Source organism: Neoarius graeffei, chromosome 14, assembly GCF_027579695.1.
Source record: "Neoarius graeffei isolate fNeoGra1 chromosome 14, fNeoGra1.pri, whole genome shotgun sequence".
In the NCBI taxonomy this organism is placed as follows: Eukaryota; Metazoa; Chordata; class Actinopteri; order Siluriformes; family Ariidae; genus Neoarius; species Neoarius graeffei.
Window position 1 is genome coordinate 31,332,103 of NC_083582.1, and position 144,179 is coordinate 31,476,281.

General features: G+C 42.6%; 1 protein-coding gene across 1 annotated transcript; it reads right to left on the reverse strand.

Annotated features, from left to right (window-relative positions):
• Nucleotides 1–61,865: 61,865 nt before the first annotated feature.
• On the reverse strand, nucleotides 61,866–114,736 carry LOC132897541 (double C2-like domain-containing protein alpha). The gene is made up of 10 exons (XM_060938801.1): nucleotides 114,412–114,736; nucleotides 113,464–113,543; nucleotides 98,515–98,589; nucleotides 95,960–96,069; nucleotides 82,741–82,867; nucleotides 81,720–81,779; nucleotides 72,179–72,387; nucleotides 70,481–70,562; nucleotides 69,176–69,272; nucleotides 61,866–61,996 (listed from the first exon to the last, which is right to left on the reverse strand). Exons 1-10 carry the CDS (start codon nucleotides 114,734–114,736, stop codon nucleotides 61,866–61,868), a joined length of 1,296 nt encoding a protein of 431 aa, XP_060794784.1.
• Between the last annotated feature and the right edge of the window lie 29,443 nt (nucleotides 114,737–144,179).

A 144,179-nucleotide genomic window follows, 5' to 3' on the forward strand; every position in this document is an offset into this window, starting at 1 on the left:
TTCCCGGCGCTTGGCGCTATGACAACCGGGAAAAGGAAGTACATTTTCACGCATGCGCATATTTCATTTCCACATTATTACTATCGTATAGCACGGTCGCAAAAACTGCCGTGTGAACGCAAGTGGGGCTGCACCGGTGCTAACATGCTTCTCTCTAGTAAGCAGGTTTGTGACGTGTGAACGGTCCACAAAATTTACACCGGTGTAAGATATATCGCAACAAAATACATCGGTGCAGCATCGATGCAAATATGTGCTGTGTGAACACCCCTATAGACAACCATTCACACCTACGGTCAATTTAGAGTCACCAGTTAACCTAACCTGCATGTCTTTGGACTGTGGGGGAAACCGGAGCAAACCCACGCGGACACGGGGAGAACATGCAAACTCTGCACAGAAAGACCCTCGCCGGCCACAGGGCTCGAACCCGGACCTTCTTGCTGTGAGGCGACAGCGCTAACCACTACACCACCGTGCTGCCTTGTGAAATACCTCTCTGCATTTAACGGTGCTGGCCCCTCTTCTCTTCACCCTGTACACCGCGGACTTCTGCTACAACTCGGAGCTGTATCACATTCAGAAATTCGCCGATGACACAGCCATCCTGGGGTGTATCAGTGACGACAGAGAGGAGGAGTATAGGAGCCTGGTGAGGGCCTTTGCCGTTTAGTGTAACAGGAACCATCTGCAGCTCAACACCTCGAAGACCAAGGAGCTGGTCATTGACTTTGGGAGGTCCAGACCAAGGTCACGACCAGTTCTGATCGAGGGAGTCGAGGTGGAGGCTGTGGATTCCTACAAGTACCTCGGGCTGTGGCTGGACAGCAAGCTGGACTGGACTTGCAACACCAACCACCTGTACAGGAAGGGACAGAGCAGGCTGTACTTCCTGAGGAGACTGCGGTCCTTTAACATCTGCAGGAAACTCCTGTGGATGTTCCATCAATCTGTGGTCGCCAGTGTCCTGTTTTACACCGTGGTGTGCTGGGGGGGCAGCACATCCAAGAAGGACACATCCAGGCTGGACAAACTGATCAGGCGGGCTGGCTCTGTGGTCGGCATGAAGCTGGACTCTCTGGTGACGGTGGCAGAGAAGAGGACTATGGACAAACTACTGAACATCATGGACGATGCCAGTCACCCTCTGCACACCGTCATCAGCAACCAGAGGAGCCTGTTCAGTGACAGAATTCTCCTTCCCAAGTGCAGGACGAACAGACTTAAAAACTCCTTTGTCCCTCACACCATCAGACTGTACAACTCCTCTCTGGGGAGGAGGGGTAACAGGAGGACAGAGGACAGGAAGGAGCAGTAGCCTAGCCTGACAAAAAGCAATACTGGACAATGTGCAATACCTCTCCTGCTGGACTTTTTTCATATCATTTTTTAAAAATATATTTGTATATGTAAATACTTAATTTATCTAGAAGTTTTCTCTATTTTCTATTCTCTGTTTATCTGTAATGATGCTGCTGGAATTTTTAATTTCCCTGAAGGAACCCTCCCAAAGAGATCAATAAAGTTCTATCTAATCTAATCTAATCTGAAGCAGTGAACACACACACACACCCAGAGCAGTGGGCAGCCATGCTAACAGCGCCCGGGGAGCAGTTGGGAGTTAGGTGCCTCGCTCAAGGGCACCTTAGCCCAAGGCCGTCCCATATTAACCTAACCGCATGTCTTTGGACTGTGGGGGGAACCGGAGTAAACCCACGCAGACAAAATGCAAACCCCACACAGAAAGGCCCCCAAAGGCCATGAACCCAGAACCTTCTTACTGTGAGGTGACTGTGCTAACCACTTACACCACCGTGCCACCCAAGCTGCCTTGGAATTATTATTATTATTATTGTCCATCCATTATCTGTAGCCACTTATCCTGTACAGGGTCGCAAGCAAGCTGGAGCCTATCCCAGCTGACTATGGGTACACTCTGGACAAGTCACCAGGTCATCACAAGCATAGACATATAAACATAGATGCCGCATTGAGCTGGATGGCCCGTTGCTGGGATATGTCAGAGTGTCCGCCATATTTGATGTGGCAAATCTTCCCCGTAAACCAATGCAAGTAAATGGACTGAACTTCATAAAGCCCCTTTCTACAATAATATTTAACTCGATGCCTTTTATTCACCCATTAAGACACACGCGTATATATTTGTTAAACAAACAGGCATCAAAACAACATATATAACTTTTAATGTGATGGTTATAAATAGTGTGCGAAATACCCTGTACACTGCAAACTAGCGACAGATACGCGATAGATAGCTCAGGTAAGCTAATCAGTCAGCATACCGTAGCAAGCTACCAAAACCTGAGGCCACAATAACCAACCTACAAGACTGAATATGATAAATGATGGAAATAGTGGAAAAAACTGGAAATAGTGAATGAAAATAAAAATGTACTGTTTTATTTATTGAGTCACCACACAGACCTACTCTCGTTGAATAAAGTAAGCTGAATGAGCACCAAACTGAGTTCGGCCAGGTTCTAACGTCATACCAAAACAAAATACATCACTGATTCCTTCACATTCAGAAAGGTTAAAAACATTCATCATACGTTCAAAAACGTTCATCATAGTGTGGCACTGTATTATTTAATTCTCACTGCTTATACCGTAACTCTACACCTACCCGGTGGAGATGAGCTGGGAAACTGAAGACTGAAGGAACAGCTCCCTCTCTGATCCTGACTGTCTGACCTGTTCTGTCAAAATCCTTCATATTAGCCACAAAGTCAGAAAAATCTGTTCGTAAAATTACGTTATAATGACCAAATACAATGAAAAGTATTTTTCCAGTCTCACCTGTGAAAGATAATCCCATGTGATCTCGTTTGGATGGTAAACCTGTTGGTACAGTTAAACGCAGCACATGAATGAGGCATCTTTATTCTCGGCAACTGTCTAGACGCTATACCAGAGACGGGTGAAGAATCTCCACTTTGCCACATCCAATATGGCGGCGAGGATGACGTATGATTCTATGCAGAATGCGGCGTCTATGTTTATATGTCTATGATCGCAGGGCTGACACAGAGACAAACAACCATTCACACTCACATTCACACCTGCGGTCAATTTACAGCCGGGTTACAATTGCTGGGTTTCACATGACGTCACACGAACATCCCAACCTGACAAAATTCATTTTTTAAAAATTATTTCATGATTATAACATCTCATCTCATCTCATCTCATTATCTCTAGCCGCTTTATCCTGTTCTACAGGGTCGCAGGCAAACTGGAGCCTATCCCAGCTGACTACGGGCGAAAGGCGGGGTACACCCTGGACAAGTCATCAGGTCATCACAGGGCTGACACATAGAGACAAACAACCATTCACACTCGCATTCACACCTTCGGTCAATTTACAGCCGGGTTACAATTGCTGGGTTTCACATGATGTCACACGAACATCCCAACCTGACGAAATTCATTTTTTAAAAGTTATTTAATGATTATTACATCTCATCTCATCTCATCTCATCTCATCTCATCTCATCTCATCTCATCTCATCTCATCTCATTATCTGTAGCCGCTTTATCCTGTTCTACAGGGTCGCAGGCAAACTGGAGCCTATCCCAGCTGACTATGGGCGAAAGGCGGGGTACACCCTGGACAAGTCGCCAGGTCATCACAGAGCTGACACATAGAGACAAACAACCATTCACACTCGCATTCACACCTGCAGTCAATTTACAGCCGGGTTACAATTGCTGGGTTTCACATGATGTCACACGAACATCCCAGCCTGACAAAATTCATTTTTTAAAAATTATTTCATGATTATAACATTATTATTATTAATAATAATAATAATAATAATAATAATAATAATAATAATAATAACTAGGCACTGCATCACTAATAATGTGCTGTGACCACAGGAGTCCTTCAAGGTGATGCTCTTGCTCCATTTCGTTTCAATATCATCTTGGACAATGTTATGTGCCAGGCCACGAGTAATAATGCTAACAACGCCCTACTGATTCATCCTAGAAGGTCAACCAGACACCCAACAAAATATCAAAATGACCTCAATTTTGCCTTCTCCCTTGAAAGAGCTCAGGTGTAACTGCCCCTCACTGTGGAAGAAGCAGCAAGTGTAGGACTCCTTATTAACACCAGCCAAACAGAGTACATGACTCTAAATTGTCCTGGGAACCAAAGTTTCACTGTAGATTCAGAAGCACTAAAACAAGTCAATGACTTCTGTTACTGTATCTAGGCTTCATGGTTACTAGTGGTCTCAATGACTCCAGGCATAGGAAAGCCCTCACATGGTCCACATTCTGGAGCCTCGATAAGATCTGGTACTCATAGTCAATACCTTTGGACTTGAAACTCAGCCTCTTTATGATCTCACTAACACCAGCCCTTTGCTTTCGATGGTCATCCTGCATCAGCTCCAGTTCCTTGGCCACGTTTTGCACATGGAGAAGGACAAACCTGTTAACATCTATGTGTTGTATGAGTCGAGGAATGGATAGGGTGACCACATTTTCAAACCCCATAACTGGGACCCTTCAGTGTACTGCACATGTATACACTTATGCATGCACCATTGGCGTTTTCATAAAGATGGGGGGGTCAATCATTTCAGCACTTAGTGACTGCACGTTTCAACATCATCCACAAAAACATAGTGTATTTGAAAACTGTATAATAACTATAGTAAACACAAAACACAAAGATTGCACTTGTCTAATATAACATTCATTGATACTCAAATACATTTCAAAACATAACATAAGGCAGTGTTTCTCAACCACTGGGCCGCAGCCCATTAGTGGGCCGCGAAGCACCATCTAGTGGGCTGCAATGTTTTTCAAGTTGAAGCTAATTTTTACTCATAGTAGGGTACAATTGCTTGGTTGCATCTGACATCACATCTGCCTCATTGAGCTATGGTCACACTACAGCTCGCAATGCTTTGCAATGGGTTATCAATAAAAACGAGGCATTTTGGTGGCAATGCATAGCGATATACACGCTGTATATATTGATGGTTGTGGTCACACAGCAGGTGAATACTTGACTGTCACACCTTTGTGAACTTGAGTCTGTCACAGCTCGAGCGGCCCCGTGCGCTCATGGAGCACGTTTTGTGCGCTCTTAGGACCCAGTCATTATGGGAAACACCTGATACAGATTTGAATGTAATCACCATGCACAGATATGGACGCTGTTTTCACGGAGGCTTTGCAAAGTAATATCATTATCACTGTCACATTTGTTTCTAGCCATGTTTATAACGCTGTTTAACCCTTTGGTGACTGACCCCTTGAAAATGGTTCCTCCAGGAACGATGACGTTTCAGTTGTCAAGACAACGGAAAAACTAAAATACAAAAACAGAAAGATACGTCACAATGCTCTTGTGCACAAAACAAAATGCTCTTGTATTTGTATTTTAGTTTTTCCGTTGTCTTGACAACTGAAATGTCATGGTTCCTGGAGGAACCATTTTCAAGGGGTCAGTCACCAAAGGGTTAAATACTCTGCTTTATGATTCTGCTTTCTGTTTTGCTTTCATTTGTGTTTCATTTTTGTTAATATTACGCCTGCTACTAAACACTCTTCTTGCACTTAGATCCGTCTACCGCCGTCTATCTTGTAGTGTCTTGATCCCCAGATCTTTAATCCAGCCACATATAAAAAGTTGTACACCTCTATGTCCTTCCAGGTTTTCATCCGTTTGTCCATGTATAATGATGTCTGTAGCACCAGGTAGTTTGAGATGTCAGGGAACTCAATGGATGGATCATTTTCCAACTTGTAGGAAAAAAACCCTCTTTGTTAATGAGTAAGGATCTAATCCTATTGAGTGGTTTCTATATCCACTTCTTTTGAGTGTATTTCTTGGTTTTAATAATTTGCTTGTTTGCTGTACACAAACATGGCAATAAGTTCTTGTGCTAATTGACCAGACTCCACTTTTGGATCATTAATCCCTTTTGACTGAGGATGACCTGCATGCATGGTTTGGCTTCTGGCACATCCATACAGTATTAAATACAATACCTACAATTAAAAAGTTTGTTTTTATTGCATTTATTTAATTCCTGGGCTCCCATTTGTAACTGGGAGTGATGTTGCATTCCATTAATACATTTTACAATATAGTATTAGATTCTAATAGAATAGATGAGCCAAAATAAGTGGTGACCTTTTTTAATGGGCCCCGACTCATCACAAGTATGAATAGGTGGGCTTCAAAGCAGAAAAGGTTGAGAACCCCTGACATAAGGTATTTGTAAGTGTGCACAAGTGCTGTCTGCCAGCTTATTTTTTCAACAAACAAACAAACAACCAAGCAACCAAGCAACCAACCAACCAACCAACCAACCAACCAACCAAACAAACAAACAAACAAACAAACAAACAAACAAACAAACAAACAAACCCCAAAACTTAGAATAGCCTATAAATAACCAACAGTTTTTTTTCCACAATGTTATAACAAAAATAACTTTAACTTACATCCTCACAATGCAATGACACCAGCTGGTCACGGTGAGTTTTATGCTGCTCTCAGCACTCAATAAGTTTCACAGAATCAAGTTAATCATAGAATGAACTAAAAAATAGTGAGTTTTCAAAGATTAAAACACCAAAACATTAAACCACTATTGCACCTAAACACAGCAAACTACGAAAATGCCTTTCATGAAAGATACCTTTAAGAATACTTGTTTGATGAGTGGATCTTTTCTAGAAGTTTGCCATTTCCCAGGAGCTTTCTGTGGAACTCTGCACAGCTATCATCAAAGTTTCCCCGTGCAACGTGGACAGTTCCTCTCGTCCATCCACATGTTATTCATGATGGAAAAGATACGCTTCATAGGGGTGTTTGTGCCAGATAAACACATGGCGAACTGACAGATTAGGGCAATGTTTTTAAACGGAACTCCCCTCCTGTGGAAATGGGCAAACATCTCTGCCCAGCGCTCATTTGCTGGTTTACTATCTGTGTTCCACTGTGCAACCTTCTCAGTGGTGTACATCTTCACTGAAATTGTTTCGTTGAACAGCTGAGCTTCGTCAGTGTTGCTCTGTTGCAGCTTTGAGGTTACATACTGCAGGGAGCATTCAACCTCATCCCACTTGTTAGGGTTTTGCTGGGATTCGAACCTGGTTCGTTGGTGTGATAATCCAGCAAACCCCCACTAGGCCACCAGGGGGATGACTCAAATGCAGAGGCGTGAGGCGGAAGTAGAAAAAGAATCAAAAGGTTTAATTAAACTATATACACTATATACAGGGCAAAACAAAAGACAAAAAAAAACCAAAGAGTATAATCCAAAAGAAAAGCAAAGTGCAAAAATTCAAAAGCTAAGAAGATCAAAAAACACAGTACAAAGGAAACTGGAGATAAACATAACAGCACAAAGACTCCGTGACAAGAGGACTGAACTAAGGGGTATAAATAGACAAACTAATTAAGGACACAGGTGAAGATAATTAGGCAATTAACACAAACACAAAACACAGGAACAGTGGCGGCCTCTAGAGGCCAAAATAAACACGACATGAAAAGGAAATAACAGCGGCCTCTAGAGGCCAAAACAGTCCTAGTCCTAACAGGACCCCCCCCTCTAGGAGCGTCTCCTGACGTTCCCAGGGCGATCCGGATGGGCCGAATGGAAGTCCCGACATAGTTCTTTATCAAGGACATCCCGAGCAGGAACCCAGCAGCGCTCCTCAGGACCATAGCCCTCCCAGTCCACCAGATATTGCAACCCGCCGCGGACCCGGCGGGAGTCAAGCAGGCGATTCACAGTGAACACAGTCTGCCCCTGGAAGATGCGGGGGGGTGGGGGGTTCCTAGGGGCAGGGGCATACGTAGACGTCAGTACGGGCCGTAACAGGGAAACATGGAAAGTGGGGTTGATCCTCAGAGTCCGGGGCAACTGGAGCCGGTAGGAGACAGGGTTCACCCTGCGCACCACCTTGAAGGGGCCAATGTAGCGAGGAGCAAGCTTGCGGTTCTCCACCCGCAGTGGAAGGTCCTTAGTGGACAGCCAAACACGCTGCCCAGGGCGGAAAGCGTGTGCAGGTCTTCTATGGCGGTTGGCCTGAGTCTGGTTGGTTCTGGAGGTCTGTATGAGGGTCTTCCTGACCTTGCTCCAGGTCTTGCGACACCGTCTCACATATTGGTTGACCGAGGGCACCCCCGCGTCCTCCTCCTGGTCCGGGAACAGAGGTGGCTGGAACCCGAATTGGCACTGGAATGGCGACAGCTTGGTGGCCGATGACTGCAGGGTGTTGTGGGCGTACTCCGCCCATGGCAGCCAGGTGCTCCACGATGTCGGGTTATCCATAGCCAGGCCTCGCAGGGTGGTTTCCAGGTCCTGGTTGAGCCTCTCCGTCTGACCATTGGACTGTGGGTGAAACCCAGAGGAGAGGCTGGCAGTGGCTCCGATGACCTTGCAGAACCCGTGCCACACTCGGGAGGAGAACTGGGGCCCTCGGTCTGAGACGATGTCCTGTGGAAGACCAAAGACTCGGAAGACATGATTAAACAAAAGTTTCGCAGTTTCAAGAGCAGAGGGGAGTTTGCACAGTGGTATGAAGCGGCAGGCCTTGGAGAATCTGTCAACTAAGAGCAAAATGACCGTGTTACCTTGTGACTCAGGGAGACCCGTGATAAAGTAGACTGCCACGTGGGACCAGGGACGCCGGGGAATGGTCAGAGGATGCAGGAGACCCTGGGGACGCTGTCGTGGGTTCTTGGTTCTGGTGCAAACCTCACAGGACAGGACAAATGACCTTACTTCCTTCTCCATGTTAGGCCACCAGAAGCGTCTTTTCAGGAAGTCCAGGGTCCTCCGAGCTCCCGGGTGGGCGGTGAGAGGGGAAGAGTGACCCCACTGGAGAACCTTGGCCCGGGCTTGATGTGGGACGTACAAGAGGCCTGGTGGCCCCGTCCCAGGACCGGGGTCCTGGCGTTGGGCTCGTCGGACAGCCTCCTCAATACCCCAGCGGACAGGGGCCACAATCCGGGACACAGGGATAATAGGCCCGACTTCATTCTCCCTGTTAGTGGCAGAGAACAGTCTGGACAGTGCGTCAGGTTTGGTGTTCTTGGAGCCGGGGCGGTATGAGAGGGTGAAGTCAAACCGACTGAAAAACAGGGCCCACCTAGCCTGTCGAGGGTTCAGTCTCTTGGCTTGCTGGAGGTACTCCAGGTTCTTGTGGTCAGTCCAAACCAGGAATGGATGTTGTGCTCCCTCCAGCCAGTGCCTCCACTCCTCAAGGGCCAGTTTGACCGCTAGCAGTTCTCGATCCCCCACATCGTACCGGGACTCAGCAGGACTCAGGCGGTGGGAGAAGTAAGCGCAGGGGTGCAGCTTTCCTTCCGAACGTTGAGAGAGCACCGCGCCGACACCACTGTCCGAGGCGTCCACCTCCACGATGAATGGTTGGGAGGTGTCCGGGAGAACCAGAATGGGTGCCGTGCAGAAGCGGTCCTTGAGGTCTTTGAACGCCTTTTCTGCCTGAGGAGACCAGCCATAAGATCCACCTGTCCCTTTGGTGAGGTCTGACATGGGTGCTGCCACAGAACTGAAGTTCCTGATGAACTTGCGGTAGAAGTTAGCGAATCCTAAGAACCGCTGAACCTCCTTAACGGACTTGGGAGTAGGCCAATCCCGGACGGCCAGGGTCTTGGCAGGGTCCATTTGGAGTTGGCCTGTCCGTACAATAAATCCCAGAAAGGAGACCTCGGGAACATGAAATTCGCATTTCTGGGCCTTGGCGAACAGATTGTTCTGTAGCAGCCTCTGGAGAACCTGGCGGACATGGTGGCGGTGCTCCTGCACGGTCTTGGAAAAGATAAGGATGTCGTCGAGGTAGACAAAAACGTATAGGTTAATCATGTCCCTTAAGACGTCGTTGATTAGGGCCTGAAAAACAGCTGGTGCGTTGGTGAGTCCGAAGGGCATCACCTGGTATTCGTAGTGCCCAGACGGGGTGTTAAAGGCAGTCTTCCACTCGTCTCCCTGTCGGATACGGATGAGGTGGTATGCGTTCCGTAGGTCCAACTTGGTGAAGACGGTGGCGCCTTGGAGCAGGTCGAAAGCTGTGGACATCAGCGGAAGGGGATATCGGTTGCGCACAGTGATCTTATTCAGGCCCCTGTAATCAATACATGGTCGGAGCCCCCCATCCTTCTTGCCGACAAAGAAGAAGCCGGCTCCAGCAGGTGAAGTGGAGGGTCGAATAAACCCAGAGACCAGGGCATCTTTGAGGTATTCCTCCATGGCCTTGCGTTCTGGCTGAGAGAGTGAAAACAGTCTGCCACGAGGAGGGGTAGTCCCAGGGAGCAAGTCGATGGCACAGTCGTAGGCCCGGTGCGGAGGAAGAACGGCGGCCCTGCTCTTGCTGAATACCTCCTTGAGATCCCAGTACTCTGTGGGAACTTGAGATAACTCGGTGAGATCAGGGGGCTCGGCAGGAGACACAGGAGAGCTAGAGAGCAGACAAGAGGCATGGCATGCAGGGCCCCATTCCACAACCTGGCTTGTTACCCAGTCTATGCGAGGGTTGTGGCGAATAAGCCAAGGAAGGCCTAGAATAACTGGGAACTCAGGTGAAGGAATCAGGTGCAGGGATATTTCTTCCTTGTGACCTTGAGACTGGAGGAAGACTGGAGAAGTAACTTGGGTGACTCTTCCATCACCTAACGCTTGGCCATCGAGGGCAGACACAGACAGTGGGACTTCAAGAGGTGCAGTCGGAATATTGATGCTTTGGGCGAAGTGAATATCCATAAAGTTCCCAGCCGCCCCTGAGTCTATCAAAGCTTGACAAGAGTGGACAGACTCACCCCAGGAGATGGAGACCGGGATGTAGATTCCTTGACCAGGGAGTCCGGGAGAGAGGGTAGGCCCCGTCACAACCCTCCCTCGGCTGGACGGGGCGGTCCTTTTCCCAAGAGTTCGGGACATGATGCTCGGAAGTGACCAGGCTTGCCACAGTAGATGCAGCACTTGTCCCTCCTTCTGCGCTCCCTCTCAGATGCGGAGAGGCGAGTACGACCCACTTGCATGGGTTCTGGACAGTCACTGAAGGAGGTAGACGGTCTCCAGGTAGAGGTAGGGAGGCTGGGGGGGCTCAAGGCTTGGTGGCGTTCTCTCATCCTGTTGTCCAGACGAATAGCATGTGAGATGAGGGTTTCGAGGTCACTTGGGCATCCAATAGAGGCCAGACCGTCCTTGATAGGGTCAGACAGACCATGGTGGAAGGCTGACACCAGGGCAGTCTCGTTCCATCCACTTACTGCTGCGAGTGTTCGGAACGAGATGGCGTAATCTGCGACGCTTCCTCCTTGCCGGATGGACATGAGCTTTCGGGCTGCGTCGGTACTGATGTCTGCCTGATCGAAGACCCGAAGCATCTCTTCAGAAAACAGCTGGAAATCAAAGCACTCAGGTCCCTGTCTTTGCCAGATAGCAGTAGCCCAGGCTCGCGCCTTACCAGCTAATAAGGTGATCACAAAGGCAATCTTGCGGCGATCCGTAGTGTAGGTGGTAGGCTGAAGCTCAAAGGTGAGTTGACACTGGGTAAGGAACTCTCGGCACTCACTGTGCTTGCCGTCATACCTCTGTGGTGCAGGAAGGCTGGGTTCGCGAGGTGAAGAAGGCAGCATTGCAGGAGGCACTGGAGCAGGAGTGGGAGCTGGATCAGGAGCAGGAACTGGATCAGGAGCAGGAGATGCAGGCAGAGATGTCAGCTGTGCCAGGGTTTTCCCAATTTGCTGAAGCAGTTCCTCGTGGCGAGCGAGGGCCTCACGTTGGCTGGTGAGCGTACGTCCATGAGCGTCCATGGTCGCTCCGAAGCGTGTCAAAGCTGCCATAATTCCCTGAAGGTTGGCCGGGTAGACAGTTGAAGCAGCCTCTGCTGAGTCGGTCATGACGGAGTCTTTCTGTTAGGGTTTTGCTGGGATTCGAACCTGGTTCGTTGGTGTGATAATCCAGCAAACCCCCACTAGGCCACCAGGGGGATGACTCAAATGCAGAGGCGTGAGGCGGAAGTAGAAAAAGAATCAAAAGGTTTAATTAAACTATATACACTATATACAGGGCAAAACAAAAGACAAAAAAAAACCAAAGAGTATAATCCAAAAGAAAAGCAAAGTGCAAAAATTCAAAAGCTAAGAAGATCAAAAAACACAGTACAAAGGAAACTGGAGATAAACATAACAGCACAAAGACTCCGTGACAAGAGGACTGAACTAAGGGGTATAAATAGACAAACTAATTAAGGACACAGGTGAAGATAATTAGGCAATTAACACAAACACAAAACACAGGAACAGTGGCGGCCTCTAGAGGCCAAAATAAACACGACATGAAAAGGAAATAACAGCGGCCTCTAGAGGCCAAAACAGTCCTAGTCCTAACACCACTGTGAAATACTGTTCAGCAGGGTCCAGGAAAGGACCTTTAGTTCAGTGAATGTTGCTCCCCATTCCTGTATGCATGAAATTTAACAGTCGTAGAAGGCACAAACACTTGCGAAACACTTCCACTTTCCGTGGATCATCAAGGGCATCCAGGAGATTCTTCACCTATAATATCAAAATAACAAACAAATTAATCAACATTTTATTGATAGCTTAAATAATAATATTCAAATTGTATCTGTCACATACACAATAATAATAATAATTTTATATAATTTTAATTTTAATAAGATCAAAGAGGGGGCAGTACGGTGGTGAAGTGGTTAGCACTGTCGCCTCACACCAAGAAGGTCCTGGGTTCGAGCCCAGCGGCCGGCGAGGGCCTTTCTGTGTAGAGTTTGCATGCTCTCCCCGTGTCTGCGTGGGTTTCCTCCAGGTCTTCCGGTTTCCTCCACAGTCCAAAGACATGCAGGTTAGGCGAATTGGTGGCTCTAAATTGACCATAGGTGTGAATGTGAGCGTGAATAGTTGTCTGTGTCTATGTGTCAGCCCTGCGATGACTTGGCGACTTGTCCAGGGTGTACCCCGCCTTTCGCCCGTAGTCAGCTGGGATAGGCTCCAGCTTGCCTGCGACCCTGTAGAACAGGATAATAGATGGATGGAAGATCAAAGAGGCAGATGTAGATGATGGATGGATGGATGGATGGATGGATGGAAGATCATAGAGGCAGATGTAGACCAACAGAAAACTCACCAGTGGCTAAGAAGCAGTGGATTAAAAGCAGAAATTGAGGAGCTGATATTTGCAGCACAAAATCAGAATCTCACCACCAGATCTTATCATTCTCATATAATTAAAGACAGAACCAACCTAATGTGCAGAAACTGTGGCAAGTTCGAAGAAACCATTGATCATATACTGTCTGGCTGTCCAGAACTAGCAAAAACAGAATATATTCATCAGCATGATAAGGCAGCGGCATTTTTGCATTGGAATATATGCAGGAAGTATGGAATTGAAACACCTGATAAGTGGTATGAACATCAGCCAAAAACTGTCACAGATAAGGAAGATGTCACCATCCTCTGGGATATGCTCATCCACACTGATTGTGAAATCAAAGCAAATAGACTTGATATTATCATCAAAGACAAGAAAGAGAAGAAATGTTTTATAATTGATATGGCAGTACCATCAGATCAAAACACCTCTAAAACACCTCAAAAGTCACGGAAAAGCTGTCAAAATATAAAAACCTGGAGATAGAGATAAATTGGACGTGGGGGATAGCAACTGAAACTTTGCCAGTTGTAACAGGAGCCCTAAGGCTTGTGAAAAAGGGTATGGATAAATACATCACCAAAATTCCTGGAAGAAATGACATTCAAGAAATCCAGAAGATTGTCTTATTAGGATCAGCTCATATCCTGAGGAGAGTGCTTTCCATATAACTCCAACCCCTCAAGGGACCTCAGGTCCACGGGTTGGACCCGGTCCCTGAGGTAAAATAAGAAAACATAATAAAAAAAAAAATAATATAGGCTAATTGATTTCCCAACTTTCAGTCCTTTGACCACATAAACTAGTATAAATTTTAATTGAACTACGCTCACCTTCAGTCCCATGAAGAGGACAGCCCTTCTCTCCACCATCTTCTCCTGGAGATAATTAAGGTGAGAGGCAGAATGAACAGCAGTGCCCTTTTGTTTCTCCATCAGCTTTATGGTGTCATTGAAAACCATCACTTGGTTGTGCATGAACCACATCTAGGCCTCACACACAAGGTCTTTAAGGAAATTCACAGTTGCAGTGGGGGCTTTCTCCTGGGAGCTGAAATAAGCTTGTAGGGCTGGATAAAGCTTCAGCACCCTCTTGACTGCAGGTCCAAGTAACAGTCAATGGGTTTTGCTCATTCCCAGGAAAGTGGTGTACTTGAGGTCAACAAAGGTACAGAATTCTTTCAGCTCTTCTGTGTGGACAGTGTAGACATGAAAGAATCCAAAAATCTTCACAACGAAGCTCTCAATGTCGTATGGGAGAGTATCGGCTGCAGTCTGTATTGCGTTGTGCACTATATGCACCACGCATCCTACTCCAACGAGGTCATTGGTGGTAGCCTTGTTTAGCTGGAGAATATATTGTTTTCCCCTCTCCTGGCCAGTCCTCCAAAATTGGTGTTGGTGTTGTCAGCACAAAAGCAGAAAACTTTATTCATCAGGTTAAACACACAGAAGTTATGGTGGACTTCATCAAAGAGAATTGTTGACGTCTCACTTGGGATTGATGTGAAGTTGAAGATCTTGACATTCACCCCCTCAGTTATTTCGTAGTACCTGATCACTATTGGAATTAGCTTCACCGCTTTGTGTTTGAGGCGTCGACAGCAACAGAGATAGACTCTGTCAGTAACAGTTTCTCCATAGTGTTGGCCTTCAGTGACTCCATAGCGTGAGGAGCAATTGAATTGTTCACAATTGCCTCAGCTTTGGTGCGAGCACATGTAAAATGTACATCATAGAATTTTCGCATTAGACCAGCTGTACAGTCCATGGATCGAAAGATATGGTTGTGTTTTACCAGATGGTAGGCAAAGGTCCCCTCCTGAGCAGCCTCTTTCAGATCACTGTCCCTGGCGTTTGCCCTGCTGAAGTAGGCCGCAATGTAGCTACTTCCTGCTTGTAGCCACCACTTATATTTGGCTGTCTTAATGTGATCTTTTATGTCGGCTTTTCCACCATGCAAGACTGAAAATGTGCACTTGCAGTGTGTGCAGAACACAATAGCCAGGTACTTCATGAAGAAATGGGTAAGCCTTCTGGAGGTCTTTAGAAAAGACTGACTTTCTCTTCAGCGTGGTAGCAAACCGTTACTGACAGATTCTATCATGTCGAGCCACAAGCCTTATAACAACAGCCACTGATTGACTGACAGGCATACTGACAAATCAGTGTTAAATTCAGATGTGTGGTGCTTTGTTTATGCTTTTTGATTGGCTTAGGTAATAATGAGTGGGACAGAACAGGATAAATGTATGTGGGAGCGCTGAAAACCAGTATAAATTTTTTTTATTAATTTAATTGTGATGAAAACCGAGACAGTTTGTTGGTGAATGTTGAAAATCGGGACATTTTAGTGTTTTGTAGATATTTGTCAGGACTTGGGATGCCCAGCTCGAAATCGGGATAGTCCCAGACAAACTGGAACATCTAGTTACTGTAGGAATGGATTGACCCCAACAATTGTTTCTCAGAAGATATTGAGAAACACCAATTGTTTCTCAGAAGATGCAGAAGATAATTCATTCATTTATCTTCTGCATCTGCCTTAACCTGTGGATCTAGCTTATCCTGGAAATACTGGGTGCAAGATAGGACACTGACAACTACTACAACTAGTACTAATAATAATCATCATCAGTCAGCTGTGTTAAAAAAGTCGACTGCAAGACATCTCCAACTGGCTCGGTCTCAGGCAGAGCGCAAGGACTGTCAGTGAGTGTAATGTTTCACGATAGCTCATCCTTTTCTCACCAATCATAGCAAACATTGGTCAAACCATTTTATATTCATTATTTAATGGGAGAAGCCATGGCCTAATAGTTAGCGAAGTAGTTTTGGAACCAAAAGGTTGCTGGTTTGATTCCCTGGACCAGCAGGAATGGCTGAAGTGCCCTTGAGCAAGGCATCTAAACCCTAACTGTTCCCCAGGCTGCTCTGGGTATGTTGTACGTCACTCTAGATAAGAGAATCTGCTAAATGCCTGTAATGTAATTATTTGGAGGTGTTATAATAATAATAATAATAATGTTGTGTTCCCTTAGTTTGTTATTAAATACCCTTAGTTTCTTTTAGCTACTCCCATTAGGGGTCACCACAGCAGATCATCATCTCATCATCTCTAGCCGCTTTATCCTGTTCTACAGGGTCATAGGCAAGCTGGAGCCTATCCCAGCTGACTATGGGCAAAAGGCCGGGACACCCTGGACAAGTCGCCAGGTCATCACAGGGCTGCAGATCATCATGATCAGCATATTTGATTTGGTATAGGTTTTGACACCAGATGCCCTTTCTGATACAATGCTCCCGAATCTATCCAGGCTTGGGACCGGCATTAAGTATGCACTGGCTTGTGCAACCCCAGTGGCTGGATATTTTTACCTAATTTGCATGTCTTTGAACTGTGGGAGGAAACCGGAGCACCCGGAGGAAATCCATGCAGACACGGGGAGAACCTTCTTGCTGTGAGGCGACAGTACTAACCACCGTTAGTTAATGCCCTGTCAGTTACCCTTAGCTAATGATATCAATTAGGTAAAATTAGTGTTCTTCATAAGATGCAGTCTACAGTTATGTTAGCTAGGACTTTTTGTAGCTTGCTGGATGACAAACAAATATTGCCTGATGTGTGCCTTTCATGCCTGATGACAATCCTACTTAGGCCGTACACATAGGGGGCACCACTTTATATCATTTGAGTGTGGATTAGAAAATTGTGCAGTTCCCCAACTGTGGCAATCAGTTCACCATCAGCTTTAAACCATTTTTTTAAATTTAGCTACAGCAGTGAAATTGACAGTCACCTGAATTTAATTAGTTTCAGACCTCAGTATCTCAGAATATTAATTAATTAATTAATTCATTCATTATCTCTAGCCGCTTTATCCTTCTACAGGGTCGCAGGCAAGCTGGAGCCTATCCCAGCTGACTACGGGCGAAAGGCGGGGTACACCCTGGACAAGTCGCCAGGTCATCACAGGGCTGACACATAGACACAGACAACCATTCACACTCACATTCACACCTACGGTCAATTTAGAGTCACCAGTTAACCTAACCTGCATGTCTTTGGACTGTGGGGGAAACCGGAGCACCCGGAGGAAACCCACGCGGACACGGGGAGAACATGCAAACTCCGCACAGAAAGGCCCTCGCCGGCCCCGGGGCTCGAACCCAGGACCTTCTTGCTGTGAGGCGACAGTGCTAACCACTACACCACCGTGCCGCCATCTCAGAATATAAGCAAGCCAATAAATAATGTCTAATACTTTGGTGTTGAGGTTCTGAACCCATCTTTAGCCTCTTGTCATAAACACTGCATGGTATCATATAACTGCAGAACAATTTTCACAGTGAAGACCAACTGGCATGGCATGGGTTTCCATTGAAAATTTTCTTGCCATCAGGATTTTCCCCAAAGTTGATCTGTCTTTGGGTTAATTAGAAATTCCCAAGGAGCAGTGAGATGAAATAATAAAAAAATGTCATTGTGCATACTCCAAGTGTTGGCACAAGACTTTACAAGGTCTAATGCACACTAATGATCTCATCTCATCTCATTATCTCTAGCCGCTTTATCCTGTTCTACAGGGTCGCAGGCAAGCTGGAGCCTATCCCAGCTGACTACGGGCGAAAGGCGGGGTACACCCTAGACAAGTCACCAGGTCATCACAGGGCTGACACATAGACACAGACAACCATTCACACTCACATTCACACCTACGGTCAATTTAGAGTCACCAGTTAACCTAACCTGCATGTCTTTGGACTGTGGGGGAAACCGGAGCACCCGGAGGAAACCCACGCGGAGAACATGCAAACTCCACACAGAAAGGCCCTCGCCGGCCACGGGGCTCGAACCCGAACCCTCTTGCTGTGAGGCGACAGCGCTAACCACTACACCACCGTGCCGCCCGACACTAATGATCAGTTTTTAATATGCTTCCAATAAACCTCTGACTATATTTATAGATCAATGTAGTGAATCCCTGATGTGGGTGGAATACTGAAGCATGGCAGGCGGGAAACGATGTTAACACAGACTTTATTTTTTCTTTTGTGCTTGCTTTTCAGCTTTACTAATCTCATTCACTTGTTTACGCACACACCCACACGTGCTCTGGTTGGTAGAGATCCCCTCTCGTCGCTCTCTCCCTCCTTTTCTACCTTCCATCCTCACTGCAAAACACACACAGACACAACATTAATCAACAACAAGTGTACTGACTTTGCCACTCACCTTCCCTGGCCCCGCCCTCTATTCACAAACTGATGCATGGCCACACACCCACTGCCACAATCAAACATAAAATGAAACATGTGAAATACATAATGTGAACTACATTCCTAGTATTAGTGTATTTTAAATGAACTTTTACTTGTGTACCATCTTCTTCGGCATCCATCAGTCCCGGGAGACTATGGAGTTGCGCTCTGGGTTGTTCTAATGCAGTGTTGAGTATGGCTGGACAGTGACAGTCCCTCCCACACTGAGAACAGGTGTAGTCTGACGCTGGTCTGTGTGACTGGGATTTGACTTTCCTCTTTCTCTTTTTGCCTCAGACAGCTCAACAATTGTCTCTTCCAACTTGGAGAGGCCTTTCTGCACAGTCTGTCTCCAGGCTGGTTGATCTGAGGCTACTGCTTCCCAGGTGTTCAGGGCAATGCTAACGGCCTTCAAGTCCCTCTTGCAAATGTCTTTGTAGTGCAGTTTTGGTCTGCCTGTGGGACATTTTCCTTTGACCAATTCTCCTTAGAGGAGATCCTTGGGAATCTGGCCGTCGGCCATCCACACTACATGACCAAGCCATCGCATGCGTCTCTGTTTCAGCAGTGTGTACATGCTGGGAATTCCGGCTTTCTCCAGGACGGTGTTGTTGGGGACTTTGTCCTGCCAAGTGATGTGCAGGATGCGTCGGAGACAACGCATGTGGAAAGTGCTAAGCTTTTGTTCTTGTTGGGCATGCAGGGTCCAAGACTCGCTGCCATACAGGAGGGTGCTCACCTGTTGAGCTCTGTGTTGGGAGAGGGAGTCTGAGATCATTGAGCCCAGGTACACGAAGTCATGGACAACATCCAGTTCATAATCAGAGATTCTGATGGTGGGTGGAGAGTCGACCTCCTGTCCTAATACCTGTGTTTTCTTTAGGCTGATGGTGAGCCTAAAGTCACGGCAAGCCTTGCTGGATCAGTTCATGAGCTGCTGAAGGGCTTCAGCCGAGTGAGCTGTAAGTGCTGTATCATCTGCAAAAAGGAAGCCGTGCAGATGTCTTAGCCAAACTTTCCAATTTGCTCTTAGTCTGGAGTGGTTGAAGAGGTTAAGCCTCACTCACAACCCACTGTACATGCTGCTACGGGCAGTCTATGGTAAAAATTTGACAAAACTGTGCTTGAGACTTGCATGACACTTGCATGTGTTCAGTGCCGTAGAAGGTTGCAGACTGCCTGTGGAGACTTTTGGTCCTGCACATGCAAATTCTACAGGTCTTGTGACAAATCAAGAATGCATACACTATGTACAGGACCCGTACTCCTTTTGTACGCTTGAACCAAGTCAGCAGCACGGCTAGTAGGGGCTTTTTGCAATGACAGTAAGACGCATGAGTGACGCACAGTCATTGTACGAGTGACGTGCCTCAGAATTACTACACAAGTATTCCACACTTGCTCTTTGTGTGGCCCGCAAGACAGAAGTACATCTCACTTTCTACCCCTATGTGTGGCGTGCATGCAGTGCACGCGACCTGCATGCAGCGCACGCAACCCACACGCGACACGAGGGGCAAGACTCTGGGTATATATATTGGGGAGGAACCAAGGAACCGATCATGCAGCATGTAGCATTGTAGAAGGGAAGAAGACCACCTCATTTGCTGTTTTTATTTGAGTATATGTTAATTTACCATGTAAATGTCAAATAATAAAACATGAGTATAAGGGAATAATGCATTTTATTACATTGTAAAAAATCCCAACTAAAAAGCCCAACAGTTTGAGCACTGAAACACACTTTGACTCTGACTCCGAGCTGTTGTCCTGCTGCTACTCCTGCTACCGGTAAGTGGTGGGACGGGGTGTCGGGATGTCCTTGTCCTTATCACTGAGCATGACACAATGGCCTGACAGCGATGATGGGATTGCAGTGTCCTCACTTCTGGGTGTCGTTAGCTGAAACATACATGAAAATCAGCATATATAATATTAATTACATAAGCATAGATACTGAAATGAATGTTTAAAGCATGTGTATTTACCTGTGGAAATACCTCTGGCAGGGTGCTGTGCTTTCTGCTGGCTTGAAGGCATACTTCTCCCTGTCTGTGCAGGGTTTACGAGTGCTGCTACCATCATCATCAAATTCTTCCTCCTCCTCCCCCTCTGCTGTTTCAGGCTGGGTTACTTCACTTTTGCTCGCTTTTTCTTGGGTCCCATTTTCTAAACTTTAAACTGAAAATTTTTACATTTTTCCCACAAAATATCCAATATTCTTCAGTCAAAAGACAGATGCAGAATGGTGCAGACACACTGGTTTTACACCCACTCCTGGCTTGCGTCACACGCAAGTTATAAGTGATTGTAACATGCTAATCACATGCGTCACACATGCGTCACACATGCTTCACAAGTGCGGCCCGTACTCGGAGAGCAGGAAACTGGTAAAATGCAAGTCACATGTACTCCACATTCACTGAACACGCACTGATCACGTGCGTCAGACATACGCTTTTCACAGGCTAATGGCGCAATTTTCCCCACACCTTGAGGAAGTCAGACGTGCAACCTGTATTTGACAAGTACTTTGCCCGTACTCCTTCCCCAAGCTTTCCCCCGGGTTCACCATGACCCTGTGGCAGAGCTGTGAGCTACCAAACCCTGCGACCCGTGCGTTTCCAAAACACTTATGGCGGGTTGTGAGTGAGGCTTTACCGTCCCACCTGTTCCGGAGATAAATACCTTCTCTAGCAGGTATGAAGGCGTGCTTCAGCAGGATGGCGAAGAAAATCCTGAACAGGGTGGGTATGAGGACTCAGCCCTGTTTCAGTCCGCTTTGTATGTTGAAGGTGTCTGATATTGAGCTGTCAAAGACCACAGTGCCCTTCATGTCTTCATGGACATGAAAGGCAGACCAAAACTGGTCTTGTGTACCATAATAAACTAGAAAACCTGTATTTCTTTTGTCTTTGTTTAGGGATGCATACAAATTATATTCTAACATCTGTACTTTTGACCACTGTACAAGTTGCATATACAGATCCTTAATAAGAAAAAAAAAAAAAAAAAAAAAAAAAAAAAAAATATATATATATATATATATATATATATATATGTGTGTGTGTGTGTGTGTGTGTGTGTGTGTGTGTGTCTCATGTCACACAATACATGATAGAAAGGTGTAGGAAATGGAGGAAAGAACTGAACATCTTTGGGTGAGTAGTGTAAACAGGGATGTATCAGATTTACAGTTAATAGACAGATGTTTCATTACATAGAATGTATTGATATTCACTCAGATTATGTGGTGCATTTATGGGCTCGTCTTCCTTGGTAGAATTCGGCAGTCATGTGATGAATTTGTCAGACAGTAGAATGATGACAATCTGAGACCAGAAAATGCCATGAGTCCCCTGGCATTGTGGAATACGGTACTGTGATGATGATCTGAGTGAATATCAATACATTCCATGTAATGAAACATCTGTCTATTAACTGTAAATCTGATACATCCCTGTTTACACTACTCACCCAAAGATGTTCAGTTCTTTCCTCCATTTCCTACACCTTTCTATCATGTATTGTGTGACATGAGACACACACACACACACACACACACACACACACACACACACACACACATACACACACACACACACATATATATATATATATATATATATATATATATATATATATATATATATATATATTTTTTTTTTCCTTATTAAGGATCTGTATATGCAACTTGTACAGTGGTCAAAAGTACAGATGTTAGAATATAATTTGTATGCATCCCTAAACAAAGACAAAAGAAATACAGGTTTTCTAGTTTATTATGGTACACAAGACCAGTTTTGGTCTGCCTTTCATGTCCATGAAGACATGAAGGGCACTGTGGTCTTTGACAGCTCAATATCAGACACCTTCAACATACAAAGCGGAGTGAAACAGGGCTGAGTCCTCATACCCACCCTGTTCAGGATTTTCTTCGCCATCCTGCTGAAGCACGCCTTCATACCTGCTAGAGAAGGTATTTATCTCCGGAACAGGTGGGACGGTAAAGCCTCACTCACAACCCGCCATAAGTGTTTTGGAAACGCACGGGTCGCAGGGTTTGGTAGCTCACAGCTCTGCCGCAGGGTCACGGTGAACCCGGGGGAAAGCTTGGGGAAGGAGTACGGGCAAAGTACTTGTCAAATACAGGTTGCACGTCTGACTTCCTCAAGGTGTGGGGAAAATTGCGCCATTAGCCTGTGAAAAGCGTATGTCTGACGCACGTGATCAGTGCGTGTTCAGTGAATGTGGAGGAAGGAATGTCATTCATGCATCTGATATACACGGTTGTATGTGATGATGAAGGTACAATCATTTACTACGAGAATGGCACATAAGCTACCACAGTCTCAGAACACACATAAAATGGAAGGATTGTATATAACTTTGGATCCCTTATTAGGTGATGGATATGATAGGATACATCACTAACCATTTTTTAAAAGAATATCTGTCATCATGACACATTGCAAGAGTGGTACACAATTGTTTTAGGTATGTGTATAATGAACAAATATATGAAATGTCCTGGCTCGCCATCAGGGGCGTATCAAGCTTTCCAAAAGTGGGGGTGTTCTGGAATGGGGAAGCCATATCATTAGAAATCGGTTTATGGCTATATACACTCCCGGTGTGTACACTGTGATGTACTGTCAATGACCGATATGGAACTTTTTCATACCCATGGTCCATGGATGCAAATGAAAGGGAGGACAGCAGAAAGCCTATAAATCCAGTTGACTCCAACCAAGTTCTGCATTTCATGCAGAGATCTATCATGTTGGGTTTTGGTGTTGTTCCTGCCAGGGCTATGTAATTATTCAGTAAGTGAAGGCAAAAAGTATTGAGTGATAATTCTAGGTAACAGGATACTGTTCTATAACAGAGATGTCAGTATTGCTGCCTACACTGGTATACACTGATATAAACAAAACCAAAAACTTCACATAGCCCAAGAAGTCATAGACAGTGTATAGATCATACACCATCATGCATAACAGTTTGGACTGGGATCGCTTTGTGTGAGCAGGAGGCATGGCTAATCAGTTCATGTTGGAGAAGCGCAGCATCCTGGAAGGACCTCTTTAGTATAGCATTCAAATAAGACGGGGCAGTTCCTGCTTTTAATGTCTTTAATTATTCAAACTCGTGTACAAAACTTGTTTGCATCATGCATTACATCAGGTTTACTGCATAAAATTTGAAAATGATGCAATAGACTACACATACAACAAACACTTAATGGCCAAATAACATTACTGTACAACAATTATTGAACATTCATTCAATTTGAAATGCCTTTAAATCTCAATTGAAAAACTCTTCTAAAAAGTGATAAGCAGTTATAATGCATGAAAAGTAGACTTGCTACAAACACATACACTCATAATAAAAAACTTGCCTCAACTGACTTTACAACTAGTAACTACTACTACAACCCCGATTCCAAAAAAGTTGGGACAAAGTACAAATTGTAAATAAAAGCGGAATGCAATAATTTACAAATCTCAAAAACTGATATTGTATTCACAATAGAACATCAACATATCAAATGTCGAAAGTGAGACATTTTGAAATTTCATGCCAAATATTGGCTCATTTGAAATTTCATGACAGCAACACATCTCAAAAAAGTTGGGACAGGGGGAATAAGAGGCTGGAAAAGTTAAAGGTACAAAAAAGGAACAGCTGGAGGACCAAATTGCAACTCATTAGGTCAATTGGCAATAGGTCATTAACATGACTGGGTATAAAAAGAGCATCTTGGAGTGGCAGCGACTCTCAGAAGTAAAGATGAGAAGAGGATCACCAATCCCCCTAATTCTGCACCGACAAATAGTGGAGCAGTATCAGAAAGGAGTTCGACAGTGTAAAATTGCAAAGAGTTTGAACATATCATCATCTACAGTGCATAATATCATCAAAAGATTCAGAGAATCTGGAAGAATCTCTGTGCGTAAAGGTCAAGGCCGGAAAACCATACTGGGTGCCCGTGATCTTCGGGCCCTTAGACGGCACTGCATCACATACAGGCATGCTTCTGTATTGGAAATCACAAAATGGGCTCAGGAATATTTCCAAAGAACATTATCTGTGAACACAATTCATCATGCCATCCGCCGTTGCCAGCTAAAACTCTATAGTTCAAAGAAGAAGCCGTATCTAAACATGATCCAGAAGCGCAGACGTCTTCTCTGGGCCAAGGCTCATTTAAAATGGACTGTGGCAAAGTGGAAAACTGTTCTGTGGTCAGACGAATCAAAATGTGAAGTTCTTTATGGAAATCAGGGACGCCGTGTCATTCGGACTAAAGAGGAGAAGGACGACCTGAGGTGTTATCCGCGCTCAGTTCAGAAGCCTGCATCTCTGATGGTATGGGGTTGCATTAGTGCGTGTGGCATGGGCAGCTTACACATCTGAAAAGACAACATCAATGCTGAAAGGTATATCCAGGTTCTAGAGCAACATATGCTCCCATCCAGATGACGTTTCTTTCAGGGAAGACCTTGCATTTTTCAACATGACAATGCCAAACCACATACTGCATCAATTACAGCATCATGGCTGCGTAGAAGAAGGGTCCGGGTACTGAACTGGCCAGCCTGCAGTCCAGATCTTTCACCCATAGAAAACATTTGGCACATCATAAAATGGAAGATACGACAAAAAAGACCTAAGACAGTTGAGCAACTAGAATCCTACAAGACAAGACAAGAATGGGTTAACATTCCTATCCCTAAACTTGAGCAACTTGTCTCCTCAGTCCCCAGACGTTTACAGACTGTTGTAAAGAGAAAAGGGGATGTCTCACAGTGGTAAACATGGCCTTGTCCCAACTTTTTTGAGATGTGTTGTTGTCATGAAATTTAAAAATCACCAAAATTTTCTCTTTAAATTATACATTTTCTCAGTTTAAGCATTTGATATGTCATCTATGTTCTATTCTGAATAAAATATGGAATTTTGAAACTTCCACATCATTGCATTCTGTTTTTATTTACAATTTTTACTTTGTCCCAACTTTTTTGGAATCGGGGTTGTATTTAACACCACTGTCAACAAATCCTGACAACCTTACTTTACCCTGACACACTATTTGTGTTTGAAACAACCAAATGTGTTTTTTCTTTGCTCCTTATAAGAAACAAATTGTTGAGCAATCATTTGTCTGTCCAACAGGTCAAGTTTGTTCTTCTGAACATGACACACAGCTACACTATTAAGACGTGTTTGTGTCATGCTACTTCGCAGCCACGTTTTCAGCCTTCGGAGGCTACTGAAACCCCTTTCAGCTTCTGCTGATGTTACAGGAACAACAAGAAGCAGTCTAAGGAGTGTCTCGACCGGGTCAAAAAGGCCACGGACCTCAGGACTCATCCCTTGAAAAATGAGCGCTACCTCACTACTGGACTGGAAAGTGTACTTCGCCTTAAACATTGCCAACTGAATTCTCAGGAAGTCAGAGTTTAGTTCGGGGTACTGACTGACAACATCTGTTACCTCTCCAGTCAAGAAGACTTGTTCCACATCTCTGACTGTTTGCATACCTTCCTGCAAAAATCGTTCTTTAAATTGGACATCCACAGCATCAAGAACTTTGAAATATTCTGTTCTGTAATAATCAATTGGGGATGCATGTTTATGTGCAGAAGCAGGACCAGCGAAATGGTGAGGTGGCTTGTGGGCCCATGGAGAGGTAATGGGAGATAGATTAAGCGTTTCACACATCTTTGTGGCATTGGTGTAAACAGTGTTAAAACTCTCTGCGTTTCTCTTACGGGCATAGGCATTTCTAACACATTCAACAGCCGAAAGCACACCATCAACTGTCTGTTCTGGCCTGGAGGGAAACATTCAGCATCTCCAGTTCCTCAGTTGTCTCCAGTGCACACAACAGACCCAAGACAACATTTCCCTGAAGAAATTTTTCATGCAAACCTTGTGCCTTTACAGCTGCATCGGTCTGACATTCTCCCATCTCAGCCAGTGAATGCAAAATGCACTCATACTGATTGAGTACAGCACGGATTGCACCAGTGCGAACTGTCCACCTTGTTGGACAAAGAGGTCTTACCTCAGAGGTGTGACAAGGACCCTCCTCAGACTTGGCTATCCCCTTGAAAATCTCTTTCAACTTCACTGACTGACCAAACAAATTCCCCAATTCATTTACCCACTCCAGTGAGTAGTGGACAAAACGTGTGGCAGTACAGGCCTGCTGTGTGATTAGATTGACACAGTGAGCTGCACAATGTACATAATGGGCCAGAGATTGTAGCTGTTTGATAATGGCTTGGGCCCCATTATACCTCCCTGCCATGTTGGCAGCCCCATCATAGGCTTGACCCCGCAACCCACTGATTGGCAAATTTAGATGCTGCAGTACATCCAACACAATCCTGGCCAAATTTTCTCCAGTCGTTGAGGAAACTTCATACAGACCGATGAATTCCTCATGAACTACAAGGGCATGATCGACATACCTCAGGCAAAATGCCTCTTACTCTTTTCCCTACACATCTCGTGTGCCATCCATCATTACTGCATACTGCAGATGTGGAAGAGCTCTGATGTCATTGGCTATTCCCCTGAGGATTGAGCAGCTGAACAACTGGAGTAGTTCGTTCTGGATAAGGGGAGATGTATAGACATTCTTTCTACCCCTCAACCACTTGGCAAGGCAGGAATCATCCTCTGCCTTGTACTTGAGGAGCTGGTCAAAATTCCCTTCACCACCATCATGTCCTCGAAGAGCCAGACCCTGTCTTGCTAACATCTGTAACCCTCCAATGATTTTCAGGAGACATGCCCTTGCTTCCTCCTGCTGTTGAGCAGCCACACTGCATAACTGAGACTTAACTGAGTTGTCTTCATACAAATGAGATGTCATTGCTGTTCTGTGACATTCCGATGTTTCGTGTAACCGGAATCTTTCAAGGGCTTTTCTCCAGTTTTTGAAGCCAGTCATGATAAAGGCCGGCTCTGAGCTCTTGGCCAGTGGTGACGTGTCTGAATTAAATGCTTTATTGCAATAAAAGCAGAGTACCCCTTCAACACAAGGATTTTCATGAAGCCATGGAAATTTTTTGTACCAATTTATTTGGAAGGTAAGTGTGAATTTAGGAAGTGACTGCTTGACAATGAATTTCGGATCTGGTTGGTTAGGTTTATTGAACACTTGGGTAATTTGTATAGCAGCAGCACAATTATTTGCACCCTGATTTTCATGAGCATCCTCATCCTGGCATTCTCCTTCCTCTCGTCTGCCTTCTCCTTCCTCTCCTTCTGCCTCCTCCATACTGCTGTCCTCACTCCTGGCCCCATCTTTCTCATATTTATCCTCCTAATTAAAACATCTTAAATTAAAATGTGGAATTTTGATTTTTACTCCCTGTCCACTGTAGCCTGGCCTTAGTCATCCTTAACCTTCCACTCAATTATCATTTGCCTACACATCTGGATATTTTTGAGCAAGGCCTCATTGGTTTTGTGAAAACCTGATACCCATTACAATCAAGCACAACAGAAATGTGCTGTTGGTGTAGATTTGAGTGCGTTCTGTCAACGTTTGATAATCACACGAGTCGACACGAGTCACATTAGCATAGCTAATATTGCCTCTCTCTCTCTAGCCAGCTAGTATGCTACTAACATTAAGCATTTCAATCAATACTGCCTTAAATAAAACTGGTGCACCACAGATCCTCGATCTTGAAATGAGTGCAGTGGTTGAGTGATTGAGCAGTAGGCTACTCAAAGTAGTGGCACGTTTGCAAGCCTGTAGGTGCAGGGGTAATATAGTCAACTTACTTGGGTCTTCTTGAAAAAGGAGTCAATCGTCCCCTGCCTTTTCCTTTTCTGCATCCTTGTCAATATTGCACGACAAAAGAGGACAGCATTAATAGTCCTATGGAAATTAACACAATCTTTTAGGGCATGGCACCTGGGACAACTGTTTGAACGACGGCATCGCAAGTGCTTTGAGAAGGGTCTGTCTGCAGAGCCGCAGAGCCAGGCACAGTAAGCACCGCATGCGACGTCAAACCTGGAACGGTGAATCAGGAGCGGTAAAACTGGTGTTGGCTCTGCAGCTCTGCAGACAGATACTGTATTATTGAGTGCTTTCGGCACACTACGCAAACTGGCTATTATATTCACGCAACTGCTGATTGGTTGCGTGAGAAAAACTGTTTTGAGTCCGTTGCGTGGCTGTTTTTTGTCTAACGTTATGGCAATAGTTTACTTCCTTGTTACACATTTTATAGTAGCTGTATAATTTTCATAATGATGTCATTTTAATCTGACAAAAGTGCGGGGGATGAAATTGTGTTTCAACAAAAGTGGGGGGGATGAAACGTATGCATCCCCTGCGGGTGATACGCCCCTGCTCTCCATGTATAATGGATGAAGCTATCAATTTGACAAGACAGGTCAAAAGACATAACTCTTGACAAAAGGGCTACCAATGGCTCTTTGGTGTCTTAAAACAAGAATTTGAATATGCAAATCTATGTTGAACTTCTGCATGATAGATTCAAAGATCAGGTTATGACTCACCAATTCACTTCTTTATCCAAAGTTTTAAGATGCTTTCTATTACCTCTTTTACTTATTTTAGAAGTGTTTGACTGATGATTGAAACATTGAAAACACTGGGGGTATTTAATCATTTTCTGCCAAATTGCCAACAGAAATGTCTTTCATTGGATTCAGAAGTCGAATGATGATTAATGTCTTCTTTCACTTAAACTCTACATACTTCTGTGGGCGTATGACACCATCTACATATAAAATTGCTTTAGAAACATTCTGCAGAACCCAGAACTCCGTTCAGTGTCATGTTAATGATGAATTGCCTCAAATTTAGGATCTCAAATACTCCACCAATGCTGTACTCAGGCTACATCAACAATTAGTACTACAATAACGGATCAGTCAAGACTATCAAGTTTGCTGACAGCACTACTGTCATTGGTCTTGTCAAAAATATTTGTGTGGTAATGCAATAAAGAAAATAAAGTATACTGCCAAGCCAGATGCTGAGTCATGTTAAATTAGAAAGATACATATGAACCTAGCAAAATGACCCATCAAGCTTAAATTATAGAAAAAAACAACCCAGCACTTTTTAAAGTATTGATGTGTTTTAGCAGGTGTAGGGTGAAAAGATTAAATGTATATGCACCCAGTTTAGTTGTCGCTAATAGCATAGATGAGTAAGGTCTGTCCAGGATGTTTTTTAACCAAGTATAAGATCTTCTGAGTTTTAATCCATCATGCCTTGGACATTGTCACAAAGACAGTGTCTTTTTTTTGTGTGTGTGTGTTCTAAACTACAACCCCAAATCAGAAAAAGGTGGGACAGTATGGAAAATGCAAATCAAAAAAGAAAGCAGTGATTTCTAAATCTAATTTGACTTGCATTTCATTGCAGACAGAATGAACCCAAGATATTTCATGTTTTATCTCATCAACTTCATTTCATTTGTTAATATATATATATATATATATATATATATATATATATATATATATATATATATATATATATATATATAATCCTTCATTTCAGACCTGCAACACATTCCAAAAAAGTTGGGATGGGGGTAATTTAGAGCTAGTAATAAGGTAAAACAATTAAATGATATGATTTGAAACAGGTGATGTCAACAGGTGATTGTAATCATGATTTGGTACAAAATCAGCATCCAGGAAAGGCTTAGTTTTTGAGGAGTAAAGATGGGCTGAGGCTCTCCAGTTTATCAACAAATGCATGAGAAAATTATTGAAATGTTTAAAAACAATGTTCCCAAAAAGAAAGATAGGAAGGGATTTGGATATTTCATCCTTTATGGTACATATCATCATGAAACAATTCAAGGAATCTGGAGAAATTTCAGTGTGTAAAGGGCAAGGGCACAAGCCTAAGCTGAACACACGTGATCTCTGATCCCTCAGATGGTACTGCAAAAAGAACCATCATTCATCTATAGCTAGTATAACCACATGGGCATGGGATTACTTTGGCAAGCCTTCTTCAAGCTCTACAATTACTAATACTCTATAAATGGCCTAACTGTGTGAGGTTTCTTGCTTTGTTTTACATGACATGTTTATAATCTGAAATGAAATAAGTTCTGAATCTAAACACATCTTATACTTATAATGTATAAATATGAACAAAAACACAAATATTCATAAGCATAAAGATACATTTAAAAATGGAATTGATAGGAAAAAGCTGGTGAGGCACTACATTAAAAGTGTGTGTCTATCCACATTCACTGGATATGAACAATTGTGTGCTCTGATTGGCTACTCTACTACTAGGTTATCAGCTCATATACCATGAGTAGAGAAAAACAAAATGGCAGAGCGTGTTGCTGAACCAACCGAGGATGAAATAAAAACTCTACTCGAAAACAAAGACCCCCAAAATACAAAAAAAGTAACAAAATATGGAATAAAAGTATTTGATGGTAAGAATATATCTTTTTTATTTTTCAAGAATTATTATTATCACATTTTTTCACAAATTGCTACTGTCATTTCGCTGGTTTGTTTACATTCTAAGCAGAAATTATTTTGTCTGACCTTTTGTATAAAGTTTTTATTTTGAAAAAAATAAAAATAAAAATGCTCTGTTTCTGAAAATCCAGTGAACATCCATCCATTATCTGCAACTTATCCTGTGCAGGGTTGTGGGCAAGCTGGAGCCTATCCCAGCTGACTATGGGCAAGAGGCAGGGTACACCCTGGACAAGTCGTCAGATCATTGCAGGGCTGAAACAAAGAAACAAACAACCATTCACACTCACATTAGAAGAAGAAGAAGAACTTTTAGAAAGTAATATTTTTATTATTAGAAAGTAATTATTATAGAAAGTAATAGAAAGTTATTATTATTATTATTATTATTATTATTTTAGATAGATAGATAGATAGATAGATAGATAGATAGATAGATAGATAGAACCCCGATTCCAAAAAAGTTAGGACAAAGTACAAATTGTAAATAAAAATGGAATGCAATGATGTGGAAGTTTCAAAATTCCATATTTTATTCAGAACATAGATGACATATCAAATGTTTAAACCGAGAAAATGTATCATTTAAAGAGAAAAATTAGGTGATTTTAAATTTCATGACAACAACACATCTCAAAAAAGTTGGAACAAGGCCATGTTTACCACTGTGAGACATCCCCTTTTCTCTTTACAACAGTCTGTAAACGTCTGGGGACTGAAGAGACAAGTTGCTCAAGTTTAGGGATAGGAATATTAACCCATTCTTGTCTAATGTAGGATTCAAGTTGCTCAACTGTCTTAGGTCTTTTTTGTCGTATCTTCCGTTTTATGATGCGCCAAATGTTTTCTATGGGTGAAAGATCTGGACTGCAGGCTGGCCAGTTCAGTACCCAGACCCTTCTTCTACACAGCCATGATGCTGTAATTGATGCAGTATGTGGTTTGGCATTGTCATGTTGGAAAATGCAAGGTCTTCCCTGAAAGAGACATCGTCTGGATGGGAACATATGTTGCTCTAGAACCTGGATATACCTTTCAACATTGATGGTGTCTTTCCAGATGTGTAAGCTGCCCATGCCACACGCACTAATGCAACCACATACCATCAGAGATGCAGGCTTCTGAACTGAGCGATAATAACAACTTGGGTTGTCCTTCTCTTCTTTAGTCCGAATGACACGGCGTCCCTGATTTCCATAAAGAACTTCAAATTTTGATTCATCTGACCACAGAACAGTTTTCCACTTTGCTACAGTCCATTTTAAATGAGCCTTGGCCCAGAGAAGACATCTGCGCTTCTGGATCATGTTTAGATACGGCTTCTTCTTTGAACTATAGAGTTTTAGCTGGCAACGGCGGATGGCACAGTGAATTGTGTTCACAGATAATGTTCTCTGGAAATATTCTTGAGTCCATTTTGTGATTTCCAATACAGAAGCATGCCTGTATGTGATGCAGTGCCGTCTAAGGGCCCGAAGATCACGGGCACCCAGTATGGTTTTCCGGCCTTGACCCTTATGCACAGAGATTCTTCCAGATTCTCTGAATCTTTTGATGATATTATGTACTATAGATGATGATATGTTCAAACTCTTTGCAATTTTACACTGTCGAACACCTTTCTGATATTGCTCTACTATTTGTCGGTGCAGAATTAGGGGGATTGGTGATCCTCTTCCCATCTTTACTTCTGAGAGCCGCTGCCACTCCAAGATGCTCTTTTTATACCCAGTCATGTTAATGACCTATTGCCAATTGATCTAATGAGTTGCAATTTGGTCCTCCAGCTGTTCCTTTTTTGTACCTTTAATTTTTCCAGCCGCTTATTGGCCCTGTCCCAACTTTTTTGAGATGTGTTGCTGTCATGAAATTTCAAATGAGCCAATATTTGGCATGAAATTTCAAAATGTCTCACTTTCGACATTTGATATATTGTCTATGTTCTATTGTGAATACAATATCAGTTTTTGAGATTTGTAAATTATTGAATTCCGTTTTTATTTACAATTTGTTCTTTGTCCCAACTTTTTTGGAATCGGGGTTGTAGATGGATAGGTTGGTCATAACATTAATCCCAACAATTGTACACATTATGTCTGAAGGGGATAATATTCATAATCTCATTACAGTGGCACCTGTTGAGGGGTGAGATATATGAGGCAACAAGAGAACAGTCAGTTCTCGAAGTTGATGTGTTGGAAGTAGGAAAAATGAGCAAGCATAAGGACCTGAATGACTTTGACAAGTACCAAATTGTGATGGCTAGATGACTGAGTCTGAGCATCTCCAAAATGGCAAATCTTGTGGGGTGTTCCTGGTATGCAGTGGTTAGTACCTACCAAAAGTGGTCCAAAGATGACAACTGGTGAACTGGCAATAGGGTCATGGGTGTCAAAGGCTCATGTTGGCTAAAACAGAAAGGTGTCAGCATTCACTTTTTCCATCTTTCATGAATATTATCCGTCTGTCACCTGCATTCCTGACAATGTGAGAGTTTTGGTTCGTGTTAGACCTGGTGGTTATGCATGTGATATCTGGAAACAGTTCCTCTGGGCAACATTTCAGAGAGGCATTACAAATACACTTTTCTGAGTAATATCCCAAGCTGGAATCCCGAAGGAGATTCTGACTGACCAGGGCACTACGTTTATGTCACGAACACTATGTGAACTTTATGAATTATTAGGGATTAAATCAATTTGCACCATTGTTTACTATCCATAAACAGATGGTCTGGTAGAGCAGTTTAATCAAATGGTAAAAAAACAACAACAACAACAACAACATGATTTGTAAGTTCACTCATTAGAACATGTGAAATTAGGATAAGTGGCTTGAACCCCTGTTATTTGCAGTACAAGAGGTCGCGCAAGCCTTCACAGGTTCTCTCCACTTGAATTGCTGTCTAGGTGCAAACCCCGTGGTGTCTTAGATATCTCATCTCATCTCATTATCCCTAGCTGCTTTATCCTGTTCTACAGGGTTGCAGGCAAGCTGGAGCCTATCCCAGCTGACTACGGGCAAAAGGCGGGGTACACCCTAGACAAGTTGCCAGGTCATCACAGGGCTGACACATAGACACAGACAACCATTCACACTCACATTCACACCTACGGTCAATTTAGAGTCACCAGTTAACTTAACCTGCATGTCTTTGAACTGTGGGGGAAACCGGAGGAAACCCACGCGGACACGGGGAGAACATGCAAACTCCGCACAGAAAGGCCCTCGCTGGCCATGGGGCTCGAACCCGGACCTTCTTGCTGTGAGGCGACAGTGCTAACCACTACACCACCGTGCCGCCCGTCTTAGATATCATTAGAAGAAATTGGGAGGAGGGAACCTTCACTCAATTAAAACAAAATTCAATAAGTTTTGGGCCTGAGAGCAAAACTCTATACTGTGGATCTCCTAACACAGGAGAATTTGCATCAGGCCCAAGAATGGCAGTCTCAACTGAATAACAGGGAAACTCAGCTGTTGGAATTTGCACCAGGAGATAAATTGCATGCATTACTTCCCATGTCAAGCTCTAAATTATGCATGACATGGCAAGGTCCTTTGAAGTCACACAGCGAGTTGGAGAAGTCAACTATAAGGTTTGGCAAAGGGATAGAGGAAATGCACTGAAAATACACCACCTCAATCTCTTTAAACCATGGAGAAAGGTGGTTCCTGTGGCTTTGGTGATGGTGGTTCTCAAGAGAGCAGAGCTAAGACCGGATGCATCCTTAAAAGACTCAGCTCAGTCCACCCCAGTCCCTTGTGGAGACCATCTCTTGCCATCCAAGAGAGCACAGGTTGCTGGGTTGTGAGGGGAATTTTCTGATGTGTTTTTGCTTTTATCCAATTGCACAAGCCTCATAGAGTACCACATTGAGACTCCCCCAAGTGTGGTGCTACACTACTACCACATTTACCCAAACACAAGGAAAATGTAGTTCAGGATGAACTCAATGCTAACAAAGAGTAAACGAGGAGTCCACAGTGAAATGCCCTGTGGTTTTGGTCTGCCCAGTTCTGTTACATTACAGGCATTTAGCAGATACTCTGATCCAGAGTGACGGACAACAGGACCCTGACATACCCATAGCAGCGGGCAGCCCAGGAAGCAGTTGGGGGTTAGGTGCCTTGTTCAAGTGCACTTCAGCCATTCCTGCTGATTGAGGGAATCAAACTGGCTACCTTTTGGTCCCAAAGCTGCTTCTTTAACCTTTAGGCCATGACTGCCCCATTTTCTGTGTGTCTAAATTTGACACATACCCAATGCCATACACTGTTTGTTGTACTACCATGTACTGCTTGACTGCTTAGGTACAGCTCACTTTTATTCAACACTGGATTTAGCCAAGGAGTATTGGCTGATTTCCTTGTGTCCAATATCCCAAGAAAAGATGGCTTTATCCACTCATTTTGGGTGACTCCAATGTGTCTCCTTTCCATTTGGCTTTGTCGGAGACTCGGCGATGTTTCAACGTCTCATGGACAGAATATTCTACCCTAGCACAAATGCTGCTGCTTATTTAGATTATATATTCATTTATAGTAATGAGTGGAAACAGCATTTACAATATCTCAGAGCTGTCCTGAGATCCTTGAGACAGACAGGACTCACAGCAAACCTGGGGGAGTTGGCTGCAGGATGAAAGGCTCCTTGGCATGAGTCAGGCAGTGGGGGTATGTGGCAGCAGGGGTGTGATCAAACATCAGCTGTGAACAGAGAGGAAGAAGGGGAACCAGCAAGTAACACATAATTCTCTACTTATCTGTTTAAGGGCTTGTGGCCCTCCTCTCTATTGGGCACATTACTCTTCTATCAGAGTCGATCAGAGTGCATTTTTACAGCCCTATTATTTCTTTAGTTCCTTTATCATTATGACTTCTTCCATAAATGTGAAATAAAGATCATCTTAGAGAAAACTTCAACATATCCATGATTACACATTTTAATCCATTTTTGTGGAGCATCCACCATAACAGTCCCTGTGTATGTTGTTACTATAGATAATGTATTAGAACAAGTGAATTAATATACACCTGTTATTTTCAGCTACACTCCTGTCGCAGCTGCAGTTATAGAAAAGTAATCAAGAATTCTGACCGATCAGAATCCAGAAATCAATATTTCATCCTATTTAGCTCAGATTACTTTGGTGTGTGGGCAGTGGTTACATTATTGCATATTTTAGAAAGATTATTATGCATTTGTATGAAGTTGAATTGTATTTTATGTACTTGTTTTATTTTTACTTTCAATATTGCTGATGTTATTAAATATTAATAATAATAACTTTATTAAATATATTTTATTTACATACACAATATTTACTGTTAATGCTTTCATATTTTCATTTTATGATTGGGAAGCAACGTGATATTAATCGACAAATCACATTACATGGCTTTTAGCAGGCACTCTTTTCCACAGCAACTTACGAGTGCAAAAGTCAGGTACACAAACTGCTGGACTTCTAGACAAAAAAGTTCTAGTGCCAACTGAACAAGTGACAGCAGTGTAATATGCTGTTGAAATACCAATACTCAAATAGCCATGGAAACAAACCAACCATATAAAGTACAACTAAATAGAGGACTCAAAACAGCTAACCCCAGGCTAGACAATATACAGCCTGGGGTGGTCTAGACCAAAACACATTTACACAGTGGGCAGGGAAGAAGGGGAAAGGTGTAGCCTGAAGAGGTCTTCAGTCTGCACTTGAAGGTGGTCAGGGAGTCGGTAGTTCTGAATGGGAAGGTCATTCCACTAATGGGGAACCAGAACCAGGACAGACAGCAGTCTTGAGTGGGCTGGGCAGGAGTGGAGAGGAGGAGGGGCTGGGTGACCAATCATAGCTGAGCATAGGGATTTGGCTGGCGTGCAGGGTGGATCAGACTCTGGAGGTATGTTGGCCCTAACCCTTTGAGAGCCTGGTAAGCTAGCACCAATGTCTTAAATTTGATGCAAGCTGTGATAGATAGCCAGTGCAGGTCAGCAAACAGAGGGGTGACATGGAAAGAATGAGGGAGGTTGTAGACCAGGCAAGCTGCAGCTGTAGACCAAGATGAGCTGTAGGGGTCTGATGCAGAAGCTGGAAAGCCAGCAAGGAGAGAGTTGCAGGAGTCCAAGCAGGAGAGGATCAGTGCTTGGACCAGGAGCTGAGGAGAGAATGTGTTAAGAAAAGGGCAGGTCCTTCAGATGTTGTAGAGGAGTAATCTACACATCCGTGTCACTGCAGCAATGTTTGCTGAGGAGAAGAGTTTATTGTCAAACACAACCCCTAGGTTCTTTGCACTGGGTGAAGGAGACCTAGAGATGTCCCCCAGGGAGATGACAATGTCCAGGGATGGAGAGGATGGGTTGAGCTTCAGGTGATGGTTATCAATCCAGCTCTGGATGTCATGCAGGCAAGCAGAGATGTAAGCGGAGATCTGTGTCAGAAGGAGGAAAAGAGAAAAACAGTTGGGTGTCATCAGCATAGGAGTGGTAGGATAGACCATGAGTAGAGATAATCAGGCCAAGAGACTGGGTGTAGAGGGAGAAGAGAAACAGACCAAGGACTGAACCTTGACGGACATCAGTGGTAAGTGGGCATGGTGCTGATACAGTACCAGACCAGGTAACCTGGAAGGAGTGACCAGAGAGGTAGGATTTGAACCAATCTAGGGCTGTTCCACAGATCCTTAGAGCTGATAAGGATAACAGGAGGATGGGGTGTCAACAGTGTCAAATGTAGCAGAAAGATCAAGGAGAATCAGGACCAAGGAGAGGGAGGCAGCACATGCTGCATGAAGTGCCTCACTGACGGAGAGAAGCACAGTCTCGGTTGAGTGTCCAGCTTGGAAGCCAAACTGGTGAGGATCCAGGAGGTTGTTCCATGAGAGAAAAGAGGAGAATTGGTTCACAACAGCACATCCAAGCGTCTTTGACAGGAAGGGGAGAAGAGAAACTGGGTAGTAGTTCTGGATGACAGAGGGGTCTAAGGTGGGTTTTTTTTGGCAGAGGAGTGATGTGGGCCTGTTTGATGTTGGAAGGAAAGTATCTGGAGGACAAGGAGGTGTTGACAAGGTGTTGACAAGAGGAGAGTTGGTTCACAACAGCACGTTCAAGCGTCTTTGACAGGAAGGGGAGAAGAGAAACTGGTAGTAGTTCTGGATGAGAGAGGGGTCTAAGGTGGGGTTTTTTTTTGGCAGAGGAGTGATGTGGGCCTGTTTGATGCTGGAGGGAAAGTATCTGGAGGACAAGGAGGTGTTGACAAGGGAGGTCATAAATGGGAGGATGTCAGGAGTGATGGTCTGGAGGAGAGATGAGCAGATAGGGTCAAGGGTACAGGTGGTCGGATGGTGAGAGAGTAGCAGCTAGGAGATATCTGAGGTGGAAAGATGAGAAAAAGCAGAGAGCAAGGGGGAAGAGACAGGAAGGGTGGGGGGATGGGGAGGCAGGTACAATGAAGAAGTTGTGGATGGCTATGATCTTCTCTCATCATCTCTAGCTGTTAGGACTTGGACTGTTTTGGCCTCTAGAGGCCGCTGTTATTTCCTTTTCATGTCATATTTATTTTGGCCTCTAGAGGCCGCCACTGTTCCTGTGTTTTGTGTTTTTTTTTTTGTTAATTGCCTGTTAGTCCTAATTATCTTCACCTGTGTCCTTAATTAGTTTGTGTATTTATACCCCTGAGTTCAGTCCTCTTGTCACGGAGTCTTTGTGCTGTTATGTTTATCTCCAGTTTCCTTTGTACTGTGTTTTGTGGATCTTCTGAGCTTTTGCATTTTTGCCTTTTTCTTTTTGAATTATACTCTTTGTTTTTTTTGTTTTGCCCTGGATTGTATATAGTGTACATAGTATAAATAAACCTTTTGTTACTTTTTCTACTTCCGCCTCACGCCTCTGCATTTGAGTCATTCCCCTGGTGGCCTAGTGGGGGTTTGCTGGATCATCACACCAACGAACCAGGTTCGAATCCCAGCAAAACCCTAACAGAAAGACTCCGTCATGACCGACTCAGCAGAGGCTGCTTCAACTGTCTACCCGGCCAACCTTCAGGGAATTATGGCAGCTTTGACACGCTTCAGAGCGACCATGGACGCTCATGGATGTACGCTCACCAGCCAACGTGAGGCCCTTGCTCGCCACGAGGAACTGCTTCAGCAAATTGGGAAAACCCTGGCACAGCTGACATCTCTGCCTGCATCTCCTGCTCCTGATCCAGTTCCTGCTCCTGATCCAGCTCCCACTCCTGCTCCAGTGCCTCCTGCCATGCTGCCTTCTTCACCTCGCGAACCCAGCCTTCCTGCACCACAGAGGTATGACGGCAAGCACAGTGAGTGCCGAGAGTTCCTTACCCAGTGTCAACTCACCTTTGAGCTTCAGCCTACCACCTACACTACGGATCGCCGCAAGATTGCCTTTGTGATCACCTTATTAGCTGGTAAGGCGCGAGCCTGGGCTACTGCTATCTGGCAAAGACAGGGACCTGAGTGCTTTGATTTCCAGCTGTTTTCTGAAGAGATGCTTCGGGTCTTCGATCAGGCAGACATCAGTACCGACGCAGCCCGAAAGCTCATGTCCATCCAGCAAGGAGGAAGCGTCGCAGATTACGCCATCTCATTCCGAACACTCGCAGCAGTAAGTGGATGGAACGAGACTGCCCTGGTGTCAGCCTTCCACCATGGTCTGTCTGACCCCATCAAGGACGGTCTGGCCTCTATTGGATGCCCAAGTGACCTCGAAACCCTCATCTCACATGCTATTCGTCTGGACAACAGGATGAGAGAACGCCACCAAGCCTTGAGCCCCCCCAGCCTCCCTACCTCTACCTGGAGACCGTCTACCTCCTTCAGTGACTGTCCAGAACCCATGCAAGTGGGTCGTACTCGCCTCTCCGCATCTGAGAGGGAGCGCAGAAGGAGGGACAAGTGCTGCATCTACTGTGGCAAGCCTGGTCACTTCCGAACATCATGTCCCGAACTCTTGGGAAAAGGACCGCCCCGTCCAGCCGAGGGAGGGTTGTGACGGGGCCTACCTTCTCTCCCGGACTCCCTGGCCAAGGAATCTACATCCCGGTCTCCATCTCCTGGGGAGAGTCTGTCCACTCTTGTCAAGCTTTGATAGACTCAGGGGCGGCTGGGAACTTTATGGATATTCACTTCGCCCAAAGCATCAATATACCTACTGCACCTCTTGAAGTCCCTCTGTCTGTGTCTGCCCTCGATGGCCAAGCGTTAGGTGATGGAAAAGTCACTCAAGTTACTTCTCCAGTCTTCCTCCAGTCTCAAGGTCACAAGGAAGAAATATCCCTGCACCTGATTCCTTCACCTGAGTTCCCAGTTATTCTAGGCCTTCCTTGGCTTACTCGCCACAACCCTCGCATAGACTGGGTAACAAGCCAGGTTGTAGAATGGGGCCCTGCATGCCATGCCTCTTGTCTGCTCTCTAGCTCTCCTGTGTCTCCTGCCGAGCCCCCTGATCTCACCGAGTTATCTCAAGGTCCCACAGAGTACTGGGATCTCAAGGAGGTATTCAGCAAGAGCAGGGCCGCCGTTCTTCCTCCGCACCGGGCCTACGACTGTGCCATCGACTTGCTCCCTGGGACTACCCCTCCTTGTGGCAGACTGTTTTCCCTCTCTCAGCCAGAACGCAAGGCTATGGAGGAATACCTCAAAGACGCCCTGGTCTCTGGGTTCATTCGACCCTCCACCTCACCTGCTGGTGCCGGCTTCTTCTTTGTCGGCAAGAAGGATGGGGGGCTTCGACCATGTATTGACTACAGGGGCCTGAACAAGATCACTGTGTGCAACCGATATCCCCTTCCGCTGATGTCCACTGCTTTCGACCTGCTCCAAGGCGCCACCGTCTTCACCAAGTTGGACCTACGGAACGCATACCACCTCATCCGTATCCGACAGGGAGACGAGTGGAAGACTGCCTTTAACACCCCGTCTGGGCACTACAAATACCAGGTGATGCCCTTTGGACTCACCAACGCACCAGCTGTTTTTCAGGCCCTAATCAACGACGTCTTAAGGGACATGATTAACCTGTACGTCTTTGTCTACCTCGATGACATCCTTATCTTTTCCAAGACCGTGCAGGAGCACCGCCACCATGTCCGCCAGGTTCTCCAGAGGCTGCTACAGAACAATCTGTTCGCCAAGGCCCAGAAATGCGAATTTCATGTTCCCGAGGTCTCCTTTCTGGGATTTATTGTACGGACAGGCCAACTCCAAATGGACCCTGCCAAGACCCTGGCCGTCCGGGACTGGCCTACTCCCAAGTCCGTTAAGGAGGTTCAGCGGTTCTTAGGATTCGCTAACTTCTACCGCAAGTTCATCAGGAACTTCAGTTCTGTGGCAGCACCCATGTCAGACCTCACCAAAGGGACAGGTGGATCTTATGGCTGGTCTCCTCAGGCAGAAAAGGCGTTCAAAGACCTCAAGGCCCGCTTCTGCATGGCACCCATTCTGGTCCTCCCGGACACCTCCCAACCATTCATCGTGGAGGTGGACGCCTCGGACAGTGGTGTCGGCGCGGTACTCTCTCAACGTTCAGAAGGAAAGCTGCACCCCTGCGCTTACTTCTCCCACCGCCTGAGTCCTGCGGAGTCCCGGTACGATGTGGGGGATCGAGAACTGCTAGCGGTCAAACTGGCCCTTGAGGAGTGGAGGCACTGGCTGGAGGGAGCGCAACATCCATTCCTGGTTTGGACTGACCACAAGAACCTGGAGTACCTCCAGCAAGCCAAGAGACTGAACCCTAGACAGGCTAGGTGGGCCCTGTTTTTCAGTCGGTTTGACTTCACCCTCTCGTACCGTCCCGGCTCCAAGAACACCAAACCTGACGCACTGTCCAGGCTGTTCTCTGCCACTAACAGGGAGAATGAAGTCGCGCCTATTATCCCGGTGTCCCGGATTGTGGCCCCTGTCCGCTGGGGTATTGAGGAGGCTGTTCGACGAGCCCAACGCCAGGACCCCGGTCCTGGGACGGGGCCACCGGGCCTCTTGTACGTCCCACATCAAGCCCGGGCCAAGGTTCTCCAGTGGGGTCACTCTTCCCCTCTCACCGCCCACCCGGGAGCTCGGAGGACCCTGGACTTCCTGAAAAGATGCTTCTGGTGGCCTAACATGGAGCAGGAAGTAAGGTCATTTGTCCTGTCCTGTGAGGTTTGCACCAGAACCAAGAACCCACGACAGCGTCCCCAGGGTCTCCTGCATCCTCTGACCATTCCCCGGCGTCCCTGGTCCCACGTGGCAGTCGACTTCATCACGGGTCTCCCTGAGTCACAAGGTAACATGGTCATTTTGGTCATTGTTGACAGATTCTCCAAGGCCTGCCGCTTCATACCTCTGTGCAAACTCCCCTCTGCTCTTGAAACAGCTAAACTTATATTTAATCATGTCTTCCGAGTCTTTGGTCTTCCACAGGACATCGTCTCAGACCGAGGGCCCCAGTTCTCCTCCCGAGTGTGGCACGGGTTCTGCAAGGTCATCGGAGCCACTGCCAGCCTCTCCTCTGGGTTTCACCCACAGTCCAATGGTCAGACGGAGAGGCTCAACCAGGACCTGGAAACCACCCTGCGAGGCCTGGCTATGGATAACCCGACATCGTGGAGCACCTGGCTGCCATGGGCAGAGTACGCCCACAACACCCTGCAGTCATCGGCCACCAAGCTGTCGCCATTCCAGTGCCAATTCGGGTTCCAGCCACCTCTGTTCCCGGACCAGGAGGAGGACGCGGGGGTGCCCTCGGTCAACCAATATGTGAGACGGTGTCGCAAGACCTGGAGCAAGGTCAGGAAGACCCTCATACAGACCTCCAGAACCAACCAGACTCAGGCCAACCGCCACAGAAGACCTGCACACACTTTCCGCCCTGGGCAGTGGGTTTGGCTGTCCACTAAGGACCTTCCGCTGCGGGTGGAGAACCGCAAGCTTGCTCCTCGCTACATTGGCCCCTTCAAGGTGGTGCGCAGGGTGAACCCTGTCTCCTACCGGCTTCAGTTGCCCCGGACTCTGAGGATCAACCCCACTTTCCATGTTTCCCTGTTGCGGCCTGTACTGACGTCTACGTATGCCCCTGCCCCTAGGAACCCCCCACCCCCCCGCATCTTCCAGGGGCAGACTGTGTTCACTGTGCATCGCCTGCTTGACTCCCGCCGGGTCCGCGGCGGGTTGCAATATCTGGTGGACTGGGAGGGCTATGGTCCTGAGGAGCGCTGCTGGGTTCCTGCTCGGGATGTCCTGGATAAAGAACTGTGTCGGGACTTCCATTCGGCCCATCCGGATCGCCCTGGGAACGTCAGGAGACGCTCCTAGAGGGGGGGGTCCTGTTAGGACTTGGACTGTTTTGGCCTCTAGAGGCCGCTGTTATTTCCTTTTCATGTCATATTTATTTTGGCCTCTAGAGGCCGCCACTGTTCCTGTGTTTTGTGTTTTTTTTTGTTAATTGCCTGTTAGTCCTAATTATCTTCACCTGTGTCCTTAATTAGTTTGTGTATTTATACCCCTGAGTTCAGTCCTCTTGTCACGGAGTCTTTGTGCTGTTATGTTTATCTCCAGTTTCCTTTGTACTGTGTTTTGTGGATCTTCTGAGCTTTTGCATTTTTGCCTTTTTCTTTTTGAATTATACTCTTTGTTTTTGTTTTTTTGTTTTGCCCTGGATTGTATATAGTGTACATAGTATAAATAAACCTTTTGTTACTTTTTCTACTTCCGCCTCACGCCTCTGCATTTGAGTCATTCCCCTGGTGGCCTAGTGGGGGTTTGCTGGATCATCACACCAACGAACCAGGTTCGAATCCCAGCAAAACCCTAACACTAGCCACTTTATCCTGTTCTACAGGGTCGCAGGCAAGCTGGAACCTATCCCAGCTGACTACGGGCGAAAGGCGGGGTACACCCTGGACAAGTCGCCAGGTCATCACAGGGCCGACACATAGACACAGACAACCATTCACACTCACATTCACACCTACGGTCAATTTAGAGTCACCAGTTAACCTAACCTGCATGTCTTTGGACTGTGGGGGAAACCGGAGCACCCGGAGGAAACCCACGCGGACATGGGGAGAACATGCAAACTCCACACAGAAAGGCCCTTGCCGGCCACGGGGCTCGAACCCAGAACCTTCTTGCTGTGAGGCGACAGCACTAACCACTACACCACCGTGCTGCCGGCTTTGATCTTTTCCTCAAAAAATACAGTGAAGTCCTCTGCAGTGATGGAGGACTGAGGAGCAGCTGGTGGAGAATTGAGAAGGAAAGAGAAGACAGAAAACATTTAATGAGGATTGGAGATGGAGGTATGAATTTTGGAGTGATAAAACTTGAGCTTGGCCAATTTGAGCGAGGCTGTGAACTCTGCAAGGAGGGACTGGTAGCGGGACAGGTTGGCAGGGGTCCTGGATTTTCTCCACTTCCTCTCTGCTGCATGTAGACTGGTTCTGTAGGAGCAAAGTGTCTCAGACATCCAGCGACTAGGAGGAAAAGATCTTGCTGGCTTGGAGACAATAGGAGATAATGTGTCCAGTGATGAGGGGAGAGAGGAGAGCAGGGAGGATGCAACAGATTCAGTGCGGAGACTGGCAAAGGATTCAAGTGAGCAGTGAAGGAGGCAGTAACAGCAGAGGCAAGAGAGGAGGGATAGAGGGAGTGGAGGTTATGATGGACTGTAACAGTGGGAATAGGAGTGGGGGATGATGGGTGGAGAGAAAGATGGAGGGAGAATGAGATGAAGTAGTGGTCAGACAGATGGAAAGGGGTAACTGTGGAATCTGAGGCAGAATAGTTTCTGAGGAACACCAGATCAAGAAGGTCGCCAGCTTTATGGGTTGGAGGAGAGTGCAGCAGGAAGAGATCAAAGGAGTGGAGTAGGGGAAGGAAGGCAGCAGAGTGGGGAGCTTCTAGGTGAAAGTTGAAGTCTCCCAGGAGTATATTAACACTAGATGGTGCAACCCAGGACACATAAACATTAAGGTGATCATCTGCTGCCAGGACATTGAACTGTTAGCGGTAAGTCTCCGACTGTAGTACATGCCTCTGGAGTTTACACATGCCATTTTCACCTGTGTTTACATTTCTCTGTGTGTGGACATGCAGGCGGCATGTGACGTCATTCACTCCACCATAGCAGCGCTGCAGACACAACACCCCGAGGCCTTCTTTGCGATCTCTGGGGATTTTAACCATGTCACTCTGGACTCCACTCTCCCTGCCTTTCATCAGTTTGTGGACTGTCCCACTAGGAAAAACAGGACCATAGACCTATTATATGCCAATGTAAGGGATGCATACAGGGCAATCCCACTACCACTGCTGGGGAGATTTGACCATAATCTGGTTCTCCTACAGCCTCAGTACAAACCAATGGTTCTGAGGCAGCCCACCACCATGTGTTCATTCAGGGCCTGGTCTCCCGAGGCTGAGGAAACTCTTAAGGACTGCTTCAAGACCACTGACTGGAATGTACTGGTAGACCTGTATGGGGAGGACATTGAGGAGGTGACACACTGCATAACGGACTACTTGAACTTTTGCAGGGACGTTGCTGTTCCCACAAAAACTGTACACTGCTTTCCAAACAACAAGCCCTGGATTACCAGTGAAGTCAAGGGCCTCCTCAAACAAAAGAAGAGGGCATTCAAAGATGGAGACAGGTCAGAGCTGAAGCGTGTACAGGGGGAACTCAAAGTCCGGCTAAAAGAGGCCAAGGAGTCATACAGGAAAAAGGTGGAACAGAAGCTGCAAGAAAACAACATGAAAGAGGTCTGGGATGGGATGAAAACCATCACAGGCTGCAAGAAGAACAGTGGCAGCTCAGCAGATGGGGGCATGGACAGGGCAAACCAGTTTAACCACTTCTTCAACAGGTTTGATTGTCCTACTCCTGCTGCCCCCTCCTCCCCTCCTCCTGCAGCAGTTGTCACCTCGTCACCATCACCAGCAGATCAGCCCTCACCCCCACCACCAACATCATCATTATCAGAGCCATCAACACCTCCTGCAGATGAAATACACATCCACTCCCCCAGTCCCCCCATCTTCACTGCAGACCAAGTCAGGAGAGAGCTGAGGAGACTCCACCCCAGAAAGGCAGCAGGCTCGGACAAGGTGTGTCCCAGTATGCTGAGGGCCTGCGCTGCCCAACTGGGGGAGCCCCTCCAACACGTCTTTAACCTGAGCCTTTGCCTCGGGAGGGTTCCTGTCATGTGGAAGATGTCATGCCTCATTCCAGTTCCCAAGAAAATACATCCAATGGAACTGAATGACTACAGCCTGGTCATCTTGACATCACATGTGATGAAGACCATGGAGCGACTGCTGCTGAATCTCCTCAGACCCCAGGTCCACCATGCTGAGGACCCACTGCAGTTCGCATACTGGGAGAAGATGGGAGTGGATGATGCCATCCTCTATCTTCTGCACAGAACTCACTCTCATCTGGACAAGGGGAGTGGCGCAGTGAGGATAATGTTTTTTGACTTCTCCAGCGCCTGTAACACCATCCAGCCCCTTCTACTGAGAGACAAGCTGCAGGAGATGGAGGTGGACACAATTTGGTCTCCTGGATCACAGACTACCTCACCGGGAGACCACAAAATGTCAGGATCAGGGACGGCATTTCTGACATGGTGATCAGCAGCACGGGAGCACCACAGGGGACTGTGCTCTCTCCAGTTCTGTTCACTCTCTATACATCAGACTTCAAATACAACTCAGAATCTTGCCACATGCAGAAGTTCTTGGACAATACTGCAATTGTGGGATGTGCTCATGATGGACAGGAGGAGGAGCACAGGAGCCTGATACAGGACTTTGTGTTGTGGGTTAAATTCAACCACTTGCAGCTGAACATTGGCAAAACAAAAGAAATGCTTGTGGACTTTAGAAGGTCCAGGCCAACTCTGCAGCCAATCTCTATTGAGGGGGTCAATGTGGAGATTGTCAGGACCTACAAATACCTGGGTGTACATCTGCACGACAAGCTGGACTGGACAGTGAACACTGACACTCTCTACAGGAAGGGTCAGAGCAGACTACTTCCTGAAGAGGCTCGGGTCCTTCAGGATCTGCTGAAAACTGCTGCTGATGTTCTACCAGTCTGTGGTAGCCAGTGTCCTCTTCTGTGCTGTAGTGTGTTGGGGAGGCAGCATTAAGAAGAGAGACACTGGACGGCTCAACAGGCTGGTGAGGAAAGCTGGCTCTGTGCTGGGAACTGAGCTGGAGTCCCTTACATCAGTGGCAGAGCAAAGGGCCCTGAGCAAACTGCTCTCAATCATGGACAACGTTCACCACCCTCTGCATGGCGCCATCATCAGGCAGAGGAGCTCATTCAGTGGTAGACTGTTGTCACTGCCCTGCACCACGGATAGATTCAGGAAGTCTTTTGTCCCTCAGGCCATTAGACTGTTCAACTCCTCCTGGCTCAGCAAAAATAAGACTCTATGACTCTGCTGTACTCAGGACTAGTTACACTGCTCATTTCATATCCATTGCACTTTTCTGCTGCTTACATAGATGTACATTATATGCATAGATGGGTATATACAGATATTTGTAGATAAGCCGGTATGTTGTACTTTACTTTATTATATACTTTATTATTTATACTGTTATAATGTACCTACCTACTTATTATACATACTGTTATATATACTAACTTAATCTCATCTCTCATTATCTCTAGCCGCTTTATCCTTCTACAGGGTCGCAGGCAAGCTGGAGCCTATCCCAGCTGACTATGGGCGAAAGGACATAGTCGCCAGGTCATCACAGGGCTGACACATAGACACAGACAACCATTCACACTCACATTCACACCTACGGTCAATTTAGAGTCACCAGTTTACCTAACCTGCATGTCTTTGGACTGTGGGGGAAACCGGAGCACCCGGAGGAAACCCACGCAGACACGGGGAGAACATGCAAACTCCACACAGAAAGGCCCTCGCCGGCTCCGGGGCTCGAACCCAGGACCTTCTTGCTGTGAGGCGACAGCGCTAACCACTACACCACCGTGCCGCCTATACTAACTTAATATTATATATATATCAGATACTAATCACACTATTACATATACTATATGTACTGATATATACTTTAACTATGCCTATCATGTAATATACTATGCTTTTTATCTGCCATATACCACTAAACACACTGCACATGTATGTAACTGTCCACAAAGTATTTGCACTGCTCATTACACTCTTATTTGCACTGTGACTGGTTACTGCCAACTGCACTACCTCCCACACTGAGAGCTGTATATTCTATTATTTGCTCTTATTAGTAATGTTTTATTTCTTTGGTATTTTGTACTTTGTATTTTAGTTTTTTATACGACCTCCTTGTATAATGCTATTTATTTTTTGTATTGATCTTGTGCAATGCGGAAATGTTACTGGAGACCTTGAATTTCCCGCTGGGATTAATAAAGTAAGTAAGTAAGTAAGTAAGTAAGTATGTATGTATGTATGTATGTATGTATGTATCTATCTATCTATCTATCTATCTATCTATCTATCTATCTATCTATCTATCTATCTATCTATCTATCAGTGGGGTGCCATATTTTGGGAAGGAGCTGAGTAGGATGTCCAGCAGTGGCGGCTGCTGGTTTTTAAAACAGGGGAAGCCCATTTTATGCATTCATCGTAAAACCTGTAGGCCGGATATCAAAGCATAGAAAGGTGTGCCCCATTAGCATAGTGAACTAGACAACCCTACCTAGTGGCAGAAAGTATTTTTGCTTGTACATTTCATGTTATAGTCTGGCTTGCCAGGCTAGTGCCTCATATCCTTAATCAAAAATATCAAACATCCAAAAATCACTGGCTATTCAATGAAGAGCCTTGAACATCATACCCTGATATGCAACACAGAGTCTTTAACACAACACCCAGCTGTGCAACACATCCTTGAACATCTTCTGCAACACAGTCTGGAAATTCATAACCAGGTAGGCTATGCAACACACAGAACCTTGAATATTATATCCAGGTATAACCTATAACACAGAGCCCACCATTCTCTTAACATTACTGAACAATATACACACTTCAGATTCATGAACATGAACACTATCTCATCTCATCTCATCTCATCTCATCTCATCTCATCTCATTATCTCTAGCCGCTTTATCCTGTTCTACAGGGTCGCAGGCAAGCTGGAGCCTATCCCAGCTGACTACGGGCAAAAGGCGGGGTACACCCTGGACAAGTCGCCAGGTCATCACAGACATGAACTCTATTTATACACAAATTCTGCCCTCCGCTCCTTTTCCAGAAAATGGTCTGTGACCCTGTCATACCAGCTGGTTGTGCTTTCCAGAGACTTCACCAATTTCTGTTAGCAGCTAGCACTGCAGATCCCAATACGGCTCAAGCTAGCCTACAACCAGATTGAACTACAAATGAAATAAACGAGTGAATTCACGAATGATCAAACTGATAGAATGGATGAAAGTTAACGGAGCATAACGAGTAATATTTACATTTATTTACAGAGTAATGTACAGAGACATCAATGAGAAGAAACGTTTATATGAAAAGAAATTCGGACAGCACTTTGGCACACGACTGCACTTTCTCGACATCCGCTAGGGACTGACTGATCATACTTCCGTGTTCCTCACCGAAATACTGCCCTCCTCATGTCTTTCAAACACTACCTCCAATAATCCTTTATCAGCCCGGCTTCTTGTCCCTCCCACTGTCTCGTTTAGTCCCAGAGAAGCCCGGCTTCCCTGGAAGTGACGATTTTGTTGATTTTAACCAATAACAACTAGCCGAAATTGGCTGTTCAGAGCCGTCTCGTAGACTGCAACAGATGCCCGGCTGCCAGTCAGTGTTGCCAGATCAGGGGCGCAGATAGGATTTTTGAACTGGGGGGGACTGAGCTGTCAGCAAATGATTCCATTTTGTATATATATATATATATATATATATATATATATATATATATATATATATATATATATATATATATATATACTACCATTCAAAAGTTTGGGGTCACTTTGAAATTGTCCTTATTTTTGAAAGAAAAGCACTGTTCTTTTCAATGAAGATCACTTTAAACTAATCAGAAATCCACTCTGTACATTGCTAATGTGGTAAATGACTATTCTAGCTGCAAATGTCTGGTTTTTGGTGCAATATCTCCATAGGTGTATAGAGGCCCATTTCCAGCAACTCTCACTCCAGTGTTCTAATGGTACAATGTGTTTGCTCATTGCCTCAGAAGGCTAATGGATGATTAGAAAACCCTTGTACAATCATGTTAGCACAGCTGAAAACAGTTTAGCTCTTTAGAGAAGCTATAAAACTGACCTTCCTTTGAGCAGATTGAGTTTCTGGAGCATCACATTTGTGGGGTCGATTAAATGCTCAAAATGGCCAGAAAAATGTCTTGACTATGTTTTCTATTCATTTTACAACTTATGGTGGTAAATAAAAGTGTGACTTTTCATGGAAAACACAAAATTGTCTGGGTGACCCCAAACTTTTGAACGGTAGTGTGTATACATGTTATTTCACCTCCCTCACTGCCATCACCAGGAACTACCTGCAGGCCAGGACAATGATAACATTTTAACATAGCCTATGGAAATCCAAAGTTTACACATTATCATCACGCACAGAAATTGCAAAACTAGTTTTAAAACCGCTAAGTTCCAACTGTTAAACATAGCGCGAGGCTGGGCTACGTGTGTGTGTGTAAAGTGTAAACCAGTGCATCCTGACTTTCTAACTATGCCTGTGTGTTGTGTGAGCGGCAGTCAGTCAACAACTCTTCGCAAAGTTTCCTTATGAAACAATATGCTCGCTGAAATTATGGCAGGGAACGCCAGATTAAACATTAATGTTAGGGTATTGCTGGGATTCGAACCTGGTTCGTTGGTGTGATAATCCAGCAAACCCCCACTAGGCCACCAGGGGAATGACTCAAATGCAGAGGCGTGAGGCGGAAGTAGAAAAAGAATCAAAAGGTTTATTTAAACTATATACACTATATACAGGGCAAAACAAAAGACAAAAAAAAAACCAAAGAGTATAATCCAAAAGAAAAGCAAAGTGCAAAAATTCAAAAGCTAAGAAGATCAAAAAACACAGTACAAAGGAAACTGGAGATAAACATAACAGCACAAAGACTCCGTGACAAGAGGACTGAACTCAGGGGTATAAATAGACAAACTAATTAAGGACACAGGTGAAGATAATTAGGCAATTAACACAAACACAAAACACAGGAACAGTGGCGGCCTCTAGAGGCCAAAATAAACATGACATGAAAAGGAAATAACAGCGGCCTCTAGAGGCCAAAACAGTCCTAGTCCTAACAGGACCCCCCCCTCTAGGAGCGTCTCCTGACGTTCCCAGGGCGATCCGGATGGGCCGAATGGAAGTCCCGACATAGTTCTTTATCAAGGACATCCCGAGCAGGAACCCAGCAGCGCTCCTCAGGACCATAGCCCTCCCAGTCCACCAGATATTGCAACCCGCCGCGGACCCGGCGGGAGTCAAGCAGGCGATTCACAGTGAACACAGTCTGCCCCTGGAATATGCGGGGGGGTGGGGGGTTCCTAGGGGCAGGGGCATACGTAGACGTCAGTACGGGCCGTAACAGGGAAACATGGAAAGTGGGGTTGATCCTCAGAGTCCGGGGCAACTGGAGCCGGTAGGAGACAGGGTTCACCCTGCGCACCACCTTGAAGGGGCCAATGTAGCGAGGAGCAAGCTTGCGGTTCTCCACCCGCAGTGGAAGGTCCTTAGTGGACAGCCAAACACGCTGCCCAGGGCGGAAAGCGTGTGCAGGTCTTCTATGGCGGTTGGCCTGAGTCTGGTTGGTTCTGGAGGTCTGTATGAGGGTCTTCCTGACCTTGATCCAGGTCTTGCGACACCGTCTCACATATTGGTTGACCGAGGGCACCCCCGCGTCCTCCTCCTGGTCCGGGAACAGAGGTGGCTGGAACCCGAATTGGCACTGGAATGGCGACAGCTTGGTGGCCGATGACTGCAGGGTGTTGTGGGCGTACTCCGCCCATGGCAGCCAGGTGCTCCACGATGTCGGGTTATCCATAGCCAGGCCTCGCAGGGTGGTTTCCAGGTCCTGGTTGAGCCTCTCCGTCTGACCATTGGACTGTGGGTGAAACCCAGAGGAGAGGCTGGCAGTGGCTCCGATGACCTTGCAGAACCCGTGCCACACTCGGGAGGAGAACTGGGGCCCTCGGTCTGAGACGATGTCCTGTGGAAGACCAAAGACTCGGAAGACATGATTAAACAAAAGTTTCGCAGTTTCAAGAGCAGAGGGGAGTTTGCACAGTGGTATGAAGCGGCAGGCCTTGGAGAATCTGTCAACTAAGACCAAAATGACCGTGTTACCTTGTGACTCAGGGAGACCCGTGATAAAGTCGACTGCCACGTGGGACCAGGGACGCCGGGGAATGGTCAGAGGATGCAGGAGACCCTGGGGACGCTGTCGTGGGTTCTTGGTTCTGGTGCAAACCTCACAGGACAGGACAAATGACCTTACTTCCTTCTCCATGTTAGGCCACCAGAAGCGTCTTTTCAGGAAGTCCAGGGTCCTCCGAGCTCCCGGGTGGGCGGTGAGAGGGGAAGAGTGACCCCACTGGAGAACCTTGGCCCGGGCTTGATGTGGGACGTACAAGAGGCCTGGTGGCCCCGTCCCAGGACCGGGGTCCTGGCGTTGGGCTCGTCGGACAGCCTCCTCAATACCCCAGCGGACAGGGGCCACAATCCGGGACACAGGGATAATAGGCCCGACTTCATTCTCCCTGTTAGTGGCAGAGAACAGTCTGGACAGTGCGTCAGGTTTGGTGTTCTTGGAGCCGGGGCGGTATGAGAGGGTGAAGTCAAACCGACTGAAAAACAGGGCCCACCTAGCCTGTCGAGGGTTCAGTCTCTTGGCTTGCTGGAGGTACTCCAGGTTCTTGTGGTCAGTCCAAACCAGGAATGGATGTTGTGCTCCCTCCAGCCAGTGCCTCCACTCCTCAAGGGCCAGTTTGACCGCTAGCAGTTCTCGATCCCCCACATCATACCGGGACTCAGCAGGACTCAGGCGGTGGGAGAAGTAAGCGCAGGGGTGCAGCTTTCCTTCCGAACGTTGAGAGAGCACCGCGCCGACACCACTGTCCGAGGCGTCCACCTCCACGATGAATGGTTGGGAGGTGTCCGGGAGAACCAGAATGGGTGCCGTGCAGAAGCGGTCCTTGAGGTCTTTGAACACCTTTTCTGCCTGAGGAGACCAGCCATAAGATCCACCTGTCCCTTTGGTGAGGTCTGACATGGGTGCTGCCACAGAACTGAAGTTCCTGATGAACTTGCGGTAGAAGTTAGCGAATCCTAAGAACCGCTGAACCTCCTTAACGGACTTGGGAGTAGGCCAATCCCGGACGGCCAGGGTCTTGGCAGGGTCCATTTGGAGTTGGCCTGTCCGTACAATAAATCCCAGAAAGGAGACCTCGGGAACATGAAATTCGCATTTCTGGGCCTTGGCGAACAGATTGTTCTGTAGCAGCCTCTGGAGAACCTGGCGGACATGGTGGCGGTGCTCCTGCACGGTCTTGGAAAAGATAAGGATGTCGTCGAGGTAGACAAAAACGTATAGGTTAATCATGTCCCTTAAGACGTCGTTGATTAGGGCCTGAAAAACAGCTGGTGCGTTGGTGAGTCCGAAGGGCATCACCTGGTATTCGTAGTGCCCAGACGGGGTGTTAAAGGCAGTCTTCCACTCGTCTCCCTGTCGGATACGGATGAGGTGGTATGCGTTCCGTAGGTCCAACTTGGTGAAGACGGTGGCGCCTTGGAGCAGGTCGAAAGCTGTGGACATCAGCGGAAGGGGATATCGGTTGCGCACAGTGATCTTATTCAGGCCCCTGTAATCAATACATGGTCGGAGCCCCCCATCCTTCTTGCCGACAAAGAAGAAGCCGGCTCCAGCAGGTGAAGTGGAGGGTCGAATAAACCCAGAGACCAGGGCATCTTTGAGGTATTCCTCCATGGCCTTGCGTTCTGGCTGAGAGAGTGAAAACAGTCTGCCACGAGGAGGGGTAGTCCCAGGGAGCAAGTCGATGGCACAGTCGTAGGCCCGGTGCGGAGGAAGAACGGCGGCCCTGCTCTTGCTGAATACCTCCTTGAGATCCCAGTACTCTGTGGGAACTTGAGATAACTCGGTGAGATCAGGGGGCTCGGCAGGAGACACAGGAGAGCTAGAGAGCAGACAAGAGGCATGGCATGCAGGGCCCCATTCCACAACCTGGCTTGTTACCCAGTCTATGCGAGGGTTGTGGCGAGTAAGCCAAGGAAGGCCTAGAATAACTGGGAACTCAGGTGAAGGAATCAGGTGCAGGGATATTTCTTCCTTGTGACCTTGAGACTGGAGGAAAACTGGAGAAGTAACTTGGGTGACTCTTCCATCACCTAACGCTTGGCCATCGAGGGCAGACACAGACAGTGGGACTTCAAGAGGTGCAGTCGGAATATTGATGCTTTGGGCGAAGTGAATATCCATAAAGTTCCCAGCCGCCCCTGAGTCTATCAAAGCTTGACAAGAGTGGACAGACTCACCCCAGGAGATGGAGACCGGGATGTAGATTCCTTGGCCAGGGAGTCCGGGAGAGAGGGTAGGCCCCGTCACAACCCTCCCTCGGCTGGACGGGGCGGTCCTTTTCCCAAGAGTTCGGGACATGATGCTCGGAAGTGACCAGGCTTGCCACAGTAGATGCAGCACTTGTCCCTCCTTCTGCGCTCCCTCTCAGATGCGGAGAGGCGAGTACGACCCACTTGCATGGGTTCTGGACAGTCACTGAAGGAGGTAGACGGTCTCCAGGTAGAGGTAGGGAGGCTGGGGGGGCTCAAGGCTTGGTGGCGTTCTCTCATCCTGTTGTCCAGACGAATAGCATGTGAGATGAGGGTTTCGAGGTCACTTGGGCATCCAATAGAGGCCAGACCGTCCTTGATGGGGTCAGACAGACCATGGTGGAAGGCTGACACCAGGGCAGTCTCGTTCCATCCACTTACTGCTGCGAGTGTTCGGAACGAGATGGCGTAATCTGCGACGCTTCCTCCTTGCCGGATGGACATGAGCTTTCGGGCTGCGTCGGTACTGATGTCTGCCTGATCGAAGACCCGAAGCATCTCTTCAGAAAACAGCTGGAAATCAAAGCACTCAGGTCCCTGTCTTTGCCAGATAGCAGTAGCCCAGGCTCGCGCCTTACCAGCTAATAAGGTGATCACAAAGGCAATCTTGCGGCGATCCGTGGTGTAGGTGGTAGGCTGAAGCTCAAAGGTGAGTTGACACTGGGTAAGGAACTCTCGGCACTCACTGTGCTTGCCGTCATACCTCTGTGGTGCAGGAAGGCTGGGTTCGCGAGGTGAAGAAGGCAGCATTGCAGGAGGCACTGGAGCAGGAGTGGGAGCTGGATCAGGAGCAGGAACTGGATCAGGAGCAGGAGATGCAGGCAGAGATGTCAGCTGTGCCAGGGTTTTCCCAATTTGCTGAAGCAGTTCCTCGTGGCGAGCGAGGGCCTCACGTTGGCTGGTGAGCGTACGTCCATGAGCGTCCATGGTCGCTCCGAAGCGTGTCAAAGCTGCCATAATTCCCTGAAGGTTGGCCGGGTAGACAGTTGAAGCAGCCTCTGCTGAGTCGGTCATGACGGAGTCTTTCTGTTAGGGTATTGCTGGGATTCGAACCTGGTTCGTTGGTGTGATAATCCAGCAAACCCCCACTAGGCCACCAGGGGAATGACTCAAATGCAGAGGCGTGAGGCGGAAGTAGAAAAAGAATCAAAAGGTTTATTTAAACTATATACACTATATACAGGGCAAAACAAAAGACAAAAAAAAAAACCAAAGAGTATAATCCAAAAGAAAAGCAAAGTGCAAAAATTCAAAAGCTAAGAAGATCAAAAAACACAGTACAAAGGAAACTGGAGATAAACATAACAGCACAAAGACTCCGTGACAAGAGGACTGAACTCAGGGGTATAAATAGACAAACTAATTAAGGACACAGGTGAAGATAATTAGGCAATTAACACAAACACAAAACACAGGAACAGTGGCGGCCTCTAGAGGCCAAAATAAACATGACATGAAAAGGAAATAACAGCGGCCTCTAGAGGCCAAAACAGTCCTAGTCCTAACAATTAAAACTGCCTTCTGAGCACTGTATCTACAGGCTGCCACCGAAAGAAGGAGGCTACCAGAAAGGCATCTCTACTCCGTACGATTTTACTTTCACTAAGACATTACTTTGAACAGACTATCAAAAAATTGCAAGGTGATATGATAAAGTAAGGCACAGTTTACTTACAGTCGTTTTTTTTTTTTGAAAAAACGATGCAATCGTTTTCTGCCTTTTGGCACCCTTCATCATGCCGTGTTGGGGTCCTGAACTAGGAGGAGCTGTCCCCGATATGCCTGTCAAACTTCTTGTGGGTAACCATAGCAACCAAGCTCGAGCTCGCAACCTGTGTAGTCTGCGCAGTTGCAACTACGTATATACTGCTGTGCACCTCAATAAACCGAATGGTAATTCTTTTGATTTTTCCGTGAGGTTTGCCTTATGCAAAGAAAGACAGCATAGACGTTTTTTTCCTCCCTATAAGTGGGGGGGACCGAACGAGGTGAATTTAAATCTGGGTGGGACGAATCCCCCCCGTCCCCCCCTCTATCTGCGCCCGTGTGCCAGATACTGCTGACGTTTTCCATCCCAAAATATGTTCAAAACCCGCCAAAATGCACTTAAAACCGCCCAATCTGGCAACACTGCTGCCAGTCCATAGAGCCCATTGAAATAAGAAAGGTTACAGCCTGGCAGCAAAGGTGATTCTCGTAGCGAACTGCAAGTTCATCAGACATCACTCAAATAAGTTACAGGATAGTTATGAACATAAATACAATCTTGGGCATATATTATGTTGTGCAAGTTATTGTTTTAATGAGAATTCAACATTGTAGACGCCGCAGTTTGGGGAGAGAATTTTAGGGGAAGCTCGGCTTCCCTTGTTGTCTCTGAGAAATCGCCCCTGATGTCCAGTTCATCAAAGAATCATCCCACAGGGCCAGGAGGGTTATAAACAACAATGACAAAAAGGTTAACAGGAGAAGAGACTGAAACAGAATGAAATTAAGAAGAGGAGACAGAGAGGTGGGAGAGTGGAAGAGGTGAAAACTCCCACACCTGAGAGCTCAACAAACCAGTGCCACCACCACAATGGCCAGATGGGCAAGGGGTGTGAGAGAAGGAGGTGGAGAGGGCTGCAGGTGTTGTCAGGTAAAATCCAGGTCTCTGTCAGTGCAAGGATGTAGAGGGACAGAAGAGAGACGTGGGCAGAGATGAAGTCAGCCTTCCGTGTGGTGGACTGGCAATTCTATAGTCCAGCAGTGATCCAGAAGGTGTCAGTGGAGGTAGCTGAAGGGTAGATGAGGTTGGAGAGGCATCTTCCTTGCGGGGGGCCATAATGATGGAAGCACCTCTTGAGGGTAAGACCACAAACAGGAATGGTGTCGAGACACATGATGAGCAGGTTATGGGAGATGTAGGAGAGGGGGAGAGATTTTGGGAAGGAGCAACACTCACTGCGTTTACATGCACATAGAGAAAGTCGAATTTCTGCCGTAGCTCGTCTGAAATCGAAGCTCTAAATGGCATGTAAACACCTTAGCTAGGCTGAAATTGAATCGAACTTGATGTCTCGCAATCGAGCTACATGACCTAGATTATGCGATTTTTGCCGAGCTACTTAGTGCATGTAAACCCTATCGAGCCACGCAGTCCAGCTACTTACTTCAGCACTGCCCCTTCCGGAAGTGACAAGTGACGAGACCACAAGCGGGAAACACAACACCCTCGGTCGAAAAAAAAAAAACAGCCTCGGTTGGCATGACACTTCACCTTAGCCGCCCACTTTATTAGGAACACTTCTGTTCGTACATACAAACTACAAACACTCTTCTTAGAGTTTAGAGTTTATTTTTAAAAGGGACAGTGTACAAATTAAACATTATCCTTGTGGTAAGGACAGATGTCTGTACCAGGTTATAGCAGTACATGCTAATTTCCGCCTGTAGTCCCTTTGTTTATACTCTTGAATAGCTCTTCTTCATGACAACAACCGGAAGTGTACCAACACGATGGGGCGTGTAGCGCCATCTGTGGCTTGGGTGCACAATGCACCTCATAACAATAGCTCGATTTAAACACTGTGCATGTAGGATTGGATTTCTCTGGCACCCCTGCTGGGACCCTTTGCTCGATTACTGACAGTAGCTCGATTTGGATGTGCATGTAAACGTAGTGAATATGCATCACCTGAAACCACACTAAAAGCACAGCTAATTAGCAAATGAAAAACAACTGATTGCTTGTGCAGTCGAAACTGATGGGCGAATCCTGTCTAGTAGCAAAGCAGATGTAAACACAAGGAGTAGCACACATAACAGAGTTTTCAACAAGTACAAGCAGCAGAAAAACACACAGTATTCCAATCACAAAAAAACAATTGGCAAAACACAGAAAACTTAGGCTACATCCACACGACAACGGCAACGAGATTTTTTTTTAAAATATCGCGACCACATGCGCAACGGATGTCAGTAAAATATCAGGTTCATATGGCAACGCAACGCTTGCTGAAAATGATGCAATACACATGCCACACCTCTACATGCGCTGTAAGACGGTCCCATCGGAGACACCAGAACAATAGAAGTAGACGCATGCGCATAAACCCCTTCTTCTGTAGCATCAGCCACACAAAGTTTTGATTATTAGTCAGTAGTGTAAAATAGTATCTATTGTCTAAGACACTTATTTATATTTCATATTAAAACGTCTATGTAAATTAATACATAGAAAGCCTGGCCAGGCGCTGAACGTTCTTCTGCCTTCACTTTAAGAGAAATTCAGGGCGAGCATGAGCCTAGGTTCTTCCCTGTCACTGTCACACGCGCACACCTTCTCACTCCCTGTCCTATGGCTATAGTCCCTTTAAATCACGTGCTCGTTTTTTGAATGGAGACGCGGAAAGAGGAATGAACGGGGGTAGATGGAGAGAGAGAGAGAGGAATGAACGGGGGTAGATGGAAGCCGGTACGCCAACATTCTGATATCCTCCAGAATTCTTTAATGGTCCAGAATAAATTGAACGCTACACGTTGATGGATTACTTTGTTCTTCTATGCCCTTTTTGAGGAATGTATTGTCGGACTTAAACCAACATCTGAAGAGGTGAGATCGCTCCTTTTTTTCCTATTTTTGCTGGTGGGATTGTTTTTGTTTTTGGAAAGCGCACGGGCGGTGCGCGGTTTGGTACTGCAGTGTTTGGACTAAAGACTCTGCCCTAAGGGCTATTCTCTCTCTCTCTCTCTCTCTCTCTCTCACTTTGCACCATTACACAATAAATATTCACAGTGAAAATATTTTGTAAGCGCGTTTCATGAACCAAGTTATAGGATTTGTTGACAACTCGCATCGAGTTCGTTACACTTCTACCCGGCGTGAAGCACTGACGTGGTTGTGACATCATCGTAAACAAATCCGTTCTACTCATCCAGATGACTTTGCAACGGCGCCGTTGCCAGATTTTTTCACTCTGGAACCCGTTCTCAAAAGATTTTGTTTTGGGGCACCCAAAACGCCAGTGCCGTGTGGACGCCAGGCCGAAACGATAAACAATTTTATCAGATTCACCTGAATCCGTTGCCGTGTGGACAGGGCCTTAGCCTACTCTGGAAGTAATCTGAAGCTCCAGTAGCCAACAAGGAATGCACTCAACTTTTTTCAACCCATTGCACATATTCTCTTCTTCTTGACATTCATGTCATGACTCTTCATGTTCATCCTGATTTGATTAATCTTAATTGATTAATGCCCAAGTGGGAATAAACCCAAACATTACTACTTACCTATAACCTTCTTTCAAAAACAATAACATACAACAAAACCTGAGATGTTGTGGTGATATTTGAAAATGAAGTTATATTTATAAGCACAAGACAGCTCTCATCTGATGCAAATATCCATTTAATGTCACAAAACTATTTGAAATTCAAGGAACAAGTCCATGTCAGAAAAAAGAGCAACATTCACTGTAAAAAAATGATTTGTTGTTTTAACTTAAAAAAGTTAGTGCCGAGGCTGCCTTAAAATTTTGAGTTCTAAACTAACTTTTTTAAGTTAAAACAACAAATCATTTTTTACAGTGTTCATGCATCATTCCAGACACAGTAATGAACAATCAGTGTACAGAAATGCATCACACTGTTCACATTTTTTCACAAGGTTTATAACAGCATTGAAACCCACACAGACACAATAATTTATTATTAGCATGCTCCATTCATAAAAGTAAATATTTCAGATAAAAAACAAATAAATCGACAAATAAAAATAAAGTCATACAACCAGTCCATAAAATAAAGAGGTTTAAATATCATATCTGAAATACTTTATATTCTTTACAGAACCTTTATAACACAGGAGAAATGCTAAAGAAATGGAAGAGGCGCCCTGTGATTTTACACAGGAAAAATTAGCTGAGGAGTTTTTCCAGGGTTAAAGGAGGACACTGTTATTGCTAGAGAAGTTACAATGATGTTTAAAAGGAGAACATTTTCTCAAACAGGGTAACCATCAGCTTTTGCTGAACCAGAGCACCCAGAGGAAACCCATACAGGCACAAGGAGAACATGCAAACACCATACAGAAAACCCAGTTGGCTGCAAGATTTGAACCTTCTTGCTGTGAAGTGACAGTGACACCATGGCGCCCCTCAATTTTTCAGTAAGATACCCTATTTACCACTTAACTGAATTAACCAACTAGGAAACATAGTCCAGTTAGTTACATACATAGTTGGCTAACATAACGAAGACGGACCAAGCAATACATTCTCCAGAACAAAATGTGTAATTAACTAAATGTGTAATAATTTTCTTTTGCTTGTATCAGTTGTGCAGAATATTGAAAATTTCAGAAGAAGGATCACAAGGATTAATATTTTTATTTACCCTCTCACACTGACATGGAAATCTGCTTAGATTCTTTTCACCCAATTTTCTGCCCAATTTGATGATTTCCACCAATTCCCACCCACACAGTTAAGGTTGACAGGATGATCCTGAAATCACAGAGCGCACCTTTAATAAACAGAAACAGAGAAAGCAGGAAGTCATTCTGAATACACTAAGTGTGAAAAGTAAACACAGATAACATCTGCATTTTAGAAATGTCCTCATAACCACATTACGAGCACGGCAGCGTTTCAGAAGGAAGATCTGGAAAAGGAGGCGCCATACTGAACACGTTGAGCATGCCGAACAACAAGATGCACATAAACAGACTTTTGTTAATCATAGTCATTATCATTAATCAGTAGTTATAAATCAGCAGCATACAGCTAAATGAAAAAGAAATTACAAACTACAACCACATCAGTGTTTTCATTTAAGACCACCTTTGAAGAAATTTTCTGGAAGCATCATCAAACAGGGTGTTATTGCAAGAGAAATTATTGCATTGAAAATAAAATGTTAATGCATTTTAAGCTTCAGGTGCATTGCTTTGCAAATCAGACTAAGGTACGGTATTAGACTGGAAACTGCTGAAAAAAAAAAGATTAGAGAAATTAAAATTAAGATAATTAAAAATTGCTCCCTTGACTCATATCAAGTTCCTCCACATCAAGATGGGAATCATTCCAACTTCAACTCCAGCAGTTGGAACTCATTCCAGCGTCGCTGCACGACGGTTACCCATAATCCTCTGTCACTAACTGACATGGATGGGCATCCAATCAGAAATGGATTGAAATTGGCAAAATGAGACAGAAGAGTGACCATTTTGCTTCTAGAAAGTGGATCCAGGCAGTTCGTTGGTCAGCGTGTGCCAGCGCTCGACCTTCTGGCCTTTGTTCTTCAAGCAGTCAATCCAGTGCTGCAGGGCGTCCCCCTGTGACTGACATCCCAGAGACACACCCCCTGTGTGACACACAGCAAAGGAGATTTAGGTACTAATATCACAATGTCACTTTAAGGGTTCTTTGGTTGCTAGACAAGGGGAACACATCAAGGGTCTACGTAAAACCCCACAACAGAACTTCCATATTAGAAGGAATTCCAGGTTGCACACTTTTTTTTTGAAGCCAAAACCCCTTAATTTTCTTAAGTTTTGAAGAACACTTAGAGGATAAGAAGCCTTAAAGCACCCTTTTTGAAAGCTATGAGCACTTAATAATCCAATTAATCCTAAAAGAACATGGTTTTGGAAGCTAAGAATGCTAAGTAAAACCTAAGAAAGATCACACATGTTAATTTGTATTTACAATCTGATAAAGAGCATGTGCAATAAGTGGCAGTGTTGTGGAGGATTTCAAAAGAATGGTTGTGTAACTTAACTTAAGCACAATAAAAAGGTGAAGAAAACTATATAAATAATGCATGCTAATTGAGCTTTATAGCTGTGCTGAGCTCGGATCTCAAAGAGACGTAAAACCATTAAACTTAACATATCTGCGTAATTATTCTTTGAGCATAGGACAGTTTAAAAGCACTGAGGTGTGAAAAAAATAAATGTTTTTATTTTAATATATAAAACAGTGTAGACATGAGTGTGGAGTGAGCACATAATATAAAACACAATAATAAGGTATAATTTCAATAAACAGTCAGGAGATTTTGAAACAGGCTTCCACAAATATAATACCTGACCCTTAGTTGTATTAATAACCCAAACCTCTGTGGAGTCTGTTAGTAAATCACCATTTACATGCAATAGTCACATGGACAAATAGTTAGTAAATCATGACCAAATCCACTACAGCCAGTAGTGTTCCTTAAAAAAAAAACCTGAAAAATCCTACCAGTGGCTGGATAAAGCTGGACTGAAAGAAGGCACAGAGGCACTAATCATAGTTGCACAGGAACAGGCCCTAAGCACAAGATCGAGAGAGCCAGGTTCAGACTCTGCAAAGATACCCCTGAGACAATCCAGCACATAACAGCAGGGTGTAAGATGCTAGCAGGAAGAGCGTACATGGAACACCATAACCAAGTGGCTGGGGTAGTGTACAGAAACATCTGTGCCGAATATGAACTGGAAGTCCCAAGGTCAAAGTGGGACACACCTCCGAAGGTGGTTGAGAATGACCAAGCTAAGATCCTGTGGGATTTCCAGATACAGACGGACAAACTAGTAATGGCTAACCAATCAGACATAGTAGTGGTGGACAAATGGGAGAACAAGGCTGTGGTGATACATGTGGCAATAGCAAGTGGCCATAACATCAGGAAAAAGGAACTTGAGAAGCTTGAGAAGTATCAAGGGCTGAAAGAAGAGCTAGAAAAGATGTGGAAGATGAAGACAACAGTGGTCCCCGTGGTGATAGGAGCCCTCAGTGTAGCGACCCCCAAACTGGGAAAGTGGCTCCAACAGATCCCACACTGTAAAAAATTTTATGGGCGGGTGTTGATTGAACATAGATTTTACATATCATTTGACTCAGAAATGTCATTTTCACTTACAACCAACTAAACCAGGTCGGCCTAATACACTTTCTCTCATTGTGATATCATGTTGAGCTATCAAGAATTTTAACATCCAAATATCAAAGATATCCTTGTTGATAGAACTAGCTGCAACCTGTTGCAACGCTGCATGTTGGTATCCTTGTTGGTAGAACCAAAGACGCATATATACACGTGCTGTATGGGGTTTCCTTACCTCTGCGCAGGGGCAAATCACATCAAGGAGGAATGTGCTTGTTCTGAAGAACTTAATCATTCAACAGATTTTTGCAAAATTTCAAATCATAGTGTGTAGTCCATATATTAACACTGACGCTCAGCTGTGAAGGTTAACTTGATTTGAATACTCAGGTAAAGGTTTAAGTTTTTTTTTTTTAGTTTTTTGTTGTAAAATTGAATTTTGAAATTGACACAGCAGTCACAGTTAGTTTATTTTGTCAAGTGCAAGTAGCTGATGGAGCCTGAGCACTTGTTTGTGATGCAGCCTGAGACCCTTTTTTATTGTGGTATAAATGTCAGTTTACTCCAGAACACTTGTGAAAGACTCATTCAACAAATGTGTTCAAAATTTCAAATTATAGTCTGTAATCCAACTTGACTTTAATGTTCAGGTAAATTTCAACAAAGGTCTTTAGTTCTTCATTCTAAAATTGAAATGTGAGATTGACATGTAGCAATCTGTCTGGAAGTGGATCACTTTTTTCCTGCACATTGCAGAATTCTTTTTCATTTGCAAGAGACACAGTCTTACAAATAAAAGTGTTTTCCTTTGACAATTATTTGTAAGTGTCTTTTTTGCGCCAGTGATTTATTGTATGTTTTAAGGTACAGGTAACTTGAAAAAAACATCATATGAAATGTAGAAATACATGTTATTATAGCAAACATTTATTTGTTATTATAAGAAGAGTAACCTAATTTGGGTAACAGCAAAAATACGTTGGTTGAAATCAAATGTAAACTCAAATTTTCTAGGCAACATGATGCAAGAGAATTTTGAGTTGAGATGGTCAACAACAAATAGTACGTTGGCTAAACTCAAATTTAAACTCAGAAATCCTTGTTAGGTCAACAGCAATTGAGACAGGTTGAGTAAACTAGAATTTTCTAGGCAACATGATGCAAGAGAATTTTGAGTTGAGATGGTCAACAACAAATAGTACGTTGGTTGAACTCAAATTTCAACTCAGAAATCCTTGTTGACTTAACAAGGATCTTTGTTGACTTAAGAAGGATTTTCGTGTTTAAATTTGAGTTCAACCAACTTACCTTTTGTTGTTGACCATCTCAACACAAAATTCTCTTGCATCATGTTGCCTAACACTGTAAAAAAAAAAATGGTTGACAGAACTGAAATTATCTAGGCAACGTGATGCATTTGTTTTTTTGAGTTCTCTTTACCTAAATAAGCCAAAGGTTGACACAACACAAATTTGCGAATTCTGCCAACCTTTTGTTTTTAATAATACAAACTCATTATACTAAGTTTGATCAACAAAGACTTTCAGTTTCATATGTAAAATCTAACTTCTACCAATTTTGTTTTTTGAGTTCTAACAATTTTCACCACACCCCATCATTCAACACAACACAAAGTGTAGTTAAAAAAAAAACTTTTATTCACCATTTTGAAAATTTCACATTACAATTGTGAATTCACAGACTCGTGCCCTATGAACAGGGCACATATGTCTTCTATAAAGTTTTACGGTCAAGAAATTACGATAATTACCTATGAAACTCTGGAGACAGCCAATCGTGTCAACCTCCTTTGCGACCAAAGGAGAAAACGTTGGGCTTGTGGAGAAAGGAAGGAAACCCCGTAGTAGGCGTGTCAATGAACATAAAGTAAGAAAACTTAAAACTTCTTGTTAGAGAGTAGGACAGTCTTTAGAAATTTGAGGGAAACTAAGAAAAACTTGTTTTGCTTAATCAAGTATCTTTGTTAGTTATTTTCTAAGAAAAATGAGTTGTACAAACGTGAGTTTGTTTGTTAGATGTCAAAATTGTTTTTCTGAGTCAGTTTACAATAAAATTGTGAGCTTGAACAACAACTGTCATTTATATTTTTTACAGTGTAGAAAATTTAAGTTGAGATGGTCACTTTTTTTTTACAATGCAGGAACAACATCCGAGATCTCTGTCCAGAAAAGTGCAGTCTTAGGAACAGCTAAGACACTGCGCAGGACCTTCAAACTCCCAGGCCTCAGGTAGAGGACCTGAGCTTGAGGGGAAAAAGACTGCCCAAAGGAGGGGCTAGTGTTTTTTAAAAAAATATATATATACACCGATCAGCGATAGCATTATGACCACTGACAGGTGAAGTGAATTATATTGATTATCTCATTACAGTGGCACCTGTCAAGGGGTGGGATATATTAGGCAGCAAGAGAACAGTCAGTTCTCTAAGTTGATATGTTGGAAGCAGGAAAAATGGGCAAGCATAAGGATCTGAATGACTTTGACAAGGGCCAAATTATGATGGTTAGATGACTGGGTCTGAGCATCTCCAAAATGGCACATGTTGTGGGGTGTTCCCAGTATGCAGTGGTTAGTATCTACCAAAAGTGGTCTGAGGAAGGACATCCGGTGAACCAACAACAGGGTCATGGGTGCTGAAGGCTCATTGATTCGCATGGGGCATGAAGGCTAGCCCATATGGTCCAATCCCACAGAAGAGCTACTGTAGCACAAATTGCTGAAAAATTTAATGCTGACACCTTTCTGTTTTAGTTGTCCTTGGACCACTTTTGGTAGGTCCTAACTACTGCATACCAGGAACACCCCACAAGATGTCCCATTTTGGAGATACTCAGACCTACATCTAGCCACCACAATTTGGCCCTTGTCAGAGTCACTCAGATCCTTACACTTGCCCATTTTCCCTGCTTCCAACACGTCAACTTCAAGAACTGACTGTTCTCTTACTGCCTAATATATCCCACCACTTGACAGGTGGCATTGTAATGAGATAATCAATGTTATTTACATCACCTGTCAGTTGTCATAATGTTATGGCTGATCGGTATATATTCTTCATGTCTTAAAGTAATGATAGATGTTCTTTCTCTTTACTTAGTTGAGCAGTTCTTTACATAATATAGATTACTACAGTTGTGGAATAGGGCTATTCACTGTATTATTATTATTTCCTGTTTGATCTCAAATGCATTAAGAAGCGCTGTGTCCAAAATCACTCACTACTCAATATATACTGGACTATATAGTGAGTTTGCCATTTTGTAGTGCTGTCCAAATGTATAGTGAGAATTATTACACCCTAAATACTAGTGAACTCATAGTATTCCACAATGCATCGTGAAATGTAGTGTACAAGTGATGGTCACTAACCAAGCAATATATACCATCATGCATTGTGGTCACGCTGAAAGAAAAGCTGTAAATGCTGTTTTATAAGCACCATTAAGTATTTTAGGTTGAGTATAGCAGGAGTTTGTTTTTTCTTTTGACAATGGGCACGAGACAAATTTATAAGTTGTGGCACGAAAATGGAAAAAAAATTGTAGTGTGTTGGAGGTGAATGGACAGAGGAAGAAACACATTATAAACGGACATTCAAATACAATTAAAAATAGCAAGAGAATAGAAAATAAGCTAAGATAGAATAGGACAGATAAAATACAAGAATAAAAGTTACAGTGCAGAGCGAGGAATTAATCAAAAATCTCAAATTTGATTTAATAAAAGGCAGCGGCAAAGACGAAAGTATTCAGCCTTGATTTAAAAGAACTGAAAGATGCAGCAGACACAAAGTACTTTGTATTTATTAATGTAGGAAATACACTCAGTATAATCTGTATTTATCACAAAAATACATACATGTATTTATTATTTTGAAAACCCACCAGCCGACTGATCTGGCACGTTTTAAGCGTGCGACAGTAATGACGTAAAGAACAGCATGGCAGAGTCGTGTCCAAAAGTGTTTCTTAATTTTATCAATGAGCTCACCATTTAGTCCTCTATATAGAATTCCCTAGATAACGAGTAGAGAGTAGTGAATGAGTGAGTGATTTCAGACACAGGGAAGGTAAGAAACTTGTCCACTAATTAAACTTTTGACGAGACACACCTGTTAATTGAAGAGCATTCCAGGTGACTATCTCTTGAAGCTAGTTAAGATAATGGCAATAGTGTGCAAAGCGTCATCAAGGTAAATGCTGGCTACTTTAAAGAATCTAAAATATGAAACATTTTGGGAGGTTTTTGTATACTTTTTTGTTTACCACATAATTCTATATATGTTCCATATGTTAGTTCATACTGTAGTTTAATGTCTTCAATATAGACCCCTTCGCAGTAAACGTCATTCATACGTAAGAGGAAATTGCGCGCGCAGCCTGGACCCAAAAAAGACTCAGCGACGGTAGAGACGAGAAGAAATATTTGGAAGAAATGCCTAGTTGTTGTGTTGTCAGGTGTCAGAATCGTAGCAGTGATGGGGTTAAAATGTACAGAATTCCAGCAGGATCTCACCCATTCCAAAAAAATCGCCGACGTCTATGGCTACAAGCCATCAAACATGTAGACTGGGATGAAAGCACCATCAAAAATGCGCGGGTTTGCAGCGCCCACTTCATCACAGGTAAGATCAGGCTATTTATTAAATCTTTCTTTTTTATTCTTTCTAGTCTTCGTTTATTGATGTAGCAAAATACTTTGGTAACGTTTGTCTGATTAGCTGGGTCATAGTTACACAATGTAATGAATATTGTTAGCATGTTAACTTAGCTTTGCATGCAATTTTGTTTGTAGGAGAGGTCTCGCTTGACTCAAGCAGTCCAGATTTTGTGCCATCATTATTTGTGTATGCTGAAAATCACAATTTTAAAGCAAGGATGGAAAGGTAAAATTGTGTGCCCTCACTCTAAATGCCAACTTACATTGACTGCTCTAACCTAGCTCCCGCCCCGTTCAGTTTCATTTCTGGTCTCTGCCTCTCGCTTTTTACGCAGCTCTGATTTCTCTTAGCTGCACTCTTTACACTATCATTCCTTTCATGCCATTACCTCCTGCAGATTGCTGTTTAGTGTTGGTATTTGCTGTTGTAGCTAAAGCCACATTGCCATCACATCACTGGCATAATTTGATTAAAACAAAATGAATATGAACGTCCCATTGTTAATCAAGTTGTAGTCTCGCTGTAACCAGAATGTTGATGGCAGGCTACTTTTGTAAATAGTTTTTTTTTTTTTTGAGTTTGACATTTTTTGTAAATAGTATGACTGCCTTCAGGTATCAGAGGAAAACTTACTAACATTGTCCGTCCACTCTTTAATTAAATACGGATCTGGTAGGCGGTGTCCACTTGTTAGAGTTAACTTATTTATTTAGCATTCTCGATCTTGTAACGACAATTGTTTTGCATAATCTGACAGCTCATAATGCCGGTCTATGGGCAGCGCCATTGTTTCTGAGTCCAGGCTGCGCGCGCATCCTGGCAACAGTCGGTTTGTTTACAAACATGCGAAGGGGTCTATTGTTCTGCAATGTAAGAAAGAGTCATAATACAGAAAAACCACTGAATGAGTAGATTAGGGGTGTACAAACATTTGACTGGTACTAATATATGTGTGTGTGTGTGTGTGTGTGGGGGGTTAAAGCTCTACTCACCAATGAAATCGTTGGACTTCCCTAGGTCGTAATCCCACACGCTCACCTCCAGTGTTTTAGTCGCCAGCTCATTTAATGTAATTTCATAGAAAAACTCCTGTAAGAAATGAAAGAAAATGAACATCTGGACAGGGGAGTTGTACTTTTGATGTTTACATCTCAATAAATCATACAAAGCATTCATTCATGAAATATCAACATAGCTTCTTAATAAATATTACTGAGGCTTAGGCTTCTGATAGTAATACAAATGGCTTACACTTAGCGTTTTTTTATTTTTATACACAAATCCATGCCTTGGGATTGAATCATTTTTGTGTCTTTTTAGCATTAGCTATCTAATACATTCGGTAAATGTATTAGACTACGGGCGAAAGGTGGGGTACACCCTGGACAAGTCGCCAGGTCATCACAGGGCTGACACATAGACACAGAGAACCATTCACACTCACATTCACACCTACGGTCAATTTAGAGTCACCAGTTAACCTAACCTGCATGTCTTTGGACTGTGGGGGAAACCGGAGCACCCGGAGGAAACCCATGCGGACACGGGGAGAACATGCAAACTCCACACAGAAAGGCCCTCGCCGGCCACGGGGATCGAACCCGGACCTTCTTGCTGTGAGGCGACAGCGCTAACCACTACACCACCGTGCCGCCCGTATTACAGCATATTATTGCTATTTTGCACATTAGTTAGGTTGCTAGCTAACTAGCTCATGCTTGCTAATGTGTGTTACTGGCTAGCTCACAATCTGCATGTGGGGGAATTCACAAGGTCTGGAAAATTCCATGCTATTCTGACTCACAAGATAGATAAAATGGCAGTTGGAGGTTTTTATTTTTTAATTTTTAAATCACCAGGTACTTAGCATTAGCATACAAAATAGCTGTGTTCATGTTAAAGATAAGAAAAAAATCAGTTTAATGTTTTGAATAGTTTAACAATCATTTCTCAATTGTAATTCATTATAAACAGAATTATTTGGCTGTTGTATCAACTTAACCTTATAGTACATCCACTTATTTGGAAGAAGTTGAAAAGAAAGGTGATTAGAAAAGTATAGAAACATGAGAATAACATTTAGGTCCAAAGCATGAGTCATTGTACACAAGCCTCCTGACCAGAAGCAGTGATTTGTGTTTTTGTTCCGTTTCTGTTAGTTGAATTGCATTACCTGGAACTTGACATTTAAACCATGTGTTTGTGGAATACAAAGTAATGTAAGCATGCATGAATATGTATGTACACACACACCCACACACACACACACACACACACACACACACACACGTTCATACCTCATTAAACTCTGGGTTTAGTGTTTTTTTAATCACAGCTGTCTTGTGCTTTGATTTCTTCTTCACATCTGGCTTGAGGTACCTGTGATTGAAGTTCAGTGTTTGTGTGAGTGCGTTTGTGTGCGTTTGTGTGTGTGTGTGTTAGGAGACAAAGATAAAGAGGGAGAGTCTTCGTTAATGAAGAAGCAGATAGCTCATTTATTTTATATGACCCCTATTGCTGTTCTTCCAATCTTCTTAATGCAGCAAGCGTGCATATGCATTCTTCACTGATAATACACCAGGAAGACAGACAAATGGAGAGAGAGAGAGAGAGAGAGAGAGAGAGAGAGAGAGAGAGAGAGAGAGTGTACACGCACAAGATTGGGAAGGATGTAGGAAGAAAGAGAGGGAGCTGAGAGAACTCATCTCATATGCCATATTTATTATTTAGCCTCAAGGAAACAACTGATTGTGTGTGTGTGTGTTTGCGTATTGTCACACGCGGATAGGATTTTCATGATGGAAAAGATGTTACATATTAATTGTAAATAGCAGTATGAAATTTTGCTTAAAAAAGTGAAGAACAGAACATTTAAATGTATTTACATATTAATAAGCCTCTAATGACTGGCAGCGAGCTGTCTATTCACTATTTTTGCTCACTACATAATTTTTTTTAGTAACAGCACTGTAGACTCGACACACTACATAGTGCACTGTTAGATGCGTGTGTAATAGAAGCCACCTGAGAAAATTAGGGACTGTTGGAAGCTGTTAGGACACACATTTTCTCTTTTTCCCCCAATATGCAAATGAAGTAGCAATAAATAGATCCAAATGTTCGGAAATGTAGGTATATTTGGTGAATATGGGATCTTAAACATTTTAATTATTTTTAAGTGAAAGTATAAATAATAGTGTCAATATCTTCCATAAAAATGATTTTCCAGCCAAAAATGTCTTCAAGTAAAAGTACTCAAGTAGAGTTTTATCATTATTATTTTTTAAGTGTACGCTTTTAACTGAAGAAATTGAGTTGAAGTCATGGGTTAAAGGACAACCAGTGAACCGGCGACAGGGTCATGGATGTTGAAGGCTCATTGATTCACATGGGGCACGAAGGCTAGCCCATATGGTCCAATCCCACAGAAGAGCTACTGTAGCACAAACTGCTGAAAAAGTTAATGCCAGCTAAAACAGAAAGGTGTCGGCATTAACTTTTTCACTGGTTGTCCTTCCTTGGACCACTTTTGGTAGGTATTAACCACTGCATACTGGGAACACCCCACAAGATGTGCTATTTTGGAGATGCTCAGACCCAGTCACCTAGCCATCACAATTTGGACTTTGTCAAAGTTGCTCAGATCTTTACATTTGCCCATTTTTCCTGCTTCCAACACATCAACTTCAAGAACTGACTGTTATTTTGCTGCCTAATATATCCCACCCCTTGACAGGTGCCACTGTAATGAGATAATCAACGTTATTCACATCACCTGTCAGTGGCCATAAGGTTATGGTTTTTGGTGTACACTATAATATTACTGAAGTATACATAAGTAATAAAGTACAATGAGATAAATATCATTAAAAATATGGTATTATGTAAAACAAGGCTTCTGGAATGAGCATCTTGATAGATTGTACCACAGGTTTCTTGCATTATTTGGTAATTATATTAAAAGGTGTTGTGAAAAAAACAAGCACAACACTCACGTTTTGACGTAGGGGTCAGACAGTCCATTGACGTCCATGGCTGCAAGATGGGCACAGCGTTTTACACCAACGCACAAACCACCCTTCACTCTTTCTTTAGTTTCTGGAGGAACATCCCCACCTTCAGGAGTGTGAGCTGGAAGCAGGAACTGCAAGCACAACAGCAAACGGCCACGCTCTTCCAAACTGCGCTGCTGCTCGCTCTCCCACTGTGCTCACACACACACACATTTTTGAAAGGATATACATTTATCACTCAATTTAACGATTTTCACTTGTTGCTGAATTCTGGTTTGGCTGATTCTGATTGGTCAGAAGGCGGTGTTGATTAATTTTCTTTAACAGCAGCTCTGGCAGTAGTGCAACTCCAAATCACAGGTTTATATGATTGTGCACATTCTTACCGTGAGCTGGCCTAGTGGTTAGTGTGACTGATATAATGAAGTTTCCAATATGGAGATTTTTTTTTTAACAATTATGGAAGGAGTCTCCAGTTTCAGCTGTAACTTTAAGTTTTGAAATACAGGAAAATCTTCAGAACTGATGAGTTTACTCTTTGTGATTGCTGTGGTGTGATATAAGTGGAATAAAAGACTTTAGGACTGCTGTTATAGGAAAATAATCAACTTTGGCCTTGAATGCCCTCACAAGTTTTATTCCGCACACAAGCACACACACTATATACACGCAGATATTTTGAGCAGGACCCTACTATAATCTGTTCCTATGGAATAATGTTAGGTTCAGTAGAGTTTGATCATCAGTAGATTATAAATTTGTGTCCCTGCTTGCACTATGAATGAAGAGCTCCATCTCTGATGCATGGTACCAGATTTAAATCATCCATTAGACGTGATTGATTGCTGCTGTGTGTACTTGACTACTAAATCCACCTTAGTGCATTTTACTATCTCATACATTTTGGTGAAATTAGTTTCATCACAGCTACCATTTGTTTGCTTACCTAATTACATTTCTCAACAACAACAGCAACAACAACAACAACTAAAAAAAGGACTGGGCAAGTGCACTGGAGTACAGTGGTGCTTGAAAGTTTGTGAACCCTTTAGAATTTTCTATATTTCTGCATAAATATGACCTAAAACATCATCAGATTTTCACACAAGTCCTAAAAGTAGATAAAGAGAACCCAGTTAAACAAACGAGACAAAAATATTATACTTGCTCATTTATTTATTGAGGAAAATGATCCAATATTACATATCTGTGAGTGGCAAAAGTATGTGAACCTCTAGGATTAGTAGTTAATTTGAAGGTGAAATTAGAGTCAGTTGTTTTCAATCAATGGGATGACAATCAGGTGTGAGTGGGCACCCTGTTTTATTTAAAGAACAGGGATCTATCAAAGTCTGATCTTCACAACACATGTTTGTGGAAGTGTATCATGGCACAAACAAAGGAGATTTCTGAGGACCTCAGAAAAAGCGTTGTTGATGCTCATCTGGCTGAAAAAAGTTACAAAACCATCTCTAAAGAATTTGGATTCCACCAATCTACAGTCAGACAGATTGTGTACAAATGGAGGAAATTCAAGACCATTGTTACCCTACCCAGGAGTGGTTGAACAACAAAGATCACTCCAAGAGCAAGGCGTGTAATAGTCAGCGAAGTCACAAAGGAACCCAGGGTAACTTTTAAGCAACTGAAGGCCTTTCTCACATTGGCTAATGTTAATGTTCATGAGTCCACTGTCAGGAGAACACTGAACAACAATGGTGTGCATGGCAGGGTTGCAAGGAGAAAGCCACTGCTCTCCAAAAAGAACATTGCTGCTTGTCTGCAGTTTGCTAAAGATCATGTGGACAAGCCAGAAGGCTATTGGAAAAATGTTTTGTGGACAGATGAGACCAAAATAGAACTTTTTTGGTTTAAATGGGAAGCGTTATGTTTGGAGAAAGGAAAACACTGCATTCCAGCATAAGAACCTTATCCCATCTGTGAAACATGGTGGTGGTAGTATCCTAGTTTGGGCCTGTTTTGCTGCATCTGGGCCAGGACGGCTTGCCATCATTGATGGATCAATGAATTCTGAATTATACCAGCAAATTCTACAGGAAAATGTCAGGACATCTGTCCATGAACTGAATCTCAAGAGAAGGTGGGTCATGCAGCAAGACAATGACCCTAAGCACACAAGTCATTCTACCAAAGAGTGGTTAAAGAAGAATAAAGTTAATGTTTTGGAATGGCCAAGTCAAAGTCCTGACCTTAATTCAATCGAAATGTTGTGGAAGGACCTGAAGCGAGCAATTCATGTGAGAAAACCCACCAACATCCCAGAGTTGAAGCTGTTCTGTATAGAGGAATGGGCTAAAATTCCTCCAAGCCGGTGTGCAGGACTGATCAACAGTTACCGGAAACGTTTAGTTGCAGTTATACAGATACTGAAAGCAAAGGTTCACATACTTTTGCCACTCACATATGTAATATTGGATCATTTTCCTCAGTAAATAAATGACCAAGTATAATATTTTTGTCTCATTTGTTTAACTGGGTTCTCTTTATCTACTTTTAGGACTTGTGTGAAAATCTGATGATGTTTTAGGTCATATTTATGCAGAAATATAGAAAATTCTAAAGGGTTCACAAACTTTCAAGCACTACTGTATTTACTTGACGGTAGTATTTTGTGATAAAAAATGACCTAATTTAGATTTACATACTTTTAGTGGTATGGTATTATCGATTTTTTTTTTTTTTGTAAGTTGATTAATTAAGTCAGGGGATGGCAACCTGAGGCATGCATGACACTATTGGCATGCAGAAGCATAATCATGGGTACTATTTATTATTATTATTATTATTATTATTATTATTATTATTATTTTAAAAGAAATGTTCAAGTGCCCTTTTAAATGCATGCCAAATCACATCTTAAACAGTCACTGGCTGTTGCATGGCCTGTCATTTAGTTTAATTGACAGTACCAAGGAATTGTAGTGCAGTGGTTCAGGTTTGGTAGATGATGGTAACCTCACTATCTAAGAAAGCTAAAGTAAACATTGGGGCATTTCAGCCCTCATGGACAGAAGAAGCCAAGGTGTTCATGGAAGCTTTGAGGAGCATCAGGAAGATTTTTGCTGTGACAACAGATGGTGCTGCGATGGTCAGAAAACAGAGGGGATGTGTCAAATTAACTGAGGAAAAAGTCAGTCACTCCATCATGAAACGCCACTGTGTAATACACCAAGAAAATCTCTGTGCAAAGATGTCAAACTCAGGCACAGGACAGGGTTTGCGGTAGGGGGAACAAATTTGACAAGAATTAGTTATGTTTATTGTTGATCAACAAGGCAAGTAGGAGTTGGTGGGTTCAGTGACTGAAAATGATCATTACAATGTCCTGATTATATGTGAAAAATGCTTTTGAATATGTTGTTGCTGTGCATGTAGCCTACATAGATTTAATAAAATTCCAAGTCTGTTGGAATTTGTTTTTTAATGCGTTGTTATAATTAAGCTTAATGTAAACCGTCAAGCCCATCTGACATACTAATTAACAAGAACATTTCCAACTGGCACGTCATGCCAAAAAGGTTGGTAACCCCTGAATTAAGTAATTAAGTTCATAATGAAATACTTAAATAATTAAATATACTGTATCATTACATATAGATGGACTTAAATATGGGCATAAATAATTCAAGGTTGCTTGTAATGTTTTGTTTGCCATTTAATTATTAAATGTTTATTTGTTTTAGTGACAATTTTAGAGGCATCTCATCTTTCAATATTTTAGACTGTAGGCTGTACCTGAGAAGTTCATCACTACTGTCACACCTTTGGCTTTGTTACCTGAGCTATAGTTAAAATAATATAGTGTAGATCATCATGAATTTTGAACAGTGAAATCTCATGGAATAAATTTCATGACTTCAATCATGAGTTCAGTGGTAAACACCTGCTGACTTGGAAGACCCAGTCAGTTCAGTGCTGGAAAAATGAATAAGAAAAAAGTTTAAATATAAAAAATCTACATGATGTATATTTGCTAGAATCTTCATTCTGTGGCAAAGATAGACAAACTAGCAGAATTAGGGCAAACAGAACCTTCCCTTGAGGGTTTCTCAACTTTTAACTTTGGACCATCACACAGAGGAAATGTGTATTGTGGTTAGACACATCAGTATCCAGGTCATTTTTTGAAGAAACAGATGCTGTGTGCTCCGGACCAAAGATGAAAAAGATCGTTTCAGCAACATTAATGCAGAAAAGTACATTGAAATCCTGGAGCAACATATGCTGCCTTCAAGATGATATCTGTTCCAGGGATATTTCAACAAGACAATGCAAAACCACATTCTGCACACATTATAAAGGTGTGGCTGTGGAAGAAGAGGGTGCCTGTCTCCTCTGTCCCCAATAGAGAATGTGTGGAGAATTTTGAAACAAAAAATATGACAATGATGACCCCGTAGTTTTGCACACCTTAAGACCTGTTTGCAGGAAGAATGGGACAAAATAACACCTGAAACACTTCGTCACTTGGTGTCTTAAGTCCCAAAACATCTTTTAAGTGTTGGGAGAAGGAATGGGAACATTATCTCATCTCATCTCATTATCTCTAGCCGCTTTATCCTTCTACAGGGTCGCAGGCAAGCTGGAGCCTATCCCAGCTGACTATGGGCGAAAGGCGGGGTACACCCTGGACAAGTCGCCAGGTCATCACAGGGCTGACACATAGACAACCATTCACACTCATATTCACACCTATGGTCAATTTTAGAGTCACCAGTTAACCTAACTTGCATGTCTTTGGACTGTGGGGGAAACCAGAGCACCCGGAGGAAACCCACGCGGACACGGGGAGAACATGCAAACTCCACACAGAAAGGCCTTTGCCGGCCACGGGACTTGAACCCGGACCTTCTTGCTGTGAGGCGACAGCGCTAACCACTACACCACCGTGCCGCCCCCTGCGAACATTATAAAGTGCTAAATGCCCCAACTTTTTTTTTGAAATGTGTTTCAAGAATCCAAATTGAAATAAGTAATTTTGAAAAAACAATAAAATTCATGAGCTCAAACATCTAATAATATGCTGTTCCATTGTTTTGAGTGCAATACAGGTCAAAGATTATTTACAAATCATTGTTTTCAGTTTTAAATTCAATTTCAACAAACTGTCCCAACTTTTTCTGATTTGTGGTTGTATGTCAAGGGTGGATCTGTCATTTTTGGTGCTTCTTCCAGGGAGAATATTAGTTGTGATATAGATGAGCTTTTGTGGCCAAATTCTCATGATTGACAAGATGATGCCTAAGTTTTTTTTTATTATTATTTCTATATATTTGTTTGTTGTTGTGTATAAAAACTTTATGCAGTACCAAAACTACATTTTCCCTCTGTTTTTGCAATACATTTTTATACTGCAAGCAGCTTTTGAGAAATGTTTGTTTTCTGACTCATCTCATTTTATAAAGTATTAAGATTTGTGAACAGTGATAGAATCCGTCCAAACTTTTGACTGGTATTGTACATAAATTGTTATTCAGTAGTAGTTTTTGTGATCTTTGTATTTGAAAAAGGGTGCTTTGTGTTTTAAAATACAGTGACAAACTTGATGGCTGGTATCTTCACATATCTGGAATGTTTGGGGAAATGTGTGTAACCAATTGGGAAATACTATAATACAGTTCCTGGCTAAAAAAGTACCAATTTGGATTTAAATAAGCAAATACTAAAGAGCCTTTGATCGAATCATTACTGCAGTGATTAATATGTTTCAGCTGGCAACAATTCTTTTAACCCTAACTCATGCAATTAGTGATCAGTAGATGTATTCCTTGGTTGTGGAAAAGATGTTACTGTGTTTCAATAGGGTCAAATTATTGGCCTGCTTCAAACAAAGAAAACAACTAAGCAGAAATTGCTGAAATGACTGGAACTGGGTTAAGAACTGTCCAATGCATTATTAAAACCTACAACCCCAATTCCAAAAAAGTTGGGACAAAGTACAAATTGTAAATAAAAACAGAATGTAATAATTTACAAATCTCAAAAACTGATATTGTATTCACAATAGAACATAGACAACGTATCAAATGTCGAAAGTGAGACATTTTGAAATTTCATGCCAAATATTGGCTCATTTGAAATTTCATGACAGCAACACATCTCAAAAAAGTTGGGACAGGGGCAATAAGAGGCTGGAAAAGTTAAAGGTACAAAAAAGGCACAGCTGGAGGACCAAATTGCAACTCATTAGGTCAACTGGCAATAGGTCTTTAACATGACTGGGTATAAAAAGAGCATCTTGGAGTGGCAGCGGCTCTCAGAAGTAAAGATGGGAAGAGGATCACCAATCCCCCTAATTCTGCGCCGACAAATAGTGGAGCAATATCAGAAAGGAGTTTGACAGTGTAAAATTGCAAAGAGTTTGAACATATCATCATCTACAGTGCATAATATCATCAAAAGATTCAGAGAATCTGGAAGAATCTGTGCGTAAGGGTCAAGGCCGGAAAACCATACTGGGTGCCCGTGATCTTCGGGCCCTTAGACGGCACTGCATCACATACAGGCATGCTTCTGTATTGGAAATCACAAAATGGGCTCAGGAATATTTCCAGAGAACATTATCTGTGAACACAATTCACCGTGCCATCTGCCGTTGCCAGCTAAAACTCTATAGTTCAAAGAAGAAGCCGTATCTAAACATGATCCAGAAGCGCAGACGTCTTCAATGGGCCAAGGCTCATTTAAAATGGACTGTGGCAAAGTGGAAAACTGTTCTGTGGTCAGACGAATCAAAATTTGATGTTCTTTGTGGAAATCAGGGACGCCGTGTCATTTGGACTAAAGAGGAGAAGGACGACCCAAGTTGTTATTATCGCTCAGTTCAGAAGCCTGCATCTCTGATGGTATGGGGTTGCATTAGTGCGTATGGCATGGGCAGCTTACACATCTGGAAAGACACCATCAATGCTGAAATGTATATCCAGGTTCTAGAGCAACATATGCTCCCATCCAGATGACATCTCTTTCAGGGAAGACCTTGCATTTTCCAACATGACAATGCCAAACCACATACTGCATCAATTACAGCATCATGGCTGCATAGAAGAAGGGTCCGGGTACTGAACTGGCCAGCCTGCAGTCCAGATCTTTCACCCATAGAAAACATTAGGCGCATCATAAAATGGAAGATACGACAAAAAAGACCTAAGACAGTTGAGCAACTAGAATCCTACATTAGACAAGAATGGGTTAACATTCCTATCCCTAAACTTGAGCAACTTGTCTCCTCAGTCCCCAGACGTTTACAGGCTGTTGTAAAGAGAAAAGGGGATGTCTCACAGTGGTAAACATGGCCTTGTCCCAACTTTTTTGAGATGTGTTGTTGTCATGAAATTTAAAATCACCTAATTTTTCTCTTTAAATGATACATTTTCTCAGTTTAAACATTTGATATGTCATCTATGTTCTATTCTGAATAAAATATGGAATTTTGAAACTTCCACATCATTGCATTCCGTTTTTATTTACAATTTGTACTTTGTCCCAACTTTTTTGAAATCGGGGTTGTAGAAGGATAGTGGTGAACCATCAACTTCATTGGAGAAATGTGGTCGGAAAAAAATCTTGACTGAGCATGATCAGAGATCACTTAAATGCTTGGTGAAGTTGAATAATGATAATTTAAAAAAAAAACCCGACAGTAGAACTCACGGCTATGTTTAATAGTGAAATTACAAGCATTTCCACACTCGCATTGTGATGAGATTGGGACTAAACAGCTGTGTGTCCATAAGAAAACCACTTGCTAGTGAGACTAATCAGGAGAAAAGGCTTCAATTTGCTAGGGTGCTAGTCCTAGATTGGACTCTGGAGCAATGGAAAAAGGTTCAGATTTACCCTATTCCTGAGTGATGGTGTGTCAAGGTAAGAAGGGAAGCTCATGAAACAATGCACCCATCATGCATAGTGGCCACTGTACAAGCCTATGGAGGCAGTGTTATGATCTGGGGTTGCTGCAGTTGGTCAGGTTGAGGCTCAACAATGTTATGGGGCAATAAAATGAAGTCAGCTATGATGTGAATGTACTGATTGACCAGGTTATGATGTCAATGGATTTTTTCTTCCCTGATGGCACAAGCATTAAATTAAGGCTCAAATAGTGAAAGAGCGGTTCAGGGAGCATGAGGAATCATTTTCACACATGAATTGGCCACCACAGAGTCCTGACCTTAACCCCATTGAAAGTCTTTGGGATGCTGGAGAAGACTTGACAGAGTGGTTCAACTCTCCCGTCATCAATACAAGATCTTGGTTATAAAATAATGCAACCCTGGACAGAAATAAATGTTGTGACATTGCATAAGGTTGTTGAAACAATGCCACAGCAAATGGTTTGTACTGAAGAATATTGATGGTTCATGTGTGTTGTTTGTTGAAGAGGTGGTATTTGTTGGAGAATACTAATGCATGTTGGTGTTTGGAGTTTAATGGAGAATAATGGTTTTTGGAGAATGATGGTGTTTGTTGGTGAAAACTGATGTTTGTTGGAGAATGTTGGTGTTTGATGGAGAATACTGGTGCATGGAAAATGTTGATAATGAATATTGGATCATTTTAGAGAATGTCTATTCAATGGTTTCACTCAATTGTTTAGTTTGAGCACTTCTGAGAAATTTGATTTATTGACTCCCCCTCCCCTATCACATCAGCACCACATGTGACTAAACACATTTGTTTATTTGTACTCAAATGCAAGTCAATGTCATTCCGTAACAAGCTGGTTATGTAGCTTATTAGCAACATACTATCACTGAGCCAGAGCAGACAAAGATGGATGGCAGGCAGATGGAAGGGTAGACAGAAGAAATGAGGTAGCGTGAAGAGAGGGGGAGGAGAAACCAAATGAAAAGTGAGCAACAAAAGCAAGAGCACAGTGGAGAGTGAGTCACTCATGACTACAGGCAGCACTTATATATACAGATGTGTATATTTATAGCCTTCCAGTGACAAGATATTTTAGGATGCACATATGCACTAGTGCAAAGTAAAAATGTGCATTTTCCCAGCAGTTCCTCATCAGCCTCTTCCTCAAAACGTTATGTGAGACGTTCCTCACACAAATTCCTCTTGGATGCTTTCGTACCAATACTTAAACATATCTTCTCTCTGTAAAGAGTTCTTAAATTTCCTCTCAATGAACCTAATTCTCACCTCACCAACCACTTTCCTCTCTGTTGGATTGTTGGTTTCTTTTCCCCCAGTTTTTTTGTAAAGAACCTTCTTCCTGGTCTCATGTGGCTAATTAGAAAGTCTTGGGTCATGATCTGCTGCTCTGTCTTGTCTGCTGTGTCAACTGCTCTGGTAACAATGGAGCAACAGGAGAATGGGAAGACAGTTGTTGCCCTTGGAGATGTTGGACTCTGACATGGCTGAAAAAATATATGTCGTGGATGACAGAGCATGGACATGACACATACTAATGCAGCGGGGAAACATCTAAGCTCAGTGGATTGTTATTGGGATACAGAATCAGAGGAAGTGAAATAGAAGGTATATTTACCTCCCGTAGATAACAGGAGATCCCTCGCAGTGCTGTGGTCATGGCAGTAGGAGATGCCAGCTGAGACACAAAGATAATGTTACTCCAAAACAACAGGCCTACATTTTAAGAAAAAAGAGATTCCTCAATGGTTCTTTGTATTGTTAATTATTTGAGACAAAAGGCAGTTCTTAAGGGTTCTTTAGTTAGTTGCTCTACACTCTTAGAAAATGGAATCCTCAGGGGTTTTATTGAATGGTTAATGATTCTACACTCTTACAAAAAAAGCCTCCCTCAAAGGTTCCTCAAAGGTTCTTTGGATCATCTACTCAAAAAAAGTGATTCTTTGAAAAAGGGATTTCTGAGAGGTTCTTTGAATGGTTTATCATTCTGAATATGGGATGATTCCACAGTCTTAAGAAAAAGTATTCCTCAAAGGTTCCTCAGGGGTTCTGGAGATGATTAATAGTTCTAGTCTCTTAGAAAATGGGATTCCTGAAAGGTTGTTTGAATGATTAATGGTTGTACACAAAAGCATTCCTCAAATAAGTATTCCCCAAATGTTGCTCAAGGGTTCTTGAGATGGGATTTCTAAAGCTTCTTTGGCTAGTTAATGGTTCTTTGGATTGCTAAAAGTTTCATTCTTTTGGGGAAAAAATGATTCATCAAATGATTTACCACTCTCAGTAAAAAAAAAGGATTCTTGCAAGTTTAAAAAAAATAATTAACAGTTCTACATAGAACCTTTATGGGGTATCTCAAAAGGGGAACATCGAAGAACTCTTCAATCTGCTAAAAGAAATAATGTTTTTTTTCATAATTGCAGAGTTTTACATAGAATGTTTAATGCGTCTTTTTTTCTAATAGTGTACGTCACTCAAAAATACTAACACTTAATGATATGTGAAGTTTAATGGAGACAAGATAGTGTGGGTTGTGTTACGATTGGCAAAGTTCTTCCATCTCTCCATCTGCACCTTTGATCAGTTGGTAAATGGATGAATAATTCATATGTTGTACACACACATGCACACACACTCACAGGAGGTGGGTGTTCCAAGCAGACATTGAAGTGCTTGGGTTGATCAGGCTTCACTCGCCGGAGGGCCACACGTGACTCACCAATGAACTCGTTATGCGTCAGCTTGTCCTCATCACACACAGACACTCTGAGAGACAGAGATAGTGAGACAGACAGAGAGGATATAAGACACAAGCAGTCATATTAGATCATATAAAGACTGTCCACAACACAGCTGACAATACAAAAGGAAATTCTTTCATTACAGTTTCACTTCACCTGATGTAGTTAAAGCATATATGCAGAGCCATGGCCTCACTTTCGTTTATAAATGCCTTGAGACCTCAAGAATGGCACAGGAATAGTTTTAGGCATCAACAATAAATCTAATATAGTAATTTTTACAATTAAAGTGATTTATATAGGTAGCGGTCCGAGTTAATAATGTTGACGTCCGTAACGTCACAGCAGGAAGTCTATCGGTCTCATCGCCATTTACGCTATACTAAAACACAGAGCTGACTGCAACTCCGATCCTCCATTTTGAACTAATTTATCGCCATGCCATGTAGATGTAGCAACATGACAGAAGGTGGATTTACGTTGCATTCATGGCCCAAGAACGTTCAAACTGCAAAGATTTGGACGCGTTTTGCGAGAAGTTGATGGGCACATTGGGCACCTATGAAGTGGTCTCTCCTCTGCTCTGCACATTTTACTGAAGACTCGTACGAAACCTCTGATCTGTTGAGGAGCGTTGGCTATAAGCCCATATTGAAAGAGAGTGCAGTACCAACAATTAAATAAAACTACAAGAAAAGGAAAGTATTTATTTTATTTATTTATTTTTTTTTAAAGGAAAGTGAGTTTGGGCGGCACGATGGTGTAGTGGTTAGCGCTGTCGCCTCACAGCAAGAAGGTCTGGGTTCGAGCCCCGTGGCCAGCGAGGGCCTTTCTGTGTGGAGTTTGCATGTTCTCCCCGTGTCCGCGTGGGTTTCCTCTGGGTGCTCTGGTTTCCCCCACAGTCCAAAGACATGCAGGTCAGGTTAACTGGTGACTCTAAATTGACCGTAGGTGTGAATGTGAGTGTGAATGGTTGTCTGTATCTATGTGTCAGCCCTGTGATGACCTGGCGACTTGTCCAGGGTGTACCCCGCCTTTCGCCCGTAGTCAGCTGGGATAGGCTCCAGCTTGCCTGCGACCCTGTAGAACAGGATAAAGCGGCTAGAGATAATGAGATGAGATGAGATGAGGGAAGTGAGTTTAGTTGCACCAGTTTTCCTGGAGTGAGCCGAGGGTTGTTGGTAAAACCCGGGACGGAACGAGACGTGACATATCGCTCGGGCAGTGACCTCCCCGCGGTTGTTGCTAAAACCGGTGACATCCCATTCCATCCCGGGTTTTAGTAAATGCCTGAGCCGAGCAGTAATGGCAGAGTACTCAGTAATGGAGAGAATGGAGAAAGATTGGAGCAGCTGTCTTATTTCTAAACTGGATATTGCTGCCATCTTGCCCTTACATGGAAGAAGCAAATGAACAGAGAACTGAACGAACAACTGAAAGTCAGATTGTTTCAAAACAATTGGCCACAAGATCGGCCTTCACGAAGCGAGAACACAGACGGGTAAGCTCCGACTCTCATCTCATCTCATTATCTCTAGCCGCTTTATCCTTCTACAGGGTCGCAGGCAAGCTGGAGCCTATCCCAGCTGACTACGGGCGAAAGGCGGGGTACACCCTGGACAAGTCGCCAGGTCATCACAGGGCTGACACATAGACACAGACAACCATTCACACTCACATTCACACCTACGGTCAATTTAGAGTCACCAGTTAACCTAACCTGCATGTCTTTGGACTGTGGGGGAAACCGGAGCACCCGGAGGAAACCCACGCGGACACGGGGAGAACATGCAAACTCCACACAGAAAGGCCCTCGCCGGCCCTGGGGCTCGAACCCAGGACCTTCTTGCTGTGAGGCGACAGCGCTAACCACTACACCACCATGCCGCCCCAGCTCCGACTCTCATTTGGATAAAAAAAAAAACAACAAAAATAACACATTGTTTACCTGCATTTAGATTAATACATGTAACTTGTATTGTGTGTTTAAGTTACCGGTATAAGATTATTTAATTTGCTTCAGAATGTGATTGTCTCAGTTCATCTGATTATTTAATTAGCCTTTTACATTTTATCAGTGAAAATGCATGCATGTACATGTATGTTGCATAAGTTATAACACCTATCCTGTTTTAATGACAGTCAACCCACAATCAATGAAGTTAAATCAGTCTTAGTTGAGCAAGTCGGTAACGGTATTTCTTACTTTCACCATAAATTTTCATTTATATGACTTTGGTCTATAGTTGTCAAAGGCCTCGGCCGTAAAACCGGTTACTGCTGTGACGTCACGCACTCAGGGATGGCTAGCTCAGGGGGGCAGCTCGAATGCCAACTTTGTGGTCGATTTTAACTCTCAAAAATATATATTTTTTAATTCCCATTTATGCAGCATACAAGAGCCAAGGATGGAGATACTATCCACTCAGAAATTTATTTAAAAATAAAGGTTCTGCGGGCGGCACGGTGGTGTAGTGGTTAGCGCTGTCGCCTCACAGCAAGAAGGTCCGGGTTCGAGCCCCGTGGCCGGCGAGGGCCTTTCTGTGCAGAGTTTGCATGTTCTCCCCGAGTCCGCGTGGGTTTCCTCCGGGTGCTCCGGTTTCCCCCACAGTCCAAAGACATGCAGGTTAGGTTAACTGGTGACCCTAAATTGACCGTAGGTGTGAATGTGAGTGTGAATGGTTGTCTGTGTCTATGTGTCAGCCCTGTGATGACCTGGCGACTTGTCCAGGGTGTACCCCGCCTTTCGCCCGTAGTCAGCTGGGATAGGCTCCAGCTTGCCTGCGACCCTGTAGAACAGGATAAAGCGGCTAGAGATAATGAGATGAGATGAGAGGTTCTGCGTATCTCCTTTAATATGAGAAGGTTCACAAATGATCGTGCATTCTCTCCAGCCTGAGACAGCAAGTAAGCAAGCGGACACTCTCAGTTAAGTGTTTAAGTGAGATTAATAAGCTAGACAAAAAAAGGCATTATTTACTCTGTTCTGGAAACACTGGCCTCAGGCACAGACTCATCAAGACTGAACAAGGTTGCAATAATGACTCATTGTGTGTCACAAATAAAAATCATTTGGCTCACTGAGAAAACAACTGATTTTCCTTTCCATTAATGCCCAAACCTCAGGGCTGGCATGAATGTGATTAAAATGAAAACATTCTTCTTTGACTATTCCAATGAAATGGCAGTGCTTGCCTTCAGGGAGAATCACAGGGGGCATCAGAGGCTGTTTTTAATCAAATGAAATAAGACTGTCCTTCAAGTGTAGATCTTTATTAAGATGCATCAGTATGACTTTTTCCAATTGAGTCTGAGTTATACGTATGTACAGTCCCCTCCAAAAGTGTTGGAACAGCAAGGCCATTTCTTTAGATTTTTCGCATTTGAGTTTGAGATCAAAAGATGAAAATTAGATATTAGTTTGGAATTTATTTCAGCATTAATTTCCTGATATTTACACAGATGCATTTAACATTTTAGAACATACTACCTTTTGTTTGAACCCACCTATTTTTCAGGTGATCAAAAATATTGGCTGATAAGTGTTTCTTGTTGTCCAGGTGTTGCCTTGTTAGAGTGAATGTTTAAACAATTAATAGCTCTGAATATCTGCTTGTGGTTTGAACCTTGGGTTTTAGCTGTGAAGACTGAATTTGTTGTTTAAAAGGATAAACCAGTATGAAGACCAGAAAACTGTCTATGGGAGAAATCAAGCCATTTTGAAGATGAAAAAAAGAGGGAAAATCAATCAGAGCCATTTCACAGACATTGGACTTAGCCAATACAACAATTTGGAATGTCCAGAAAACAAACAAAAAAAACCCCACTGGTTTACTAACAACCAGACATTAAATAGATAGGCAAAGGAATGATACCAAACAACAGCGATTGATGACAGAAACACAGTCCTTCGTTTAGGAAATTAATGTACAACAGAAAACTAAGCATACAGTCATTTCCACATAAAGTTCAGCATTTATCAATGTGGACGTGAGAGGAGGCTACGATCAAATCTCACATCAAGTCACACCTCGTGTACACAAGAGTCAGTGTGGACATACGGTGCAACACAGTAAATCTGGCTGAGTGGAGAATTGTTATTAGACCATACAATATATTCTGACTGGCACTGAAGCAAATACAGCCACATATTCACCACTTAAAAATATGTAGCGTCTGGTAAAATATTCTATTTTGTAAAGGCCTATATCGACTATGTGTCATGTATCCCAAACATAAATTTTCAAATTGTTTGCAATTAATGGGGTTAACATTTTTTTTTGGCGTAAGATTAGTTTTGCTTTCATTTTGAGATTAATAAAATTAATTAATTAATATAATTAAGCAAGTAAAAGCATTGGGGAGGTTATGTTTACATTACACAGTATCACATCACATTGAATGTTGGTATCAAACCTGATACAAATATTAATATTAGTATCAGTGCATCAGGGGCGGCACGGTGGTGTAGTGGTTAGCGCTGTCGCCTCACAGCAAGAAGGTCCTGGGTTCGAGCCCCGGGGCCGGCGAGGGCCTTTCTGTGCGGAGTTTGCATGTTCTCCCCGTGTCCGCGTGGGTTTCCTCCGGGTGCTCCGGTTTCCCCCACAGTCCAAAGACATGCAGGTTAGGTTAACTGGTGACTCTAAATTGACCGTAGGTGTGAATGTGAGTGTGAATGGTTGTCTGTGTCTATGTGTCAGCCCTGTGATGACCTGGCGACTTGTCCAGGGTGTACCCCGCCTTTCGCCCATAGTCAGCTGGGATAGGCTCCAGCTTGCCTGCGACCCTGTAGAAGGATAAAGCGGCTAGAGATAATGAGATGAGATGAGATCAGTGCATCACTAAGAGGAAACTTTCTTGCCCTGACTGATTAAATCAAAGAGACATGGACAATCGGATACACCGCACCGCACCACACCACTTAAACACCATGTTATCACTTTTACCCAAATAAGCCCATTTCAGATGATTACATGATGTGGAACTTTGGACAGGAAGTAATCCTCTTTAGGAATCTAAGATAAATAAAAGGATTCAGGACAGTACATTAGAAAAAGGCTGAATAAGCATGGAATATTGTAGTGGAAAGGAAAGAGTGCAGATTGTGGCACTGAATAAAACTGAAAAAGTATGCATCTTCTAACAGATTCTGGATGCTGACTAATGTCCCTCTTTGTTCAGACAACCTTCTTTTTTCTTTTGTTTTATTCTCTCTTTCTCGGTTTCTCTGTCTTTGGCCAAATTGGGTCCTTTCAACAGCTTTCCGGAACTGTCTCATCCACAAAAAGCAATGGTGGTTCAAACGCTGGCCAGTAATTTGCTACAAATCAGTCTTTCATTCCTGTGGAACACAAGAACATGGTTTCACAGAGTGAGAGAGAGAGAAAGAGAGAGAGAGAGAGAGAGAGAGAGAGAGAGAGAGAGACTCATGATGAGTAGGTCATGATGCAGGAAGAGATCAAGTTGAAAAGGCAGTGAGGATGGAGCAAAGAAGAGCCTTCATTTTTTTCATGAAAGTAAATGATCACTATTCTGCTGAGGTTTTATTTTCAAGAAGAAAAAGGGAGATTAAGGAAGCCTAGTCTGTGTTAAGATAGCTATTTGTTTGCTGGGTTGATCTTTCTGACGTGTTTTTTTTTCAGATGTGTATAACTTTTGATTGTCTGCCAAAAAATTTTTCAAAAAGTGTAGAAATGTAGTGAACTGTCAGGTGGAGTAAGGAATGCATCTGTATTTTCCATTTCCTACTACAACCCCATTTCCAGAAAAGCTGGAATATTTTCCAAAATGCAATAAAAACAAAAATATGCTATTTGTTAAGTCACACGAACCTTTATTTAACTGACAAAAGTACAACGAAACGATTTTCAATAGTTTTACTGACCAACTTAATTGTACTTTGTAAATATAAATTAAGTTAGAATTTGATCCCTGCAACACACTCATAAAAAGTTGGGACAGAGGTAAAATAAGACTGAAAAGTTCATAGGATATTCAAGTAACTCCATTTTGGAAGATTCCACAATAAGCAGGTTAATTGTTAACATGACTGAGTATAAAAGGAGCAGCACAAAGGGTTCAATCTTTGCAAGCAAAGATGGGTTGTGTCTCACTCCTTTGTGCCAAAATTCCTGAGAGGATCGTTAATCAATTCAAAAAGAACATTTATCAATGCAAGATTTTAGGTCTTTCAAAATCTACGGTACATATTGTAAAAAGATTCAGGGAATTCGGAGACATCTCAGTGTGTAAGGGGCAAGGTCAGAAACCACTGTTGAATGTGGTTGACCTTCGAGCCCTCAAGTGGCACTGCCTGAGAAACTCTGTCATGCTAATGTGACAAATATGGCCACATGGGCTCAGGAGTACTTCGGAAAACCGTCGTCACTTAACACAGTCCACTGCTGCATCCAGAAATGCAACCTGAAACTGTATTACGCAAGGAGGAAGCCATTCATCAATTCTATGCAGAAACGCCACAGATTTCTCTGGGCCTGAACTCATCTCAGATGGACCGAAAGACAGTGGAAACATGTGCTGTGGTTACATGAGTCCACATTTCCCCTTGTTTTTGGGAAAACTGGATGTCGAGTTCTCAGTGCCAAAGGTGAACACGACCATCCAGTTTGTTATCAGAGAAAGGTGCAAAAGCCAGCATCTGTGATGGTACGGGGGGCATCAGTGCCCACAGCATGGGTGAGTTGCATGTGTGTGAAGGTACCATTAATATATTGGGGTGTATATTAGGATTTTAGACAGACATATTTATCAAGGCAGTATCTCTTCCCAGGAAGTCCATGCTTATTTGAGCAGGACAATGCCAGGCCTCATTCTGCATGGGCTACAACAGTGTGGCTTCGTAGACACAGAGTGTGTGTACTTGACTGGCCTGCTGCCAGTCCAGATCTGTCTCCTATTGAAAATGTATGGCACATCATGAAGAGAAGAATCAGACAATGGCGACCATGGACTGTTGAGCAGCTAAAGTCTTGTATCAAGCAAGAATAGGCAAAAAATCAAATTGCAAAACTGCAACAATTAGTATCCTCAGATCCCTTACAATTGAAAAATGTTATTAAAGGAAAGGAGATGTAATACAATGATAATAATGCCTCTGTCCCAACTTTTTTTGAGTGTGTTACAGGCGTCAAATTCTAACCTCTTTTATATTTACAAAATACAATTGTCAGTAAAACTATTGAAAATCTTTTCTTTGTACTTTTGTCAGTTAAATAAAGGTTCACATGAATTAACAAATCAAATATCGTTTTTATTGAATTTTGGAAAATATCTCAACTTTTCTGGAAATGGGGTTGTATTATGTTCAGTTCTTTGGTACTCATCAATACTGGTATTGATTGATAGTGAGGTGAGTAACCTACTGAGTATTCAATAATCAATCAGTGGTGTCATGGAACATATGCACCAGGAGTTTTGTGGTGTTTAAACTGTGTGTGTAACAGAGAGTGAGCTGTAAGTGTAGCAGATGAGTACTCAGTCAGCTTTTCCTTCTAACCATGTTTTCTTTACAGGGGAGACTTTGTATGAACAAAAATATTGTCATTAATTTGAAAAGACAAAATAGTGAATTCAAATCATGACAAAATAGCCTACATCCTGTAGAGACATTACAATTTCAAAACCTTGATTTTGTGTCTTGTGGCTTTGTCAATTTGTCCGCACAATTAACTGTCAGCATCCAATTTTAAATATATGAAAACACAAAATGCTAGGGGCGGCACGGTGGTGTAGTGGTTAGCGCTGTCGCCTCACAGCAAGAAGGTCTGGGTTCGAGCCCCGCGGCCGACGAGGGCCTTTCTGTGCGGAGTTTGCATGTTCTCCCTGTGTCCGCGTGGGTTTCCTCCGGGTGCTCCGGTTTCCCCCACAGTCCAAAGACATGCAGGTTAGGTTAACTGGTGACTCTAAATTGACCGTAGGTGTGAATGTGAGTGTGAATGGTTGTCTGTGTCTATGTGTCAGCCCTGTGATGACCTGGCGACTTGTCCAGGGTGTACCCTGCCTTTCCCCCGTAGTCAGCTGGGATAGGCTCCAGCTTGCCTGCGACCCTGTAGAACAGGATAAAGCGGCTAGAGATAATAAGATGAGATGAGATGAAATACTAGTATGTGCTGGATTGAGTGCTATATTTTAACCTGCTGAGTACTTAGGGTGGACGTTACTACTAGGACTATTCATACAGCAACATGTAGAGTACTGTGCAAAAGTCTTAGGCACAGTTAGTACAAAACAGTTTAGAGTTTTGTCTGAATATTGCGTTTACAAAAAAATACAGCAATGTTACAGAAAAAAAATTCTACTGTATGTCAGTAAAGAAAGCAATATATTACATAAGAAACCATTCTTCAGACAAAAAACAAACAAAAAACAAAAAGAAACAAACAAAAAAACATAATCAAGGCTGGGTTTTGCTGCATAGGCAGTATTTACATAAGAGACAACTGAAAATGTCAGTTTGACCACAAAACCAGTTTGTAGCAGAAACTGCTAAAAAAAAAAGTTAATGCTGGCTAAAACAGGAAGGTGTCAGCATTAACATTTTCAGCAGTTTGTGCTACAGTAGCTCTTCTGTGGGATTGGACCATATGGGCTAGCCTTTGTGCCCCATGCGAATCAATGAGCCTTCGACACCCATGACCCTGTCACTGGTTCACTGATTGACCTTCCTTGGACCACTTTTGGTAGGTACTAACCACTGCATACCGGGAACACCCCACAAGTTGTGCCATTTTGGAGATGCTCAGACATCTAGCCGTCACAATTTGGCCCTTGTCAAAGTCACTCAGATGCTTATGCTTGCCCATTTTTCCTGCTTCCAACACATTAACTTTGAGAACTGACTATTTTCTTGCGGCCTAATATATTCCACCCTTTAACAGATGCAATTATAATGAGATAATCAATGCTATTCACATCACCTGTCACTGTTTTTAATTTTATGGCTGATCAGTGTACATTTTAGTTATAAATGTAACTACGCTGTAACACATAGAGCACCCTACAAAATCTCCAGAAGTTAGTCATGCAGAGTTTACTTATTTCTGCTGAAATAATCTCTTTCGCACACTGTAAAAAATGTCCGTAGAATTAACATTGAATTTATGTAAAATCATGACATAAAAAAACTGTAAATACAAAAACAATGAAGCAGTGTGTAATTTACATCAATATACTGTAAAACTCCTAACCAAATACCACTGTTAATTTAACAGTAAGAATATGTTGAATTGATCATATTTTTTTGTAGAATTTACAAATTGTTGTAGTTTAAACACAGACAAACTGTAATACTAAAACAGAATGTGATAGTTAAAATTACATCATTGCCCTGTTAAAAAAATTAAAAAATGTCAGTAGAGGCTCTCCAGCACATTTCGTAAAACTCTAAATCAAATAAAATATCTGTCTAGTAGATCATTGCTTGTAACCATCATTTTGGAGCCACAAAAACCAATAATCGAGAACACTCGCAATTCATTCCTAGATGCTTTTTTATTGTACAATGAATATCCGTAAAATTAACAGTTATGTATTGATTATTGTACATTGAATACCTGTAAAATTTACATTTAGTTATCATTAATTGTACATGGAATCCCAGTGAAATGTACAAGTTATTCTGTAATGTTGTTTACATTTCACTGTATTTTTAACAGGATTATTCTGGCAACCACAGCTGCCAGTGTTTTTCCGTAAAAACAACAGATTTTTTTTTACAGTGCAGATACAGTGTCATGTCTTTGTTTAGTGTTTGCTTTTTCTGTCTGTTTCTGCAGAGGTGAATATTCTGCCCTCCCTCAAGCTGTCTAACACACACACACACACACACACACACACACACACACACACACACACACACACACACACACACACACACACACTTGTTCACTACTCACAAGCTCACTGAGGGTCAGTGAAATAAAATGCCCTTCAGAAGTAACTGTGACCTCAATCTGTCACTACATCTGGATGACACACACACACACACACACACACACACACACACACACACACACACACACACACACACACACACACAGAGAGAGAAGCTTGATAGAGCCCCCCTGATACAGCATGTTACAACATTTCAAACAAGAACTCTCACCAACGCATATATCATGGAGTCTGGAATATGATGGTCAGAAGGGTTCATTAATTTTCTATTCCAGTTGCAGCTCTAACAGTAGTACAGCAGTAAATCACAGGATTATATTAAAGGAAAAATCCTGGATTTTTTAATGTGGGCCCCATTTTTCTATCTCTTTGGGTCCAAATACTTACTAAGCACAAACATGATTGAAACTGATTAAGTATTACGTTAGAACACTATAACCAGCAACTGCAAAATGGCTGTACAATGTAATTCTATAGGGCAATCATCCGCATCAAACTAAAACACTTCTTTTCACCACTGACAGACTCATAACATTATAAAAAGTGTCTGACAACATGGAAAGAATCTCTACAGTGATACACCTGTGTCTGTTTACCTCAATTTATATATATTTAAATATGGTATACACACACACACACACACACACACACACACACACACACACACACACACATATATATATATATATATATATATATATATATATATATAAACTGTAGAAGCTTGAGCGAGACTTCTGTTATATGTTAGACACAAGTCTATCTCTGTAGGCATCCTTTCCATGTTTTCAGACACTCATCAATATTGCTGATTGTTCAATCATTCATATATCAGAAAACCCGAAGAAAAGAAAGGTAAATCAGTGAGTGTAGAAACAGTCATTTTCTACAGTTTCTTTATATTTCTTGAGGTAAACACACTCAAGTGTATCTCTGTAGAGATTCTTTCCATCTTGTCAGACACAAATAATAATGTTATGAGTCTGTCAGTGGTGAAAAGAACTGTTTTAGTTTGACATGGATGATTGCCCTATAGGATTACACTGTATAGATATTTTGCAGTTCCTGGTTAGAGTGTTCTAATGCAACACTGAACCAATTTCAATCGTTTTTGTCCCTCATAAATATTTGGACCCGATGAAATAGAAAAATGAGGCCCTGGTTTAAAAAAAAATCCTGGACTTTTCCTTTAATGCGCTTGTTCTAATGTTATTATTTCTATCTTAACAGCTCACAGGGATCTGTGTATGTATATGGCTCCACATTATCTCAGACTGACAGATTAAAAACTGGATGATCTTTTCCTCACAATTTCTGGAAATACATGACAGTGAAGTATGTCACCCTTCCAGCTAACATTCCAGAGATAGATAGATAGATAGATAGATAGATAGATAGATAGATAGACAGACAGACAGACAGACAGACAGACAGACAGACAGACAGACAGACAGACCTTGCCATGAATTCAGAATCCAATAGTTTTATCAATCTGGTCCAGCGGCTTTCATCAGCATCTGAATGTCAGGATGATCATGCCACACTGTGTTTCCAAGTTATGATGAAGGTCAGACATCACAACTGTGTTTGAACTGGCCATCTTGAAGCCAACACGATGCCAGCATGTCCAGATTTTTGGAAGCTTATGTGGGTCCATGGGAGCAAAGCTAGCATAAACAAGAGCTGGGCTGGCTGTTTGTTATGACAGTTGACTTTCAGAGGTCAGTCAACAAACAGTGGAGTGTTTTGAAAAAGTTTTGACATTCCTTTGGTTTAATCAAGAAGTTCTGAAGCTACACCCACTGGTCACTTTAATAGGAACTTGTTGTTGATTACAAGATTCCTGTTCTTGGTTTCAGGAGTGGAACCCAATGTGATCTTCTGCTGTTGCATGCTGAGATGCTTTTCTGCTCACTACAGTTGCAAAGAGTGATTATATGAGTTACTATAGCCTTCCTGGCAGCTCAAACCAATCTGGCCAGTTTCCTCTGACCTCTCTTATCAAGACATTTTCACCCACTGTTGCTCACTTGATGTTTTTAGTTTTTCACACCATTCTGTGTAAACTCTAGAGACGGTTGTGTGTGAAAACCCCAGGAGATCAGCAGTTTCTGAAATACTCAAACCAGTCCATCTAGCACCAACACCCATGCCACAGTGAAAGTCACGGAGATCACAGTTTTTCCCATTCTGACGTTTGAAGTGAACGTTAACTGAAGCTCTTGATTTGTATCTGCATGATTTGATGCATTGTGCTGCTGTCAAGGGATTGGCTGATTAGAGAACTGCATAAAACGGCAGGTGGGTGGGTGTTCCTAATAAAGTGGCTGGCGAGTGTATTTCTCAATAAATGAACGTTTCTGGAGTGAATATGCAGGGGTTAATGCCACAGTAGTGATGGACAAGGGCCATTACTTACTGAACATAGGGCATCCTTGGGTAGAGCTTATCAAAAATTTTGCAACTTGGTAAGCATATGTTTTAATTATCTGTAAATCCAACATGATTTCCAGCAAAACTAGAAAAAAAATGGGGGAACTGTCTATCAGTAGTGTAATAAGTAACAAATTCAAGCGGTATATTGCCATATTTGGCAAAGACCATACTTCAGATAAATTAGTCAATTCAACTTACAAGCCATGTCAGATGTTTCATGAATTCACCATGATGTTAATTCATTTAGTAAAGCTTTTATCCAAAGAAAGTATGACATTGAGGACTAAAGGTATTGTTCATAGGCTGAAATCTCTGGGGATTGAGCTTATCACCTCCTGCTTGTTAGGCAACAGCTTCAGCCACTGAGTTATCATTGTGTTAGGCACCACAATTTGATGCGGTCCCACTAATGTGGGGGAAAAAAGCCCAAAATCTAAGCTGGAGAGTGAGTCCAGGTTCCTTATCTGCTTTTGGACCATATGTAACACCAGCAGGACTCAAAGCAAATTGTTGGAGAACCAAAAGTCTAATTGCCAAGATAAGGGATGCATGTGTATTATTTAAGGGTTTGTCCACTCCCGGTATACCAGACACAAGGGCATTTTCCCCCTCACACCCATCACTGGTAGCAGCAATGAGGTGTTGGAGAGTGACAGCCCAAGCTGCATGCGGCGTGGACCAAAAGTACAATATGATAATCACCAGTGAACCACAGAGAAGGGAAAATAAACTCGATTGACAGATATAGAGAGGATTATATTTATGCTACCTGAGTGTTTTTCTGCACATGTCTTCTTCCGTGATACCACAGTAGGTAAGTGTCTCATTCCACACAGGATTCAGGGTGTTCTTCACAATCTTGGTCTTCAGCTTGTTTGCCTGGATTGATAAACATCAACAAATGGGTATAATTAACACTGCAATTTCCAAATGGATTACCCAAAGAAACACTATAATTTTAAATCATCACGCAATAAAATGCACGATTTTATTCCAGTAAAAAGCCGCAGTGCTTCTGGGTTTTTAAAAGCTTGAGAAGTGAAAATTACCAGAGAAAATTGCTTTTTCTATTCAGCCTCAGTAAAAACAGAATGCAATCTCCACTATTAACCAAACATTATAATTCAAGATAGAGTGCAATCTAAGAGGCACCATTAATTATCTTGTTAATTCACTTTTGCCAGCTGCACCAATGTAGGTACAAAGGAAAAGTGCCACACCATGATTTTTTTTTCTTGTCATGGACAGTCCAATATAATGACTAATCTGTGATATTCTGTCTCAGAATAACTTGAGTTGCATATGTTAATTCTCCTCAAAATTCTTTCGAGTCACTGAAATGGTGAACTCAACCATGTGGATGGATAGGCCTCCACCGCCAACAGGTCTAGGCCCTGTAGTTACTAATTTGTACCACTCAGCAACACTTACAGTGATTTATTCCTGAATTAAAAGGACAAGAGTAACAGGTGGCAGATTGTTGAGCTTTATTCTGCAGTCATGCGTGACTGCTGAAAACAACCGATGCCTATTGAAACCTACTGAAAAGTATAAGCTCTGAAAAGATTGTGACAGAGATGCCTAAACGAATGTATTCCTCTTCACTCTCATGCCATATGCAGCAAAAACACCATGAGGGCCACCAAACTGGGTTATGTATATGTCAGAGGCAGTATATTTTTACAAGATGTTCAGGAAACAAGGTTTAGGAAATTTGCTAAGCAAAGCAGTGGGTACAGCCATCCAAAAACACTGGCATGTGTCATCATTTGGCTCAGAGCTTGAAGAAAAGGAAGTGGTGTTTTTCCCCAGACTGTGTGCCCAAAAATAGGCTGTGTACATGGGATGAAGCCTTCATCTGACCAGCCAGATGAAACCAGGGTCCTCATTCGGAGGCATGGTGAACAAACTCTGCATATGTCTGATCAAAGTTATTAGAGGTCATCTAGTCATGGCTATATGACTGAGACCACATTGACACTATTGTTTGAGTTATTTGTATTTTATTTTTATGGTGAACGAATAAAAGAAAGGGTATTTTTTAATTTTCCTTTACACCACTGCACTGTTGAATTCTGCAGTCACAATTTGTCCATGGGGGAGGTCAGGCAAAGCCCCACCAGATAGTATATCAGCTATTCAGCAAATGGTAATCTTCATTTACAAACTCTATACATTTTAAATTACACTGAAATACTAATTAACTCTTTTGCATGAACAGTAATTTAAAAAATGCTATTTGACATACATAAGCTGATGCTCCATTGATTTATGTGCCTTTACAGACGTTGCACAATTGTGGTGCAGCATGTTGACAGCCCTATTTAGCTCCAGAGCATTATTAATGCACCTAGTGGTCAAAAATAGTAACTGCAACAAGTGCTAATAAAGGCCCACTGGGGCAGCAATCATGGTGATCCATGCTTGGGGGAGGAGCCCCAAACAGGACAGTTAATGACAGGATTGTCAAATCTGTGATCACCAAGAGCTTGTTTTTATAGCAAATAATCAGAATTAAATCTTATACATAAGGTATAAAAAGGTCCTGAGTTTCAGCCCAGTGGCCGGCGAGGGCCTTTCTGTGTGGAGTTTGCATGTTCTCCCTGTGTCTGCGTGGGTTTCCTCCAGGTGCTCCGGTTTCCCCCACAGTCCAAAGACATGCAGGTTAGGTTAACTGGTGGCTCTAAATTGACCATAGGTGAGTGTGAATTGTTGTTTGTGTCTATGTGTCAGCCCTGCGATGATCTGGCAACTTGTCCAAGGTGTACCCCGCCTCTCACTCATAGTCAGCTGGGATAGGCTCCAGCTTGGCCACGACCCTGCACAGGATAACTGGTTATGGATAATAGATGTATAATAACATAAAACAAAGGCAGAGTGTAAGTGTACACAGTGTGTCTCTGATGGACAAAAGCATTTCTTTTGGAAGATATATTGCAAAGATTGAGACAGGATGTGAATAATATCAGTGAGCCTGTTTCCCATACAAAGGCTGAAAAAAAGAAGAAAAATGTATCTTCCTTTTCCAGTGCTTAGATTCCTTAGGCTAGATTCAGGTCTTCTGTGTGTGTGTGTGTGTGTGTGTGTGTGTGTGTGTGTGTGTGTGTGTGTGTGTGTGTGTGTTTAATATAGCTATATGTCTCCTGTATCAGATCAGCTCCATCACCTAAGGCTGAGGTGAACCAGGAGAGAAAACATTCTCTCTGTTAGTGTCTCTCTTTATCCTGAGGAGATTTGTGGCTGTGTGATGTAAATAACAGCCACATATTATCACAGGCAATAGTTTATAAGGAGAGGACAGGAAAAAATGAGAGTAGAACAGACCTTGCAGGCACCAGGGAGCAGGTGGAGCTTCACATAAGGGTCAGCTAAACCATTGAAGTCCATGGGCTTCAGACCCTGGAACACAGTGAGACACACAGAGATGAAGAGTGACAACGATGTACCTGGTCCATCATGAGCAATAAATAAATAAATAAATAAATAAATAAATAAAAGGATAAAATGTCCAGGAAATAATAGCAATGACTCATCTACCATCATACACATATTAAGCAGTCTAGAGCTGGTCACTCTGAACAGCCAAGCCACCAAAATAGAGTAATACATCATGGTTGCATCATTGCTTTCAATCTCAATATGTTATTATGATCTTCTATCATGTATTAGGAATTCTAGTCAGATTTGAGATTTGTAATGAAGTTTGGTGCCAAAACGTTGTATCATTTTCCTGCATGAAATTCTATTAATATCTTTGGTAGAGATCTAAGCTCAGCCAGCATTTTAATTGTAATGAGTCAGTATAGATAGTTTTCACATGACGTCACAGAGTCAGGGATTCCCTAGTGGCAGTCATCTTGGGGGTCCAGCTTACCGTACGGGTGACTGAGCACACATTGTAACGCGCGAGTACAAAGTCTTCAAAAGAACCCAAGCAGGCTATTTAAAGCTAGCAATGGTGCACACCTGTTGTATTCACGGCTGTCGTAATAGGTCAGATGATGAAGTCAAGCGGAGCTTTTATGGAATTCCCACTGTACGGGAGCATGAAGGCGAGCAAACAAAGAAACTCAGCATACAAAGGAGAAGTCTATGGCTTGCGAGAATCAACCGCAAGGATTATCAGCCTTCCAAACACAGCAAAGTCTGCTCCGATCATTTTATAAGTGGTAAGTTGTTTAAATAAACAATCAATTGTGTTTAAGTTTGTTTTTGGAAACCAAAACATCATGTGAACAATCTCTGGAGAATGCCTAACTGGAACCGCTGAGTGTACGTTTACATTGTAAAATGTACACTTAATATCGCTCGTTTGTCACATTTCTATTTGAAACTTGTCACTTCACTCACGCAAGGGTCATTTTTAAAAAACATTTTAGGTCTATTCTGTATGATTTGATTTGTGTTTGGGATGCAAACAGCGCGCCTTTTGGCGGATGCCGCCTGAATCGCGCAGATCCGATTTTTTTTTAGGGGGGGCGTTGGAGTGTCTGATTATAATTTCAAAGTAAATTCTGTATTAAAATTACTAAATAAGCAAATCCATTACAGTCCATGAAACAGGAAGTATAAGGATGAGAAAAAAACAGTGTAAATCGGAAAGCTGCGCACATTTGTGCAGCCCGAGCGGTGTGCAGGACTGCGCATATGTGCGCAGCTTTCCGATTTAAACTGTTTTTTTTTTCTCATCCTTATACTTCCTGATTGATCTTTAATTTTAGAAAACTGACTATATAACTTCATAAATTCGTCCGAGATAACGTAGCCGGTAGTGGCGATGGTCCGTTTTGTTTGCCCCCCAAGATGACGGCTGGGGGGCATTCCCCGAAATGCCGTGACGTCAGTGAAAACTATCTATAGCAATAAGGATGTCTCTTGCAATGTTTTATAAAACAGGGATTTAAATGATAATTGATTGGTTGTAATGTTCAATTTAATGTTAGGGCAGCCTTCAGAGCATAAGCTGTCATGTGTTTATTTCTGGAAAATGATTTCCTAAAAAAGACACTTGAATTTCAAATGCATTTAGATATTGTTTTTTTTCATAGAGTCAGAGTCCTCCCATAGCTATTAACTTCCTCGAGGATTACTACAGTATACATGACAACTGTTGAAATTGTTTCTGAAACCAGTAATGAAACTGTGGGAGTGAGAGATTTTCATGAGTGAAATTGGAAATTCATTTGAAGAAAGTATTTCTCATGAATTACAAATGACAGGAAGGTAAGTGAAACTATGCAAAGCATCAGAGGCTAGCATCTGGGGACTAAAATCAAATAATTTTCCCAGTCGCAAAGGAGAGCAATGAATAAATATGTACATTGAAATGTTTCATTCCTCTTATACCAGAGCAATATGCCAACAATTATATTTTTTAATTTATTAAGAAATGAAATTTTTTTTTCCATTTCCATGTAATGTTCTGGAATGTCTTTGAAACAAGTTAGTTTCTTCCATTACTTACATTATAGCAGCTACATTCCCTCACCTGTCTCTCTTTTTTCTCTTTCTTGAAGCTGAAGACAAAAAAACACAGCTTATAATGTTAGCGAGAAACCGCAACGCATAAACTCTTCTGTCCTGAAAACTTTCCTGTGTCAGAAAACCTGAAACTTGACACCCTGATTGTTCCAAAGTGCTGACATTGGAGACTCCTTCCATAAATGTCAACCCTCATCCTACCATGCTATTTTACACCTTAATCTTACCATGTGGGGTCTGTTTGGACCCCAATACTTTTCTTTAAAATTAAAGCTTATAAAGACAAAATCACCAGATAAGTTTTGTTCAGAACATCTTGTATTAATAACACCAATACACTAAAGGGCCCAAGGCATAAAGAACACACTTAACCTTCATCCTACCAGCCAATTTTACATACACAAACTACCAGGCGGGGTCCGTATGGACCCCAGGAGGGAATACCTTGAAGTCAATGCAGTAAGAACCAATTCAATGCAGCAAACAGACATAACTTTATTGAAGAACAAAATCCACTATGGCTGAATATCAATCATGTATTATAAATGCAATAACATTGCAATAATATTGCAATAACTAGCATACATGTAGCAAATTATAGCTCCACAAAAACTTGGCATTATATACATGATTTTTGCAGCTCATGCAGCTGTAAAACATTCTGGATTACAACTTAGGTCTTTTCTTACAGAATTTAAAACAAAAAAGTAATTGTAAAATAATTTAGGGCTTTTGTTTTGCAGCCTGTGCTTATTGCAGCAGTGGGGTCCACACGGACCCCAAGAAGGAATGCCTTGGTAGTTTCATTATGGAACATAAAAGAAATAAAAGAAGTTAACTTTCAGTGTGCTATTCAATTATAAAATGAAAGACAGATAAACTTTACTCTGGGGTCCGGTTGGACCCCAGTAACAAATTAATTATACCTTCACAATGCAAAAAGCTGATCCTCCGGTGCTTTAGTGTTTTAATTAAGACATAAATTCCGACAAATTCATAAAACGGTGAGGCAGTATGTCACATATTTTTAAAATGGCAAACAAACATATAGGTGCGGGGTCCAGATGGACCCCACTTGGTAGGATGAAGGTTAAAAGTGCTGACTGCAAAGTTGAATTCTGAGCAAAATGTTCTATTTCTATTGCTGTTGGCATTTTGAGATGTTGCGATGCTGCACACACCGTGCATCCTACGTGTAAATGTTTTGCTGAGATAAAATGTGTCCCACATTTTACGATTCCGGAGATTGCTGAAGCAAGCAAGCAACAAGATCACATGACCACCGTGGGGTGTTTTTGACCTACTTTTAACCAAAACAAGTGGGCATGGGCAAGCATGGCGGACTCCATTCTCCTGCCAGCTAAAAGTCAGCGGAAAAGAAAAGGAAAGCCTGACTAGTGAGTGCAACTGCAAGATAGAGCAAGATTAGATTATGTAATTTTTCTGGACAGATAACTAAACCCTTCTAGCTAGCGCTTAGCTATCTTAGCCTTAGAATGCATGAACCCGACTCCACAGTAGCGAGTATGGAGTTATACACCTAATGTTTTGATCTTACAGAGAAAGAAACGATAACACAAAAGCAGTAACAGAGAAAAGATATATTCATCTTTTGTTTCGAGGATCTATTCTGCCAACCACAAATTACATACCTGTGACTCAAAACTCTCCGAGGTCGATGCAGAGTCATGATGTTTTCTGCACGTCACCATCTTGGTGTAATGCAGTTTCATAGTTATGCTAATTAGTTAAAGCTCCTTGCATTTGACTATTTAGGACCATACTGTTCACCTCAAGAGTTAGGAAACAGTCCCAAAATGAAGGAAAGCAACCCTCAGCTCATCAAAATGATCACATCTCTTCCGCATGATATTGTTCTTGCAGGACATAGGAAAATGCCATGCACAATAAATAAATAAATTTCAGATGACTTTGCAGTCAGCACCTTTAAATAAATGTCTGTTTACAGAAAACCTCACGTTTTTAAAAATCCATTTATTTGGCGTATCCATCATACAAATGCATACCACTAATGCCAGAGCTGTTGTCATAGAAAATTAACCAACACCTTCTGACTAATAAGAATCCAGAATTCAACAGTGTTGTTGTATGAACACATCTTATAAACTTGCACGTCTGCCTCCATGGAGAATGCCGATATTCTCCAAGTTTTCTTTATGGAGGCAGAGTTCACCCATATCTATTAACTTCCTCACTGCCCAACTTCACTGGCTCAAAGTGCTTCATAAGTCTTCTTTATTGTATGGTAATTATGTCACACTGTTGCTAATTTGTATTCCTTCGCCATTTTAATCAAAACATGGCGCTTAAAGGTGACAAAAATTAGCAGAAAGATGCCTTGACTGATAGGCATGCTGGAACAAAAACTCTAGTGCTGTCAATTTGAATTTATTATCTCACATTCATCAGGTATATTTGCCTTGTCACTGTCCATTAATCTCAGACTGATTTATAGAACCTCTCTTATTATGGAATCCTTTGTAGTTACATTTGAAAGCTGGTGTTGTGGTATGAATGTTCTGGTTATCCTTCATTCTTGGTCTTTTTAAGGGTGATAGTTTAATAAATATTCAAAAGGAAATGAGTATTTGTGCAGAATTACCATTGCAAAACGTAGAATGATTACGCTCCAGCATCTATGGAATGGCAACAACCTAACTATCAGCCTGAAAGTTAAACTGGTCAAGACTCTAGTTTGGAGTGCTCTACTACAGTATATAGAGCAGGGAGCTGGACTCTATTGAGATCTGAAGAAAACAGAATAACGGCAGCAGAAATGTGGCTCTGGAGGCGTATGCTGAATGTCAGCTGGAAAGAGAAAAGAACAAACAGCAGCATCCTAACAGAACTCGGTATATACAGAGAGCTCTTTGGCAAGGTGGTCAGCCTGAAAATGGGATATTTTGGACATAATATGAGAGGGAGAGTCAGTCCTCTAGCACTGCAAATTACTGAAGGGAAATTAGAAGGAAAAAGGAAGAGAGGCAGACAGAAGAAACAGTGGTATGATAACATCAAAGAATGGACCAACCTAACCTACACCCAAGCCAAGCGTCTAGCACAGGACAGAGTGGCATGGAGACTGATGACAAGAAGTAGTGCAGACATGGTTGCCAATTATCAGGTGTGACGGAAGCAGCAAGGAAGGAAGGAAGGAAGGAGTATTTGTATGTGAGATCTTTTAAAGAAAGAAACATTCAAATCCTTGGCCATGTAAACTGAAGAGCCATTTCTGTCCTTCAAAGGGTTGGTTATGCCAAAACAGAATGGACCTCATTTATAAATCTAGTGTAGATCTGAGTGCAGAAATCATCGTCGGTCAGGGTTCATATGCGATTCATGAAAGGTTCGTATCTCGCCAATCACAGTGTAAGAATGATCGGGTGTTGATAAATTTGATAGCTGAAAACCATCATCATTTAAAATAATCAGACCCCTAAATATTCTCGGTTTAGAGGCCATGCCCCTAGACTTTACAACATGAAGAGATGTAATACAGCCAAGAAACTTCTCCATGCTCAAAATAGAAGCTCTAATGTCACATGTCCAACTGAATTAATTATTCCTATATGACAGTCTGAAAACTAGCATCAGGAAGTCATGAAAATGCAGGATGGAAAGAAATCACTGCTACGGTCAACAGTGTTATCATCCACAATCAAAATCAAGCTGAGGTAATATTTAATTTATATATCTGTGATACAGTATGTATAGCCGATATACTGTATATAATAGTGATATAATAGCTTATATTGGAAATCTTTACATGAAGGCTAGGTGAAGAAAGAGTGGTCAGATCTCAAATTTGCCACCAAAAATTACATGGTTGTGGAGTTTCTTTATTTTCTCATTTTAATGATGTTTCAGATCAATTAAAGTCAGGCACCAGTGGTGTCCAGCCTTTGGTTAGACAAACTGGCATGGAGCTGCACCACAGAGCCAGGCAACCATGAGCTGTGTGTGTGAGAGAGACAGCATTTATCCTGCGCCCCCCATGCTGACACACCACCACCCTGGATGCCTTGGGAGACAAAAGCAGCTTAATACAAACTCATCACTATCTGTTAAAAAAAACAAACAAAAACAAACAAAAAAACCCTGCAGTCCTGAAAATACCCTCACATCTTATGGATGTGTAGAGATCTTCTAACAGAACTAGATGCGCCATTGCTGAGATTTGATGATTGGCAAAGCTTTTGTTTAAACAGGTGACTGAATATGTATCTAACCTATCTGTGGGTGGTAAAAGAGAGCAACTGGACTTGCTTGAAGAATCTTCAAGCAAGTCCAGTTGCTCTCTTTTACCACCCACAGTTTACCATGACCTGGATGACTGAGAATCTTCACAGACATGTCTAACCTCTCATGTTGCAAATTGGTTAACCGATCCATTGCTTTTAATTCTTCAATTTTTCAACACTTTGGTGGACTGCGCTGTAACCAGACTAGTGTTCATCAGAGCCCAGTTCAGAGTGAGGCATTGGGTAATGCATGATTGGTGAAAGTGAGGTGTCCACATGGGGATGTTCATGAGCATCCACTGGTGCAACTCATTATTAAATTATGGGGCAAAAGCATAGAGTAGAGGTGGCAGTTCATCTTTGCTTCATCCATCCACGAATTCTTGGGACAAACTGGCCTGGACGTTTGGCATCAGTATGAGAAATGTGTGCACTGTTGGCTGAGGAGGCAGTGTGGGCTGTCAATGTCACATACATGTCAAGTTATACGGTTTCCCTGTATTTTGTACAGGAAAATGCAATTTTTTGGCTAATATGTCGTACACTGATTTTCATACAGGAAAATTACGTTTTGTATCAGAGATTTTTTCCGTTACTCCAAGAAAATTTTCTTAGCATCCACCATTTATTTTTTCAAACATGCATGCCCAATGAAATGGAACTATTTTTTATTTATGTGGTTTTATAGTTGCATGTGGTTTTCTCGGTCATTTGTAGTTGAGCAGTCCTCATGTGCACATCAAATTTGACAAGTTTTATCTTTTAAACATGGCATCTGGAAATGCAATGGCAAAGAGAAAATGTGCTGGAACTGGAAAACATCTGAAGGAATGGGAAACTCTGGATGGAGAGTACAAAGGATGGATCCAGGCGTCTTTGAGTGGCCTCCAATATTCGTTTTGTGTTCTGTGCAGAAAGCACATTAAAGTGGCAGCTTCAGGTTTTTATGACCTGAAATTGCATTTCCCAACCAAGGCACATAAAAACTGAGTCGTTAAATGCAGGACCTTCAAGTCTATGGAGCAGCATTTTGGCGCAAGTACATCGGCTTGGACTGCCTAGACTTCTGTGATGGCTGCAGAAGTTATGTTCTGCCAATTTCTCATGGAACACAACATCCCCCTGACTGTGGCAGACCATTTTTCGCAGCTAGCGAAAAAAAATGTTTCCCGATTCAAAGACTGCACAGGTAAGCATTTGTGTATGTGTTTTTAAAAAAAAAGTTTTTACTATTTGCATGTAGGAAAGCTTCCTCCATTATCATGATAATTTAGGGAGGCGGTACTGGGAGTCAGGGCCGCTGACAGCTTTGGCTGGGCCCGGGACAAAATGCTCTGAATGGGCCCCCCCTAACAACACCCCCCACCCCCCGGGCCAACCCACACACACACACTCACCTCTCTTATCCCAGTCTCTACTCACTCCAACCCTTAAATGACAGGTATTCAAAAAGGTATTCAAAAAGGTATTCCTAAACTCGTGGATAGTCTACTTTAAATCACGCGCGATTGGGGTGCTCTTGAAGGAGCAGCGATGGACGGGGGATTTCGGGCAGGGCTGGGGGCGAACATAGTATACTGTGCGTGCGTACTGTCCAGTGTGAAAAGCAGAGAAGAACACACCGCTCGAGAAACGGCGGGATATGATTGCGGGCTAATGTGAATATTCTTAGCTTCAATCAGATATATGAAACACAATGTTATTAAGCCGTTGTGGTTATGAAATGATTCAATGGCCTGTGCGTTTGATATGGTGTTCAGTGTGACTTGCTCTCCCCTCGTTTGTAACATGAACTGCGTGCCGCACGTGCCTTGGTTTGGGTTACTTTACGGGGCTGGAAAAAGTTGGCTGTGTCTTACCTGGCTCAGCTGCCCCACTGCCTTTGCTAGTACCTGCTGCATCATCCGAATCTTTTTTAAAATATTTATGCAGTGAGCCCCTGAGTCTCTTGGTTTCTTCCGCTCTTTTTCTCTTTTCTTTTCTTTGCTCCTGACTTGTGCATGTTGGCAAATGGCACGCACGCTGATTGTCGAAGCGCTATGATCGAACGATGTCGTTTTTTTCCCCTTAATCAAAGAGTCAGACCAAACCATTTTTGCATTAGGGGTGGTAGAGGGTTCTTGACGCCTTTTTCAAAGACAATAAAGGCAAAAGATCTAGAAATCATTTATTGAATGCAAATATAGCACATTTCTCCCTCAAATCAACACATTTTGAAATGAAATAAAATAATTTAATCGCAACTTCATGAGAGCCCAGTTCTGGGCCCTCCCCATTCCTGGGCCCAGGACAACATACCCGTTTGTCCCCCCCTGTCGGCGGGCCTGCTGGGAGTTGCCGTTTATACAATGGCAACTGTAGTTACCCGGTGATTTCTGGTTTCGTTTCCCTAAACATTTTAATTGCTGATAGACAATTGGCAAAAAAAGTACCAATAGATGTATACTGGGGAAAGGTCTTCGATGTAAAAACTGCTCTGGGTGTTGCCAGGTTTCCAATACTGAAACAACTTTTTACTGCTTTGCTGTGCCTCCCACATAGCAATGCAGATAGTGAGAGGGCTTTTTCATTGGTTAGGAAAATTCATACTGAGTACAGAAAAAAAATATGGCTGCAGACACATTAACTGCATATCTGCAAATTAAAATGAACTGTGATGAGGAGCTACAACTGCTACCCAAGCAGTGATAGCAGTTCCGCTTCTGCTTCCGGGGCACGGTACAGCCACTGACCCAGTGCTTCACGTCGGTATTTTTTTTTTTTTAACTTGATTAGATATTAGGGTGGCACGGTGGTGTAGTGGTTAGTGCTGTTGCCTCACAGCAAGAAGGTCCGGGTTCGAGCCCCGTGGCCGGCGAGGGCCTTTCTGTGCGGAGTTTGCATGTTCTCCACTTGTCCGCGTGGGTTTCCTCTGAGTGCTCCGGTTTCCCCCACAGTCCAAAGACATGCAGGTTAGGATCTGTTCGAACTGTTGCTCTCAGGGAGGAGCTACAGGCGCATCAGGACAAAGACAAACCGATTCAAAAACAGCTTCTTTCCAAAAACCATAACCGCCCTGAACTTGCATATGCTCTGACTTTATAGTCTATTTATTTTACTATGTGACTCTTCTCGTGCAATAATTTATAATGTGCAGTACTTTATAAGGGACTCTCTCTGTGCAATACTTTTATAATGTGCAATATCTCACTCCATAATGTGAAACACAACACATTCACCTCACCTCAGGACTGTGCACCTTACATACAGCACATGCACCTCAGGACTGTGCACCTTACACGCAGCACACACACCTCAAGTCTGTGCACCTGCCTTACCTTGCAATACTTCATAAATGTGTAATATTTTATTTTATAATGTGAATCTCTCGTGCAATAATTTATAATGTGACTCTCTCTGTGCAATCATTTATATGTGCAATGAGCAATACCTCACTCCATAATGTGTAACACAACACATACACCTCAGGACTGTGCACCTTACCCCCCTTACACACTCCCCCCCCTTTTTTTTCCCCCCTTCCTCTCTCTCTCTCTCTCACTCTACATGCTGTTTTGCACTGCTTTTGGAGATGCTTTAATCTCTTTGTACATGTGTATAGTGACAATAAAGGCATTCTATTCTATTCTATTCTATTCTATTCTATTCTATTCTATTCTATTCTATGTATCATTCCAGTTCCCAAAAAGAATTGGCCCAGCGAGCTGAACGACTTCTGACCGGTGGCACTCACTTCACATCTGATGAAGATGTTGGAGCGGCTCTTCCTCAGCCTCTTCAGACCCCAGGTACAACATGCCCAGGACTGTCTGCAGTTTGTGTACCGAGCCCACTCGCACCTGGATAAGGGAAATGGCACAATGAGGATCCTCTTCTTGGACTTCTCGAGTGCCTTCAACACCGTCCAGCCCCTATTGCTTCAGGAAAAACTGAACAGGATGTGAGTGGACCCCTGTCTGGTCACCTGGATCTCCAGCTACCTCACTGACAGGCCGCAGTATGTCAGGCTGAAGGACATCATGTCTGACACTCTGATTAGAAGCACCGGAGCACCCCAGGGCACGGTGCTGGCCCCTCTTCTCTTCACCCTGTACACCACGGACTTCTGCTACAACTCGGAGCTGTGTCACATTCAGAAGTTTGTCGATGACACAGCCATCATTGGGTGTATCAGTGACAACAGAGAGGAGGAGTATAGGAGCCTGGTGAGGGACTTTGCTGTGTGGTGCAACAGGAACCATCTGCAGCTCAACACCTCAAAGACCAAGGAGCTGGTCATTGACTTTGAGAGGTCCAGACCAAGGTCACGACCAGTTCTGATCAAGGGAGTCAAGGTGGAGGCTGTGGATTCCGACAAGTACCTTGGGCTGTGACTGGACAGCAAGCTGGACTGGACTTTTAACACCAAACACTTATACAGGAAGGGACAGAGCAGGCTATACTTCCTTAGGAGGCTGCGGTCCTTTAACATCTGCAGGAAAATCTTGTGGATGTTCTATCAGTCTGTGGTCACCAGTGTCCTGTTTTACACCGTGGTGTGCTGGGGGGGCAGCACATCCAAGAAGTACACATCCAGGCTGGACAAACTGATCAGGCGGGCCGGCTCTGTGGTCGGCGTGAAGCTGGACTCTCTGGTGACGGTGGCAGAGAAGAGGTCTATGGATAAACTATTGAACATCATGGACGATGCCAGTCATCCTCTGCACACCGTCATCAGCAACCAGCGGAGCCTGTTCAGTGACAGAATACTCCTTCCCAAGTGCAGGACTAACAGACTCAAAAACTCCTTTGTCCCTTACGCCATCAGACTGTACAACTCCTCTCTGGGGGGGAGGGGTAACAGGAGGACAGAGGACGGGAAGGAGCAGTAGCCTAGTCTAACAATAAGCAATACTGGACAATGTGCAATATAATGTGCAATATAAAGTGCAATATCTCTCCTGCTGTCCCCCTTCTCCCCCCCTTTTTTATTTTTCCTCCTCCCCCTTTCCTCTCTTCCTCATATCTTATTCTTTTTATATTTGTATGTAAATACTTAATTTATTTTTATTTATCTAGAAGTTTTCCTCTATTTCTTTTCTCTGTTTATCTGTAATGATGCTGCTGGAATCTTAATTTCCCTGAGGGAACCCTCCCAAAGGGATCAATAAAGTTTTATCTAATCTAATCTAATCTAATCTAATCTAATCTAATCTAATCTAATCTAATCTAATCTAATCTAATCTAATCTAATCTAATCTAATCTAACTGCAACCATCTCACAGAGGCGTCCAGGTCGTCCACAAAAGTTAACACCTTGACAGGAGCATCTTCTGATGAGAAGGGTTGAAGAAAATCGTCATGCAAGTTCACTGCAGTTATCTAAAGAAGTAGAAAGCCAAACTGGGGTGACTATTTCCCGTGACACAATACGACATACACTGCAGAGGAATAGCATGCATGGATGCCATCCACGAAAGAAGCCTCTCCTAAAGCCCAGGCACAAAAAAGCCCACCTAGAGTTTGCCAGGGCCCATGCTGACAAAGATGAAGACTACTGGGACTCTACACTCTGGAGTGATGAGACCAAGATAAATGTTTTTGGAACTGATGGCTTCAAAACTATATGGCGTCGCAAAGGTGAGGAATACAAAGAAAAATGCATGGTGCCTACAGTGAAATACCGTGGTGGCAGTGTCCTTATGTGGGGCTGCATGAGTGCTGCTGGTGTTGGGGAGCTGCATTTCATTGATGGCATTATGAATTCACAGATGTATTGCTCCATACTGAAAGAGAAGATGCTACCATGACTCTGTGCCCTTGGTCGTCATGCACTTTTCCAATATGACAATGATCCTAAACACACATCTAAGGCCACTGTTGGATTTCTGAAGAAGAATAGGGTGAAAGTGATTCAGTGGCCAAGTATGTCTCCTGATCTGAACCCAATCGAACACCTATGGGGAATTCTGAAGAGACAAGTTGAGCATCACTCTCCATCCAGCATCCAGTCACTAAAAGAGATCATTGTTGAAGAATGGAAAAAGATTGATGTTGCAAAATGTCACCAACTTGTTCATTCCATGCCTAGAAGACTTGGTGCTGTTATTAAAAATCATGGAGGCCATAGAAAGTACTAGATGTAGTACCGTATTTTCTGGACTATAAGCCGCTACTTTTTTCCTAGGTTTTGAACCATGCGGCTTATACAAAGGTGCGGCTATTCTGTGGATTTTTCTTCCACAGCTAGGGGCGCTCTAACCGGAAGTAGAATCAAAAATAAGATAGACGAAAAATCAATGCAAAGAAGAATTAGCAGATCTTTAGCAGATAGAACACGCATGACAAATTACTAACTGGTAATTATTTTCAAATCCAGCGAAGATGATTAAAGTGACTTGTGGTTTCAAACACAGGAGAAATGAAGGTAAATAAATACCGGTTATTTTCTCTTGGTTCTGTTCCGTTTTAATCAGCAAAGTTGCTGCCGTGTTAAAAGGCACTGTTTGGAAAGAATCTGTTCAGGTACATACATGTACATTTACAGTACAAAATCATTCTGTACATGCAGTAAATATCAACATAGATATCTGCGGCTTATAGCCCGGTGCGGCTTGTATATCTTTTTTTAAATTTTTTTTTAAAAATAGAGCGGATGCGGCTTATATACAGGTGCGCTCTATAGTCCAGAAAATACGGTAGTTTTTGTTGTGGGGTGTACTCATTTTTGCACCACCCTAATTTGAGTAAAACTGAAAAATGTGTAATCTAAGTTTATATTATTAACATTACTTTCACGTTATAAGTTAAACAGATGTTATATTAAACTTTGTCTTTTCAACATTTTGGAAATTGTTTGTGTTCATTGAGATATTGTTTAAAATGTTACTTTTCAAAGGGGGTGTACTCATTTACGCTGAGCACTGTAAATCTAAAAGCCCAATTCATCCTGGTCCCCTGTGGAAACCACCTTGAACTGTCCCAGAGTACACAGGCTGCCAGGTGACAAGGGGATTATTCTCAGCATCAACAGCCTCTACCCTGTTACACAGACCTCAGTGAGTACCACATCGAGACTCCTCAAGGCATGGTTGTACACAACCATACCTATTGGTTACCTGAACACCAAAGGAAAGCGTAATGTGCAACGCTATATTGTGCAATGGTCAACAAAGAAGTAATTGAAGAGCCTCACAGTGATTGGAGCAGCCCTGTGGGCTTGGTGCCCAAGGTTAATGGGTCAGTCCACTTTGGTTTTTGTGGACCATTTTGTGGACTTTAGAAAAGACAATAGAGTGACTAAATTTGACACATACCCAATGCCATGCATTGATGAACTGCTCAAATGGTTAGGCATGGCTCACATTTATTCAAAACTGGATTTAACCAAGGGATATTGACAGCTTACTTTGACTCCAATATCCAGAGAAAAGACATTTTTTCCCCTTAGTCCTGTGGACAGTTTTTTTGTGGGGGCCCGCTATTGCATTCTCCTCACTTTTCTCCCCCTTTTCTTCTACAGAGTGATGCATTGTATAGAAGGCTGGGTATACAGTTGTATACAGTTGTGTCTCAACTGGTGGAGGCTCTTGGTAATAGAAAGTAAATATGGCATGATTGAAAAGGAGCGTCTGGCTATCAAATTGATGGTCCTCACCCCATGCTAACATGTGGATCACTCATTGGTATCTGGCACTTCAGCCATTCAAGTTCTAAGTGGTCCACAGGCCAGCGGCACCAATTGGGGTGGCAGAATACTTCTTCTGCAAGGTGTGTGCAAGGGGTATGTGTGGGGGAGGGATGGAGGAAGAGTCAGTTGCAGGCCGGACCACTCCCTTCCCTGAGTGGGGTGGTGGGGGTATGTTGCTTTGAGGGCATACATAAGCATCAGTTGTGAATTGAGAGTTTTTGAAAGTGTGCTGAAAATGAACTCTGCTGAAATTCTGCCAGTCTTCCTCCACACACATGCACACTGGGTTCTACAGGATCTAGGTCTCTTCAAATTGTTAAGGGTTTTTGCTATCTTGGAAGATTTTCTGATATGGAAACAGTCAGTTGTTGGGTTTTATATAGAATCTTTAGAGGCTTTCCCATTGGGACAATATGTTAAACCCTTTTCTAAATGTATATAGGTCCAGACCAACCAGAGACTGGATGAGTGAACCACTTATTATGGTTCCAGGCTGGCAATAACCCCAAATTAACCAGAGATTCAGGTGAACTATCGACCAACACTGATTGTAGACAAATATATTACTGGATTATTATCCAGATCCAGAACTATATACCCAGGTACACTATATTTTCAGAATGAGAATGGATCCAGGTCCACTATAGATCATCAATGAAAGTGGGGTTAAGCCCCAAGTTTAGTATTGCTTGAGGTGGTCTTAAGGTAAATGCAGTCTGACTACAATCCAGATTACACAATTCAACTTAAACTAATCACAGTCATCTCAGTCCAAACAGCTCAGATTACAAAATGATGCAAGTATTCAGATATTACCAAAATAGTCTATTTTCTGGGATAGGGAGCAGGAGACGTGCTTACCTTGGCACGGAGGATTGTGCAATGCAGGGAACTTGTGGATGACTCATAGAGCAAGTCAAATTCCAGAGTGCCTAAAGAAGCTTCAACAGAGATAAAGAGAATTAACTCAGAACAGATTTAATAGTAGCAAACCATTCATCATCTGTAACTGCTTATCCTGTGCAGGGTTGTGGGCAAGCTGGATTCTATCCCAGCTGACTATGGTCAAGAGGTGGGGTACACCCTGGACATGTCACCAGGTCATCACAGGGCTGATACATAGAGACAAACAACCATTCACACTCACACCTACAGTCAATTTAGAGCCTCCAATTAGCTTAACCTGCATGCCTTTGGACTGTGGGGGAAACTGGAGCACCTGCAGGAAACCCACGCAGACACAGGGAGAACATGCAAACTCCACACAGAAAGACCTCTGTCAGCCACTGGGCTCAAACCCAGAACCTTCTTGCTGTGAGGCGACAGTGCTAACCACTACACCACTGTGCTGGCCTTAGTAGCAAACCTCATACATTATTACCTTATTTAAAACTAATAGTTGCATTTAAAACCAGTGGTTCTGGCCTTGTGAAAGGAGGGAATTTAAGCTGTGATATAATCATTACAGTATTTGTCCTAAGGTATTTTTGAAATCTTGTGTAACTTTTTTCTTTTCTGAAATCTTATCCACTACCTGGACAAATGGGGGAAAGAGGGCATGTTTCAAAACTGAATCAAATAAAGACCCACTTAATGATTTTAATAATTCTAATGTATCAAAACTAAATCAATTTAGAATCTGTCAGAATTTCAGATGGTGTGCAATATGAGTAGTCACTCCTACCAAGGTAGGCATGTCCCATACCTGACCAAGTACCTATGTCTTGCAAATTTTCCCAGCTTAGCAAGCCTTCCTTTAAAAAAAAAAATGATGATGTTGCAAGTTTTTATGCTGTATATCAGACTCACTGTTGTCATCACTGTCACAGCTGTCAATCTCCACAGATGTTTCCATACTGTTCATCGTAGACAGTGTCCCTCCACCCGCTGCTGTGCCCGAAGACAATGGGGACAAGAGTCCTCCTCCCCCTGATGCTCCTCCTTCCACCAATAGTGCCGTAGATGGAAACCCTGCCTGGTTTGGTGACAGTGATTCACAGACAGAGGATGTAGGGGACAGGCGGGGAAAGTAGGCAGATATTTGCCTGATGGGCCTAATGGGGCCGGGGCAGACATTAATCGCCATGTGCTCCTGGATGGAGATGGTCATCCGCTTTCCCTTCTGCACAGTCATCTAGCTAGCAAGTAAATACAGATGGGTATTAGATTTTGGTACTTATTGTACCAAATAATGACCAATGAAACCATCCAACAACATGCAATTAAAGAGTATACTGACCATTAACTTTTAAAATGTAAATAGATTATATTTTCTAATTGGATTTTTTTTGTAAACAAGCCTGGTTCCTGTAAAGCAAATTAAGGTTTGCTAATGGAGAAGGAACAGACCACAAGAGACAGTTGCTGAATCACACAGAGCCTGAAGGTTTAAGGAGTCTGTTTGCTGCCTGTTTCAAAACACATCACTTTTAATTGTACAACACTCCAATACCCGCAGAAGGTGATTTAATTCTGATTTGGACTAGGCACATAGACTAATAGATTAAAAAAAAAAAACTAAAAAATGTCAATGTTTAAGTTCAATAGGTACGATCAGAAGAATTGGGAAATGTGTCTGATTCATCGTAAATGTAACTTAAGCACTGGCTGAGTATGAAGTTTCAGCATCTGAGAGTATGCTGGAAAGAACCAGAGGCCAGAAAGAACCAACAACCAGAGGCTGTAACATAGCATGGTCTATAGGTGTTTTTGTGTTTTGTTTCTTTTGCTAGTTTAAAGAAAACTAATGTTCCTGCTATTATTTAATGTTTTTTTACGACAGCATGGTTGAATACTCAAATCTGATTGGTCAGGAGGTGTGCATTATTTTTCATATAACAGCACAGGTGTTTCTGGCTGTAACATGGACATTAATATTAATGCACTCATTATAATACATAATTTTTCTATCATAACTCATACACAGATACTTGTACTGGCTAGAGTGAAGGAAGGACTGTTTATCACAGCTATGATGTAGGTAAGAATAGGAACTAACTTGTCTGTTGCATTGTCCATGTGAATGAGCTGTTACGATAGAAACCCAAATATATTAGAACAAACGTGTTAATATACACCTGTGATTTGCAGCTGCACAACTGTCAGAGCTGCTGACAGTAAATGAATGAATCATAAATGAATGAACTGACAGAAAATGAATCAACACCTTCTGACTAATCATAATCCAGAATCCAACAGAGCTGTAGTATAAGGATTTGCTTCATAATGTTCTTAGAATGTTACTGACACAACATTTCCAATATAAAAAATGTCACTGCCAGTGTTAACATTCCTACAACTCAGAATTTTGCAAAAACATTGTAGATTATAAACATTATAAGATAGATCATAAATTAAATATTTGTTTGCTTGTGGGCCTCCCAAGTGGAGCAACAGTAAAGCCTTCAACCTATCATCTGAGAGATTGCTCTGTCGAATCCTGATGTTACCACCGCCATCTATGGCTGGGGGGGGCTTCCAGTGCTAAAAAAAATAAAGAAGCTATGCAAGGGCAGAAAATGTTATTAAATCTGCCCCTGAAAGCCATAGAGTCATTGACTGAATATCTGTGATACGTGAAGCTATCCTATAGTCTTGCTTAGTGTGTATAATATGCAAAACTACAACTGTCGTTTGTCATCAGAACTGGTGGAAATCAGATTGTTGTCATATTTACAGATAATCAATTCACATATTTGTCATGCTTAACAGTGCAAAAGCTGTTTGCATTTGCATTTTGCAATTAACTGTCCAAAATATCCCAGAATCCAGTGATATTTTTGCCTGGATATTTCACACTATGACCCTTATATGATGAAAATCATGTTGTGGATTCTCCTATCATGGCATTGTAAAAAATAGATAGATAGATAGATAGATAGATAGATAGATAGATAGATAGATAGATAGATAGATAGATAGATAGATAGATAGATAGATAGATAGAGTGGTGCTTGAAAGTTTGTCAACCTTTTAGAATTTTCTATATTTCTGCATAAATGTGACCTAAAATGTCATCAGATTTTCACACAAGTCCTAAAAGTAGATAAAGAGAACCCAGTTAAACAAATGAGACAAATATATTATACTTGTTTTTTTTATTTATTGAGGAAAATTATCCGATATTACATATCTGTGAGTGGCAAAAGTATGTGAACCTCTAGGATTAGCAGTTAATTTGAAGGTGAAATTAGTCAGGTGTTTTCAATCAATGGGATGACAATCAGGTGTAAGTGGGCACCCTGTTTTATTTCAAGAACAGGGATCTATCAAAGTCTGATCTTCACAACACATGTTTGTGGAAGTGTATCATGACACAAACAAAGGAGATTTCTGAGGACCTCAGAAAAAGCGTTGTTGATGCTCATCAGGCCGGAAAAATTTACAAAACCATCTCTAAAGAGTTTGGACTCCACCAATCCTCAGTCAAACAGACTGTGTACAAATGGAGGAAATTCAAGACCATTGTTACCCTCCCCAGGAGTGGTTGACCAACAAAGATCACTCCAAGAGCAAGGCGTGTAATAGTCAGCGAGGTCACAAAGGACCCCAGGGTAACTTCTAAGCAACTGAAGGCCTCTCTCACATTGGCTAATGTTAATGTTCATGAGTCCACCATCAGGAGAACACTGAACAACAATGGTGTGCATGGCAGGGATGCAAGGAGAAAGCCATTGCTCTCCAAAAAAACATTACTGCTCATCTGCAGTTTGCTAAAGATCACATGGACAAGCCAGAAGGTTATTGGAAAAATGTTTTGTGGACAGATGATACCAAAATAGAACTTTTTGGTTGAAATGAGAAGCGTTATGTTTGGAGAAAGGAAAACACTGCATTCCAGCATAAGAACCTTATCCCATCTGTGAACCATGGTGGTGGTAGTATCATGATTTGGGCCTGTTTTGCTGCATCTGGGCCAGGACGGCTTGCCATCATTGATGGAACAATGAATTCTGAATTATACCAGCGAATTCTAAAGGAAAATGTCAGGACATCTGTCCATGAACTGAATCTCAAGAGAAGGTGGGTCATGCAGCAAGACAATGACCCTAAGCACACAAGTCATTCTACCAAAGAATGGTTAAAGAAGAATAAAGTGAATGTTTTGGAATGGCCAAGTCAAAGTCCTGACCTTAATCCAATCGAAATGTTGTGGAAGGACCTGAAGCAAACAGTTCATGTGAGGAAACCCACTAATATCCCAGAGTTGAAGCTGTTCTGTATGGTGGAATGGGCTAAAATTCCTCCAAGCTGATGTGCAAGGACTGATCAACAGTTAGCGGAAATGTTTAGTTGCAGTTATTGCTGTACAAGGGGGTCACACCAGATACTGAAAGCAAAGGTTCACATACTTTTGCCGCTCACAGATATGTAATATTGGATTATTTTCCTCAATAAATAAATGACCAAGTATAATATTTTGTCTCATTTGTTTAACTGGGTTCTCTTTATCTACTTTTAGGACATGTGTGAAAATCTGATGATGGTTTAGGTCATATTTATGCAGAAATATAGAAAATTCTAAAGGGTTCACAAACTTTCAAGCACCACTGTAGATAAATACTTTTTTTTTAAATTAACAAAACAAAAAACCCTCTTGGTATGGTCCAGATATGATATGGATTCTTGCAAGAATTTCAAAAGATATCTTTCGATCTTTGGATTCTTGGGTTTTGGTGCACTGCGTTATTCAGGCTTGCTCATTGAAGACAGACTAGGGATAAAATTAGCTCATGTTTAAAGTCACTAAGATTCTGTAAAGCTGCTTTGCGACAATGTCCATTGTTAAAAGTGCTATAAAAATACACTTGACGCTTGATTCTTTGCTATATGATGCATCCTTCTAACCTCATTCTAGGAAAACAAAACAGCACTGTTTACAGACTTTCAGAGTTTTCCTTATCATACAGTGGTGCTTGAAAGTTTGTGAACCCTTTAGAATTTTTTTTATTTCTGAATAAATATGACTTAAAACATCATCAGATTTTCACACAAGTCCTAAAAGTAGATAAAGAGAACCCAGTTAAACAAATGAGACAAAAATATTATACTTGGTCATTTATCTACTGAGGAAAATAATCCAATATTACATATCTCTGAGTGGCAAAAGTATGTGAACCTCTCGGATTAGCAGTTAATTTGAAGGTGAAATTAGAGTCAGGTGTTTTCAATCAATTGGGATGGCAATCAGGTGTGAGTGGGCACCCTGTTTTATTTAAAGAACAGGGATCGATCAAAGTCTGATCTTCACAACACATGTTTGTGGAAATGTATCATGGCACGAACAAAGGAGGTTTCTGAGGACCTCAGAAAAAGCGTTGTTGATGCTCATCAGGCTGGAAAAGGTTACAAAACCATCTGTAAAGAGTTTGGACTCCACCAATCCACAGTCAGACAGATTGTGTACAAATGGAGGAAATTCAAGACCATTGTTACCCTCCCCAGGAGTGGTCGACCAACAACGATCACTCCAAGAGTAAGGCGTGTAATAGTCGGCGAGGTCACAAAGGACCCCAGGGTAACTTCTAAGCAACTGAAGGCCTCTCTCACATTGGCTAATGTTAATGTTCATGAGTCCACCATCAGGAGAACACTGAACAACAGTGGTGTGCATGGCAGGGTTGCAAGGAGAAAGCCACTGCTCTCCAAAAAGAACATTGCTACTTGTCTGCAGTTTGCTAAAGATCATGTGGACAAGCCAGAAGGCTATTGGAAAAATGTTCTGTGGATGGATGAGACCAAAATAGAATTTTGGTTTAAATGAGAAGCATTATGTTTGGAGAAAGGAAACCACTGCATTCCAGCATAAGAACCTTATCCCATCTGTGAAACATGGTGGTGGTAGTATCATGGTTTGGGCCTGTTTTGCTGCATCTGGGCCAGGACGGCTTGCCATCATTGATGGAACAATGAATTCTGAATTATACCAGTGAATTCTAAAGGAAAATGTCAGGACATCTGTCCATGAACTGAATCTCAAGAGAAGGTGGGTCATGCAGCAAGACAACGACCCTAAGCACACAAGTCGTTCTACCAAAGAATGGTTAAAGAAGAATAAAGTTAATGTTTTGGAACGGCCAAGTCAAAGTCCTGACCTTAATCCAATCGAAATGTTGTGGAAGGACCTGAAGTGAGCAGTTCATGTGAGGAAACCCACCAACATCCCAGAGTTGAAGCTGTTTTGTTCAGAGGAATGGGCTAAAATTCCTCCAGGCTGGTGTGCAGGACTGATCAGCAGTTACCGTAAACGTTTAGTTGCAGTTATTGCTGCACAAGGGGGTCCCACCAGATACTGAAAGCAAAGGTTCACATACTTTTGCCACTCACAGATATGTAATATTGGGTCATTTTCCTCAATAAATAAATGACCAAGTATAATATTTTTGTCTCATTTGTTTAACTGGGTTCTCTTTATCTACTTTTCAGACTTGTGTGAAAATCTGATGATGTTTTAGGTCATATTTATGCAGAAATATAGAAAATTCTAAAGGGTTCACAAACTTTCAAGCACCACTGTATATTGCTCACCCCTCAATGTATTACCATAGTTTTTTTTTGGAAAACTGCCAACACTGATGAGTTAAAATCTTAAAAAAGATTTTAAGTCATAAAAGATTTTGACTTTTTAAGTCATTTTTAAGTCATCAGTTAAAAAAGATTTTAACTGATGACTTAAAAATAATAATTAAAAAAAGTCTTCAGAAACCATATCTTTGAAATCACTTCACTGTTGAAATATGCTGTGAGTGAAGGCAGGAAACTCAGCAGGATACTAGTTTTGGGAAATCCAATAATCATTTCAAAATTCCAACTGGGGATAAGAGAACCAAGACAAGATTAACCTAGGGCAATCCATATTCAAAACATAGCTCTGGAACAAGGTAGCAGATGGAAAAACTAAAGTCTATAGGTGGTTTTTGTTTTGGTTCTTTTGCTAATTGAAAAATAGCTTGTGGTAACCAAGATCATATTATGAAGCAAATCATTGAAATGAAATCTAATCAATTTCGACAAACACAGGCTATGGAAAGCAAAGGGACAGAGTAAGTGCAGACAGTGTACCGTAGGTGAAATATACAAAACCATTTTTGTTGTAGTGGGAATGATCAGGGGCGCTGCTAGAAATCTTGGGCCCTATGAAAGATTACAATTTAGGGCCCCCCCCCGGTAAAATTTTCAAGCTCAAGCAACTGAATTTGAAGCCTGTTTTTGGCTGGCACTTCTACTTTACTATGCATGTGATCAGCTACCTAGCAAGTTTAGGTGATACAATTATTTGGTATATGAACATTTTAAATGCAGAACTGTCAGAATTAGACTGAATAGACTGTTGCCTTAAAATGAAAATTCCATGATATATATGGAAGATATATATATATATATATATATATATATATATATATATATATATATATATATATATATATATATATATATATATGTATATATGTATATATATATATTTTTTTCTTTTCTTTTATTAGCAACTATTAATAGGCCACTCAGTAGCCTATGGAATTCATTCAATCTAAATGTTTGTGTTGAGAGAAATTGCATGCATCACTGTATCAGTATGGATTTATAACATTCTGTATGCACATTATGGATACTCCAGAGCCCTCCAGCAAACATCATCAATAATCAGGATTACAAAATGTATTCCTTCGTTTCCTCCATTTATTGACTTATTGTATGTGATCAAATGTATGCCTTGATGAATAACTACACTAGTTTTTTGATACAATTACATAGTGCACTGCAAGAAATCCACTAAGTGTTTTTGGTTTCTTTTAGGCATCACACATTTATTAGAAAACACAGCAAATGTTCAAATATTCAAGTTAAATACTTAGCAACAGTATCAATAAATCCACACATGAACAATAGCAATGATATCTATGACCACAGCTAATGTGCAAAATATTAAAGTTAAATACTTAACAACATCAACAAATCCACACATGAACAATGGCAAAACACCTAGACTTAATTATACAATAAAGATACCTATGAAAAAAGGTGATTTTTTTTCCACACACAGTGTGATATCCGGACTTCATAATTCATCACACCTGCTCCTGCTTCGCAACTTCTAGAATGTACACCTCTGTTGCGCACATAGAAAAACTGACAGCTGATCTGAGCTGTGCTAATAGCGGCGCTGTGCACACACGGAGCTACACATTTCACGTGTCCCGCGCCCAGAATCAGACTGTACCATTAGTAAAAAGGGTGGAAGGGTGAAATGACAATATCATAAATAATTCAAGAAAAATGTTATAGCAAATCATAACCATGTATAATTTGCATATTTTAACAGATGAAATGAAATATTTTATTTCAAAAACTTACACAAGGCAAAGAAGAATAAAGTGAATTTTTTACTATTAAAATAATATTAATATTCCTCACAGGCCCCCCTGTCAGTGCCAGGCCCTTAGAATCATCCTAACTTTTCCCCCCCTAGCTGCGCCCCTGGGAATGATACAGATATTACAGTGATTCCAGTCAGAATCCTTTCTTGCATAGGTAGGCTAGTTGCCTCATCACATCAGGAAGAGTACTTTACACTGTGTGTAAAAGATACCGAAGTACTGGGCACAGATGTTTTCACATGTAGCTTTTAAAATAAAACAATTCACATGCACATGCTAATGTTGAGCCTAACTTGGTGAAAGAATAAATGTAAAAGCGAAGAAGAAGAAGAAGAATCTAAAAGATACTGTGGAGAAAGTCATGACATCTTCACATGCCAATTGTCTGATAGCTGAGGTGCTGAGAAAAAGAAAGATTTTCTTATATGCTGATGCAGATGTGAACTCATTATAAAAGAAATATTTAAACCAGACCTGGGTTTCTGTGCTACCAGATGGTACCAAGAAGCTTGACTGAAATGAAAATGACTCTGAGTGTGTAGTGTTTCATAATTAAGAGACATGCCAGTGGAATAAGAACTCCAGCACCAGAAAGCTTCAGAAGTATGACAAGATTGAAAATAAGGACAATTTCATGGAGATGAACTTGGCATGATAATTCCACGTATAGTGCATAATTTGTATATAGACTGAAAGCCCAGTGAGGTTAGGGGTTACTTGCCCTCAATGACCCTGGGTGTGAAACCAGAGCATTCTCAGTCTTGTGGTTATTAATTTCCACTGTGGTGTGTTCACTAAACATAATAAAACAAGTATGAAGTAATTTTAGGAACTTCCTCATCATAATTCGCTTCATAAACCGCACAATTGTTTCCCACTGATTAATCACTAATCACCATTGTTTCCTAGCAACCAAGCATTGACCAACATTGTTTCCCAACAATCACTCATCACCATTGTTTCCCAACAATCAATTGACAATCACCACTGTTTTCTTAACAACTAATTACAGATCACCATTGTTCCCAAGTTTGATATTTCTTTCATTTCTTATCTATCATTCTTTCTTGAATCATGTCATTATTTCCATGTGAATTTCATGTGACTTTTCTTTCAGGGAACAACTCACTCCTGCAAAAGAAGAGGAAGAAGAAGTGGCATTAGAAGACTTGCCTGGGTAAGGGAATGAGCTTGTCATGGTCAATGAGGAAGAGACAGAATGAGGCAAAGATACAGAGCTATCTCAAATGACATAAGGGCCACAATTATACATCCTGTAAAGAAGCATGGCTTAACTAAGCATGATAGAGATGCATCATAGAGTATAGCCTGATGAGACGCCACAGTATCAGCAAGAATCCAGATGTACAGGAGGGAAAACCAGTGTTTCATCATAAAGCACTTTGTGGTATTTCATTAACCTCAGTGACTATATGACTCATTTCAGAACTCTTACTGTAACTATTCATTTGTTCCACTGGTTTTTACAGAATTGAATAACTCCCTCAAGCTGGTGGCAGAAAAACAGTTTTCACTCTTCAGCAAGAGAAATCTGTAATACGGTCTTAGAAAACAATGCCATCAAACTACAAGAGGTCCAGAGAGCACTCACAGAAGATGAAAAGAAAGCCAGACCTGATGACCTTTACATACTCTGCATAAGAATGCCACATTTTAAAATGAGAGTACACCACTACATCTTATCACTCAAAAATACACTAAAAGAGGAGTCTTCTTTTTCCCCCTCAATAAAATGGCAGATAAGCCAATCGGTATATGAATCTGGAATGAATGACATTTGTGTAGGTGTTTTGAACTTTTCAATCTTAACTGACCTCTTGGAAGTCCCACCTCCTACCCCTCCCCTTCCCTCACATTACTGATGTTTTGCCTGTTGCTCTTCTTTCAACTAAATTTTTCCATTGAGAAGATGCAAAAATTCAGATTTGTCTATTTGTCGAACCCGTGTATTTAAAAACCTTTCTGTCACCACCAAGGTTAAAGTCTACAGAGCAGTCTGCCTCTGTGAATAGTCTTGCTGTACTGCTGAGAGTCCTGGACCTTATACAGAGCCCAGGTCAAAAGACTAGAAGCTTTTCACATCCGCTGCTTATGGTCTCAGTAAGGAGGATAAGATCCCTTATGTAACCATCCTCCATAGCACATGTATGACCAGCATAGAAACTATGATTGTGTCTGGACAGCTTAGCTGGATCAGACATGGAATAAGGATGTCTGATGATTGACTTCTGAAACAGCTTCTCTATGGTGAACTAGCCACTGGGAGACATTTGGTTGGCAGCCAGGAAAACAGGTGCAAGGACCAGCTCAAAGCCACACTCAAAAAAACATGTAACATCCAGCTCAGTGAATGAGACACTGTAGCATCTGACAGAAGGCAATGGTGCTCTACCATCCAACAAAAAGTGTCCAAGTATTTGAACAGGCACACACAGTTGCCAGAATTGAACAAAGAAACTGAAGTCATGCCATGTGCCAAAGACCTGCCCCTGTTAATGGAATTTTGTGTCCCAAATATGGGAAAATGTGTGCTTCTCAGGTTGGACTATGAAGTCACCAGAGAGCCCATCAGTAGCGGGGCAACCAAGAATAGGGGATCCTGTATGAGATTAGAGGATATCTTCATTGACATTGACAGACAGCCACAAGCAAGCAAAAAAAAAAAAAAAAAAAAAAAAAAATATATATATATATATATATATATATATATATATATATATATATATATATATATATATATATATATTTGTTAACATGGAATGTCTGTGTATTGGACATGACAGGTTAAATAAATTAAAAAATTGTAATTGTTGGCAAATGTATCACAACAGTATTTTACTATACTAGTAACACATACAGCAAGACAAACAGTGTTTATTAAAATACCATACATCCATTTTCTACTGCTTATCTGGTTCCAGGTTGTGGGGCCAGCAGTCTCAGAAGCGATGCCCAAATCTCCCTCTCCCCAGCCACCTCCTCCAGCTCCTCGGGGGGAATAACAAGGCATTTCCAGTTCAGCTCAGAAATAAAATCCCTCCAGCATGTCCTGGGTCTGCCCCAGGGTCTCCTCCCAGTTGGACATGCACAAAATGGGAGGCATCCGGGAGGCATTCTAACCAGATGCCTGAACCACCTCAGCTGGCTCCTTTTGATGTGAAGAAGCAGTGGCTGGACTTTGAGCCTGAGCTCCTCACCCTATCTCTAAGGCTGGACCCAAATGGCATTCCCATTCCCAGTTCAGCTCAGAAATAAAGGCATTCCCAGTTCAGCTCAGAAATAAAATACAAGTTCAGTGGAAGTTCATTTCTGCCATTTATATCCGCAATCTTGTTCTTTGTCATTACCCAGAGCTTGTGACCATAGATGAGGGTAGGAACGTAGATTGACCAATAAATTGATAGCTTTGCCTTTTGGCTCAGGTCTCTCTTTACCATGACAGATCAGCAGAGAGTCTGCATGACTGTTGATGCTGCACCAATCTGCCGATCAATCTCCTGTTCATTTTTTCCTCACTCATGAACAAGACCCAGAAATACTTAAACTCCTACACTTGAGGCAGCAACCTACCCCCAACCTGGAAAGGGCATTCCACCCTTTTCTGGGTGAGGACCATGGCCTCTGATTTGGAGGTGCTGATTCTCATCCCAGCCTCTTCACACTCAGCTGCAAACCATCCCAGGGCATGCTGGAGGTTACAACTTGATGAAGTCAAAAGGACCACATTATCTACAAAAAGCAATGACACATTATTGATGTCCCCAAACCAGACACCTTCCACCCCCTGACTGTGCCTAGAAATCCTGTCCATAAAAATTATGAACAGAATCGATGACAAAGGGCAGCCTTGGTGCAGTCCAATGCCCACCAAGAACAAGTCTGACTTACTGCTAGCAATGCGAACCAAGATCTCATGCCATTCATACAGGGATCTAATGGCCCATATCAATGGGCCTGGTACCCCATACTCCTAGAGAATCTCCCATAAGGGGTCGCACATGTGGACCGGTTGGGCAAACTCCCATGAACCCTCCAGTATCCTTCAGAGTGTTAAGAGCTGGGCCAGTGTTCCATGGCCAGGATGAAAACCGCATTGTTCCTCCTGAATCTGAGGTGCGACTAACAGACAAATCCTCCTTTCCAGTACCCTAGCATAGACCTTCCCATGGAGGGTGAGGAGTGTGACCTCTCTAAAGTTGGTGTACGCCACACCATCTAGTCCCCCTTCTTAAAGATGGGAACCACCTCCCCAGTCTGCCAGTCCAGAGGCACTGTCCCTAACCTCCATACAATGTTGAAGAGGCGTGTCAACCAAGTCATCCCAACAACATCCAAAGCCTTCAGGAACTCAAGATGAATCTTATTTGCTCCTGGAACTCTGCTGCCGAGGAGGGTTTTTTTTTAAGTACCTCAATGACCTAAGCTCTAGTTATGGGCAAGTCCTCCCCTAAGTCCTCCATCTCTCCCTCCTCTATGGAAGGCATGTCAGATGGGTTCAGGAGATCCTCAAAGTATTCCTTCTACTGCTCGACTATATCTCCAGTTGAGGTGAACAGCACTCCATCCCTGCTGTAAATAGCATGGGCAAAGCATTGCTTTCCCCTCCTGAGTCACCTGACAATTTGCCAGAATCTCTTCAAGGCTGACCGAAAGTCTTTTTCCATGACCTCACCAAACTTCTCCCACATCCAAGTTTTTGCTACCACAACTGCCGCAGCTGTGCTGTGCTTGACCCGTCAGTACCTGTCAGCTGCTTCAGGAGTTCCACAAGCCAACCAGGCTTGAAAGGCCTCCTTCTTCCGCTTGATGACTCCCTTAACTGCTGGTGTCTACCACCGGGTTTGAGGGTTGCTGCCATGACTGGCACCAACAGCCTTGCAACCACAGCTCCGTACAGCCGCTTCAGCAATGAAGGTACAGAACATGGTCCATTTGGACTCAATGTCCCCAGCCTCTCTTGGAATGGTGAAGCTCTGCCAAAGGTGTGAGTTGAAGATTTCTCTGACAGTGTGCTCTGCTAAACGTTGCAAGCACACCCACACTATACATTTGGGTTTGGTCCAACATCTTCCCCTACCATGTATTCCAACTCACCACCAGGTGGTGATCAGTTGACAGCTCAGGTCCTCTCTTCACCCGAGTGTGCAAGACATATGGCCGCAGGTCTGTATTTACTAAAATATATTGATTAAAAAATACATATTTTGGGAAACAATTAGTTAATTAGAATTTTTTGTGAATGGGTACAAACAGAAATAGCTGTGATGTAGAGTGCATGGCAGTGGGATTAAAACAATCTTGGGTTCAACTTCACATTGTAACACATGTACTACCATGGAATAAGTATAGCATTGTTTCCAATATTGTCAGAGATACACACTAAACCAAAGGTCTGAGACAGACTGCACGTTGATGAATGAGGGGCAAGATCTAAAAGACACAAGCGACTGTAGGAGGATGAACAGCTCTAAGGAGGAAGAGGCAGAACAGGAATGATGAGTGTAATTAGAAGTGACTGAGGCAGACAATGACAGAGAGCAAGCGAGAGAGAGAGAGAGCACTGGATCATGCAGGTTGTTGTTTTTCCCCCAAGACACAATCTGTCAGCATGTGTATATCACACAGCTCATGAAACTTACTTTGTTTTGAAAATCACTGTAATCACGTATGAAAAAATTCAAAGTCAAATCTCTGTGTATGATTATTCAATATATGAGTTCATTTTATGACTATTATATAGGTTACATGTTGCTTCAGTGTAAACCAGTTAACATTTTGTTGACATCAAATAATAATTTAAAGGTGAAGTATTCTACCCCTTTTGCACAAGTTGATAAAGTTCTCTGCAGTCTTAATGAAATGTCGGTGACATGCTTTGGTCAAAATATCACAAGGATAAAGAATCACAGCTTCCTTCTCACCCTGTCTAAACAGCCCTGTTCAAAATGGCCGATTTGAGTGCCTGTTCCTTAAATAATAATGAGCCACTGCTCACCCCACCCCTCTTCTGGCCAATCAGGTAACATTTTCCTCATGAATATTCATTCACAAAGGCAGTTCTCAAGCCATGAGTGGAGATACTCAGATGAGGGGGTGGCATCATTCTAATAAGCTCCCCTTGTGACAGAAAAAAGAACCAAATCTCAAATGCTTGTTGAAGCCTATGTTTTCTGAAATAGGCCCAAAAGAATCTGACTGGGTTGTCTTATTTCAGAGTATGTGGGTTGGTAGGTACTCCAGAATGTGCACAAGCACTGAAAAAGTGAGTTTTTCATAATATGTCCCCTTTAATTGCCAGATTTTTCTTATTTTTAAAAATATATGACAATATTTCTGTAATTTGGACAGATTATTGTGCATCATTACATCAGTTTTAGTATCATGTTTAGTATAATGTTACTCTTAGATTGTGAGAGCATTGGGAAGTTTGTCAATGTCTCGTCTCGTCTTCTTCCGCTTATCCGGGGCCAGGTCGCGGAGGCAGCAGTCTGAGCATGGAAGCCCAACCTTCCCTTTCCCCAGACACCTCGGCCAGCTCCTCGGGAAGAACACCGAGGCGTTCCCAGGCCAGCTGAGAGACATAGTCCCTCCAGCATGTCCTGGGTCTTCCCCGGGGCCTCCTCCCGGGGGGACATGCCTGGAACACCTCCCCAGGGAGGCGTCCAGGAGGCGTCCGAAAGAAATGCCCGAGCCACCTCAGCTGATTCCTCTTGATGTGGAGGAGCAGCGGCTCTACTCCGAGCTCCTCCCGAGTGACTGTGCTCCTCACCCTATCTCTAAGGGAGCGCCCAGCCACCCTGTGAAGGAAACTCATTTCGGCTGCTTGTATCTGCGGTCTTGTTCTTTCTGTCATTACCCAAAGCTCATGACCATAGGTGAGAGTCGGAATGTAGATCGACTGGTAAATCAAGAGCTTCGCCTTTTGGCTCAGCTTCTTCTTCACCACAAAGGACCGGTAAAGCGACTGCATCACTGCGGAGGCTGCACCAATCCGCCTGTTGACCTCATGCTCTATCCTTTCCTCACTCGTGAACAAGATCCCGAGATACTTAAACTCCTCCACTTGAGGCAAGACTTCTCCACCAACCTGGAGAGGGCAAGCCACCCTTTTCCGGTCGAGAACCATGGCCTCGGACTTGGAGGTGCTGATTCTCATCCCAGCCACTTCACACTCGGCTGCAAACCACCCCAGTGCATGCTGAAGGTCCTGGTTTGAAGAAGCCAACAGGACAACATCATCCGCAAAAAGCAGAGATGAAATCCTGTGGTTCCCAAACAGGATTCCTTCCGGCCCCTGGCTGCGCCTAGAAATTCTGTCCATAAAAATTATGAACAGAACCGGTGACAAAGGTCAGCCCTGCCGGAGTCCAACACACACTGGGAACATGTCTGACTTACTGCCGGCAATGTGAACCAGACTCCTGCTCCGTTCATACAGGGACCGGACAGCCTTTAGCAAAGAGCCCCGAACCCCATACTCCTGAAGCACCCCCCACAGAATACCATGAGGGACATGGTTGAATGCCTTCTCCAGATCCACAAAGCACATGTGGACTGGTTGGACAAACTCCCATGAACCCTCGAGCACCCTATGAAGGGTATAGAGCTGGTCCAGTGTTCCGCGACCAGGACAAAAACCGCATTGTTCCTCCTGGATCCGAGGTTCGACTATTGGCTGAATTCTCCTCTCCAGTACCCTGGAGTAAACCTTCCCTGGGAGGCTGAGAAGTGTGATTCCCCTATAATTGGAGCACACTCTCTGGTCCCCTTTCTTAAAAAGAGGGACCACCACCCCAGTCTGCCACTCCAGAGGCACTGTCCCTGACTGCCACGCGATGTTGCAGAGGCGTGTCAGCCAAGACAGCCCCACAACATCCAGAGACTTGAGATACTCAGGGCGGATCTCATCCACCCCCGGTGCCTTGCCACCGAGGAGCTTGCAAACCACCTCAGTGACTTCGGCTTGGGTAATGGACGAGTCCACCTCTGAGTCATCAGCCTCCGCCTCCTCAATGGAAGACATGACGGTGGGATTGAGGAGATCCTCAAAGTATTCCTTCCACCGCACGACAATGTCCCCAGTCGAGGTCAACAGCTCCCCACCCGCACTGTAAACAGTGTTGGCAGAGTACTGCTTCCCCCTCCTGAGGCTCCAGATGGTTTGCCAGAATTTCTTTGAGGCCGACCGATAGTCCTTCTCCATGGCCTCCCCGAACTCCTCCCAGTTCTGAGTTTTTGCCTCTGCAACTGCCTGAGCTGCGGCACGCCTGGCCTGCCGATACCCGTTAGCTGCCTCAGGAGTCCCGGAGGTCAACATGGCCCGATAGGACTCCTTCTTCAGCTTGACGGCATCCCTTACTTCCGGCGTCCACCACCAGGTTCAGGGATTGCCACCACGACAGGCACCAGAGACCTTGCGGCCACAGCTCCGAACAGCTGCGTCTACAATGGAGGTAGAGAACATGGTCCACTAGACTCAATGTCCCCCGCCTCCCTCGGAAGCTGGGAGAAGCTCTCCCGGAGGTGGGAGTTAAAGACCTCCCCAACAGAGTGCTCGGCCAGACGTTCCCAGCAGACCCTCACCATACATTTGGGCCTGCCAGGTCTGTCCGGCTTCCTCCTCTGCCAGCGGATCCAACTCACCACCAGGTGGTGATCAGTTGACAGCTCAGCCCATCTCTTCATCCGAGTGTCTGAGACATAGGGCCGGAGATCAGATGAAACAACAACAAAGTCGATCATCGACCTCCGACCTAAGGTGTCCTGGTGCCACGTGTACTTATGGACACCTCTATGCTCGAACATGGTGTTTGTTATGGACAAACCGTGACTAGCACAGAAGTCCAATAACAAAACACCACTTGGGTTCAGATCGGGGAGGCCGTTCCTCCCAACCACGCCCCTCCAGGTGTCACTGTCGTCGCCCACATGAGCATTGAAGTCCCCCAGTAGAACAATGAAGTCCCCAGTCTGAGCACCTCTCAGTACCTCTCCCAGGGACTCCAAGAAGGCCGGATACTCTATACTGCTATTCGGCCCATAGGCACAAACAACAGCAAGAACCCTCTCCCCAATCCGAAGGTGCAGAGAGGTGACCCTCTCATTCACTGGGGTAAACTCCAACACATGGCGGCTGAGCTGGGGAGCTATAAGCAAGCCCACACCAGCCCGCTGCCGCTCACCATGGGCAACTCCAGAGAAGTGGAGAGTCCAGCCCCTCTCGAGGAGCTGGGTTCCAGAGCCCAAGCTGTGCGTGGAGGTGAGCCCGACTATCTCTAGCCGGTACCTCTCAACCTCCCGCACAAGCTCAGGCTCTTTCCCCCCCAGCGAAGTGACATTCCATGTCCCAACAGCTAGCCGCTGTGTTCGGGGATCAGGTCGTCGAGGCCCCTGCCTTCGACTGCCGCCCAATCCACACTGCACCAGCCCCCTATGGCTACCTCTGTGGGTGTCAATGAAATTATCAAATTTCGCTCTACCCTGACTGATGTGCTTTTAATTTTCATGTATAGTTGGATGCAAAAATCCAAGTCCACAACCAATTATTTGATAGCAAAAACACTTTTTATTTTGTTGATACTGATAACTACCTAACATTAACATTACCTAACATTAATGCTCCCTTTCTGGTACTAAATAGCTAACCAAGGTCACTATCAAGCCAGCTAGGATTAGGTAACCTCATTTTTTGTGTAATCAAAATTAGCATCCACATTTGCTAGCAAGCTAATCAAAATTGACTATGCTACAATGCTTAAAAGAAAAATACATGTGTGATTTATATGATTTACTGTACATACTCAGGGCCTGAAGTTACCTCTGAACCCTTAAAAATGTGAAGTAGGGAAACTGGTGAAGTAGGTGAACTTGATTCAGAGAATTCAAGCACAAATTCGTCACCTTGCATTTACATGGCTGTGAATGCAGGTCAAAGAAATTCCGATTCAGGCTGCAGAAATCCACATCATCAAGCTTTGTAAATCAAAATACATCTCTGAAATCAAAGGTTTAACAATCTGAATTCGCACAATGTAAATTTCTTCACAACTTCTCTACGGCTTTCATTTTCTTGATGTGATTTTTTTCACCTGAATTTTTCATTTCAGTTCCTTCTTGAATTCAGGTTCAGGTGAATCTGATTTAACTCAATATGTGATCTCAAGCAAATCAGAAATCTGAGGATTATATTAATAAGTTTCTTATGATCAAGTTAATCCACAACACATTATCTTTTGCATTATAACAGTTCATTCACAGGGACTTGTATTGCAGATGGAGGAGTTTACAATTTGCAGTTTCTCTGTTAAACGACAGCTTGTGAGAGGATGAATGAACAACTTGTTGAATTAAATGAAACTATAAAATGCTAAAACTCACAAGTCTTGTGCTTTAATTAATAAAAAAATGTGATTGTTGGCATATTGATGTGGTATAAGTGGAATAAAACACGTGGCCATAATCGGAAAATAATCAACTTTGAGCTGTTAAGAGGAACTCCATTGCATCACACTACCCTGTTACTCAGTATTTTATTATAACAGCAACATACAGCAGTCTATTCCTTAATTGTGTATGTTATTGATTGTAGTTATTATTTTTATCCTTTTTTTTTTGCCCTAAGGATGTATTCATGGATCACTAATCCCAGGGAATTGTTTCACGTGACGCTCTGAAGTGGCTCTGCTGCACGAGATCGAATTAGAGATTCAGTATGATGTTTCCCCTCATTCTGCTCTTACACTCATGAATCTGTTCACACACACACACACACACACACACACACACACACACACACACACACACACACACACACACATGCACAGATTCTCAGTCATTACTCAGTCAGCACATGGCCTTATTTATAGGATATTATGACAGCTTGGATTGAGAGAAGCACAGAAAGAGTGTGTTGGGGAGGAATATACAGCCTATGATTATTTGTGATGAGGTCTAATTATATGCATGATTCAAATGTGTGTGTGTGTTTGTGTGTGTGTGCGCGTGCGTGTTTATGGAAGTGCTATTTATTCAACAGCATGGTTTTCTGGTGTAAAGCATAAAAAAGTGCAACAGTTCATTAATCCAAGCTCGACTGAGAGATTAAAAGAAGAATCTGAATGACAAACACCAGACAGAGGAGAAGCAGCAGTGACAGTACACTGAGCATGAGACAAGAGACAAGTTAATGAAGTAGGAAATAAAGACGAGTATCAAAATCATAAGTGAAAATAAATGAATTGTGTAAAAAAATCACATGAGCAAATAAATTCATGTGCCAAAATCATGCTTGACAATAAATGAATCATGTGTCAAAATCATAAGTGAACATAAATGAATCGTGTGTCAAATTACAAATGAAAATAAATTGGTTGTCTGTACAAACCAATTTCATGAGAAAATAAATGAGTCATGTGTCAAAATCAGAAGTGAAGCTCGTTTCTGAGCAGCTGTAATTATGAAATCATTATTTCATACTTTCATGCCATAGAATATAAGAATATACGAAGACATGATGAAAGCTTGGTTCTTACCTCTTTAATGAATAAAACTTCTGAAATCCAACAGGCTCTAATGCACAGGTGGCTGAAGAAAGAGAAAAAAGAGAGAAGATGCACTTATTCAGCTTTCCTCCAGTTTCAGCATCAGCAACAGTAGTTAAATTAAAAATGAATGAGAGAAATTAAAAGTGCACTGAAAGAAACAGCTAGATGAGAGAGAGAGAGAGAGAGAGAGAGAGAGAGAGAGAGAGAGAGAGAGAAATTCCTGAAGAGTGTGTGGTGTTGTGTTGCATGTGTGAGACTATCTCTCATCTCCCTCTTTCTTTATTTTCTTCCCCCTCCCTCCGGTCTTCTCTCATTTCTCTTTGCTCTCTCGTTCAATTCACTGCAGTATGGTGAAGCGCTGAGCCTCAGAGCTGGATTTCATATCTCTCTCTCTCTCTCTCTCTCTCTCTCTCTCTCTCTGTCTATCCCCCCCTCTTTCTCTCTTTCTCTGTTGTCACTAATTGTAGTTACAATAATGGCACCTCAGTCTAAGTGACAGACTCTGTGCTATTTCTTGCCATCTGGTAACAGCTTTGGTTGGTTTTTTGGGATAACGTCCCACATCCCATTTCTTATTTCACACACACACTTAGAGTGTCGAGCATTAACGCCCACTCACTCCCTTTTTTTTTCCCCAAGGGGCCATTCTAGTCCACTAGAGCTGAAATGATGTGAAGAATTCATGGTATAATAAAGACCCAGCCTAATAATTGGATTATTTTGTAGAATAATAAATTGTAAATTTTTATGGCCAATAAACAACTATGAAGGAACAGTTCTACACCTTTTCCCTCAGACCATGAACATGCATGATATGCAAATTAGACAACTCCTGCTAGCTAGCTAAATATCTCTTTTACCATCATTAAGGTTTTGTGCATCCTGAAATCATTTGTATGTTGATCTGTCATAGGTGATTTTTTTGTTTTGTTTTGTAATATCACTACAGAGCTCATTTGGAGCCCCACACCTAAATCACTTTTATACAAAAATACTGAGAAAGAATCAATGATTTTGGATTCTGTTTTGTAATTTAATACCACAAGTTGGCCTAGTGGTTAGCATGTCCACCTCTCAATCAGGAGATTGTGAATTCTACTTGCGGTTGGGTCATACCAAAGACCATCATAAAAACGGTACCTTCTGGCAAGGCACGCTGTAATACAGATGCGAGTGGGGAGTCAAACTCTCATGGTTACCAGAGGACCCCCCCCCCCCCACTGTAACCCTAGCTGTATAGGTGAGAGGCAAGGGCTATCGAAACGGAGATTGGTGCTGCCTGATTGCATGGCACGGGAAGGGCTTTAGACTTTTTTGTAATTTAATGTTAATAAACTCAGACAAATGTGCCAACTTTTGAGGTAAACAAAGATAGGTTTTGGGGTGATGGGGAGGTAAATAAATAATGGCGATGCCAACAAAAACATTTTCAGGGAAAAATCTAAGCTCTAAGCATGTAATCCATGATTCTTGGGGAGTGAATACAGAGAATGATACAGGAACGATATATGCTATGATTTCATGAATTGAAAGCACGTTCCCCCTCCCCCCCAATTTAGTCTTTGCCAGCTTGTTAGCTACCAACCATGACAGGATGAGTGAGGTCTAACACTTCCTCTACATCACAGCACAGGACAGCTGAACATGAACATGAGATGTGTGTGATTGGCTAGTGTTGCTCTTATTGATAAGTGAGGCAGGAAGTTACTTCATGAATGTTTAGACAGTCATAATATGTATCTAAAGCCTCACTCACAACCCGCCGTAAGTGTTTTGGACATGCACGGGTCGCAGGGTTTGGTAGCTCGCAGCCATGCCGCAGGGTCGTGGTGAACCTGGGGGAAAGTTTGGGGGAGGAGTACGGGCAAAGTACTTGTCAAGTACAGGTTGCACACCTGACTTCCTCAAGGCGTGGGAAGAATTGCGCCATTAGCCCGTGGAAAGCATATGTCTGATGCACATGATCAGTGTGTGTTCAGTGAGCATGGAGTGTGTGAGACTTGCATTTTACCAGTTTCCTGCGCTACGAGTTCAGGCCGCACTTGTGAAGCATGTGTGATGCGTGTGATTAGCATGTTACAATCACTCATAACTTGCGTGTGATGCAAACCAGGAGTGGGTATAAAACCAGCATGTCTGCAGCATTCTGCATCTGTCTTTTGGCTGAAGAACATTGGATATTTTGTGGGAAAAATTTAAAAATTTTCAGTTTAAAGTTTAGAAAATGGGACCTAAGAAGACGTGAGCAAAAGTGAAGTAACCCAGCCTGAAACAGCAGAAGGGGAGGAGGAGGAAGAATTTGATGATGATGGTAGCAGCACCGGCGAGCCCTGCACGGACAGGGAGAAGTATGCCTTCAAGCCAGCAGAAGGCACAGCACCCCGCCAGAGGGATTTTCACAGGTAAATACACATGCTTTAAACATTCATTTCAGTATCTATATGCTTATGTAATTAATATTATATATGCTGATTTTCATGTATGCTTCAGCTAACGACACCCAGATATGAGGACATTGCAATCCCATCATTACTGTCAAGCCATTGTGCCATGCTCAGTGATAAAGACAAGGACATCCTGACACCTCGTCCCACCACTCAGCAGGAGTAGGAGCAGGACAGCAGCTAAGCATCAAAGTGTGCTTCAGTGCCCAAACTGTTGGGCTACTTAGTTGGGATTTTTTACAGTGTAATAAAATGTGTTATTCCCTTATACTCATGTTTTATTCTTTGACGTTTGCATGGTAAATTAAACATATACTCAAATAAAAACAGCAAATGAGGTGGTCTTCTTCCCTTCTACAATGCTACATGCTACACGATTGGTTCCTTGGTTCCTCCCCAGTATATATACCCAGAGTCTTGCCCCTCGTGTCGCGTGCAGGTTGCATGTGCTGCATGCACACCACACATAGGGGTAGAGAGTGAGATGTACTTCTATCTTGCGCGCCACACAAATTGCAAGTGTGGAATACTTGTGTAGTATTTCTGAGGCATGTCACTCATACAATGACCGTGCGCCACTCATGAGTCTTACTGTCATCACAAAAAGCCCCTACTAGCCATGCTGCTGACTTGGTTCAGGTGTACAAAAGGAATACGGGTCCTGTACATAGTGTATGCTTTCTTGATTTGTCCCAAGACCTGTAGAATTTGCACGTGCAGGAACAAAAGTCTCCACGGGCAGTCTACGACCTTCTACGGCACTGAACACATGCAAGTGTCGCGCAAGTCTCAAGCACGGTTTTGCCAATTTTTTTTACCGTTGACCGCCCTTAGCAGCCTGAACAGCAGGTTGTGAGTGAGGCTTAAGGTTTTTGCCTTAACGTTTGCATTTTAATGTAAATAATCCCCATTTGCATATAATCACAATATAACCTTATACCAATATAATCATTACTATATATGAAGCAATGGCCAAAAGGTTAGAGAAGCAGATTTGGGACCAAAAGGTTGCTGGTTCGATGCCCTGGACCAGCAGGAATGGCTGAAGTGCCCTTGAGCAAGGTACCTAACCCCCAACTGCTTCCCAGGCTGCTCTGGATATGTTGTACGTCGCTCTGGATAAGAGTGTCTGCTAAATGCCATTAATGTAATGTAATGTCTTGAAATTAATACATAACTTGTCAAGCAGCAAAGTGTAAATTCTGTCCTGAAGAACCTTCTGAATGTTAAATATACAGTACTTTGCAAAATCTTAGGCACCCTATTTTTTTCATACAAACTTTGTTATTGATTTCTATTTTATGACTTCTACATTATCGAAAAACATTTTAGAGTTCCAAATTTGCATTTTCCAGCACAAAATTAAATGTTACAGGAAAAATGTTTGCATCTGAGCAGCATATTATATGAGACCACTTTTCAGATTAAAAAAGAGAACATAATGAAGGCTACTGGGTTTTGCTGCAAAATGAAGACGCAAGTGTCACAGTCAAACTGTCCAGAAGAACTGTGGCTCGTTCTGCAAGATGCTCAGTAAAACCTGCAGCTCATCTCTTTATAAAACTGCACTGACTGTACAGTGGTGCTTGAAAGTTTGTGAACCCTTTAGAATTTTCTATATTTCTGCATAAATATGGCCTAAAACAACATCAGATTTTCACACAAGTCCTAAAAGTAGATAAAGAGAACCCAGTTAAACAAATGAGACAAAAATATTATACTTGGTCATTTATTTATTGGGAAAAATGATCCAATATTAAATATCTGTGAGTGGAAAAAGTATGTGAACCTCTAGGACTAGGAGTTAATTTGAAGGTGAAATTAGAGTCAGGTGTTTGCAATCAGTGGAATGACAATCAGGTGTAAGTGGGCACCCTGGTTTATTTAAAGAACAGGGATCTATCAAAGTCTGATCTTCACAACACATGTTTGTGGAAGTGTATCATGACACGAACAAAGGAGATTTCTGAGGACCTCAGAAAAAGCGTTGTTGATGCTCATCAGGCTGGAAAAGGTTACAAAGCCATCTCTAAAGAGTTTGGACTCCACCAATCTACAGTCAGACAGATTGTGTACAAATGGAGGAAATTCAAGACCATTGTTACCCTCCCCAGGAGTGGTCGACCAACAAAGATCACTCCAAGAGAAAGGCATGTGATAGTCGGCGAGGTCACAAAGGACCCCAGGGTAACTTCTAAGCAACTGAAGGCCTCTCTCACATTGGCTAATGTTAATGTTCATGAGTCCACCATCAGGAGAACACTGAACAACAATGGTGTGCATGACAGGGTTGCAAGGAGAAAGCCACTGTTCTCCAAAAAGAACATTGCTGCTCATCTGCAGTTTGCTAAAGATCATGTGGATAAGCCAGAAGGCTACTGGAAAAATGTTTTGTGGACAGATGATACCAAAATAGAACTTTTTGGTTTAAATGAGAAGTGTTATGTTTGGAGAAAGGAAATCACTGCATTCCATCATAAGAACCTTATCCCATCTGGGAAACATGGTGGTGGTAGTATCATGGTTTGAGCCTGTTTTGCTGCATCTGGGCCAGGATGGCTTGGCATCATTGATGGAACAACGAATTCTGAATTATATCAGTGAATTCTAAAGGAAACTGTCAGGACATCTGTCCATGAACTGAATCTCAAGAGAAGGTGGGTCATGCAGCAAGACAACGACCCTAAGCACACAAGTCGTCCTACCAAGAATGGTTAAAGAAGAATAAAGTTAATGTTTTGGAATGGCCAAGTCAAAGTCCTGATCTTAATCCAATCGAAATGTTGTGGAAGGACCTGAAGCGAGCAATTCATGTGAGGAAACCCACCAACATCCCAGAGTTGAAGCTGTTCTGTATGGCAGAATGGGCTAAAATTCCTCCAAGCCGGTGTGCAGGACTGATCAACAGTTGCCGGAAACGTTTAGTTTCAGTTATTGCTGCACAAGGGGGTCACACCAGATACTGAAAGCAAAGGTTCACATACTTTTGCCACTCACAGATATGTAATATTGGATCATTTTCCTCAATAAATAAATGACCAAGTATAATATTTTTGTCTCATTTGTTTAACTGGGTTCTCTTTGTCTACAGTGGTGCTTGAAAGTTTGTGAACCCTTTAGAATTTTCTATATTTCTGCATAAATATGACCTAAAACATCATCAGATTTTCACACAAGTCCTAAAAGTAGATAAAGAAAACCCAGTTAAACAAATGAGACAAAAATATTATACTTGGTCATTTATTTATTGAGAAAAATGATCCAATATTACATATCTGTGAGTGGCAAAAGTATGTGAACCTCTAGGATTAGCAGTTAATTTGAAGGTGAAATTAGAGTCAGGTGTTTTCAATCAATGGGATGACAATCAGGTGTGAGTGGGCACCCTGTTTTATTTAAAGAACAGGGCTCTATCAAAGTCTGAGCTTCACAACACATGTTTGTGGAAGTGTATCATGGCACAAACAAAGGAGATTTCTGAGGACCTCAGAAAAAGCGTTGTTGATGGTCATCAGACTGGAAAAGGTTACAAAACCATCTCTAAAGAGTTTGGACTCCACCAATCCACAGTCAGACAGATTGTGTACAAATGGAGGAAATTCAAGACCATTGTTACCCTCCCCAGGAGTGGTCGACCAACAAAGATCACTCCAAGAGCAAGGCGTGTAATAGTCGGTGAGGTCACAAAGGACCCCAGTGTAACTTCTAAGCAACTGAAGGCCTCTCTCACATTGGCTAATGTTAATGTTTATGAGTCCACCATCAGGAGAACACTGAACAACAATGGTGTGCACGGCAGGGTTTCAAGGAGAAAGCCACTGGTCTCCAAAAAGAACATTGCTGCTCATCTGCAGTTTGCTAAAGATCACATGGACAAGCCAGAAGGCTATTGGAAAAATGTTTTGTGGACGGATGAGACCAAAATAGAACTTTTTGGTTTAAATGAGAAGTGTTATGTTTGGAGAAAGGAAAACACTGCATTCCAGCATAAGAACCTTATCCCATCTGTGAAACATGGTGGTGGTAGTATCATGGTTTGGGTCTGTTTTGCTGCATCTGGGCAAGGACAGCTTGGCATCATTGATGGAACAATGAATTCTGAATTATACCAGTGAATTCTAAAGGAAAACGTCAGGATATCTGTCCATGAACTGAATCTCAAGAGAAGGTGGGTCATGCAGCAAGACAACGACCCTAAGCACACAAGTCGTCCTACCAAGAATGGTTAAAGAAGAAAAAAGTTCATGTTTTGGAATGGCCAAGTCAAAGTCCTGACCTTAATCCAATGGAAATGTTATGGAAGGACCTGAAGCGAGCAGTTCATGTGAGGAAACCCACCAACATCCCAGAGTTGAAGCTGTTCTGTATGGAGGAATGGGCTAAAATTCTTCCAAGCCGGTGTGCAGGACTGATCAACAGTTACCGCAAATGTTTAGGTGCAGCTATTGCTGCACAAGGGGGTCACACCAGATACTGAAAGCAAAGGTTCACATACTTTTGCCACTCACAGATATGTCATATTGGATCATTTTCCTCAATAAATAAATGACCAAGTATAATATTTTTGTCTCATTTGTTTAACTGGGTTCTCTTTATCTACTTTTAGGACTTGTGTGAAAATCCGATGATGTTTTTGGTCATATTTATGCAGAAATATAGAAAATTCTAAAGGGTTCACAAACTTTCAAGCACCACTGTACTTTTAGGACTTGTATGAAAATCTGATGATGTTTTCAGTCATACTTATGCAGAAATATAGAAAATTCTAAAGGGTTCACAAACTTTCAAGCACCACTGTACCTGAGACTACTATTTTTTTTTTTTTTTTGCAGGCATAGGTTTGTCTCACCTCAAATATGGACTTTGTTTCATTTATTATGACTTACTGCTGTTTATAGTTTTTTTTTTATTGTTGAAACATTTAATTTCATTATTTTCTAAGCCATTTTTGGTCAGCAGCATTTCTTTATATGTGCCTAAGACTTTTGCACAGTACTGTTTATTTCCACACAGAAAACTTCATCATATTAATGATTACACACATTTTGACTCTGTTTATGTGGAGCATTTGCCATACAAATCCCTGTGAATGAGCTGTTTCTATAGAAACGATAATGTCAGAATCCTGAATTCAACAGCACTGTGATGCTTGTACATTGCCACACATTGTTTTATTATGACTTACTGCTGTTTATAGGTTTTTTTTTTATTGTTGAAACATTTAATTTCATTATTTTCTAAGCCATTTTTGGTCAGCAGCATTTCTTTATATGTGCCTAAGACTTTTGCACAGTACTGTTTATTTCCACACAGAAAACTTCATCATATTAATGATTACACACACTTTGACTCTGTTTATGTGAAGCATTTGCCATACAAATCCCTGTGAATGAGCTGTTTCTATAGAAACGATAATGTCAGAATCCTGAATTCAACAGCACTGTGATGCTTGTACATTGCCACACATTGTTTTATTCCTGACTGAAGAAATTTCTATTTAACATTATGATGCTAGATAATTTTGCTTAATTTCAGCATTTGAGTTGTTGCATATTTTTTCTCCTGAAACTTTGTGTTTGAGTTTCATTAGAAACTCAGAAATCAGACTGGTGTTTGTCAATCTGAAGTAGGAAGTAAGAAAGGTTCTTATTGCTGCATTACCATCCATATATCTTACACTGATCTTACACTGACTATCACTAAGATGACATTCAATGCATGTGATATTCCATTTTTAAAATTAATGTTGTCGTTCTATTGCTGTACAATCTAAAGTGAGGGCCTGGGCAATAAAACACACTAATTCATAGTATTGAACTGAAAACAGTTGATAATGTGTTGTACATCATATTTAGAATGAATTTACAGATTATTCTGAGGAACCACAAAGGGTACACCTGTTTTACTCAGTATTCCATTAACAAGGCCGATTTTTAATTATGATGGAGCATTACAGATGTCAAATGAGTCCATAATCATGACATAATTAATATTCAATACTGTTAATGACATTTTTGCCATTATGTGGCAATTAAAAATAATTTTTTCATTAAAGTGGGGTAGACGACTTAGCAAGGATTATGACATCTCTCTTTAATAAAATGTAGATTGTGGCAGCAGGGGAGTGATCAAGCGTCGGCTGTGGGCAACGAGGAATCAGGTAGAATCAGCAGGTAACATGATGAGTTTCAGAAAAAAAAAAGAGCTGAGCAATCCAACTGTGTGTGTGTGTGTGTGTGTGTTGGGGCAGAGCCAAGGGGTGGCCAGTGGTGGCCAGGGCCACCCTAAATTAACCTCTGGCCACCTCTCTGGCCACCCCAACACCACTTTGTAGGCACCTTTTTTGCTATGTCTGTATGCAGTTGTTCCCATACGGACGCAATTCAACAGCGCACTCTCAAACCAGTAGTTCTCCACCCAAACAGTAGGTGGTGGTAACACACTTAACTTGAATATCAACCACCAACAACACAATTACAGAAGAAAAACAAGTAGCTGTCTATAGATGACTTGCAACCACGTGATCAAAATGTGCTACATCATGAGCGTCCGCCATGATGGTGGATATACAATGCAACTAGGATGACAGCTGCTGAAAGCATGTCTGTAAACAATGCTGAAGTTTCTCAGTATTACCATGATTTGAATGATTGAGTGAAGATAGATGTGTGTGGTTTTGACCCATATTATTTAAAAAAGTCAGGCTTTTCTGAAGATAAGACGCTTCTACTGACCATCGAGTACGAATTACAGGTCATTTTGTCCAAAGCTTTTTTCATACGCATTATCAATTATTTTATATTTCAGGTATTTGCTTGTTCAAAAAAAGGAGGAATTCTCAATGGAATTTGACCAAAGCAAAACACATTTTTGTAAAGCAAGTGAGTGCCATAGTATGAATCATGTTAAATCTTTAAGTGCTGAGCAGCGCTCTCACGGGGGCTTCGTTTGCAAATCCTGGGCCGAGGCGTGGTCCTACCGACCTGAGACCATGCGCTTTCTAAGGGGGAGGCTTAGAGGGAGGTGCCTGCAAAATCTGGCTTCGCTGCAAGCTCTGTTGGCCAAGTTATTAATTTTCAAAGCTGGCTGGGTCATGTTAAATCTTTAGGTGTTGAGCAGTGCTCTCAAGGGGATTTGTTTGCAAATCCTGGGCCAAGGCGCAGTCCTACTGACCCAAGACCATGCTCTTTCCAAGGGGGAGGCTTAGAGGGAGGTGCCTGTAAAATTTGGCTTCGCTGTGAGCTCCGTTGGCTGAGTTATTAATTTTTAAAGCTGGCTGGATCATGTTAAATATTTCGGTGCAGAGCAGCACTCTTGTGGGGCTTTCATTCGCGAACACTGGAATATCTGAAATATAAAATAATTGATAGTGTGTATGAAAAAGGCTTTGGATGAAATGTCTTAACTGTTGTACGTCATACATTTTTTTTCATTTCCGGTTCCGGTTGAGAGTACGTTGTGCGCATTCTGGCTGCCGCTTCTCACCGGAGCATTTTTATTTGTTTAATTAATTAATTAATTAATTAATTGATCAATCTATTTATTTATTTATTTATTTATTTTTGGTGTTTGTGTAGTTTGTTTGTTTTTGTTTGAGTGTTTTTGTCCTCCGATTATGGTGTTGCTCCGGACCCAGTTTTGAGCGTCGGTTCCCTCCAGGCTCACAGGTTCACTGTGGGTGATGCCTGTACTCCTAGCTATGGACTGCAGTGAGCTCATTGCTCATTACCTCCACCAAGGAGGTTATGTTTTCAGTAGCATTGGTTTGTTTGTTGGTTGGTTTGTCTGTTAGCAACATTACGGAAAAAGTTATGAACGGATTGCTCTGAAATTTTTTCCAGAGGTGTGACTGGGCACAAGTAACAATCCATAAAATTTTGGCGGTGATCCAGATCACCTTCTGGATCCCGGATTTTTTTAAAGGATTCTTGGCGGAGGTCTGCGCTCTCCGAGTGCTTTTCTAGTTTTAACATTGTGGTTGTCCAGCACTCTGTGCAGCAGTCCTTTAGTGCTTGGCGTGATGTTCTGAGCAGTGTTGCTCAGTGGTGTCGTGGCAGCTGTGTAGGCGATTTGGGACATACCAGTGCTCTGCGTGGCGGTGCGTCTGTGCTCACTTTGTGGATCCATGGCGTGGTGTTCTGAGTGATGTTGCCCGGCGGTGGCGCGGCAGCTGTGCTGGCAGTGTGGGACTTGTT

Bases quoted from the DNA above. Each gene is read 5' to 3' on its own strand.
- LOC132897541 (XM_060938801.1), bottom strand. From the start codon at position 114,736: ATGACTGTGCAGAAGGGAAAGCGGATGACCATCTCCATCCAGGAGCAC. The intron at 82,868-95,959 runs GTAGCATAAATA...TCTGTCTCTCAG, and splicing joins ATGTGCAGAAAAACACTCAG to AGTGTCTGTGTGTGATGAGG. The intron at 69,273-70,480 runs GTATGAACGTGT...CATTTCTTACAG, and splicing joins TAAACCCAGAGTTTAATGAG to GAGTTTTTCTATGAAATTAC.